A 131283-nucleotide genomic window follows, 5' to 3' on the forward strand; every position below is an offset into this window, starting at 1 on the left:
TAAAATTATCGCTAATCGTTCGCTGTAATTCCACATTCGTTCGCGCAAGTTCCGTATTTTTTCACTAATCGTTCAGTGTAATTGCACGTTGCTCATTGTTTTGCTGGGATCAGAAGGAATATATCATAGTAACGATCACAATAACGATCATATCTAACGATTATCGTTTTGTGTAATATGGTGAACCATTTCAGGTTAACGATAAACAATCTCATTTGCGATCGTTTATCGTTAGTTGTTAATTGTTAAAAATCGCTCTGTGTAATAGGACCCTAAGGCTGAATTGGTGAAATCTGCAAAAAAAAAAAGTGCAGAATGCGGCTACAAAGAGTGTCCCTCTCTCTGGAGGACCCAGCATGTCCATGGATTACACAGTCAGCTCAATATTCAGTGGGCACAATGTAATACTTTAGCTCACCTACAGTGGCGCTGTGAATAAACTTAACCCAGTTTACCCCATAGATCATAGCTGCTCCTGAGCTTCTATGCTGCAGAATTTCATAGGATTAGCTTATTTTCCCTAGTCTGACAATAGGGACCGGCCCTTTAAGACTGTCAGGTGCAGAATCTACTTTGCAGTGAGCTTTTCTCTTCATCTCTGGAGGATACAGGGGATATTCCATAGAGAAGCAGATATATACACAGACTGATACAAATGTTAAACAGCTCTCTGGAAATAAAACAAAGGCAGAATATTTAGTTCCAATTCAGTTCGGGCCAATGTCAGCAATGTAACAATTGTCAGCTATAAATATCTGTGTATTCATGCCCCAAAAATGTCAGATCACAAAGACGAGAAAACGTTCCAAGGATCAGAAGAGGAACGAACAAGTTTTAGCAACTCTGGACTTACACAGAACATGTTAAGGGGATCCTATGAGGATAGCACAGCAGGAGCGTTCGGGACAGTCATAGGGATTCTTCATCAGGGGAATTTGTTAGGGTCCTACTACACGGAGCGATTTTTAACAATTAACTAACGATAAACGATCGCAAAACGAGATTTTTTATCGTTAACCTGAAATTGTTCACCATATTACACAGAACGATAGTCGTTAGTTACAATCTTTACTATGATCGTTTATTCCTTCTGATCCCAGCAAAAAAATGAACAATGTGCAATTACACTTAACAATTAGTGAAAAAATGCGGAACTTGAGCGATCGAACGTGGAATTACAGCGAACGATTAGCAAATGATTAACGATAATTATAGGTTCAGATCTTAATCAACGACACATAAACGATTTTCCAATCGTTGCCTGCAATTACACAGAACGATTATCGTTTAAATTCGAGCGATATAACGATTTTGTGCACCATAGTCGTCCCGTGTAATAGGGCCCTTAGGACCCTATTCCACGGGACGATTATCTTTCGGATAATCGTTGAATCGCTCGGAACGAAGCGATAATCGTTCAGTTGAAGAGCAGTTAACGATTAAATGATGAAACGAGACGAGAAATCGTTGATCGCTTAATAAGACTTACACCTATTTTTATCGTTGCTCATTCACAAATCGTTCGCATGGAATAAGACGTTGTTTGGAGGTTCGCAGTAGGGACAAACGCAATAGCGACGACAAGACTGCAAGAACGTTCATATGTAACAATCATCGTTCCGTGTAAATGGGTGAACGATTTCAGGTGGTTCGCAAAAGCGGTCGTTTGAGATTGTTTATCGTTAACGATTATGAGAACGATAATTGTCCCGTAGAATAGGGCCCTTAGAGAGGGGTTCCCCTGGTCTGAATCATGAAATAGAAACTTAGATTATAGGTAGGGATTGAACAGTGTTAACTGTAGCCTAACCAAAGTAAGATTTGTAATTTACTTCTATTAAAAAAACTCAAGTCTCCCAGTACTTATCAGCTGCTGTATGTCCTGCAGGAAGGGGTGTATTCTTTCCAGTCTGGAGAGCGGGAGAGGTTTTGTATGGAGATTTGCTGCTACTCTGGCCAGTTCCTGACATGGACAGAGGTGGCAGCAGAGAGCACTGTGTCAGACTGGAAAGAATACACCACTTCCTGCAGGACATACAGCAGCTGATAAGTACTGGAAGACTGGAGATTTTTTAATAGAAGTAAATTATAAATCTCTGGCACCAGTTGATTTAAAAATAAATAAATAAATAAATAAAATAAAAGTGTGGTAAAACACTGAGCTCCGAAATGTTCAGATGCCCCATAGAGAATGAATGGAGCACTGGCTGCACATTTATGTTGCTGCTCCATTCATTCAGAGTGCAACTACCCTCTATTTTGGATAGTGGATACCGCTTTTAAAGACATGACCCCTGTATAGTTAGTGGTCTTAGGAGGCCTTTACACAGAGCTTTGGCTTCAAAAATCTGTCAGTTAAATCTCTCTGTGTAAAGGCACACCCGTCCACGGCCACAAATGAGCGCCAATCAACGAGATCGGAGCTCACCTGCAGTGCCTTTAGAAGGCACGACAAATCGAGCAGTAGGGCCACAGGAATAATCAGTGTATCATCCATGCAGCCATTTAGATATACAGCACAGCAAGATGAGCAGCCCATAGCAATATATTTTTCCGCAGTACAAAAGAAGCGATCATCCGATGATTGGGCGCTGTTACTTTTACACTGGTATTAACAATGGAAACCAGGTATTGCGATTCCTCTTGTAAATAGGATCTTACATACCCTGACCTTGTTGTAAGTGCGCTATCAGGCATGTCATCTGCAATGATGTGAATGGCTACACAAGCCTGATATCATTGTTCATGTGCATTGCTCTACGTGTCTTTTTTTTCACTACAGATGATTAAATAACCACATTTGTTCCAATCAATGACTTTCCATTAGTAAGAGACGATCTCTTCTTTTACTCTATCAAGATCCATCCAGGAGCCCTTACTGACCTGATTTGAGAATCACTGCAAAAAGCAGCTAAAGTTATAGAACACTCGGCACAACCACATGTAAAGTAGTCACCTATAGAAATTCTGGTGGTTAGTTCTGGTTACCCTATTATACATGGTGGAATAATATATATGTACATATTATCATGGTGGAAGAACTCTACTATATAAATCTGTCTATCTATGTACATATAGTAGAGTTCTTCCACCATGATATATAGATATAGTAGAGTTCTTCCACCATGATATCAATATATCATGGTGGAAGAACTCTACTACATATATACATATCATGGTGGAAGAACTCTACTATATCTATATACATATTGGTTGAAGGGGTTGAAGAACTCTTTGTTGGAACATTATATCTGTGTATGTATCCATCATGGTGATGAAAATAATCTGTACACATGAGCTAGTTAATAGGGTATATAGTTATGGTTAGGGCCCATAACTAGAAACCAATGACTGATATTGAGTGACATAATCACAGTTTAATGCCTATGTTGCTGTAACAATATATGCGGGGCTATGGGGTGTACGGGGTGACAGACAGGAATGGACAGCTGCTTAACATGGCACGTCTACAAGCATGTCAGAAATGAGAAGGTGGCCCTGCTCCATCTCAGTGGGCTACAAATACACACATGCCACCAAAGCCTCATTCCAGATGGCTAGGCAATTGCTTAGGCTGGGATCACATCACTGAGATCAATCATGGATCCTAACCAGGTGATATCTGCATCTGGGAAAGCTGGGTGACACCAAGTGCAGCCCAAATCAACAGCCAATGTCATAGAACTTAATTCTGAGAGAGATTCGCCATTCAGGACCAGGACAACCCCCTGTAGATGCTAAAACACTGACCCCTATCCGTTGTCACCCAGAAGGGTTAAAAAAAAACATTAATACACTATAGGGGGGATTTATCAAACATGGTGTAAAGTGAAACTGGCTCAGTTGCCCCTAGCAACCAATCAGATTCCACCTTTCATTCCTCACAGACTCTTTGGAAAATGAAAGGTGGAATCTGATTGGTCGCTAGGGGCAACTGAGCCAGTCTCACTTTACACCATGTTTGATAAATCTCATCCTATAGTTCACAAACCATGAGTACAACTTCTGCCTATATACCCTAAATATATGGGTATCAAAGAGGAGGGTTAGTCTTCTAGCGCCCCCGCCAGTAGCGATGCAATGACTTTTCAGGCTCCACATGTGATGTTCAGGCTCCAACCATGTGTTTTAGCGGACTTTTCTTGACCAATGATAGGCTGAAAGGTCACTTGAACAGCACATCCAGTGGGGGGCGCTCAAGTACAAGCAAAATTTTGGAGGTGAATAAACTTTTTCTTCTCTTTTTTTACTCCAGTTGAACTTATTTTGTACATTACATAACAAGAAAGACTGCTAACCAAAAAAAGGAAGCAATAAGGTCAGAAAACATACTTACAGATCCCACACACCCTGCCTGCCAAAAAGTCCCAGTATTTTCTAGCCAGGCCTCAGACTTTACACAGAAAGATTATCTGACAGATTATCTGCAAAAGATTTGAAGCCAAAGCCAGAAATTGATTTGAAAAGAGGAGAAACCTCAGGCTTTCCTTAATGACCTGTTTCCTGTTTATAGTCTGTTCCTGGCTTTGGCTTCAAATCTTTGGCAGATAATCTTTCTGTGTAAATGCACCCTTACACGGGGCAATTCAGAGGAGCAAACGAGCGCCAACCTGTCAGGTCAGCGCTCGTCTGCTCCTTGTTCCCCGCCGGCACTATTACATGCACCAGCAGCAAGCAGGTAAGTGCGGGGGGGGGGGGGCGCCTGGGTGATCGCTAGATCATCCGGGCAGTCCATAGAAAATAGTGGCGGTCTGCTGCCACCACTCCTATTACACGGACCGACTGCAGCATATCGCTGCTATCCTGATCGTTGACGTTTCATGTTGAAAGAAAATGATCAGCCGACATTGTGCTTGTCGGCTGATCGTTGTCTTCTATTATGCTGCGTTTACACGGAACGATTATTGTTCGAATTTTCACAATAACGATCGCATTTGAGCGATAAACGTTGCGTGTAAACACAGCAAATGATCAAGCGACGAGCGAGAAATCATTCATTGTGATCTTTCAACATGTTCTCAAATCGTCGTTCGCTAAAAATTCGCAGATCGCTTCATGTAAACAGTCCTTCAAAGATTCAACGATCGCAATAGCGATTTTTCTTACAAATTTTCTAACGTTTTTTTCTAACGATTTTTTTGTCTAAACGCTGATCGTTATAAAAACAAAACGGTTGCTTCAAAATCGTTAAACGATCGAATTATTGCTTCGTGTAAATGCAGCATTACAATAAGCGATTATAATTATAAGCCACTATTCGCTTTGTGTAATAGGGCCTTTACAAGATATATGGGACTTGTAGTCCCTCCCAAGTAAGCGAACCTTCCCCAGCCTGCTTCAGTGTCTTAATTTAAGATAATGTCACAGAGCGAATGCAATAATGATGTTTGCTCGAAGCCAAACAACATCTGCTCTACTGAATGATCAGTCAGTGCACTTTGTAGTGGAGTGTTTCCTCAATAACATTACGAGTCTTAATAAGTCACAGCACGGGCAGAAAAAACCCGCAGAGATATTTAAAGTTTCATGGCTTCAGCCATCGGCGAGGAGCGATCATATTTCTTTCTATCCACTAATCAGATTAAAATTACACGGGTGACACTCCAGGAATTGCAGTGGTTTTGGAGCTGGCAGAAAAGGCAGCAGCAGACAAGACTTAATCTGATCTGGAATCACGTAAAGTCAGATCTACTGACCCCAATAGGAACAATTGATCATAGGTTGTAGAATCACATTATATAAATTTTATTGTTTATCCACAAATGTATTTAAATAGTGATTGTTGTTGCATTCCGGCAATAGTGAATGTGAATGTATTCCAAATGTGAATGTATTACAAACAGTGATTGTTGTTGCATTCCGGCAATAGAGGTTCCTGCTTGGTGACCATATTATGCCCAATGGGGGACATTACATCCCATTCTCCCACAATCAGGAACACCACCTAAGGCTCAGTATGCCTACGCCAAAATCAGGAGTGGATCCAAAACAGTTTTCTCTCAGTAGGGACAAGGTCTAACAGTGGGGTTCCCAATAGTGAGGCCTTGGCTTTTAGGAGAATGGGATGCCACGTTTTCAAACCTAGTCTTAGGGTCTTATTCCACGGGACAATTATCGTTCGAAAAATCGTTCAAAATTGAAGCATAATCGTTTCGTGTAATAGCAGACAACAATTAGAATTTGCAAATCCTTCGGTGTAAGAATTTGCAAATCCGGTGTAATAAGATGGCCGTTGGCCGTTTGCAGTAGTGATGACAGGACGACTGCAAGAACGATCATATGTAACGATCACTGTTCCATGTAATTGGGTAAAGAATGAGGTCCTTTGCCACAGCAGTTGTTTGAGATAGTTTATCGCTCATCGTCAAAAAAAAAAAAAAATCGCTTGGTGGAATAGGGCCCTTAGGGTGCCTTCACACGTACAGGATCTGCAGCAGATTTGATGGTGCAGATTTGAATCTGCAGCAGATTTTATGGCCCAGAGTTACTCTGCATTGAATCTGCAACTTCAAATCTGCGCCATCAAATTTGCTGCAGATCCTGTACGTGTGAACGCACCCTAAGGGTGCCTTCACACACACCAGATTCGCAGCAGATTTGATACTGAGTTTAGTTATTTCGATCAAATCTGCTGCGGATCCTCAGCAGAAAATCCACTGCGATACGGTGTGTGTGAAGCTACCCTTACAGTCAGAGATTACATATCCTATAGGCCAGTGTTCCCTGAACTGTGGCAAGACTATAACTCCCACTGTCAGGGTTTGGTGACAGTTGTAGTCCTACACCAAAAAGAGATAAGTACAACTGGAGCATGCTCGAGTCCTCGTTCTGCATTTGAATACTGGTGGCTGAAGACATTGGATGCAGCCCTTGGGAGTCCTTGAAAACATGGATATAGCCTATGGCCGTATCCGTATTTTCCAAGACTCCCTAGGGCTGCATCCAACGTCTTCAGCCACCAGTATTCAAATGCAGAACGATTTGACTCCAATTGCACTCATCTCTATTTATTATGCATCTTTTATCCTGACAGGTAGCGGCAGATGGTAATTTACTTTTGGGGCATGTTGGACAAGCAAAAAAAATATATATATATATATTTATATATTTACAATGAATGGGTCAGTTCCTAGCCAATAAGACATCTAGTGGCTCATCAATAAAGACCTTTATACACATCAATAGAACACAATCCAAAAAGCACTGGTGGGAAATGAGATTTGTCCAGGTCACCTTCGAGAAGCTGCACCTGGATTAAGCGAGTCCAGTCCATGTCCTTACGTGACTTTTGGCATTTCAATAGTGAACCCTTAACAGAAAAGTACAACAATTGGGGGCAAATTTTGGACCCAATGGCGATTCGGGATGTGTCCACCCCCAATGGCAAAATGATCGACACGTTCTTCCTAAAAACTGCACTTTCTGGGGAAATTGTTTTTGCACCCAATGGAAAGAAGCATGGTATAGACCCCCCTACTGGAAATCAAGTCCTAAAAAGGGTGAATGGTATCTAACTGTGTAGCCACCCTCTATATATTTATATACATTGAATCTTTAATAACGCAAGGATAATCCTAGTAACCAGTGCTCCCCAAGCGTTGCAAAACCAGAACTCCCGTCACAAGTTTGGAAACACTAGCCTAGACAGTAAGCCACCAGGTCACTGATATTCAGATACAACAAAAGTGGTCGCCGCCAAGAACGTTCTGCAGTGACCTCTGCAGGGGACAACGCCGGACAATGCCTAACAACCTGTAACACAGTCAGGGTGCCCTGCGCTGTATAGGTACAACAAGGGTTAAAAACACCACAACCACCGCCACCTATCTCCCTATGCAAACTTCTAACAATACAAGAATGGCAGCGTTGTTCATTCATCACCCTTGACTGTGCACTTTCACCCGTCCCATGCCACCTATTGTACCATAGGACGGACGCGGCCACACACTGCAGCACATTGTACCGGGATACCCTGGCACCGGCCGGGACCATTCAGAAACCAGCCAGCCCATTGTGTCTTACCGAGTGATTGACTCCCCACATCAAGACGCTGAGCAGAGGGTCGCTGGCCCGGAACAGCTTGACTTTTTGAGCCACAAAGTGTTTCTTCTTCGTCTTGGTCTTACTGGCCAACGTTGCGGCTACGCTACTGGCTGCAGCCATGGTCTCGTCTCTATCTCTCTTGTCCTCTCTGCGAGCACGTTACCTAGAGGGCTCTCCGCAGTGCCCCCAGCCTCATCCAGCACCACAATGATCCCGGATCCTGCAAAGTTTTGCACCGATTCATAGACGACACAATCCAGGGACTCAATGGGCAATGAGAGATAGATAGATGTCTGGCGTGTGATCTCCTAGATGTGTAGGCGTTTCCCTCTCTCTCTCTTTCTCCAACATCCACTATAGATCTAGCCCCCTTTCTTGTCTTCGGCTCATGCCAGGCGATGGGTAGGATTTAGTGCAGCTGCTTCCTGGAGTGGCTCCTATCCATCCATCTCCTCTCTGCTGGATGACAGCAAAGGATGCTGCACCAGCTGCTGATCCTTCTGCAAAAGACAGACAGATATAGGTTGCTGCTGCTGCTGGTTGTGGCTCATACACCCACATAGACACACACACTCCCTGCTGTGCCCTCCTACTGCAGCCTGAGCCCTCCCTGCAGTGCACACACACCAGGCAGCAGCATGCATGCCCCCCCAGTGCCCTCCTGCCTGCTGCTCACCAGGGCTCTCCTCCTCCTCCTGCTGCTGCATGCAGTCTATCCTCCGGCCCCTGCTGCTTGCTGTGCACTTGGCTGCATCTTCCCAGCGCTTCCGGCCGTTTGCAGCTTCACTGACTGACAGCATCGGAGGCGGAGGAGGGGCGGAGGGGCGGCCGGGCCCGGCCTCTGTGTCTGCGCGGCAGCAGCAGGGGCGATTCTTGGTTTCATCAGCCTGTGCCCCGGGCGGGAGACGTGCGGGAGGGCGTGAAAATAAAAATATTCCGAATATCATAAGATAAATGGGACATTCACGGGTTAATCACCTCCTAGTAGACTTCTACTGGACGGATGATGCCATTTTATTGGCAGAATCTCTTTCTGCATTCTGTTCCCTGCAGAGCTGTAATCTGTCAGCATGCTCTGCTTGATCAGTGTCTGCACGGAGAGAGAGAGTGTTGTGGTAAATTGTATTTGTCACCGGCAAAATAATTTCTAAAGTACAAAAGACACTGGATCTGTAAATTGTATCTTGCTCAGCAATGGAAAGGACTACAAGGCTCAGCAATATAAGAGGACTGCTAGGTGCAGCAATATAATGGAAAGGACTACAAGGCTCAGCAATATAAGAGGACTGCTAGGTGCAGCAATATAATGGAAAGGACTACAAGGCTCAGCAATATAAGAGGAGTGCTAGGTGCAGCAATATAATGGAAAGGACTACAAGGCTCAGCAATATAAGAGGAGTGCTGGGTGCAGCAATATAATGGAAAGGACTACAAGGCTCAGCAATATAAGAGGAGTGCTAGGCGCAGCAATATTATGGAAAGGACTACAAGGCTCAGCAATATAAGAGGACTGCTAGGTGCAGCAATATAATGGAAAGGACTACAAGGCTCAGCGATATAAAAGGAGTGCTAGGTGCAGCAAAATTATGGAAAGGACTACAAGGCACAGCAATATAAGAGGAGTGCGAGGCACAGCAATATTATGGAAAGGACTACAAGGCTCAGCAATATAAGAGGACTGCTAGGTGCAGCAATATAATGGAAAGGACTACAAGGGTCAGCGATATAAGAGGAGTGCTAGGTGCAGCAATATAATGGAAAGGACTACAAGGGTCAGCGATATAAGAGGAGTGCTAGGTGCAGCAATATAATGGAAAGGACTACAAGGCTCAGCAATATAAGAGGACTGCTAGGCGCAGCAATATTATGGAAAGGAATACAAGGCACAGCAATATAACAGAGAAGACAAAAAAACTCAAATAGATAATGGTGAGGACTACAAGGCTCAACAATATAACAGAGAAAACTAAAAGCTCAAGTATAGAATGGAGAGGACTAATTAGACCAGCAATATAACTGAGAGGACAACAAAGCTCAGCCATATAAGGGATATGACTACTGGTGCAGTGATATAATGGAGAGGACTACAAGGCTCAGCAATAGAACAGAGAAGACAAAAAAACTCAAATAGATAATGGTGAGGACTAGAGATGAGCAAATCGGGTTCGGGTTCGAGTCCATCCGAACCCGAACGTTCTGTATTTGATTAGCTGGGGCTGCTAAACTTGGATAAAGCTCTAAGGTTGTCTGGAAAACATGGATACAGCCAATGACTATATCCATGTTTTCCACATAGCCTTAGGGCTTTATGCAACTTCAGCAGCCACCGCTAATCAAATGCCGAAAGTTCGGGTTCGGATGGACTCCAGCATGCTCCAGGTTCGCTCATCTCTAAATATAACTGAGAGGACAACAAAGCTCAGCCATATAAGGGATATGACTAATGGTGCAGTGATATAATGGAGAGGACTACAAGGCTCAGCAATATGATGGAAAGGGCTACAAGGCTCAGCAATATAACAGACTAAAGTCTAAAATATATAGTGGGGAGGACTACTAGGCTCAGCAATATAACGGATAGGACGACCAAGCTCAGTGATATATTGTGAAGGACTACTAAGGTCAGCAATATAATGGATGTGATTGTTAAGATCAACAATATAATGGTGAGGACTACAAATCTCAGCTATATAACGGAGAGGACTGCTAAGGTCAGCAATATAATAAAAGGGACTACTAGGCTCAGGGATATAATGGAAAGGACTACTGAATATATGGGATATATTGGGTTTTGGAGGTGGTGAATCTTGGGAATATGTTTTTTTGTTTTTAAACATGGCTAGCCTGGTGTATTAAAAATAAAAAAAAAAACTCCCCTTCCATGGTCCTGCCCCATCACCACTCTATCGATCCCAGTGCATGGCACTTTCTGATCTGGGTGGATCTTAGGCACTCATTTGTTAATACCATGTCCCCGTAGTCCCCCCCGAGGCCCTGAGCTCCTGGGGGGCCAATGGCCACCCAAACAGTCTTATACTGTCAGTGGTGTATTGTACCTAGCTACAATTCTGCCATTATTTCCAAATAATAGTTTTTTTTACCTCGATTTGGCACAAATAAGGGTTTCATGACATCATCTATCCTTTACTATGAACACCATGTTAGTGCTGCCATAATTACAGTGGGGTGGGGGGTGGCCCCAGGCTTGGTGAACAACCCGGGGGCTATGGTTAAGTTAATCCGCCCCTGACCTATCCATCTGCACAGACCAATCACGAGAACAGGGGTCCCTTGTCCCTCAAGAAAATCGAGTGGCATTGTGCATTATCACCTATGGGACTGCCGCGGAATAGGGAGTTGAGCTCAGGCCACCACAATCAGACACTTAGCACCTATCCTGTGGCCATAATCAGGGCCTGAAACGCGTAGTCATCTGTTTTCTGGGAATATTGTAATGGAAACCATTTCTTCATTAGTATAAGTAGTATTCTTCCTCCACCTCCGTGCATCCCTGCTATACAAATGGCAAGGATTGTTGGTCTTAAAGAACATAGGGGTCAGATTTGTATATAACATGTAGGTGAAGAACCTCAATGTAGTATACCGGCAATAGGGAACCTTGGCTCATCAGCTGTTGCAAAATTACAACTCCCATCATGCCTGGACAGCCAAAGCTTTAGATTTAGGGTTTCCTGCTGACTATCGCGCTGCAAGATGGAGTTCATAGACTTTCTAGTAACTTTGCTCCACCCGGATCAGTTCCTAGCTCTTTGTCTCTAGTAGTGGATACTGTCCTGCACGGTTGTAACTCCTTGTCCACGGCGTGGGTTGAGATGATCTGTAGGTTGGTCCTCTCCTAAGAGGCTTTAGCACTGCATAGTGCTGTTTATACTTGGTAAGTGAGAAGTTTGGAGCAGAGCACTGTCCTGCGTCCTACCCATGCGGGGCATTGACTAAGACTAGACTACTCTTTTCTCTTCCCGCGTGACTGACTTCCTGCCCAGCGTGTAAGGTGCGCTGTGGTTGGGTGGAAACAGTGTAACAGGAGAGCAGAAACAGAAGAGGTGGTAGGACAGAAGAAAACAGGGATCCTACTGGCTAGCAGATTCTTGTGCAAAAACACAATAACCCTTTGAGACACTTCAGCTGTGCAGCTTTCACACTTAAACACATAATATAGCGACATCTAGTGGTCATCTTTAAGTACTACTTTGACCTCAATAAGACCACAAAAAGTACAGACTTTTAAGAAGGGTGGGACACCACATCAGGATGACGCCCCAACCACACTTTAGACATTGTTCCGGAATGAGGAACATGACAAAGAGATTGAGGTGATGATTTGGCCTCCAGATTCCCCAGATCTCAATCTGATTGATCATCTGTGGGATGTGGCATCCATGGAGGCCCCCACCTCACACCTTACATGATCTGCTGCTATCATATTGGGGCCAGATGCAGATACTTATGATTTTGGTGGCACATGGGTGACCTACACAATAGTGACCAGATTTTATTGTTATGGCCGAAACGTGTATATACTATACGAGCTTATTCTATAACGGGGTAGGGAACCTTGGCTCTCCAGCTGTTGCAAAATTACAACTCCCATAATGCCTGGACAGCCAAAGCTTTAGCTTTGGGTGTCCATGCATGATGGGAGTTGTAGTTTTGCAACAGCTGGAGAGCCAAGGTTCCCTACCCCCTGTTGTATACTATCAGCACAGGTGACTTACAGTAGGATACAGGTAGCTTTAATAGTGTATATGTAGAGAGATGTAGATAGGTAGATGCATTATATGGGATTCAGTTGTTAGATGTGCATGAAGCTGCATGAAATTCAACCTAAGATATTTGCTCTACTAAACAAGATGTCATTTTGCGCAGTAGCTCTTACGCCGAGCCCACATCTAACAAGGAATGCTACAGTCCGCACTGTGCACCATGGAGAATCAGCAGAAACAATGGAACGCCTGGCTCCACTATAGGAACGTCTCAGTCATCTTGGATACAGTTAAAGGCTATGTTCTCACAACGTAAAACAATGGAACAATGCCTGTTTCTTTATGGGATCCCGGCCGGAGCGTATACACACCGTATACGCTCCGGACAGGATCCCATACGGGGCCGCAAATAACTGACATGTCAGTTTTCTGCGGCCGGAATTCAGTTAATTCCAGCTGCCGAAAGCCCTGTCAGTGCTATGGGAAGCTCCGATGCGGAACAGAGCTCTGCGGCCGGAAAGATCATCCGGCCGGTACTTAAGTACCTGTCGAGATGATCCGGCCAGAGACCGGCCGTTCCGTGACCCGGCCAGGGTCACGGAACAGAAGGTCTCTTAAATAGTGTGAACATAGCCAAAGGGTTATTCCCATCTCAACTAACATAGTGATACTTGTAAGACTTGTTTAGTTAATACCCCTTTAAGACGTCCAAAATGTTTTCTGGCCAACAAAGAAGATTCAGATATAAGGACTGTGGGGGAGATTTATCAAACATGGTGTAAAGTGAAACTGGCTCAGTTGCCCCTAGCAACCAATCAGATTCCACCTTTCATTTTCTAAAGAGTCTGCGAGGAATGAAAGGTGGGATCTGATTGGTTGCTAGGGGCAACTGAGCCAGTTTCACTTTACACCATGTTTGATAAATCTCCCCCTGCATGTGTAATACACGTGGATGGAGTATAACCATGCTGGATGGGCCCGCCGGCCTATAATCATGGATGTGATGACTGGTTACTATACTCTTCTCAGGGAGACGAGTGACTCAGACGGCTGAACTTGCTGATGTGTCATGATGAGCTACAAAGCCTGAGGTGATAGCGTCATCAGGAAAATACCTCACGCCGCAAAGAAAATAAAGGGGGAAAAGCAGAATAGTCACAATCACCAGAGAGTGGAGAAAAGTATTAGAGAAGAGTGTGTAGTATATGGGATAATATTGCTGCCAGTGATTTTCTGTGCATATATGTTTATAGGAGCTAGAACTTAGATGGATTATTAAGGGTTAAAACCGAGATGAAACCGACAGTACCCATAGTAGAGAATGTACAGGACACAGTGATGTCACAGCACAGGGGTAATACACACAGTGATGTCACAGTACAGGGATAATACACACAGTGATGTCACAGTACAGGTATAATACACACAGTGATGTCACAGGACAGGGATAATACACAAAGTGATGTCACAGTACAGGGATAATACACAGTGATGTTACAGTACAGGGCTAATACACACAGTGATGTCACAGTACAGGGATAATACACACAGTGATGTCACAGTACAGGGATAATACACACTGATGTCACAGTACAGGGATAATACACACAGTGATGTCACAGTACAGGGATAATACACACAGTGATGTCACAGTACAGGGATAATACACAGAGTGATGTCACAGTACAGGGATAATACACAGAGTGATGTCACAGTACAGGGGTAATACACAGTGATGTCACAGTACAGGGATAATACACAGAGTGATGTCACAGTACAGGGATAATACACACAGTGATGTCACAGTACAGGGGTAATACACACAGTGATGTCACAGTACAGGGATAATACACAGTGATGTCACAGTACAGGGATAATACACACAGTGATGTCACAGTACAGGGATAATACACACAGTGATGTCACAGTACAGGGATAATACAGTGATGTCACAGTACAGGGATAATACACACAGTGATGTCACAGTACAGGGATAATACACACTGTGATGTCACACTACAGGGATAATACACACAGTGATGTCACAGTACAGGGATAATATACACAGTGATGTCACAGTACAGGGATAATATATACAGTGATGTCATAGTACAGGGGTAATACACAGTGATGTCACAGTACAGGGATAATACACACTGTGATGTCACACTACAGGGATAATACACTCAGTGATGTCACAGTACAGGGAAAATACACACAGTGATGTCATTATAGGCTAATTCAAAACTGAAACAGAGTTGTTACTATAACATCACAGCATAAAAAAGCATAATGATGTAACATGCAGGTGCATGTCCAAGTACAGGAATAATGATGTCATAACACGTAATACTGCATTTCTGTCCAGCTGCCCACAGCTTCTTTTGACACTTACAGCTTATAACTAGAGAGCTTTTGGCAGCTTGGCTTTATTTATTTATTTTTATTATATTTTCTTTTTACATTTATTTATTGTTGTTATTTGTAATTTATTATATATACTGTACTTTCCTTGTATTCGCTGCCTCCATGCTCCGTCCAGTCTGAGGATAGATCTGCTGTAACACTTTATGGTGGTAATGATGAGCTAACCTCTCAAAATTAATTTCAGGAGAAATCACTTAAAGGACATGTCCGGTGGGGTTGAGGCGGTGCAAAAAATCATCATGGGCAGAGGGTGGGGGGAAATAAAAAAAAGAATATGCTCAACTTACCCCGTGCCCTCGCTGTGCCCCATAACCAGGCTCCCGTACCCGCAAAGCTTCTAGGTACATCACAACCCGGGTTGAACATCACAACCGGGTGGTATTTAGCCCGCTCAGCCAATCGGTGACTGCAGCGGAGTCCCAGCGGAATTTTGACCCACGTTGGCCTTGCCCTTTAAATCAGTTGTTGAATTCAGTTTGGATTCAGATTCATACAGGATCAGGGACTTCTGTTAGAAGACTCTTCCCTCCAGATGGCCCAACACATCTGCTTTGCTGTATACACTGTTTGCCTTTCCGCACAGTGTGTGTGGCCACCTGAGGTAAGGCCTCATACCTGGTACCCAGTTCAGTGATGCTTTTTAGAGTTAAAGGAGAAGTCCGGTGAAAAATTTTATTAAAGTATTGTATTTCCCCAAGAAAAGTTATACAAATCCCCAATATACACTTATTACAGGAAATGTACTTAAAGTGCTTTTCTCCCTGCACTTACTACTGCATCAAGGCTTCACTTCCTGGAAAACATGGTGATGTCACTTCCCGGATAACATGGCGATGTCACTTCCTGGATAACATGGTGATGTCACTTCCTGGATAACATGGTGATGTCACTTCCTGGATAACATGGCGATGTCACTTCCTGGATAACATGGTGATGTCACTTCCTGGATAACATGGTGATGTCACTTCCTGTATAATCTGGTGATGTCACGCCCTGACTCCCGGGGCTGTGCGGGCTTTGGCTGCTGGAGAGGATGATGGCAGGGGGATGTTCAGTGTCCCTCCTGTGTCCCTCAGTGTCCCCCTGCCATCATCCTCTCCAGCAGCCACAGCCCGCACAGATCTGGGAGTCAGGTCGTGACATCACCATGTTATCCAGGAAGTGACATCACCATGTTATCCAGAAAGTGACATCACCATGTTATCCAGGAAGTGACATCACCATGTTATCCAGGAAGTGACATCACCATGTTATCCAGGAAGTGAAGCCTTGATACAGTAGTAAGTGCAGGGAAAAAAACACTTTATAAGCATTTCCCGTAATAAGTGTATGTTGGCGATTTTATAACTTTTGGGGGGCAATACAATACTTCAATAAAAACTTTCAGCCGACTTTTCCTTTAATTTATCACTTGTTTTCCCCCACAACGTCTTTTATTCTAAAGCAGTTGGAGGGGAAACCACTTCTCATAGACCATGAGAAAGAGCACATGGAGCACGCACACATGGACCATGAGAAAGAGCACAAAGATCAGGATCCACATGGGACCCACAGAGAGCCACAAACAGAGAGCCACAAACAGAGAGCATATCAAGCCAAATAATCCTGTGATGCATAATTAACATTAGTCACATAACATACATATAACTTTATAATATTATAAACACCTTCTAGCAGTTTATAGTTCCCCTTTCCCTGCTTGCTGTCTGTACCTGTGCTGTAAAGGGATTATCCAAGCTTGGAAAAACATGTAACACTTTCTTCGGGTGCCTTTACAATGAATGACTCACTGAGTTTTGCAGCGAGATCCGCTACGGGCCGAGATCCTGGCAGGTCCCAGTAACTACATACTCGCAGTGGTCTGAAAGACCGCTGTGAGTATGTAATGCAGCCACCCCCTTAACCCTTTCATCCGCTCCCGCGCGGCTCCCGCTCCGCTGCGTGTATACATTACCTCTCTCTTGCTGCAAGGGGTCCCGGCGTCCTGCTCTGCCACCCAGCCAATCAGGGGCTGCAGCTGGGAAACACCCTAAATGGCTGGGCAGCAGAGCTGGATGCCGGGACCCCGTGTAGCAAGAGAGAGGTAATGTATACACGCAACGGAGCAGAAGTCGGGCGGGAGCGGATGAAGGGGTTAAGGGGGCGGCTGCAAAACATACTCGCAGTGGTCTTTAAGACCGCTGCAAGTATGTAGTTACTGGGGCATGTCAGGACCGCGGCTCGTAGTGGATCTCGCTGCAAAAATCGCAGTAAGATTTCCGCTGCGAGTCGTTACGTGTGAAGGCACCCTTCCAGAACATTCCTGTTTGCAGCTTGGGTGTGGTATTGCAGCTTAGTTCCATTCAAGTAAATTGAGCTTAATTGCAATACCACACACAACCTGAGGACAGGGGTGGCGCTGTTTTTGTGAGAATATGCTTGTGCTTTTTCTAATCCTGGATAATCCCTTAAATGCTCAGAAAAATCCTCCCAATCCCATCTGTAAAACACAAAATACTAGTCAAGCAGGGTAGTAGGGGGATGGAGCTGCAGTACAGGCTCCACATGTATGGAGATGCATCCTGTACTAGGGGACATACAGGAATGTATTATTTAAAAAAAAATTTAATTGATTGAAAAACTTAAATATTCCTCCATCCTTGTATCTGTACGTCCACAGATAAGGGATATAGGTAGATTTATTGATCTCTGCTATTCATTCATTCAGTTCAGCACAGGACACAAATCTCTTCTCTTCCAATCACTATAAGTCATTTGTATGAAGTCTGGAACTTGAAGCAGAGGGTCAAAAAACTTCCAGTGCCCCCCCCCCCTCCCCGCCCCGACCCCCAGGGGCCACTAAATCACGTTTTCGGATAGTAAGGATGGCTTTGTAATTTTTCTTATTCTACCGAGACTTTATCTATCTGCATTATTAATGATGTGGCTTATGGCCGACCCCATCATAACTAGCAGGGTCTTTAGCTGGGTTTTATGCCTCCTTTGGATGTGTAGAGGATTTTTTTCTTCCTCTTCAGATGAAGGTTCCTCCAGATTGCCACTGGGAGTCTTAGCAGCGGGAGAGGAGACAGCTGCCATTCGTTGTGCTGTCAGGTTACAGCCAAATGCTGTTTTCCTTTAAGCAGCTGCTGTTTGGGAGACTATTTGCACACGCATGTGTGTCTTTCATAAGGAAACATGAGATGGGCTTATTGAGTGGTGTAAGTGCAGTCAGGGGGCATGTAGAGGCAAAAGAGCCTACAGGTGTCTGCACTTAGCTGGGTCTGGGAACAATTGCATTGTCTGAAAAATTCTGAAAAATATTTCTAACAAATCGGGATTCCCAAATACTAGTTTTGTCTAGACGGTTGTTTTTTTTTTTCTTTAAAGTTTTGCGCTGGCGCAATATCTGCATATCGACACAGTTGAACAGAGAAAGACTATGTTCACACAACATACGGATAACAGCCGCTGTTTGGCACGCAACGGCCGTGGCAATTGAAAATTGCATTGGAATTAGTGCACAACAGTTTGAAATAATTGACATGTCAAATATATCAAGGGCCGCAGCCTTAAAGGAGAAGTCCGGCCTCAACCGAGTTCCCACAGGCGGCAGGTGCAGAGGAAAGAGGAACAATAAAGCATTGCTTACCTCTCCCTGTGCTGTATAATGACTGAGAGATAGCTGAAACGTTGTATCTGTTTGTTTCATGCACTTTTGATGGAATAAAATACTACTTTGCATTGGAAGCTGGTGTGCTGCGACATACTGAGGGGATCATTGACCAAGGGACTCTTCTTGAAACTAAGTACCATCTATCTATGATCTATCTATCTATCTATCTATCTATCTATCTATCTATCTATCTCCTATCTATCTATCTCCTATCTATCTATCTATCTATCTATCTATCTATCTATCTATCTATCTATCTATCTATCTCCTATCTATCTATCTATCTATTATCTATCTATCTCCTATCTATCTATCTATCTATCTATCTATCTATCTATCTATTTATTTATCTCCTATCTATTTATCTCCTATCTATCTCCTATCTATCTATCTCCTATCTATCTATCTATCTATCTATCTATCTATTTATCTCCTATCTATCTATCTATCTTTCTCCTATCTATCTATCTATCTATCTATCTCCTATCTATCTATCTATCTATCTATCTATCTATCTATCTATCTATCTCATATCTATCTATCTATCTATCTATCTATCTATCTATCTCCTATCTATCTTCTATCTATCTATCTATCTCCTATCTATCTATCTATCTATCTATCTATCTATCTATCTATCTATCTATCTTTAAGTAAATTCAGCAGCACTCAGGAGAATAAGGGTGCCAGGCAAGGAACTCCAACCTCGAGCCCACTTGTAGATATGTAAAGTAGATTGTCGGCACTCTGGATAACGTGAAAACAGTGCAAATTTATTCAAAGTTGTCACAGCATTACAGGAAGGCAACGTTTCTGTGGCCTCTCGCCACCATTTTCAAGCCTTGAAAATGGTGGCGAGAGGCCACAGAAACGTTGCCTTCCTGTAATGCTGTGACAACTTTGAATAAATTTGCACTGTTTTCACGTTATTGGAGTGCCGACAATCTACTTTACATATCTATCTATCTATCTATCTCCTATCTATCTACCTATCTATCTATGTTATTTATCTACAATTTCTCTCATTTGACAGCCATCACATGACTGCGCTGGATCCTGGATCCCGTCCGTTATTAGTTACACAAATCTTTCGATTCCTGACTTGGTGATGAATGAGAGTGGGATATTTTTCATAATCGGGATGTGAATTAACTTGCAAATGTTCCCTCATTCCCTCCCAGATCACAACTTTGATGAGATGAGGCCAGCAGAATCTGAATATAAGAGAAGCAATTTGTGCTGGCGTTTAATATTTACTGTGACAGCGAGAGATTCTCCTTTCTTCCCCTCAAGCAGAACTTTGGTTTTACTGTTATTCTTCAGTTCTCCTGGGAAAAGATGTTCTGGTTAAAGTCCAGAAACCGAGATAATGATCTTGTTGGAAACTCTGAAATTAAACACAATGTTAGAAGAATGCTATATACTCATCACTGCCAAAAGTCTCCTATTATTATTATTATTATTATTATTATTATTTTTTTTATTTTTTTTTTCAATCTTTTTGTATTAAAGGAATTGTCCCATTTCAACCAATATCATTATACTTGTTGGACTCATCAAAATATATATTTTTGCAAATACATTGATTTAGCAAACTTGTCTCCTTCTCCTGATATTCTGCTTTTTTTTCTCCCATTGTTGACAGCTCATTGTCTAGGTTACCAACCACCACTCTGCTCTAAAAGCAGTGGTCTGGCTGGGGTATATATAGATATAATATACATATTTATATCTATTCTACAATATATATCCACTGTATGTCTATGAATCTACTATCTATTTATCTATCTCCTATCTATCTATCTATCTATCTATCTACCTATCTCCTATCTATCTATCTATCTATCTATCTATCTATCTATCTCCTATCTATTTATCTATCTATCTATCTATCTATCTATCTATCTATCTATCTATCTATCTCCTATCTATCTCCTATCTATTATCTATCTATCTATCTATCTATCTATCTATCTATCTATCTATCTATCTCCTATCTATTATCTATCTATCTATCTATCTATCTATCTATCTATCTATCTATCTATTATTTATCTATCTATCTATCTATCTATCTATCTATCTATCTATTATCTATCTATCTATCTCCTATCTATCTATCTATCTATCTATCATCTATCTATCTATCTCCTATCTATCTATCTATCTATCTATCTATCTATCTCTCTCCTATCTATCTATCTATCTATCTATCTATCTATTATCTATCTATCTATTATCTATCTATCTATCTATCTATCTATCTATCTATCTATCTATCTATCTATCAGACTGATGTTTTTAGAGTAGAGTGGTGGTTGGTAACCTAAACATTGATATGTCAAGGGAAGAGGAGGGAAAAACAGCATATTTGGAGATTTCCAAATTTGCAAAAAGTATTCTACAAATCCTACAAGTGTAACTATATTAGATAAGATGGGACACCACTTTTAAAACATAAAACATATTAATATTAAATCTGCACCTCAAGACTTAACTAAGCAGCCATAGAAGCCTTTAGAAGGCAGGGCCGGCCTTAGGGTCGATGGCACCCTGTGCTGAATTTGCATTTAGCTCTGTGTCCCTATATAGTAGTAAGGTCCCTATATAATATAGGCCCCCCTGTGCAGTCCCCATATAGTATAGGCCCCTTTGTGCAGTCCCTACATAGTATCATGCCCTGCTGTTCAGTCCCCATATAGTATCAGTGCACCCTCATATAGTATGAGACACCTCTCTCCAGCCCCAAAATAGTATACTCCCCACCTGTGCAGCTCCTATATAGTATCAGGCTCCCCTATCTGCAGCCCTCATATAGTATCAGGCTCTCCCCATGCACCCACTTATATGGTATCTTCTCCCCCTGTGCAACCACCATAGGGTATCAGCCTTTCCACTCTGTGTAGCCCCCACATATTGTATTAATCCCTTTATGCAACCCCCATATAACATCAGCCCCCCCCCCTTCAGCCGCCATGTAGTATCAGTCCCCCCACCTGGTTCTGCCTTCCCCCTTCTGATTGATGAAGTTATGTGCCCTGTGCAGTCACACAGGTTGCACACCCCTGAGGACCGCTCTGTTAGAAGGCCCCTGGCAACAGACCATTCATCAATACATAATCTAATAGATTTTATTGATGATATGATATAGTGTATGTACAGATGATGTATATATATTCTGTATAGATGGAGAGTGACCCACAGAATCATCACAGCACTTGACCCATTAATATAAATAGTAAGAATTGATCATCCCGAGTATTAGTCGTGCTCCAGCTATCAAAACATCTAATTCATCATTCCCTCAGCCTCCTCTCATCTGTCATTACCGCCGTGTAGTCAGATCATATCAGTCCCGACCCCTGACTGCTGACACGCCATCTGGCTAAAGATGCCTTCAGTTTAATAAGACGCGTTTAGAACATACAGTTCAATAAGTTCTTAAGACGAGAAAGAATATTGATTCAGGTTTCATCCTAAGTAATTACAAAGTTTTGATTATGTTGGTCGAGTCTATTGCTGAGATTCTCCCATGAACAGGATATTGGATAGAGAAGAGCCTCTATACTACACCACACAGGACACCTCCTCTATACTACACCACACAGGACACCACCTCTATACTACACCACACAGGACACCACCTCTATACTACACCACACAGGACACCTCCTCTATACTACACCACACAGGACATCTCCTCTATACTACACCACACAGGACACCTCCTCTATACTACACCACACAGGACACCACCTCTATACTACACCACACAGGACACCACCTCTATACTACACCACACAGGACACCTCCTCTATACTACACCACACAGGACACCACCTCTATACTACACCACACAGGACACCTCCTCTATACTACACCACATAGGACACCTCCTCTATACTACACCACACAGGACACCTCCTCTATACTACACCACACAGGACACCACCTCTATACTACACCACACAGGACACCTCCTCTATACTACACCACACAGGACACCTCCTCTATACTACACCACATAGGACACCTCCTCTATACTACACCACACAGGACACCTCCTCTATACTACACCACACAGGACACCACCTCTATACTACACCACACAGGACACCTCCTCTATACTACACCACATAGGACACCTCCTCTATACTACACCACACAGGACACCTCCTCTATACTACACCACACAGGACACCACCTCTATACTACACCACACAGGACACCTCCTCTATACTACACCACACAGGACATCTCCTCTATACTACACCACACAGGACACCTCCTCTATACTACACCACACAGGACACCTCCTCTATACTACACCACACAGGACACCACCTCTATACTACACCACATAGGACACCTCCTCTATACTACACCACACAGGACACCTCCTCTATACTACACCACACAGGACACCTCCTCTATACTACACCACACAGGACACATCTTCAATACTACACCACATAGGACACCTCCTCTATACTACACCACACAGGACACCTCCTCTATACTACACCACACAGGACACCACCTCTATACTACACCACACAGGACACCTCCTCTATACTACACCACACAGGACACCTCCTCTATACTACACCACACAGGACATCTCCTCTATACTACACCACACAGGACACTTCCTCTCTACTACACCACACAGGACACATCCTCTATACTATACCACACAGGACACATCCTCTATACTACACCACACAGGACACATCCTCTATACTACACCACACAGGACACATCCTCTATACTACACCACACAGGACACATCCTCTATACTACACCACACAGGACACATCCTCTATATACTACACCACACAGGACACATCCTCTATACTACACCACACAGGACACATACTTTATATACTACACCACACAGGACACTATATACTACACCACACAGGACACCTTCTCTATATACTACACCACACAGGACACCTCCTCTATACTACACCACACAGGACACCTTCTCTATATACTACACCACACAGGACACCTCCTCTATACTACACCACACAGGACACATTCTCTATATACTACACCACACAGGACACATCCTCTATACTACACCACACAGGACACATCCTCTATACTACACCACACCACACAGGACACATCCTCTATATACTACACCACACAGGACACATCCTTTATATACTACACCAAACACGACACATCCTCTATATACTACACCACACAGGACACATCCTCTATACTACACCACACAGGACACCTCCTCTATACTACACCACACAGGACACATCTTCAATACTACACCACACAGGACACCACCTCTATACTACACCACACAGGACACCTCCTCTATACTAAACCACACAGGACACCTCCTCTATACTACACCACACAGGACACCTCCTCTATACTACACCACACAGGACATCTCCTCTATACTACACCACACAGGACACTATATACTACACCACACAGGACACTATATACTACACCATACAGGACACATCCTCTCTATACAACAGCACACAGCAGAGTTGACAGAGATTCTATACTACACCACACAGGACACATCCTCTATACTACACCACACAGGATACTATCTCTATACTACACCACACAGGACACTTTCTCTTTACTACACCACACAGGACACTTTCTCTTTACTACACCACACAGGACACATCCTCTATACTACACCACACAGGACACATCCTCTATATACTACACAACACAGGACACATCCTCTTTATACTACACCACACAGGACACATCATCTATGCTACACCACACAGGACACCTCCTCTATACTTCACCACACAGGACACCACCTCTATACTACACCACATAGGACACCTCCTCTATACTACACCACACAGGACACCTCCTCTATACTTCACCACACAGGACACATCCTCTATACTACACCACACAGGACACCTCCTCTATACTTCACCACACAGGACACCACCTCTATACTACACCACACAGGACACATCCTCTATACTACACCACACAGGACACCTCCTCTATACTTCACCACACAGGACACATCCTCTATACTACACCACACAGGACACCTCCTCTATACTACACCACACAGGACACTATATACTACACCACACAGGACAGCTCCTTTATACTACACCACACAGGACACATCCTCCTCTATACTACACCACACAGGACACCTCCTCTATACTAAACCACACAGGACACCTCCTCTATACTACACCACACAGGACACTATCTCTATACTACACCACACCACACAGGACACCTCCTCCAAACTACACCACATAGGACACCTCCTCTATACTACACCACACAGGACACCTCCTCCAAACTACACCACATAGGACACCTCCTCTATACTACACCACACAGGACACCTCCTGTATACTACACCACATAGGACACCTCCTCTATACTATACCACACAGGACACACCCTCTATGCTACACCACACAGGACACACCCTCTATGCTACACCACACAGGACACCACCTCTATACTACACCACACAGGACACCACCTCTATACTACACCACACAGGACACCTCCTCTATACTACACCACACAGGACACCTCCTCTATACTACACCACACAGGACACCTCCTCTATACTACACCACACAGGACACCTCCTCTATACTACACCACACAGGACACCTCCTCTATACTACACCACACAGGACATCTCCTCTATACTACACCACACAGGACACCTCCTCTATGCTACACCACACAGGACACTTCCTCTCTACTACACCACACAGGACACATCCTCTATATACTACACCACACAGGACACCTCCTCTATACTACACCACACAGGACACTTCCTCTCTACTACACCACACAGGACACCTCCTCTATACTACACCACATAGGACACCTCCTTTATACTTCACCACACAGGACACCACCTCTATACTACACCACACAGGACACCTCCTCTATACTACACCACACAGGACACCACCTCTATACTACACCACAGATCTCATTATATATTCCATTGTACTGTATAAAGATTGCCACCATTGAGATAAATCTAATCATATACTATGTTATTTAGTTGAACGCTGCTTTTTTTTTAGCATACACAGTAAAGAACTCCAGCTGTTTCTACATCTGAATGAGCAATAAATTGCTGCTTTTTATTTAAGTTGTTTTTGCCTTGAAATTCACACGTCTCAGTGGTTCTCTATAGGGACACGTCTAACATATATCCTACTCTGTGCCATTGAGTCTGCTGGAATGTTGCTGCGGGGCGAATATTACAAGGATTTCACTTGACATTGCATAACTATACCAGGATAACATGAAACACTGGTGATTTATAGCCGGTCTCTTCCAGAAGGACGGAGTTAAGATCCTTGCATGACTTGGCACATAATGCAGAATTACACCGCAGTCCTCAATAGCCGCACCTGTTCTAGCCACCAGTTGTCACGCGTGTTTTGTTCTGGAACAGTGGGATTCTTACATGTTCGGGGGCTGTAAAGGATTCCGACTTGCAGCTGACATCTCATATATGTCAATGGTCAACGCTTAGGGACTGAAGAGAAGCATGTCAGATGTTACTGACTGGGCACAATAGGATTCACATGATGTACAGATGATGGAAGACAATGTATACGAACCATGAAAGAGGGGGTATTGTTTCAGGAGAAAGCACATATAAGGCTCAAAGTATCTGAAGCATAAAGTTTAATCAGTGTATGAGAGCTAATTCTGGGGACTACTACTGCAGGGGATGATGGGGTTGTATTATCATATGGTAGATGTAAGAAGGAATATATATATACCTGAACGCTCGGCATCGGATTCCCGCTGTCTGCCCACTCCGTGCAGCGGGCGGATCTAGCGGGAAGATCGCCTGGAAAAATGAGATAGAGCCTATGGCTATGGCTGTATCCCAGTTTTCCAGGCGTTCCTCCCGCTGGATCCGCCCGCTGCACGGAGCTGGCAGACAGCGGGAATCATTACCGAAGGTTCGGGTTCGTACCTTAAAGGACTTAAAGCGGTCAAAAGTCAAAAATTAATTTTTTTTGAAGCAATTAGTGTCACAAAGTTATACCGATTTGTAAATTACTTCTATTGAAAAATCTCAAGGCTTCCAGTACTTATCAGCTGCTGTATGTCCTACAGGAAGTGGTGTAGTCTCTCCAGTCTGACACAGTGCTCTCTGCTGCCACCTCTGTCCATGTCAGGAACTGTCCAGAGCAGTGGCAAATCCCCATAGAAAACCTTTCCTGCTCTGGACAGTGTCCTCCTTGCAGGACATACAGCAGCTGATAATACTGGAAGATTTGAGATTTTTAAATAGAAGTAAATTACAAATTTGTATAATGTTCTAATACCAACTGATTTGTTAGGAGAAAAACCCTGTTTAGTGCTCTGGTGCAAACCGCAGTATTCTGTGACTTGTAGTCTAGGGGAATCTGAAAATCCATACTGGACATCACTGTCTTTGCTTTTATTCCAATAATCTTCAAGATAATCTGGATAAACACTTAGATTATTGGTAAAACTGGTCTCTTAACTCAGATAATAACTAAAATCTGGGATTATCACAGACCCGTTTTATGATATGAAGACGTCACATTGACCGGAAATAATCAGAAGTGGAAGGATTCCGTTTTCCCTATAGTCTGGACACTATCTATGCTGTGTTCTGTGCTCTGAGGGTCCTCACATTTATATAGGAGCAATACATATTATGAATCACGAGGAGTGACAACCACTGCGGTAATGTAAGGCTCTGTACTGCGCTACTTACATTTACTGATTCTATAATGGAGACTTGATTGATTCCAGCTTAGTAATTGCATCGTGATATTACTTAGATGGCCCTGTTGCGGCTTACTAGATGCAATAAGTATTCTGTGACACTAACTACTTTATGGGGCAGAATAGAATTTTGTTACAAGTCATATTAAGGCAGATTTGTGTAATACAGATTGTAGTGTTTAAAGATTACACCCATTATATTGTATGCTCCTTACTTAAAGTGCCTCCAAAATTCATAAAGACGTTTTCTAGTCTTATAAAAAAAATAATAGACGAGTAGGTATGTGTTCACTAGGTGATCTTGCTGGATTCTGTGCTGTACTTTTGTTTTGATGCTGCCAGGGCTTACTGTGGATGGGGTTAGCAGGTAAAGAGTTGCAATGTTCATGATTCTTCTTTGCTCTCAGATACATTGGGGGAGATTTATCAACATGATGTAAAGTAAAACTGGCTCAGTTTCCCCTAGCAACCAATCAGATTCCACCTCTCATTTTCCAAAGAGTCTGTGAGAAAAGTAAGGAGGAATCTGATTGGTTGCTAGGGACAACTGAGCCAGTTTCACTTTACACCATGTTTGATAAATCTCCCCCATTGCCTCTATTTATAGCTGTCTCTATTACAAAGTATAAAGTAGTGCTGTAATAACTCACTGTTTTCACATACAACACAGATCTACTACTGGCACTGCTCAATTTGCTGCCCAGCATGGAACACACAATCCCCCCAGAGACTGGGAGGGCAGAGATTGAGAGCAGTGGAGATAAGCTGCAAGCCACCCCTTTGTGACACCACACTTTCTTCTTCACTATATATTACACTAGCTAGAGAGGTAGGGAGATGCAGGGTTAGAGAGAGTTAAAGGAAGGTTCATTTCATTATCTTGCTGTGTTCTATGCTGCACCTTTGTTTTGATGCTGCCAGGGTTTGCTGTGGGTGAGGTTAGCAGGTAAAGAACTGCAGTATCCATAATTCCTCTCCTTTCTCATATACATTGCCTCTATTTTTAGCTTCCTCTATAAAATAGTGCTGTAATGACTCCCTCTTTTCATATACAACACAGATCTACTACTGACCCTGCACAATTTGCTGCCCAGCATGTGAAACACAATCCCTCCACAGAAAGGGAGGGTAGAGATTGAGAGTAGTGGAGATAAAATGGATTTGATGTGTATATTCTGTACTATAAGGAGGTGTTATAGGGGACACTGTTTTCAGAGTCACATGACATCAGGTGAGACTGATTTAAGGCCCTATTCCATGGGCCGACTGTGAGGAGCAAATGAGCGATGTCATTGCTTGTTTGGTCTTTGCTCCCCACTCGCTGCCGCCACCATTACATGCGGCGGCAGCAAGCGGGTGAGTGCGGGAGGGGCCGCGGCGAGGTGCGGGGGGGCTGCCTGGGTGATTGCTAGATCGTCAGGGCAGCCTATAGGGGATAGTGGCGCTCTGCTGACGCTGCTCCTATTCCACGGGGTGACGGCAGCGGATCGCTGCTATAACAGTCGTTTTTCAACATGTGTGAAACACAACCGACTGCAACGATCAGCCGACATGAACGAAGTCGGCTGATCGTTGCCTTCTATTTCACTGGACGATTATCGGCCGTAACAGACGATAATCGTTCCGTGGAATAGGTGAGACTGACTTAGAGAGAGTAAATCAGTAAGTGACTAATCCTATTATATGTAAACCATTTTCTTAACGTTTTAAAGATCAAAATTTTCTGTACTATAATAGCAGGTTAGCTAAAATGCTTTTCATAAAGGTACCATCATAGTTTTTGGCAGTCAGCTATGTAAAGTCTGGTCGAGTCTGCCTCATAGATGTCTAGCAGAATGACACAGTCCCCGTCCCTGGCACTGAACAGATTTATGAGCACTGTCAATTTTACTTTGAGTCACTGTTTCACCACTATAGAACTAGAATCCCGTGAGCATTTGAAAAACACTGATTAAAAGCATAGCAGCCATTCCTCCTCCCTCCCCAACAGCACAATTCTACAATTCTAGTCAAACCACTTCATGGCATATTTATAAATCCCTACAGGGAATGTATAATCCCTACAGTCTGAGGTTTGCCATTGGAGATGACATTACTTGTTTAAAGGGAATATATCACCTTCTTCTTCTTCTTCTTCTTCTTTTTATTATTATTATTATTATTTTTTTATTTATTTTTTTCCAAATATTTTTACTAGATTTTTCAAATTTTATCTATAACAATACAGTTACATATCAAAGGAAGACATAAATAGGATACAATATAGTAAGTTTGAAAACAATTTTGCTATAAAAAAAACAATAGAATCTAAAGAACAAAAATTAATGCTCTACAGGATCGAAAGAAATGTAGATAAAGAATCTCTATCTTTAATATAATTAAGGAACTCTGAGTACTCCTAGGGTGCCCTTTGCCTCCGCCGTCTGATACCAAACAGTATTACAAAAGTGTTTCATAACAGCTTCCCTCTCCTCCTGCGACATAACCTTTATGAGAAAAAATTTCCATTTTTTTAATGAAATTTTTTGTGGAAACATCTTTGTTGCGGATTGCATCCAGCATTTTCCAATGAAGAGTTTCTTTAAGCGAGGTTGTTAGCTCAGAAATAGTGGGAAGTGTGTCAGAGATCCAGTGGTTTAGTAAGCCTTTTAAGGCCAATAACAGAGTAAGATGAATACATTTTGAGGCTATAGGTTTTTCAGAGGGATCTCCATCCCCGGCCACCACAACATGAAAAACATAACTGAGTAGAGTTAGAGGTATGGATTCATTCCATGTATTCTGAATAAAGTTTTGTACTAATTGCCAGTATGTCTGAATTTGAGAACAAGACCAAACACAGTGTAATAAATCTGCGCTAGGTTCTTTACATTTTGGACAATATGTCAAGAAATCATCTGGCATGGTGGAGTAAGAAAATTTAAAGGCGTAAATTGCCTTATGGAGTAGCCGGAAGTGGATTTCCCTCAATTTCACACTGGGAGTGGCTGCAGTAACATATCGGATGCTATTTAGCAATTTTTGTTCCAAATGATCTGTTTGTATTTCTGCAGCCCATTTCCGGAGAAAAGGGGGAGGAGATTTGTGTAAGGAATCAACACATATCCTACGGTATATTTGTGAAAGAGATAAGGTAGGAGAAGAATTGGAGCATAGAAAATTTAAAATCATTAGTTTTTTCTGCCGTCGCACAAGATTTAACTCTATTAATAGCAAAAGAACACAGTTGTTCAAATAAAAGCTGGTGATGGGGAGGGATATCATACATGTCTCTAAATTTTTCCCAAGATAACAACTCTCCCTTATCTGAGTCCAGTAAGTTACTTAAGTGAGTGATTTGTTTTTGTTTCCATACCATATAGTCAGGATTGATGTTACCATGTAGAAAAAGGGGATTGTCCCATAATGGGAAAAACTTAGAAAGACTAAATGGGAGTTTATACAATTTTCTTAAAGCTTTCCATGTGGCCACGGTATCAGCGATAATAACATTGTGTTTTAAATGTGAGGGTAGTTCTGAAATAGAGAAGTGAAGAAGCGAAGCCAAAGGCCAAGGAGAAGAAAGAGCAGACTCCAAGGAATAATTAGAAAAGAAAGAAGTACCGTTAATCCAGTCTCTGATGTGTCTGAAAATGGAGGCCAAATTATAGAATCTGATATTAGGTAATTGAGCACCACCTTTATGTTTGGGGAGGCTGAGAGTATCATATGCTATTCTTGGTCGTTTTGACCTCCAAATGAATTTGGTAAAGGCTGATCTGAGTCGAGAAATATCCTTATGTTTTAGCAGTAAGTGGATCATTTGTAAGGGATACAATAATTTACAAATGACATCATCTTAATAAGATGAATACGGCCTAAGATTGAAAGGGGTAAATTTTTCCACCTATCAAGTTCTTGTTCTATTTTTTGGAAGATTGGGATATAATTTAATGAGTAGAGAGAAGAAGGGGTATGTCCAATTTTAATTCCTAAATATAAAAGGTGTTGTTTTTCTATACCTATACCTTCCGGGTAAATATGGGGAGCCAAGTGTGGTATTAAGGGTAACAATTGGTTTTTAGTAATATTAATTTTAAAACCAGAAAATGAGCCAAAGTTTTTCAATATTTTTAAAACACCAGGGATATGTGATGTGGTATTTTCTAGGAATAATAAGGTGTCATCAGCGAAGCAAGCTATACGTACTTCTTCATTGCCTACTTGAATGCCTTTAAATTCAGGTGTGAGGAGAAGAAATCTAATTAAGGGCTCTAATGCTAAATCAAAAAGAAGGGGGGACATTGGGCAACCTTGTCTGGTTCCTTTAAGGATTGGGAAAGTGTCAGACAAGAATCCAGGTGTATGAATGCGAGCTATTGGGTTATTGTATATGGTAGAGATAAGATCTTTAAAAGGTCCTGTAATGCCATAACGAGAGAGGGTCATATCCATCCATTCCCAGTTTAGATTATCAAATGCCTTTTCAGCGTCTAAGGCAAGCAGTCCTGGTGAATGGTTTGGATTTTCCCTCCGTCGTACTACTTCCTGTACGGTTAGAACTGTCCTAATATGAGTTATCGCTGAGCGGCCCTTTATAAAGCCAACTTGGTGGCTACTAATCAACTTAGGGAGAAATAAAGCAAGCCGGTCAGCCATAATTTTCGTAAGAATTTTTGAATCTTGATTTATAAGAGAAATAGGCCGATATGAGGATGGAAGTTGTGGGTCTTTCCCTTGTTTATGGAGTAATCTAATATAGGCCATTTCCCCTGAAGGTAACATGCATTTATTATCTATTATATGTTGATATACTTTTTGGAGAGTTGGAACCAGATCAGTATTTAGAACTTTATAAAATTCTCCACTAAATCCATCTGGCCCTGGTGTTTTATTATTATGAAGGGAAGATATTGTTTTAGAGATATCCTCAGGAGAGGTGGGGGCATTTAATGATGCCAGAGAAGATTCATCCAATTTGGGAAAATTCAAAAAACTGGAGAAACTGTTGACCCGCGAAAGGATCTATAAGATCAGAAGAGTAAAGGGATCGGTAAAATTTTTGAAGAATATTAGAAATAGTTTTTGGATCAGAATGTAATAAACCATTATGATGATGGGAAATAGGGCGTTTACTCTTTGCTAAGTAAGCTAATAATTTTCCTGTTTTATTACCATATTTATAAAGACGAGAAAAATAGTGATCTTTATATAAATTATTAAGTTTTTCTTGAGCTAATTAAAATTCCTTTTTTTGCTATACACCAAAGGGATTTGTTTTGTTCAGAAGGTAAAGATAAGAAGGTAGTGTATGCATTACGAAGTTTAGTAGTAAGACTATTGTAAGAGGTGGTCGCTTCTTTTTTACGTGCAGAGAGATAAGAGATTATATTGCCTCTTAGTACAGTTTTGGCAGTTTCCCAGAACAGTATAGGAGTTGTGGTATGTTGCGAATTAGTGTCGCAAAACTGTGACCACCATTTTTTAAGAAGATTTTTGAAGACTTCATCTGAAGCTAAAACTGCTGGGAATCTCCAAATAATGTCTGTTCCTTTAGGGTAAGAATCACGTAGGATTAAAGTAATCGGAGAATGGTCAGATATAACCATATCATTTATGACAGAGTCATCTAGTAGGCTCAAGGCTCCCTGTGAGACTAACATATAGTCAAGTCTGGACCAAGCCATCTGAGAATGTGAGAAAAAAGAAAATTCTCTTTCTTCAGGATGAAGATGGCGCCAGGTATCCACTAGATAAGTACTAGATAACAAATTTGTTAAAAATAATTCAGGAGGAGGAGAATTCCTTGTGAGAGGAGTGGAACGTTTCCTATCTTCATGCAGGTGTGAAACTGTATTGAGGTCACCTCCTACTATTATTTTGGATTCACCATCTTGAAGAAGGGACGATTCTGTGTTGGAAAAATGGAGCTCGTCTGTTATTAGGGCCATAAACATTATATAAGCTTATATGTCCAGATGGAGTATCCAAAACCATGTGGTGAAATCTCCCTTCTGAGTCTGAGGTTTGAGAAACAATAGAGTGGACAAAATTTCTATGAATAAGAGTTACCACACCACGCTTCCTATTTTGAGCAGGAGATCCAAAGACTTCACCTACCCAAAACCTTTTCATTCTAACATAATCTGATTCAGACAAATGAGATTCCTGTAATAACGCTACATCCGCTCCCAGTCTTCTAAGGTGTTTAAGGATGAGCGCTCTTTTGGAAGGAGAGCGCAAACCTTTTACATTCCAAGAAACGATTTTCATAAAAGCCAGGAGCGGATGAAGTGATAAGAGGCAGGCACCCCAAGAGCACACAGCAGTAGTAGGGATAAGAAAAATATAGATGAGAGATTTATGTTACAATTAGACCCGAGAGCATAAAAACTGAAAAAAACCTTACATAATATATACAGAGAGCAGTATAGCAATAATATTGCAATATATATAAATCTTACAACTAAATAAGCGAAAGAAAGTTGGTATAAGACTTCACTTTTCCCACACAGAAACATACGGAGTATTCGCTGACTCCGAGCGGGCATATAGCCTGGTGAGAAAATAGAAAGATACAAGAAAAAGAAGAAATAGAAAACAAATAGAAACATGGCGAGAAAACGTAACTCGCTAATATCAATAATACTACATAGCAATATCTCTTCCTATACATTTTCCTATTCAAGCAGGATTTGTACAAGTAAACAAATGCCATGACTAATTTGGTAAAGGAAAACTCTTTCTTTAAGGTGAAACCTTAGGAAGTCATAGTAAAATAGGAGGAGCATAAGTAAAGGGAGAAAATGATGGAATATAAAGGAATAGGAGAGATAAATAAATATCTGAAGTAAGATGATGACTCTTGTTAGACATGTTAGTCAGTATAGTTCATCACTCCATATCTGCTGAAGGAGATGTAGGACTATCAAGACGTCGTCTCTTGTTCTTATCCCCAGGAGGAGTAGCAGAAGTCGGGTCTCTCAAATTCTCTAGGAGAGACGAAGCTTCTTCAGGGGTCTGGTATACACTGGTAGATCCATCTGATTTGAAGACTTTTAGAATAGCAGGGAAGAGGAGTGCAAATCTTATTTGCTGATGTACTAGAGCCGTACATATTGGTGCAAATGCTTTTCGTTTTTGGACTACTGTAGCAGAATAGTCATTAAATATCAGAATTTTGTGACCTCTTATAAGAACTTCAGTTTTCATTTTCCTAAACGCCTGTAAAATAGCAGCTTTATCTGCATAATTAAGATATTTGACTATCACTTGTCTCGGTTTGTTAGTAGTCGCCTTTTTGGAAGGGGTTAAAGTGTTTGCTGGAGGGCCTATACGATGTGCCCTTTTTACTTGACAAGAGCCTTGTAAACCTAGGGTCTGTGGTAATTCTGAGGTACAGATGATGGATAATTGTGACAATGCTTTGCTTTCAGGCAGACCTATTATGCGAAGGTTACTCCGTCTTGATCTATTTTCTAGATCATCTGTTTTATAGTTGTTTGTAGCTTAGATTTAGCCGTGGCTAGTTCATCCTCCACTAACCCTAAGCGCTCTTCTAATTCATGTATTTGGGAGGTATGATGAGAAATGTCTCCCTGTATAGCAGATAGTGAGGTCATTATAGTGGCTTCCAAGGAAGCAGTAATGTCTGGTATTATTATTTTGGCCACTTCTATGGCTAGTGATTTACAGGAAATAGACAGTCCAGGAATAAAAGATTCAGTGTTGGGGTCATTTGTGACCATTTCAGAAGAAGCAGGAGGTGAATGATTTATATTTGTGTCTCCTGAGGTGATGTGCTGCGCTGCTGTGTGAGGAGACACAGCCATCTTGGATTTTGTTTTCTCCCTCTGTGGGAGAGGTATAGAGGAAGAGGGGGCTCTGTGTTGCTTCCCAGCGCGCTGCTGTTGTTTCTCCATGTCCCTAACGGGTAGAGGAGTATGTCAGGTGCTCTGGTATTTACCGTGGTAACAGGTAACAGCTGGGAGCCGAGTCTATAGCGAGTTACTGTGGGAGCTCCTTCACATTGCTGCCATCCTGTGCGCACTGGAACTGGAAGTCTCTCTTTATTTTTTTTCATTTTTTTTATTTTTTTGCTTTAGCTGCTGCAGTATTAGATCCAGAAATGTATATAGACCTGACATGATAAAACTAAATCAAGGTTTGATCTTATTGAGTTCTGTGGGACGGTTGTGGGCATGCTCTGTGACATGGGCAGGAGCACTGTGCAGATGTAATGCTGCCTGCTGCTTATTATTATGTGCCCCCCTGCTCAGTGTACTTAGCACAAGGTGAAAAGTCATCTTCACAAAACAAGAACATCTACAGACTGAAAGGACCTGTCTACCTTTTAGGAGTGCCTAGTCCCTATCTAAAGGGGGAAATTACCTACCCACCTTTCTAAAGGCGGAATTTGTCAATCGACAGGGGGGGGCTAGCAACCTAATGAAGGAAACTGTCTACCCACTGGGGGGACCTACCAACCTTTTGGGGGAACCTACCTTTATATCGAAAGGAACTACCTACTTTGGGAAACTACCTGTCTAAGGTTGGAAATCATCTATCTACTGGGGGACATGTCAACTTAACTGAGGGTACCTGCCAACCTACTGGGGGACCTAAATTTATACTAGAAGGACCTACCTACTGTGGGAACCCAAGTGTGGAACTCACCTACCTACTGGGGGGGACCTGTCTACTGGGGGACTTTCCAACCCACTGCAGCGAAACCTACCTTTATGCTTGAATGATCTACCTACTGTTAGAACCTACCTATGTAATAGAGAGGGACCTATTTACCCCAGACCCATTCCGACTTCCAACCCACTTTTGTTGTGCAAGTTATTATTACTATTTAGGGCACTGCAGGTAGATGGAGCTTTTTTGGGGGAACCTACCTTTCTAAGGGTACCTACAGGGGGGCCTACCAACCTAATGGAGGAAACTGTCTACCCACTGGGGGGCCTACCAACCTTCTGGGGGAACCTATCTTTATACCAGAAGAATCTACCAACTGTGGGAACCTACATGAGTGTGTAACTCACCTACCAACTGAGGGAACCTGTCAACCTTCTGGGGGACCTAACCTTATACTAGAAGGACCTACCTACTGTAGGAACCTACCTATCTAAGGGTGAAACTCACCTTCTGGGGGGACCTGTTAACCTACTGGGGGGACCTTAAAACCTACTGGATGATACTAACCTTTATATTAGAAGGACCTACCTACTGTGGGAACCTATCTACTAAATAGAGAAGGACCTATTTAACCCAGACCCACTCCTACCTTTCTAAGGGTGGAACTTGACAATCTACCAGGGGGCCTACCAATCTAATGAAGGAAACTTTCTACCCACTGGGGGACCTACCAACCTTCTGGGGCAACCCATCTTTATACTACAACAACCTACCTACTGTGGGAAACTACCTACGTGTGCAACTCGCCCACCTACTGTTGGAACCTACCAACCTACTGGAGGGCCTATCCTACTAGAAAGACCTACCTACTGTGGGAACCTACCTACTAAATAGAGAGGAACCTATTTAACTCAGACCCACTCCTACCTTTCTAAGGGTGGAACTTGACAATCTACCAGGGGGCCTACCAATCTAATGAAGGAAACTGTCTACCCACTGGGGGACCTACCAACCTTCTGGGGCAACTACCTTTATACTAGAACAACCTACCTACTGTGGGAAACTACCTAAGTGTGCAACTCACCCACCTACTGTTGGAACCTACCAACCTACTGGAGGGCCTATCCTACAACCTATTGGGGGGACCATCAAGCCTACTGGAAGATGCTAACCTTTATATTAGAAGGACCTACCTACTGTAGGAACCTACCTACCAAATAGGGAGGGACCTAGTTATCCCAGATCAACCCCAACTCCCAATCCACTTTCATAGTGCACGGGATTATTACCAATTGGTAGGTAATAAATGGTGAGGAGGGGTCTGGAAAACCACCTAATTTCATGAATATCCTTGTCAAATGCCCCTTTAGGCCATATCTACTTCCCTGTTGAGACGTAATAGTTAATATCCTGTGGGATTGTGGGAAGATATGTAAAATAACGCTGGTTACCCTTTTAAAGTAATCTCCACATTACTATTTGCACAATAATTCCAGGAAATAGGTTGAATGTTTGTGGCTTTTATACAAGCATCTTGTCGGGCCGTGGACATCTCCTATTATAATAATGAAGTCACTGGCGGCTTCATTGGAGCGGATGGTAATTTATCTGTTGTGGTGAGCAGCGTGATGACTTTTATTGAGATCATATTCAGTGCTATTAATCACTATGGATTTGATCACTTTTTATGAAGTCCGACAACAAGTGGTCATCAGTAATTCCATCCCGAAACCACTAAGTGTTCTGCAGAGTTGAGCTGTGGAGAAGCTATCGTACTTAAAGGGAATAGTACTTTTTTTTTTCTTTATTACTTTTACATATTAAAGGGGTATTCCCCCAAAAAAATTTTTTGCATTAATACGTTGCCCACCCGTAGCTTTCCATCTTTCCAATATAAAGTTATTACGGATTCTGCACAGTTTTGCTGTTATCTAGAAGCACTCACCCCCACGGATTGCATAGAATCATCAGATCTCAGTCCAACCCGACACGCTCCCTGCTCCCGGCCCTCACCCTCCGAGACGGCATCACGTGTCCTCCCTCTCTTCAATGGGCTGGCTTCTAACCCTGCCTATTAAAGTGAGGGAGGACACTGACAGCTGCTGCTGCTGTCTCCCGACTGCCTCCCCCCAGGTCACCTGTGTGCCCCCTCGCCCCTGAACACACCTGTGGCCCTCACACTGTGCCCCCTGACGTTGCGGCCCCCCCAGCTCACTTCGGCACCCCCGCCCCCCTCCGGGACTCACCGGCACCACAACCCCCGTTCTCACCCGCGGCACCTCGGCTCAAGGAACCCCCCCCGTTCTCACCCGCGGCACCATCCCCCCCATTCCCATCCGCAGCATCTCGGCCCCCCCCGGTCTCACCCGCGGCACAGCTGGCAGGGAGCGGCGGTACTGACACCCCCGGACCCCACACAGCTCAGTACAGCACCCCCCGCCGCCGGCTACTCTGCTTGGTTGCCGGGATGCGGGGAGTGCTATGCGGCGCTCAGTAATCGTCCGATATCCCCCCCCCCTCCTATACCAAATACATCACCCCCTCATCAGATCTGCAGCGCCGGGCCGTCTCAGCTTCCATCACAGCAGCTGCAGCAGCTCACCGTGCTCTGTCCCGCACACAACGCTGTGAGCTCCTGCTGCTGATGGAAGCTGAGACGGGCCGGTGCTGCAGATCTGATGAGGGGGTGATGGGTGATGTATTTGGTATAGAAGGGGGGGGGGGGATCGGACGATTAGTGAGCGCCGCATAGCACCCATCGCATCCCGGCAACCAAGCAGAGTAGCCGGCGGCACGGGGTGCTGTACTGAGCTGTGTGGGGTCCAGGGGTGTCGGTACCGCCGCTCCCTGCCAGCTGTGCCACGGGTGAGACGGGGGGGGGGGGGGGGGGCCGGAACGTCCGAGGTGCTGCGGGTGGCATCGGGGGTGGTGGTGTCTCACCCCCCAAGCCTTCACCTCCTCTCTCCCCCCTTCACATCTCCCCCCCCTTCACATCTCTCTCTCCCCCTTCACATCTCTCACTCCCCCCCTTCACATCTCTCCCCCCCATCACATCTCTCTCCCCCCCTTTACATCTCTCCCCCCCATCACATCTCTCTCCCCCCCATCACATCTCTCTCCCCCCCTTCACATCTCTCTCCCCCCCTTTACATCTCTCCCCCCCTTCACATCTCTCCCCCCCTTCACATCTCTCCCCCCATCTTCACCTCCTCTCTCCCTCCCTCCTCCATATAGATATATAGGGTCATTGTACCTCGCAACTCAACCCACGGCACCCAACCCCACGCACGGCTCACCGGCTGACCTGCGGCCCCCCTCACTCAAATAACTCAACTCTGCTAAGCAACACTCTCAACTCTGCTATGCAACGCACACAACTCTGCTATGCAACACTCTCAACTCTGTTATGCTACGCTCTCAACTCTGTTATATCTTGTGGATATCAGCTCTGCTACATCATGGACCAATCAGACGTAAGCATTGCATGATGGGAGATGTAGTTTTCTGGCTGGAGCCATGTTGGATATAGTTTGGCTTTCTAAAAAACTTATAACTCAAGAACGGAAGAAGCTAGAAAGACGGGAGACGGCTCAAAATTCTCAAGGGGACTTGGTGAGTAAAACTAGCTAGGTTTGGGAGCATTTTATTTTTTTAGCAGTCACTGGCATCTTCTTCTTTTTTTTATTGTCAAAGCTGCACAAAGCTTTTTCCCTGCAGTAATAAAGGCCAGAAGTATCTCTTCCTTCAAGACGTACATGCACAGAATAGTGACGTCATCCTACACGTGTGTTCCCTAAGGGTAGACGCCATACATGCATTTGAAAGCCGATAACGGGGGCAGTTTGTGTACACCCCTGACCATGTGCCATACAGGTGGGAATAACTCATCCTGAAGATGTGCCAGGAGTCCTGGAGATTTCAGTCATTATGTGCTTCTGCAGTATAGAAAAGAGTGACAATTTTTTATGTAATAAAAAAATATATATTTAGGAAGTGATACTCCTGCTATTACTGTATAACAAGGATAGGAAACCTTTGGCCTTCCAGCTGTTGCAAAACTACAATTCCCATCATGACTGGTCCATGCATGATGGGAGTTGTAGTTTTGCAACAGCTGGAGGGGCGAAGGTTCCCCATCACTGCTGTATGTGTGGGGTTGGCTGCCTCCATTGTGCACTCCACCTATCCCCATGGGCGATTTAAACAGGAAAAGCTGGATCCTACATGCCCAGGAGTGGTTTATCTACAGTGTATGGTGTGTCCCTTTGAGGTCACCTTACCATGGTGAGATGACTCAATCAAATGGTATGCTAAGAACCCTTTTTTTTTTTTTTTAATTTTCAATTTAAAAATACCTACATATATAGCTATATATGCTAGATATACATATATCTTCCGTAGTCCCAGTACATCAATGTTCTGCTACATAGGAACCACTGCACTGAAGTTGCCAATATTGGATCCTGCCACCAACTCTTTCTCAGTCAAGGTCCGGTCTTATGGCCAAATGTGTAAGCAGTGTCGGACTGGCCCACAGGAGGACCGGAGAATCCTTCGGTGGGCCCCCAGCTTTAGAACCTGCACAAACCCTGACTGACGTGTCGTTTCTCACTGGTTCTTCATTGATGGGCCCCCCAGGATAATTTCCTCTGGTGGGCCCCAGATACCCCAGTGCAACACTGAGGCTAATGCATATTCCTCATAATGGTAGCACAGACTTATGTTAGTGTAGTTAATAATAATCTACAGTCTGAGCGTATATATCAGAGTATACAGCGTTCTTTAATTATTCCACCATAAAAGAACTTTCCACATTACGGGGCACAGTATGATGCGGGTAATGGCCGTGTTTTTACAGAAGGACACAGGCGGTGACAATGTATGGCCTTATATAACTCGCTGCTGCACAGCTTTTCTTCCCCAGCAATCCTCGGAGGGCCCGCGGTGCTACGTAATGTTCTGCTGGCTCTGTCCATTCTGCAGAGACAGAGAAAAACAAGCTATTAGTGAGGTCTATGGGGATTGTATAATTATAAGTCATGACTTGCCAGGTGATTGTGCTCAGGAAAGTTCCTCCTCTGACTGTACTAGAATATTTAAAGCCTCAATTCAACAAGTCCCATAAGGACAGAATACTTATCTCCAGTTCTCGGGAATAGACTTGTATTGGGATTTTGGAGGGTTTATGTGACCACTTAAAGTAGCCAAATATAGATGGAGAGATTCCGGGGAAAATTTTCTGCAAGAATAGTGATCCATATAATTGCCATTGGTATTGTTTGCATTGTAATGTTATATTATCATGATTATTTGCTAAAAACTAACAGTATAAAGTTTTTCTACCATCCATAAAGGATATCTATATGAATGCTATGTGTTAGAGGAGGCTAGTACCGAACTGCACATACTACCAGCTTTTACCTGCAGCCACCACTAGGGGGAGCTCATTGTATACAGACTTTTACAAATATTATTAGTTTCAATACTAGCAATAGAAATCCATATTTAATGAGCTCCCCCTAGTGGTGGCTGCAGATCCTACTACTTTTTTATGTATATCACTGTGTTAGACTGGAAAGAATACACCACTTCCTGCAGGACATACGGAAGCTGATAAGTACTGGAAGACTTGAGATTTTTAAATAGAAGTAAATTACAAATCTGTATAACTTTTTGACACCAGTTGGTTCAGAAACTATTTAAGTAGCCCTTTAAGGGACATACAAGATGTCTCTTCACATATGGCAATTTTTACCAACATCTGGGGAACAATGCTTTCTATAAGGGGGTTTCTTACTGTCTATTAGGTTGCATACAAGAGATGGGGCTAATAAGCATCCTATGGCAGGGATTGTTAGAGACATAGGGCCCTATTCCGCAGGCCCGATCAACAGTGTAAACGAGCGCCGATCTGCTAGATCGCCACTCGTTTACTGGACCTATTCCACGGCCCGATGATCGTTTAGCGAGGGCTGCAGGGACATTGTTAGCGATGTCCTTGCAGCCCTTGCAGCATACATTACCTAGCAGGGCTTCTCCTCTGCTCCGTCTTCCTCCCCGAGTCCCGCAGCGCAGCATCAACTCCGGAGCAGCCTGACTGAGCTGTCAGACCGCTCAGCCAATCACTGGCCGCGGCGGTCCCAGCCAGTGATTGACTGAGCGGTTTGACAGCTCAGTCAGGCAGCACCGAAGCTGATGCTGTGCTGCGGGACCCGGTGAGGAAGACGGAGCGGAGGAGAAGCCCTGCTACGTAATGTATGCTGCTCCTCAAATCGTCGGTCGCCCGCCGCGCATTGCTATTCCATGAAGCGATGCGCAGTGGGTGACCGATGATTTTAGGTTTGGGCCTAAATAAATGATCAGCCGATGACACGATCATCGGCTGATCATTTTCTCCATTCTACCGAGCGATAATCGGCCGATTTTGCAGATTATCGCTCCATGAAATAGGCCCCATAGGGGGAGATTTATCAAACATGGTAAAAAGTAAAACTGGCTCAGTTGCCCCTAGCAACCAATCAGATTCCACCTTTCATTTTCCAAAGCGTTTGTGAGGAATGAAAGGTGGAATCTGATTGGTTGCTAGGGGCAACTGAGCCAGTTTCACTTTACACCATGTTTGATAAATATTCCTCATAAATCTCTATGAGGAGAGCATGAAGTCCATGTACCAGGGGTAGGGAACCCTTAGCCCTCCAGCTGTTGCAAAACTACAACTCCCATCATGCCCGGAAAGCCAAAGCTTTAGCTTTGGCTGTCCAGGCATGATGGGAGTTGTAGTTTTACAACAACTGACGAGCCAAGGTTCCCTACCCCTACCATATACTGTACTTGCATGGTGTCTCCCTGTATCAGATGTTACATATATCTATAACGTTCTAATAAAGAATATCTCAGTTTGGTGACTGGCACTTTGCTGAAAGAGTTTTCCCAATATGTGAGCGGTGATGAATACAAAGAGGCCACTTTCCAGAACATGATTGTGTGCAATGAGAAATATGAAGGCCCAGATGAAAGCCATTCCTCCCAGGTGTCAGGGCCGATGAATGATCTCCTCTCTCCCCCTCCCGGCTCCTCATTAATATATGCTAATTGAGTTCCGCAGCATCTTCACATTCTGGAACGTATCTCTCCTGCAAAGACGCTACCAAGTTAATTACTATTTTGTTGTTTGCAGTAATTACAGATAAATGTACAAATAACTATTTTTTTTTTCTGGAAAAGATGATCATTAGCGTCTCGCTATCGACATGAGAAGCCTTTCAGGCTAAGATGCAGGGGTGAAGAAAACATTGGCGCATGAGAGTACTAGCGCACAGTCCCATCCATTTATGTCATCAATAGGAGACAGGTGGATGGGTTCCAGATTTATATGCATTGTCTGAGCCCCATTGGGTCACACTAATATTCCACGGCTCTATTCATAATACAGAAGCCAGGCCAGATACGGAGGGGTACCAAGATCAGACCCCCGGAGATCTCCTACTTTCCTTCTCACCTGTGCATAGGGGAAAAGTGATTTTTTTCCCCTGGAATACCCCTTTAAGGAGGCATGTGCGTCCACCTGTCTTGGCATCTTCTACTTAAAGGGATTAGAAAAAGCACAGCTACTTTCTTGCAAAAAAAACAGCGCCACCGTTGTCCTCAGGTTGTGTGTGGGTTTACAATTCAGCTTTATTCACTTTAATGGAACTCAGCTGTAAAACCCCACCAATGGATGGTTTTGTTTCTGGAGGAAAGCAGGCATGTTTTATAAGCCTTGATAACCCCTTTAAAACTGTCCAGACGTTCACTGGTGCCTGAGCAGTATTGTGGTTTTGCCATAGCTAAGGTGTATGTTCCTGTCCTGATATACTACATCTGACTGGTACCTGTTTATTCTACTATGCCAGGGGTAGGGAACCTTGGCTCTCCCGCTGTTGAAAAACTACAACTCCCATCAAGCCTGGACAGCCAAAGCTTTAGCTTTGGCTGTCCAGGCATGGTGGGAGTTGTAGTTTTACAACAACTGACGATCCAAGGTTTCCTACCCTCTATACTATGCTTTACTTGGCTGCATTGACTTTTCAGCTGCAACCTGATCATCCCCAGCTCTTTTTGCAACTAGTTGCTACCTGAACCTCTCCAGCTCTGCTACATCTTTGCTTGAATCTGCCACCTGAATGTTACCAGCTCTGCTACATCATTTCCTGAGGTTATTGCCCTCCCTGGGTGGCACCTTCTGCTGCAGACCAGCACCACCTACTGGACCTGCTTCCTACTTTTACCAACACTGGACTGTGTTTGCTAATACTACCAGGTGTACTGCACCTGCCCCACCTCTGCCCGTATCCCTGGTGCTAAATATTTGTGGACGTGTTGCATCTTTGCACACTTGCAGCACGCTCTATGTGTAGTTATATATCGGTACCAAATTATGGCTCCAGCCTTCTGTTATCTAATGGGTAACATCTGCAGGAAAATTGGCCTGAATCACTTCTAGACCTGGTTGCTGATATACAGACCAAACCACAGCTAAATTATCTGCCATGTGTGAACCAAGCCCTAAGGTTTACATCAGGTCCAGGCATCCATTCTGAATGTGTTTGCTAAAGTGTACAAGTATAAATGAATTAAGCATATCCATGATTCACAACAGGTCCCTGAAGTTTATGAAACCTTCCTAAATAAATAATATATGATGAATCAGTGGCGTAGCTACCATAGAGGCAGGGAAGGCGGTTGCTATGGGGCCCGTGGAGGGAGGGGGCCCAGGGAAGATAAGAGCCTCTTGTGTCCTTTTGCTTAACCCCTTATTTACTGCAGTGTGTAAGTGACCCAGTGTTCTCTAACAAGCTGCAAAACAAAAAAAGGGTTAATACAGAAGACAATTAGCTCTCTGCCTGACTACTCTGATAACCTCTGACCTCTGTTCTCTGAGTTCCTGCAGAGGTCAAGGGTTATCAGAGCTAATTGTCTTCTGTATTAACATTCTTTTGTGTTGCAGCATGTAAGAGAACACTGGGTCACTTACACACTGCAGTAAAAAAAGTTAAGCAAAAGGTAGTCTGCTCCTGCACCTATGTAAATAACCAAAGGATTCTCCCTTTGGCAACCGAGTATATATATATATATATATATATATATATATATATATATATATATATATATATATATTAGAGATGAGCGAACCGGGTTCGGGTTCGAGTCCATCCGAACCCAAACGATCAGCACTTTATTAGCGGTGGCTGCTGAACTTGGATAAAGCTCTAAGGTTGTCTGGAAAACATGGATACAGCCAATGACTATATCCATGATTTCCACATAGCCTTAGGGCTTTATCCAAGTTCAGCAGCCACCGCTTATCAAATGGGTTCGGATCGACTCGAGCATACTCGAGGTTCACTCATCTTTAATATATATATATATATATATATATATATATATACATATTAGTGTGCAGTTTTTTTTGCTATGGGGCCCCATGAATCCTAGCTACGCCCCTGTGAATTATTACTTGAAGCTCAATCACAGAACTCGCTCCTCTCGCTACGGCTGGAAGTAAATGTATACTAGAGCTGACGCTTACTACCCTGTTTCCCTGGAAATAGACATCCTCCAAATATAAGGCATAGTGGAGGACTTACAGGACAGCTTAAAGTGTCACTGTCGTGTGTTTTTTTTTTTTGGTTGCAGAAATCAATAGTCCAGGCGATTTTCAGAAACTTTGTTATTGGGTTTATTAGGCAAATATGCCATTATCTGCATTCAAAAAGACTTTCCCCAGGTCGCCCCCCACCCTCCTCTCTCATTCACTGCTCATTATCAGGAAATCTCGACTCTTTCACATCAGTAGGGCCCTGTGTAATCAATGGAGAGGAGAGGAGGGGAGGAGGGAGATTAGTTGGCAGCAGAGAACAAATGATTATATAGCGGGACCTGTGTGAAAGCTGGTATTCAGAGGTCAGAGAGGTCAGTGCTGACTGTCAGAGGAGATAGCCCGGTGATGTAGCTGTAAATTAACTCTTTGTTGTCCTGTTTTGGTGCCTTATCTCCCTCAACCCTTCCCCTCCCCATAGAGAACCATGAAGACAGGGGGGAGAGCTTCAAACTGCTTTTTCATGATAAAAATGCATTCTTCGGCTAATAAACCCAACTACTTCTTAAAATCGCCTGTACTATTGATTTCTATCAAAAAGAATTTAAACGACAGTGACACTTTAACAATAAGTGTTAATTGTTTGTGTTGAAAAAATAAGACATCCCCTGAAAATAAGACATAGCGCATCTTTGGGAGCTAAAAATTAATATAAGACACTGTCTTATTTTCGGGGAAACAGTGTAGGTAGCAAATCTCTCCATTTTACAATGTTTTTTCTCACTAAAACATCAGCATTGATCAATCAGTGTGTTGTGAGTAGTCACTGTACCCCCCCAATGGACCTATTTATGCCCTTAGGATGCAGAGCTCTATTAGCATTGACAAAGAGCAGATAGTCATTTTTATTGCACAAGGTTGGAAAGGACTTCTTAAAGGAGTACAAAATTTTTTTTTTCAAATCAACTGGTGTCATAAAGTTATACAGATTTGTAGATTCCTTCCATTTAAAAATCTCAAGTATTTCAGTACTTATAAGCTGCTGTATGCCCTGCAGGAAGTGGTGTATTCTTTCCGATCTAACACAGTGCTCTCTGCTGCCACCTCTGTCCATGTTAGCAATGGTCCAGAGCAGTAATCCTACATAAGGCTCAAATAGTGCGGTCTATGCGCACCCAACACTGTCCAACACAAAACCAAAAAAACAAAAACGAATGCAAGACCAATATATATAAATTTACTTTATTGTTTAGATATCAAAGAATGAAAAAAATTTAAAAAAGATACATCACAAGGGGGCTAGAGCTGATACAAATCCCCATACAAACGGTGGATTAACTAGGTTCTTACACATAGAATGTCACATCACAGAACAAATGACAGTAGAAAATGATGAACCTATATATACTGGGCACTGGGCTGGTAGTACATGCAATAAATAAATAAATAAATATAGCTCACAGTGAGTATACAAAAATGAATGCCATCCTCCTATAATAAAACATTACCCATACGTGTCCTTAGTACATGAATCCACCTCACCGTACACCCGATGCACGTTTCGCGTGTTGCTTTACCCTCGATAAAGCAACACGCGAAACGCGCGTCGGGTGTACGGTGAGGTGGATTCATGTACTAAGGACACGTATGGGTAATGTTTTATTATAGGAGGATGGCATTCATTTTTGTATACTCACTGTGAGCTATATTTATTTATTTATTTATTGCATGTACTACCAGCCCAGTGCCCAGTATATATAGGTTCATCATTTTCTACTGTCATTTGTTCTGTGATGTGACATTCTATGTGTAAGAACCTAGTTAATCCACCGTTTGTATGGGGATTTGTATCAGCTCTAGCCCCCTTGTGATGTATCTTTTTTAAATATTTTTCATTCTTTGATATCTAAACAATAAAGTAAATTTATATATATTGGTCTTGCATTCGTTTTTGTTTTTTTGGTTTTGTAATGGTCCAGAGCAGTAGTGAATCTCCTTAGAATAACTCCTGCTCTGGACAGTTCCTGACATGGACAGTGGTGGCAGCAGAGAGCACTGTGTCAGACTGGAACGAATACACCACTTCCTGCAGGGCATACAGCAGCTGATATGTACTGGAAGACTTGAGATTTTTTTAATAAAAGCAATTTACAAATCTGTATAACTTTCTGACACCAGTTCATTTGAAAACAATTTTTTCCGCCAGTCATCCCCTTTAAGTAGCAATTGATGTAGAATTGGAACAGTAATCACATTACTTCCTCTTCTCCTAGAGAATGCATCACTAAGGGCCCTATTCCACAGGAACAATAATCGTCCGAATCGGCCCCATTCGGCCGATTATCGCTCGGTGGAATAGAGAGAACGATCAGCCGATGATCATGTCATCGGCTGATCGTTCATTTAGGGCCAGACCTAAAATCATTGTTCCGCCACCGCGCATCGCTACGGTGGAATAGCGGTGCGCGGCGGGCGACCGATGATTTGAGAAGCACAATACATTACCTGCAGGGCTTCTCCTCCGCTCTGTCTTCCTCCCCGTCCCACGCACTCTAGCTTCAGAGTGGTCTGTCAGCTGATGGAGCGCTCAGCCAATCACAGGCCGGGACCGCCGTTTACACGGAACGACTATCGTGCAAATTTGCACAATAACGATCGAATTCAAACGATAATCGTACGTGTAAACGCGGCGAACGATTGAACGACGAGCGAGAAATCGTTCATTTTGATGTTTTAACATGTTCTTAAATCGTCGTTCGTCGTTCGCAAAAAATTCGTCGATCGTTCTGTGTAAACAGTCGTTCACTGATTTTACCCATGTGCGAGATAGGCTTAAGCGATCGCAAAACGATTGGAAAACGAATTTTCTGTACGATATATCGTTCCATCTAAACGCTGATTGTTAAAAAAGAAAAATCGTTACTTAGAAATCGTTAATCGTACGATCGGGCGAATTATCGCTCCGTGTAAACCCAGCATAAGGGTCCATTTACACAGAAAGATTATGTGACAGATTATCTGCCAAAAATATGAAGCCAAAGCCAGGAACAGGCTATAAACAGAGATCAGGTCATAAAGGAAAGCCTGAGATTTCTCCTCTTTTCAAGTCCATTCCTGGCGTTGGCTTCAAATCTTTGGCAGATAATCTGTCAAATAATCTTTCTGTCTAAATGGACCCCTAGGGTTCTGATATAGTACAATATTTTCTGGATGCCCTATACAGAATACGTGTATCTCCGATTTTTCGGGCAGCATGAGCTCTAAGTGCAAGCTAAATCTGTTTAAAGTAGATTGTGACATTGTTTTACATGGACTTTAATCTCCGAAACATAAAGAGATAGAGTTTTGGAGCGCTCCATCTGGCACACAGGTTACTGTACAGCTCTGGGTCACCCCAGCATTCACCTCCAGGCATAAGCCATTTGTCTACAACTAGTAGGGTTACAGCTGCTGTGCCAGCATGTTCTGTCCGTCAGGAAACACTTTGCTGTGTATACATAAGTGAGGATCTGGATTTATGCACAGTGTACAGAATATGCAGGTGTGAAACACTCCATCCATCTGCTTACAAAACTGCCCACCTTAAATAGATCTCACATTAAAGGGGTACTCCGGTATCATAATATAGTGTTATCACTAATAGTACCAACTTCAGTGTGGTTTTGCATGCTTCACCCTAACAGGAAGATAAAAATAGAAGAATTACACAATGTGTATTGTCTCCAGCTCCCCAGCTCCTCCCTCTCTCCATGGACAACACATCATCCTTATGCCCCTATTCCACGAGTCGTTTGGAGGAGCAAACGAGCGCTATTAGCGCTCGTTTGCTCCTCGTTTCCGCTCGCTGCCGGCGCTATTCAACGCGGCGTCAGCGAGCGGGTGAGTGCGGGAGGGGCGGCGGGGAGCTGCTGGGGAAGCTGCCCGGGGGATCGCTGATCGTCCGGGCAGCCCATAGGATATAGCAGCATCTGCTGCCGACGGTCCTATTCAACGGAGCGACGGCAGCAGATCGCTGCTATATCAGTCGCTTGTTTTTCAACATGTTGTAAAACAAGCGACTGCAACGATCAGCCGACATGAACGATGTCGGCTGATCGTTGCACTCTATTCCACGGGACGAATATCGTTCGTAGCGGCCGTTATCGGCCGAATACGAACGATATTGCTCCTCTAAACGACCCGTGGAATAGGGCCTTTAGATGCTTAGCTTAGCTGGATCTTGTCTTTAAGCTCTAGCTCCACCCCCCTAACTGATGTCACCATTTCTGACCAACCCTTCCAGCCTACGTGACCATCTGTCATATACACTTACCAGACGGGTTCTACAGTGTCTAAACATGAGTACGAGTATCACTTCAATAAAGATATCTACCAAAGGTTCCGGCAGAGTACAAGGCTACATTCGTTTGGGGCTCCTCTGGCAAACTTCTCTCCCTCTACTCTCTACTGTACAAGCACTACTACAACTACTTCTTCTACTCTTCTCAAGCACCTTCCTCAAGCACTAAGTTCAGCACTAAAGTCTCAAGATTTCTACTGTCTGTGAAACTGCAAAACTTTCCAGTAAAGTTGTTATATTTTTATACTTACGCCCAGGACTCTGTCTTCTTTGCTCGCACTTGCACCTGTACACACACTGCGGCACACCTTGGGTTACCTTCCCCCCTTCTGTGGGTGGCGGTACCGACTATCCGAGTGGGTCAGTCGCCACTCAGGGTTGCCGGGACAAGAGCCTAAAGGACCCACAACATCCCGCCAGGTTACCAACCATTTGGGGAACACAAACCAGCCACCTACAACAAAGCAGGTATCAACATCACACCTGTGTGCTGGTCTAGCACTGGCGTCACAACAACTAACATCACTGGCTGAGCTGACAAACAACACCAACACGGCTAACCACCATCAGTAGCTGTTCACCACATATGTAGTGCAGTTGTAACTCCTTGATATCTTTCCCTAATTAGTCAAGCATTGACTTGAAGGGATGTTACCACCAACAGGTGGCACCAGAGAGCAAATGCTTTTCTTTTTAAGCTACAATGCGTACCTTATTTCTCCAAATTCCCAGTGGAGTACATATGGCTTAAAAGTCTCCATATGTCTTTTGGCACTCTCCTTAAAGGGGTAGTCTGAGATTAGTAGCAACTTTTTTTTGCAAACAGCGCCATCCCTGTCCACAGGTTGTGTATGGTATTACAAGTCAGCTCCATTCACTTTAAAAAGAACTCAGCTGCAATACCGCACACAAACAAGACAAGAGTGACGCTGTTTCTGGAAGAGAGTTCTTATGTTTTCCTAACCCTTTTAGAAGTGTTATCGGGCAGCAATTGTTTTTATAATTATAAATAATTAGGTTATAAATAAGAAAAAAATAAAATCAAAACATACACTTATCTTCCCACTTCCCCACCTCTACTGCCGGTATCATATCATGGAGCTCAGTCCCTTCTACATAGAGCTTCCAGGTTCCGGAATATGACATCATAGGCCTGCTCAGCCAATCAGTGGCAGTGTTATCCCATTGGCTGTCTGAGCCACGTATATTTTTGGTTATATAGCGCCACACCCGTGCTTGGGTTGTTTCTAGTATTGCAGCTCAGTTCTATTAAAATGAATATGGCTGAGCTACAATACCACACATAACCTGCGGACAAGTGTAGCGCTGTCTTTCAAAGAAAATAGATCTCTTACAGTATCTCTGTATAAAGCTTACTCATTTCTTACGGCACATATAACAATGACAACGACGTGACCCAGGCTCTTCATCCCTAATGATAAATGAGTATATTTTTTGACATCTAAAGCAGCTCCAGCGACGGATCACGTTGAAAAGAAAATCCTTCTCCGGTGAAATCCTTAGCTGTCGGCAGGCGCAGAATTTCACAAGCCATTTTTAATAGAGCAGGCAGAGAAGTGTGATCATCTCATTAGCATGAGGCTTAATCTGCGGGAAAACAGTCACAGTCTGAACAGAGAACTCACTGAAGTCATTCTGCTTCGTTTTGTTAAAAATCAGATCATGTTGTTATAACAGGGATCTTGCGGCTGCATATAAATAACATTCTACTGCTTTCTTAAAGGGGCAGATCGGAAAAAATTACTTGTGGCCTATAGCAACCAATCAGCGCTCAGCTTTTAATTTTTTAAAAGCGGAATCCAAACTAAAGCTGCGCTGTGATTGGTTGCTAGGGGCAACAAGACAGGTGTTGTTGTCTCTCATTGATAGTAATAGGACTCCAAGGGCCTAGTATATAAATATTAAAGTAAGCGCTGTACAGGAATTGTCATCACTCACATTGGTCTCTGCCCTCATCGGGACTCAACCTAATTTCAGTATGTTTTAGAGGGTTGAAGGAAACCCACAAATTCTATGCAGATTTCTAATTCCATCATACTTACTGTCAGCTCTGCCATTCAGGTTAAAAGACCAGTGTGTCGCCTACATCTGCCTTCTTCCAATCCCATTCCACTTGTGGCTATTTAAACCCGCTCCGCCAGTTCCTCCCTTGCCTAAGCATTGTTGGATTCTTGTGTGCTCCGGTGTCTCCGTTAATATCCCATGTATCCTGACCTGTGTCTGTTCTTTAGTTTGTGCTTGCTGACTGATTGCCTGACCTGCCCGTGAACGCACCCGCCCTGATCCTTTGAGTTTGTGTGATGATGCTTCCCGTTTTAACCCTGGTACTGTGCTGTCTCTCTTTTTGAAGGCCTGGCCTCTTGACTATGACTATGAAGAATTCACATGTCAGAGCGTACGATATGGCGGCTTGTGGCCACCAGGGGGAGCTCACCACAGCATACTTGTACAGCTCAGCAGGGACAGCATACTGTATGGGGGCTTCCGGCCACCAGGGGGAGCTAATTACAGCATGCCTTGCCTGCATATTTACAAGTAACAACCACTGTCTTAGATCTTATTTTCAGGGAAACAAGGTAAAAAAAAAATGTTCCAGAAATTTCTGTGACTATCCCATTCATCTGAATGCAGCTTGTACAAATCCAAGTGCTTACTGCCGAAATGACTTCATTCATATGTATGGAAGTGATTTTGAGATCTCTGTTGCATATGAACAGTCCTTTACACTTCAGGTGTTAATGAGACCACCTAGCATGACCCTTATTCCAGACATTTCATTTTTCCAGTCCTTGACACAAATCTACCATGAGTTCACAAGCAGTGTAGTCCGAATCTGTCAACCTCATCGCTGAAATCCCCCAATTACTAAATCTACCGCTGAAGCTTAAATATCACATAGAGATACATCTGGCTCTCTCCGGTAACCTCTGCCATCAGCCGGGGCGCATCTCCTGCACTAAAACTTACAAGAAGCACGTGGCGCTTTTATTTCTGAAAGTCGGAGAATATTGAGAACACTGAGAGTAAACTATCTCCTGCTCACATCTGATCCGTGTGTAGAATTTTGGAGGTGAAGGAGATAAAACTGTGAAAGCTTATGTGCAAAGTTAAGAATTGTACAGTATATGTGTCCTCAGTGTATATACTCAGTGGGGGAGATTTATCAAACATGGCGTACAGTGAAACTGGCTACGTTGCCCCTAGCAACCAATCAGATTCCACCTTTCATTCCTCACAGACTCTTTGGAAAATGAAAGGTGGAATCTGATTGGTTGCTAGGGGCAACTGACCCAGTTTCACTGTACGCCATGTTTGATAAATCTCACCCAGTGTGTCCATCCTTACGGTAGAGAAGGGAGAACCAGTGACGAACACAACCCGAGCATGTTCGAGTCTGATTATTCAGTATTTGAATACCGGTGGCTGAAGAAATTGGATGCTAGTCTGGAAAAAAAAAGGACCAGCCGATGGCCTATGGCTTATCCATGTTTTCCAGGACTCCGTAGGGCTTCAACCAACTTCTTCAGCCACCGGTATTCCAATGCTGAATGATCGGACTCCAGCATGCTCGAGTTGTGCTCATCTCTAGTCTTTCACCTCAAGCTCATGCGCCAAGTTCACATCATGCTACAGTCAGTACCGGATTATAATAGGCCCTTTTCTGGCAGTAGCCCGGGGCCCTGAGCTCCTGGGGGCCCATGGCCACCCAAAAAGACTTATACTTTCAGTGGTGTATTGTCTGCTGGCTACAGTTCTGCCATGATTTCCAAAAAATAGCTGCTTTTTTACCGCAATTTTGCACAATTCAGGGCATCATGATATTATCACAGATAAGAAATTTGCATTATAGCTGTGTCGATTTGTAAGTCCTGGTGTGAACCTCATCTTACACTCCTCAATTCCTGGTGTTTGCGCCCTATATCATCCAGGGCACCTCAACCTCCATTGGCCAGGGTGGTATACCAGGGGAATACATTTACCAACGCCTGCAGTAGGATGTAAGACGAAACGGGATGGCGAGGAGGGATGACTGTGCTGAACCAAATGGCGGTATATACTGAACCCCTGCCTTGGGCGCTAACACAGCTTATTCTATCCCTGTACTGAAACAATCTATATAAAAAAAGCAGCCCAGAGCGGTGTATAATGGAGACGGACAGTCCTGACATTATTATATAACTATTTCCAATAAAACCTTTTAATTCTATTGTCTCCTAAATTACAATTCAATTATACAGAACCGCGTTACGAGACGGACGTCGAAATAATAAAAGAAAAAAAAAAGTATATTATTTTAACCGGGAGTAAATTATGCCGTCTCGGTCTCCAATTTAGAATTCAATTTCGGTAATAGTGATAAAGCCCTTTCCTTTAAGCCTCAGAAGCAATTTGTCTAATGTGATGGTTCCTGTTTAATGTGGCCGATCGCTATCGGAGAGATTACAAAACTTCCTGGCCGTATTGAAAAAGGGAGGATTGGAAGCGCCGGGCCGGGTTTGACGCTGCGGATTGCGTGTAGACTGCCAATGTCCACTTCCATTATTATTATAAAAAAAAAAAAGCACTTGCCGAAGATCTCTCTCCGGGCTCTATGATATGAACAAAGATTTAGCAAATCAACTATACAGGACTGACCTAAATAGATGTTAACAGATGTTCCAATATTTATAGACGCTGACTTTTACAATAAATCGTATTACACTTACCTTTGGCAGCTGTCTACAAGATTAAGGCCCAAAAAACAGACAAAGGCCTGAATTTGGAGAGAGTGTCTTATTTCAAGCATCTGGTGCTGGGCTGACTGCTCCCACTGTTCCCGGCTGTGCGAGGACTTGATGAGTATTACAGGATAAACATACAGCTATAAATCTCCCCTCGAAAGTTTCTTGGACAAATATCACCCATCGCTTTGCACTTGTGAAGGAATAAGAGGCTCGGTTTTCCTCAAAACATATGTCCGCAAATTAGATATACAGGGGCGTAACTAAAGGTTCACGAGCCCTTGATGCAAATGGCCGTCTGGGGTCCTTCCCCATCTATGGTCTTATAGATACAGTATGCTTCCTTCAATTAATGATCACATATATATATACATATATATATATATATACAGTGGTGCCTTGGATTATGAGTATAATTCGTTCCGGGACCGCGCTTGTAATCCAAATCCACTCTTAAACCAAAGCAAATTTTCCCATGGGAAATCACTGAAATGCAGACAATTGGTTCCCCCCCCCCCCCCAAAAAAAAAATAATAATGATTTTTTATTCTGAATAACATGTAAAACAAATGAAACAAACAATTTAGAAGCAGCTTAATATGTGATATTATAAGTTACTGTAGAGTATAACAATCAGCATGTGGAGTATAATGTATAGTAACTGCATAAACCTGATAACACAGCAGCAGTTTGTAGATACAGGATGGAGCTGCAGATCCCCATAATGCAGTAGCGTAGTACAACAGGCTAAAATAGAGAAGCAGGGCTGCTGTCAGAGGTATGTGTATGCAATGGGGAAGGGGCGTGTGCTTAGCATGAACCAATCAGGAAGTGAGAATTGAGAATGTGCAGGAGGACAGTGACAGAAACTTTCCTATACAGCAGTGTGAGTGGCTGAGTGTAAGTGCAAGCACATTATAGCAGCAGTGTGTATAGCTGAATGTAAGTACAAGCACATTATAGCAGCAGTGTGTATAGCTGAATGTAAGTACAAGCACATTATAGCAGGAATGGTGAGGATGGGAAACACAGGGGCAGACAGAGACTTCAGGAAGCATAAAGCAATGAGCAGGGCAGATGTGGGCACAGTATAGCAGCACTCTGTCCGGGAAGAGAGCGGTTATAGCTATGAAGAGATTCCACAGTCCTGTCCCCTGATGTAAGCCCCAGCCTGAAGTGGATCTGCTATGATTTGGAAGGTGAGGGAGACTTCTGGGGTCAGAGTACAGGGCTGTAGACCCCGCTATGCAGATCCTGACCCTCCCTAGCTCCCCCTCCCACCCAGTACAGGGAGCTCTTAAACCAAAGCAATGCTGTTAAACTAAGTTACAATTTTGAAAAACTATAAGCTCTTCTTGCAAAGCGCTCCCAATCCAAGTTACTCTTAAACCAAGGTACTACTGTCTAAGGTTTATTATTATTTTTACACAGTCATCAGCTGTCAGCTGCGAATCACTATTACACCCAGCAATGTGCGGCCAGTAGGCGATAATTCAGCCGATTATCGTTTCTTTGGCTGATTGATTGTTGTCTTTTTTACATGAGCGTTACTCTGCCAAATTGGCCTGACTGGTCAGATTATCGCTCGAAAATTTACGCCTGCTCGAAGGTGCAATCAGGCCGATTTCAGTAAGGGGTTCACCTTTTAGTTAATCCGGTCTGTCTGTTGGGGGCGGGGCCTAATTTGAGAACGGCCTTCATACATGTCCCCCACAGTTCTAATCTCTTCTGCTTCTTTCACTGCAGCCTCTTGTTTTATGACCCAACTTCTTTAAGGGCCATATTAGATTCTAGATCTGCATTCGCTTACAGAGCCTATTATCGTGCGGCAAGGACTGCATGGATATCGCTAACAATAGTAAATATTCGGGTATAATTTTCTCCGCTTACTACAGTCACCTCTGAAGCTTCTAAATCCGTCTCTGAAGTGACAGATCTATCAGCCAATCACTGTATGAGATGGGACAGCACCCCGGCCAGTGATTGGCTGAGCAGTCATTTCAGAGACGGCTTTAGAAGCTTCAGTGGTGCCTTTGGTGAGTGGGGGAGAGAGAGTAGGACACCAGGGAGCCTGGACAGGTAAGTATATATCTTTATTATTTTTAGAGATGAGCGAGTCTACAGTAGGAACAAAGAGAATCGCCCTTAGGCTAGGTATTTAAAAAAAAACAAAAACAACACTGATTTCTTTTTTTCTTTTTTTTTTGTTTGTTTTTTTTCTTCTGTATGTTAACATTAAATGTACTGAAAAGTAAACAGTAAAAAGGATAGAGCTTTAAAGAACTTAGGGGGGGCCTTGATTTATGGGCCGGTCACAATTGCGACTCCTATGACCTATATCAGTATCTATGTACCGGTCCAGTGTTGCAGCCTGTGTATGCTTTAGAGCTGAAATCGCCCAACATTTCTTGTGTGTTCACCAGGCACATCTGATGTAGGGAAAACATATTGGGGGAGATTTATCAAACATGGTGTAAAGTGAAACTGGCTCAGTTGCCCCTAGCAACCAATCAGATTCCACCTTTCATTTTCCAATGAGTCTGTGAGGAATGAAAGGTGGAATCTGATTGGTTGCTAGGGGCAACTGAGCCAGTTTCACTTTACACCATGTGATAAATCTGTGATAAATCTCCTCCCATTGTCTGGAATTTAAAGAGTCCCACGGAAAATCCAGGGATGGGCCCTTTAAGAGATATAATGATATAGGGGATATAATGTAAAGGGGAGTGGGGCTGGGGGGGGTAGACTTCCATTTAGGATGCTCATCCATCAAAACAGCAGACAGCATACATCATACATCTCCTTAGAGGGCCCAGCATCGCTCCTGTGTAATACCTTATATCCCCTGTGGAGGCGCTGCAGGGAATGTAAAAGAATCTATATTCGTGTCCGATAGCAGATAGACTGCGCAAAGTAGATTCCAAATAGTCCCTATTCACAGTTTAGGGTCCTCAGCGGTCCGGAATATATATCAGCAGAATATACCGCTAAATAAATTCACATTATTTCACATACAACCTGACAAGGTGCGTTCTCATGAATGGCTTACTCTATCGCTGGGCTAGCATTATGGTGGACCATTAATATCACACTAGCATCAGTATTAGTAAAGCTCAACACGTCCATCAATCAGATGACTGAAGGAGCTCCCCATTGTATAGCAGGCACAGCGCCACACATGTGGAAGTGGTTGTGCCTGGTATTGCAGCTTAGTATCAACCACCTGAATGAGATGAAACAGCATAGCTCTGCAATACCAGACGTAGCCACTACTAAATGTGTGGCGCTGTCTGGGCTAAACAATGGAGGGGAATATAGGAAAAAGAGAAGAGCAAGATATATAATAGGAAATAGATATAGATAGAGAGATAATTTTGCTTCTATACATAGTTAGTTATGTATCTATTAATGTTTGCCTATCTATATGTATTTTCTTTCTATTTTCTTATATCTATCAAATATTCTACATATATATGTATTGGTGTATACTGTATGCATAGCACAAGTGATATTGTTTTTTGTATACATTTTTATGCACCTGGGTATCGATTACATCACGTGATGCTGATCAATCTAGTTGTAGATTGTACACGCTACACTACACTGCCTAATCCCTGCAGTACCACCTAGGGGGCGACATAGAGCGCACTGCGGAAAGTTCTCCGCTCAGCCGCCGTCCTCGCTGCGCGTTCCCGTGAAGTGAGGGGGCGCGTCCTCGGCGTTTCCTAGCGACAATACACATACACCGGGAGAGGGGCGACCGTGCGGCGCACACAGACAGGTAACCACCGAGAACACGGACGTGATACGGGACGTGCTGCCCCTGCAGCTTGGACTGATACACTGTGTGGTGTTATGGCAATGGGAAGTTGTTTTGCAAAGTGTGAACACAGCTGTATGTATGGGCCTGGGATGGAGGATATACAGTATGTGGTCATATGTGCTATATACACACGTGTAATATTTATACATAATTTTACGATTAGTTTAGTCCGGTGTTCCCCAACCTGATCTTTTGGCTGTTGCAAAACTACAACTCCCAGCATGCCCTGACAGGTGGAGGTGTAGTTTTGCAGCAGCTGTAAAGAGGTTTTCCTCTCTTATAAAGTAATGGTATATTATAAGGACGTCACTATGGTCACCAGGGCCCTGGGTCCTGCAATAGATGGGGCTGCACTACTAGTTTAGCCCTCTGGCCCCATTACTTGGCTGCAGTTCTCCGCACATCCTGTGGTGGCGCTGTGGAGGGAATAATATTAAAGGGCTGTAGGGTCTCGGAGCTGTACTGATTATCTGCTGCAAGTTCTTCATTATTCCACAGTTGTATCCATGGAGACTAAAGGCCCTATTCCACGGAACGATTATCGTCCGTATTCGGCCGATATCGGCCGCTACGGACGATAATCGTCCCGTGGAATAGAGTGCAACGATCAGCCGATATCGTTCATGTCGGCTGATCGTTGCAGTCGCTTGTTTTTCAACATGTTGAAAAACAAGCGACTGATATAGCAGCGATCTGCTGCCGTCGCTCCGTTGAATAGCAGCTGCTGTATCCTATGGGCTGCCCGGACGATCAGCGATCCCCCGGGCAGCCCCCCCGCAGCTCCCCGACGCCCCCTCCCGCACTCACCTGCTCGCAGCAGCCGCGTTGAATAGCGGTGGCAGCGAGCGGGGAACGAGGAGCAAACGAGCGCTAATAGCGCTCGTTTGCTCCTCTAAACGACCCGTGTAATAGGCCCTTAAGGGCCCTATTCCACCGAACGATTATCGTTCAGATTATCGTTAAATCGTTCGAATCTAAACGATAATCATTCGGTTGAAATGCAGTTAACGATTAACGACCGAACGAGAAATCGTTGATCGCTTTATAAGACCTGGACCTATTTTTATCGTTGCTCATTCGCAAAACATTCGCAAATCGTTCGCATTGAATAAGACGCCGTTCGGTCGTTCGCAATAGATACGAACGCAATAGCAAATAAATAGCGAAGAAAAAATGATCGCAATTACGATCATAAGTAACGATTATCGCTCCATGGAAATGAGTGAACATTTTCAGGTCTTTCGCAATAGCGGTCGTTTGAGATCGTTAATCGTTAACGATTATGCAAACGATAATCATTTGGTGGAATAGGGCCCTAAATCCCACCCCCTTCTGGCTTCAGCAGTGATGTCATGGCGGTGCACTGCTGATGTCATATCGGTGATTTTCTGTGTAATCCCCAGGCTCCTCCTACTTGTATGTTATAACCTGCTGTAGGTGGACAACAGTCCTACATTTATTCAATACACACAGCTAGTAAGTCACATAACAACAGCCAATACAACCAGGGCCTGTCCTGTATGCAGGTGATATAGTACCAGAGCCTGTCCTGTATGCAGGTGATATAGTACCAGAGCTTGTCCTGTATGTAGGTGAAATAGTACCAGGACTTGTCCTGTATGCAGGTGATATAGTACCAGAGCCTGTCCTGTATGCAGGTGATATAGTACCAGGGCCTGTCCTGTATGCAGCTGATATAGTACCAGAGCCTGTCCTGTATGCAGATAATATAGTACCAGAGTCTGTCCTGTATGCAGGTGATATAGTACCAGAGCCTGTCCTGTATGCAGGTGATATAGTACCAGAGCCTGTCTTGTATGCAGGTGATATAGTACCAGGGCCTGTCCTGTATGCAGGTGATATAGTACCAGAGCCTGTCCTGTATGCAGGTGATATAGTACCAGAGCCTGTCCTGTATGCAGGTGATATAGTACCATAGCCTGTCCTGTATGCAGGTGATATAGTACCAGAGCCTGTCCTGTATGCAGGTGATATAGTACCAGAGCCTGTCCTGTATGCAGGTGATATAGTACCAGAGCCTGTCCTGTATGCAGGTGATATAGTACCAGAGCCTGTCCTGTATGCAGGTGATATAGTACCATAGCCTGTCCTGTATGCAGGTGATATAGTACCAGAGCCTGTCCTGTATGCAGGTAATATAGTACCAGGACCTGTCCTGTATGCAGGTGATATAGAACCAGAGCCTGTCCTGTATGGAGGTGATATAGTACCAGGACCTGTCCTGTATGCAGATGATATAGTACCAGGACCTATCCTGTATGCAGGTGATATAGTACCAGAGCCTGTCCTGTATGCAGGTGATATAGTACCAGAGCCTGTCCTGTATGCAGGTGATATAGTACCAGAGCCTGTCCTGTATGCAGGTGATATAGTACCATAGCCTGTCCTGTATGCAGGTGATATAGTACCAGAGCCTGTCCTGTATGCAGGTTATATAGTACCAGGACCTGTCCTGTATGCAGGTGATATAGTACCAGAGCCTGTCCTGTATGCAGGTGATATAGTACCAGGACCTGTCCTGTATGCAGGTGATATAGAACCAGAGCCTGTCCTGTATGGAGGTGATATAGTACCAGGACCTGTCCTGTATGCAGATGATATAGTACCAGAACCTATCCTGTATGCAGGTGATATAGTACCAGAGCCTGTCCTGTATGCAGGTGATATAGAACCAGAGCCTGTCCTGTATGCAGGTGATATAGTACCAGGACCTGTCCGAATGCAGGGGATATAGAAGCAGGGCCTGTCCTGTATGCAGGTGATATAGAACCAGAGCCTGTCCTGTATGCAGGTGATATAGTACCAGAGCTTGTCCTGTATGCAGGTGAAATAGTACCAGAGCTTGTCCTGTATGCAGGTGATATAGTACCAGAGCTTGTCCTGTATGCAGGTGATATAGTACCAGGACCTGACCTGTATGCAGGTGATATAGTACCAGGGCCTGTCCTGTATGCAGGTGATATAGTACCAGGGCCTGTCCTGTATGCAGATGATATAGTACCAGGGCCTGTCCTGTATGCAGGTGATATAGTACCAGAGCCTGTCCTGTATGCAGGTGATATAGTACCAGGGCATGTCCTGTATGTAGGTGATATAGTACCAGCGCCTGTCCTGTATGCAAGTGATATAGTACCAGCGCCAGTCCTGTATGCAAGTGATATAGTACCAGGGCCTGTCCTGTATGCAGGTGATATAGTACCAGCGCCTGTCCTGTATGCAAGTGATATAGTACCAGCGCCAGTCCTGTATGCAAGTGATATAGTACCAGGGCCTGTCCTGTATGCAGGTGATATAGTACCAGAGCCTGTCCTGTATGCAGGTGATATAGTACCAGGGCCTGTCCTGTATGTAGGTGATATAGTACCAGAGCCTGTCCTGTATGCAGGTGATATAGTACCAGGGCCTGTCCTGTATGTAGGTGATATAGTACCAGAGCCTGTCCTGTATGCAGGTGATATAGTACCAGGGCCTGTCCTGTATGTAGGTGATATAGTACCAGCGCCAGTCCTGTATGCAAGTGATATAGTACCAGAGCCTGTCCTGTATGCAGGTGATATAGAACCAGGATTTGTCTCCATTGCAGGTCATATAGAAACAGGTCTCCTCTTCACAGGTCATTTAGAGTAAGCACAGATGTTGGCTCTGTCAGGTTTCCACAATATATGACGGTGCAGACTAGTTTTTCCACTCCTTCTCAACAAGTATAAAAATGCAACAACATGCCAAGAAAATATCAGTAAAGTGAGTCTGATGGCTCCACCGCACCATCAGTCCATTAAAGTTTTATTATCCTCCCTAAATCTTATAATCTCATTTATAGCCATTGATCATGTGTTGTCTATAAGACCAAAGAAGAGATAGGCGTGTATTCTTTACATATTTTGCAGCGTCTCACTTTACAGCAAAGCGACACGTAACGCAAAAACAACTTGTGGTCCTCCAGCCCTTGCAAAATTACAACTCCCAGCATGCCCGACAGCCGAAGGCCTCAAGACAGCTGGGCCTCAGTGTGCCGCCATATAGACTCATATGCATATGATTTTTACAAATTTAATCTCCGCAAGGACGATGTATACACGTCACGTTCATTCTCTGCAGCGTGATATACTGGAACAGGAGGTGCTGGTTATTAGTAAAGTGGGTGAAAAGAGACCTCTGCATTGATCCCTATGTGTAAGTCACACCTGTGACACCTAAATCTGGTGAAATCCATCTGTCACTTAGACTTAAGTAACAGAATGAGGTTATGTGGTATTCAGCTTGTTAAAGGAACAGGTGGTAATGGTTTGATTTACCCTCGGCACAGTAACGCCGAGCAGATGTAAGGCTCTTATACCATCTGCAACTACCCTGACGTTCAGAAGTTTGAGATTTATTTTATTTTGGCTTCATATATGTGACAGTGACACTGCGGCTAGAAGGTTATCAGCCAAAAAAATCTGCCTCCCAAAAGGTGGCGCCAGAGCTACTTTGCATATCCTGCAACAATTTGATGAAAGGGGTACTTTTTCTTTTAAATTATCTGGTTTCAATAAATTATATAGATTTGTCATTTGTCTATTTAAAAAATACCAAGTCTTCCAGTACTTATCAGCTGATGTATGTTCTGCAGGAAGTGGTGTATTCTTCCCAGTCTGACACAGTGCTCTCTGCTGCCACCTCTGTCCATGTGAGGATCTGTCCAATACAATAGCAAATCCCCATAGAAAACCTCTCCTGCTCTGGACGGTTCCTGACATAGACAGAGGTGGCAGCAGAGAGTACTGTGTCAGACTGGAAAGAATACACCACTTCCTGCAGGACATACAGCAGCTGATAAGTACTGGAAAACTTGAGATTTTTAAATAGAAGTAAATTACAAACCTGTATAACTTTATGAAAACAGTTGATTTGAAAGAATAAGATTTTCACTGGAGTACCCCTGTAATCTTGCACAGTTCACAAATACTAAAAATTGCATATGTGCAAGGTTAAAGGGGAGATGCCACCAAATAAAAGAAAAGGCAGGCAGGCACCCATCCCTGTGCCTCCGTAGCGCCGCTCCCGGGTCCTGCTGATGGCCACCAGATGTCAACTTCAGCTGGAAACTGGGTACGAGATCCAATGAGAATACATACTTGCAGCGGGATTGACATCCCATTGTGAGTATGTAAGTTAACCCCCCTGGCGGCCGTAGCTTACATCACCTCCTCCCCGCTCCGGCTTGCTTCAGAGGTTCCCGGCGTCTGCTCGTCCCGCTCAGCCAATCAGTGCACATCCCCGCCGCAGCCACTGATTGGCTGAGTGGGACGTGCTGCCGAGAACCCCTGAAGCAAACCGCAGCGGGGAGGAGGTGATGTATGCTACGGCCGCTAGGGGGTTAGCCCAGCCTTACTGACACAGAGCTGGGAAGGGATCTCAAAAAATAACTTACAAGTATAACTGTATTAGTTGATATTGGAATACCCCTTTAATAACACCCCCACCCAGTACCGTCATAGTACAGAATGAAAGGGCTTCTGGGCCTCGGAATGATTTTGTTTTGCACAGAGCTGAGTTTGTGGGACACAACTTTTCATTAGGTAAAGCGACCAAATCCTAAGCTACTGATGAATAAGTGATGGCCGTCCCAGGAGGATAGACGGCTTTGGAATATGGCTGCCAGGCCTGGCTTGTCTCCTCCAGAACATCCTTGCAGAGCCGGGACACACAACGTTACCTCTTCTGAATGAGGATGCGATGCCGGCGATCAATCCTATGCCGCAAGCTGTTGTTCTCATTACTGCAAATAGGAACATAAATATTAATTTGCCAAAGCAAACGTCATATTAATGGAGGGAAAATGAAAGAAACAATTTCAGTAAATTAATGACGGACAATTAAATCCGGCTTCTCCGCGAGTGCGGCTGTGTATTATATATGACACCGGTGCGCATTATACCTGGGGGATGGGTGGAGAAGTGTTCATTTACACAGTCAGAAACATTTCCTTAAGACTACATTGCAAGTCATTTTCAGGTGCTAAAAAAAACATAAAAGATTTATAATGTAATACAGTGATGGTGAGAGAAGAGAGGACTGGTCTGGGGATGCTCCTAAAGAAGAACTCCAGAGAAAAAGAAAGTTATACAGATTTGTAAATTACTTTGATTTAAAAATATCTCTAGTCTTCCAGTACTTATCAGCTGCTGTATGCTCTGCAGGAAGTGGTGTATTCTTTCCAGTCTGACACAGCGCTCTCTCCTGCCACCTCTGTCTGTGATAGGAACTGTCCATGTTCATTCCCAGAAAGATTGTTCGCCCTTCATATATGACCAGTTTGTACAATTTTAAGGGGCAATCTGCTCCGAGATATGTGCAGGGTTGTGTCTGCAAAACGATTTTTCAATGTTTGTTCCACTGTTATTTAACCATCAGACTACTTTTATCTAATGTGTCTGGCCACCCTAACTTTTTCCACGGCATAGATGTTTCAAAACTAGCCTGGCCTGGAGTTCTCCTTTAAATAATCACTGTTGTTTTCCCCATTTCTTAACCTAATACTGAACATTTTTGGAAATCAATGAAGTTACCAAACATGACTGCTTACCCCAGAAAACAACGGGAAAGTCATGATTACTTGCAATCTGCTGTCCACTATCTATCTATCTATCTATCTATCTATCTATCTATCTATCTATCTATCTCCTATCTATCTATCTATCTATTATCTATCTATCTCCTATCTATCTATCTCCTATCTATCTATCTCCTATCTATCTCCTATCTATCTATCTCCTATCTATCTATCTATCTATCTATCTATCTATCTATCTATCTATCTATCTCCTATCTATCTATCTATTATCTATCTATCTCCTATCTATCTATCTCCTATCTATCTATCTCCTATCTATCTCCTATCTATCTATCTCCTATCTATCTATCTATCTATCTACGAAGCGATGGTCCGCAGCACACCAGCATAGGTGAAAAAAGTGTTTATTACCAAGAGTGCAAGATACAAGGAAGCAACGTTTCGATTTCCTCTCAAAATCGAAACGTTGCTTCCTTGTATTTTGCACTCTTGATAATAAACACTTTTTTCACCTATGCTGGTGTGCTGCGGACCATCGCTTCGTATCTTTTGGGATCCCAGGCCAAGGGACTTGCTCTGTACAGCACCCGCTGCACCTGAATTGGAAGTGCGGCTTTCTCCTACTTCTATCTATCTATCTATCTATCTATCTATCTATCTATCTATCTATCTATCTATCTATCTATCTATATTGTATATATTACTGTCTCCCTCATCCCGGTGTGGGGTATATATTACTGCCTCCCTCACCCTGGTGTGGGGCATATATCGTATATTACTGTCTCCCTCATCCCGGTGTGGGGTATATATCGTATATTACTGTCTCCCTCACCCCAGTGTGGGGTATATATGGTATATATTACTGTCTCCCTCACCCCGGTGTGGGGTATATATCGTATATTACTGTCTCCCTCATCCCGGTGTGGGGTATATATATCACTGTTGGCTATGTTTGCAGGATCTCCTACATTGCAGTCAGGTTCACAAGTGTCACAGATATAATTGCTTGTTCTCATGTCCCACCATGTAAATGTTCCCGCCTGACTCTATCTCCAGGCCATCATTTATCATCAGGAAAGGTGAAACATGTTATTTTTTCCACCCAGACAATGAGCACCAGGCTTCATAAAGTGACTGCCACATTTAGCTTATGCCAGAGCTGCATCAAAGTCCTCAGCAGCCCCTGGGCAGAATGTGTGGGAGGCCCCTTTCCTCTTTTACAGAGAAACATACAAGAGAAAGATGATGAAAGATGATGTCAGCCAGTGTTCAGCACCCCAGCTGGTGCAAAACTACCACTCCCATCATACCAAGACTAGTGATGTCACGATACCAGAATTTTGAGTTCGATACCAATACCAACTTTTTTTTCAATGCTCAATACCAATTCGATACTTAATACATTATATTTAAAAAAAAAAACACAATAGAGATCCCCCCCCCGACTGTCAGGTCTGTACGAACCATATTACTTTATAAATAAAGTTTCCATTATTTAAAATAAATGTTCTTAAAAAAAATAGCCCTATTCTGATTCTTAACATGGCTATGGGGCAATCTGTAGTTTTATTTAGTACCACGTTTTTATGTGGTACTGAATTTGGTGGTTTCTCCGCTTGCACCATTTACCGTGTGTCATCAGGAAGGTGATAATCTTATAATATGCACAATAACACTTCAGTTATAGGGGGATGATGGGAACTGTAGTCATGTAATACACTTCAGCTATCAGGGGGATGATGGGAACTGTAGTCATGTAATACACTTCAGCTATCAGGGGGATGATGGGAACTGTAGTCATGTAATACACACTTTAGCTATCAGGGGGGATGATGGGAACTGTAGTCATGTGATACACTTCAGCTATCAGGGGGATGATGGGAACTGTAGTCATGTAATACACTTCAGCTATCAGGGGGATGATGGGATCTGTAGTCATGTAATACACTTCAGCTATCAGGGGGATGATGGGAACTGTAGTCATGTAATACACTTCAGCTTTTAGGGGGATGATGGGAACTGTAGTCATGTAATACACTTCAGCTTTTAGGGGGATGATGGTGGTTGTAATTGCACTATTCCAGCTGGATTCGGGCAGCAGAGTAATCTTCAGGCTACAGCCCCCCTCCCCCTTCCCTTCACAGTCGCAGCCAGGCCGACCTTTTGTTCACCCCCCACATTGCTGATGCCGGCCCCGGGAGTGTCCTGACGGTCCTGCCTGCCGCCCTCGCCTCACAGCTCCAGCTCCTGTCAGATCTCCTCCTCGCCTCCCCCACCTCCAGCCTTCTCCTGCGTTCTTCCCTCCCGGACCGTGCAGCTCTCAGCCGCTCTCCTCCCTCTCCTGCCGCCGACCCTGTGCTGCCCTATGGATGAGCTATGCAATGCTATACTAACCCGGGACCCCGCGCACCCCTCTGCCCTTGTCAGACACTCACCGGCCCAGCTGTGTCTCATGCTCGGTGCCTGTGGAGGTGGGGGAAGGTCCTCATCTTAGCCCATAGGACCCGCAGTGACACACACGTGTCCCGGGGCTGGCGATGTCAGCGGCAGGAGCGGCAACGTAAAATTTGCCGGCGGCAGCTGCATGATAGGTGGAAGATCTGGGCCCGAGTGAGCGCGCAGGGTCCCGGGTCTGTGTTCGCAGGGGTGGCACAGAGAGAACATGACAGGCTCTCAGGTAGCCGCCTGTCATGTTCTCGGCCCTATATGTTAAACTACGCTATTTTGTAGTTTAACATAAAGTATCGATACCAGGAAATCCTGGTATTGAACCGTTTTTTTGCCTTGAAAATCGATAGTAGTATCGATTTTTCGGTGCATCGTGCATCCCTAACCAAGACATGATGGGAGTTCAGTGCCCCTTTGAGTGGCAGCAGTAAGGGGTGACATGTCCTCTCTGCTGCCACCAGTGGCTGTGTTGGGAACTGCACCTATACCCAGCGCTAATGTTCATTATAGGCTTTAGAAAAAACGTTACACTTGGAAAAGCTGTCTGTGGTTGCAGTGTAGCAGATAAATAGTCAGTCATCCTGCTATACTGTGCCGTGACTGCAGCGCTAGTGACACAGGCGGCTTCTCCAAGTGTAATGTCTATTCTAAAACTAACGTGCATTATATAGGCATCCAGGAAGGCTCCATATCTGCATGCAGCAGTGATAGTGATATGTAACTGTGCTGGGACCAAGGCTTGAGCAGCCCTGCAGTTCCCGACCATTGGTGGTAATACACAGGCAGGGTTGCCACTTACTGCTGCCACTTAAAAGGGGTTGTTCACCAATTTTATTTTCTTTCAAATCAACTGGTGCAAGAAAGTGCCAGAGATTTGTAATTTACTTCTATTAAAATTCTATCAAATCTTCTTCCAGTACTTATCAGCTGCTGTATGTCCGGCAATACATGGTGTATTCTCTCCAGTCCGACACAGCGCTCTCTGCTGCCACATCTGTCCACGTTAGGAACTGTCCAGAGTAGTAGCAAATCCCCATAGAAAACCTCTTCTGCTCTGCAGACTGGAAAGAATACACCACTTCTTGCAGGACAAACAGCAGCTGATAAGTACTGGAAGAGTTGAGATTTTTTTAATAGAAATAAATTTATAAATTTCTGGCACCAGTTGATTTGAAAGAAAATAAATAAGTAAATTGGTGAACAACCAATTTAATGTAAAAATGTAAAAAAAAAATTAAAGGTATATTAAAGGAACATTAAAAAAAATTGTCTTTGACTGAGATACCCATTTCAATTTATGGCAAAGTTGACATTTTAGAGGTAAATGTGGTATACTTGAAAAATCTTCTGATGTTATTGACATCACTGTCAAAATTGGATTCTCCTGAAAGGTTCTGCATCCGCATACGTTTATCCTGTGTTTTATTATTTGTAGAATGGGGAAAAAAGTAAAGAAGGAGGTTGAGCCACCACCAAAGGATGTGGTAAGTTTTCCATTATTAATATTATTATTATTAGTATAGTAGTAGAAATGCTGCTCATATTGTTAGACCAGTTCTACACAATCAGGCTATGTTCACACAACATAAGTTCCGTGGGAATCCCGGCTGTTGTTACAACGGCCATGATTCCCACGGAACTTACGTAGTGCTCACTTCTGAGGGAATTTATACACATAGGGGGACATGTATGAAAAGGCGAAAATGCCTTTTTTAGGCACAGATGGGGCAGATCGGCGTAAAAATATTCGCAAATTTTGCAAATATTTTTTTCCCATCTGTGCCACCTTCACCAGTGGGGCGGAGAGGGGATGCGGCAGCACACAGAGGGGGCGCGACCTCTTCATAAATGTCCCCCATAGTATACACTCCAGCCGGGACCCGGCCACATCCCTAGCGGCGCCATAAAAAAGTGTCATGTCAGTTTTCTGCGGCCGCTATTTAGTGACTAGCAGCCGCAGAAAACCCTGTCAGTGCACACTATGGAGTGAGCGGCACCGGCCGAACGCTCCATAGTGTGCAGTGGGGAGTTCTGATGCAGGCGCGCATGGATGCGCCTGCATCAGAACTAAGTGGTGCTAAAGATCATCTGGCCAGTACTGGTAACGGAACGGCCAGTCTCTTACAGTGTGTGAACATAGCCTCATATTGTATATGCGCTTGACCACAGGCGTGTCAAACTCAGGCTCTCCAGCTGTTGCAAGACTACAACTCCCATCATGCCTGGACAGCCAAAGCTAAAGCTTTGGCTTTCCAGACATGATGGGAATTGTAATTTTTTAAAAGGCTGAGAGCCTGAGTTTGACACCCCTGCACCAGACCCTCTTCCTTTGCACTGATCTCAGTGATGGGCACTAGAGATGATCCCACCTGGAGCATGTTTGAGGCAGAGTTCATTGTTTGAATATTGGAGGCTTGAAGAAGTTGGATGCAGTCCTAAGGAGTCCTGGAAAACATGGTTACAGCCATAGGCCATAGACTATATCCATGTTTTCCTAGACTCCCGAGGGCCGCATCCAACTTCCTTAGCCACCGGTAATCAAATGTGGAGCATGCTGGAGTCGCGCTCATGTCTAATCGCCATAGCCGTCATCTGGTGGCGACTGTTTAGTAAGTCAGAACAGCTACCCTCTGACCTGCAAAAACACATAAAAACCTCCCTAGGTGAACACAACCTAAAGAGGTCACTTGGCCTTTGAAAATGGATGGCCTAGCCTCACTATAGACTATAGGTGTAATGGCTGTGTTCACACAAGCTACAGTTTAATTTCAGTTCTGTGCAGTGCAGTATTTTCACTGAAATGATGCAGTGCCGCCACAATGTGTGAACGTTACCTAGATGAGTTGGAGTCTGACTCCCAGCATCCTTACAATGACCTGTTATTAGAGGCTGTGGAGCTCATGCAAGCACTTTTCTTATTGACCCATATTTTTAATGGCCCTATTATTTGTAGCTGCGGCACAAGGTACAAGGTGAAGCTGTGACCCCCTGACTGCCTACTGAGCTGATGGCACAGCTGGATTGATATAAATGAAAGCATTTAACATAGCTTTGTTGCCTGTGTCTTTGTTTTTATTTTAATTAAAAAAACACAACTTTATTTGGGCTGTGAATGGTGTCAAAGAGGCGAAGCCTGTTATTCCCTGGGCCCTAGAACTGCTACACTTCACTGTGCTGTATGCAGAGTGTATGTGGCTGATTATACAGAGGGCAAGAATACAGCACAGTAGCTGAGGTGGTGCTAGGACCCAGGGAACAATAGGCTCCACCTCTTTGACACCATTCACAGCCCAAATAAATGTTTTTTTTTACAAAAATAAATAAATAATAATAAATGTAAAAAATTTTTTTAATAAAATAACAGGCATAGGCAGCAAAGGTTTGTTCTGAATGCTTCAGTTGTTATCTATCCAGCTGTGCTATCCACCTTTGTTTCCTGTGTCTTTTTTTTTTCTTAATAAAATAACTCCTTTATTTGGGCTGTGAATGGTGTCTAGGAGGCAGAGCCTATTTTTCTGTGGGTCCTAGCACTGTCTCGCCTCACTGCTGTATACCTCTGCATTATTAAGCCACATACACTCTGAATACAGCAAAGTGAGGTATAGTAGTTTTAGGGCCCAGGGAATAATAGACTCCGCCTCTTTGACACTGTTCACAGCCCAAATAAAGGTGTTTTTTAATGAAAATAAAAACACAGACACAGACATAAAAGGTATGTTCTGAATGCTTTCATTTATATCTATACAGCCCAGCAGCTTGGTAAGCAGTCAGCAAATCTCAGATTTACTTTAAGGGTAGCTTCATATGCAGCGAAATTCACTGCGGATCCTGGTAGTGTGACGTTGAATGGGCCACATACCTGCAGCGGAATTTTCATTCCACTGCGGATATGTAACTCGGCAGCACTGATTGGCTGATGGGGACCAACGGGAGCCGGTAGCCTCACACACTGCTGCGGCACAGCGCAGGTAATGTATTCTTTGGGCCAGGGACTGCGGGCTACGGGCGGCCTTACTTGCATCTCTGCCTGTAGTGTAATCTCTATATACAGTTCACTAATAATATTCCCCTTTGTGCTCGCAGTTTGATCCTTTAGCGATTGAAAGTAAAAAGGCAGAAACCGCAGTTCTAATGCTTCAGTCCCCGGAAGAGGAAATCCTGGCCAAATCCTGTGACGCCTTATACAAATTTGCACTGAAAGGTTTGTGTTATATAATGTAATTCAGAAGTAACTATAACAGTGTTCACCCTGCTAAAATCCCTGCCGATTCTGCCCTAGAGTCAACGCGTTTCTGCATGAAAATTCATCCCCATTGACTTCAGTTTTTAAAAACCATATCGACATAGAACAAAAGTAGCCCTCTTTCTGCATGGAAAAACACACATGTTAATCCAACTTTATAAAATGCACAAAGTTACATAGTAAAATGTATAATAAAAGTAAAATAAAACAAGAATGGGAAGTGTTAGAGATGAAGGTTGTATAAGGACATGGACAATTTTACTGCTTCCTGTGTATACATACCTATATAGCTCCAGCCCTTTGCTACTAACATTGTAACACAAGTCATATATATATATATATATATATATATATATATATATATATATATACACACAAAACCAACTAAAATATGGTAAAATGTGCGTCTGTTCCTATCATTATCATCAATTAAAAAGTGTTTATTAAATAAAGGTGACATAAAAGGGTCGCGCCGTAATACTGAGGTATTGCCTATTATCTATGGGTATGTTCACAATGAGTAAAATAGGCGGATATGTCACTTCTTTGAGCGGAGAGCGGCAGCAGCGGAGGAGTGCGCGCTCTCTCATGGAGATGCTATGACACACTGAGGCAGGTGGAATTCCACGGCGGAACTCCGAGTTCCTCAGCGAAATTCCGCCTATTTTACTCGGTGTGTACATACCCTAAGGCCGGGTTTACTTTTAGTAGAAAAGCACCATAGGGAAACGCATCTTTGAGCTGATCCCATTAATTTCTATGGCACAGTTTAAAGCATCCGGTGTGCTAGTAGTGCTGCCGGATCGCCAGACATGCTGTCTGTCAGAATATGTGTTCTGTTGTACAGTGTGCCCGTTGATGAAAAATAGGATAGAAAGCTGGATGACAACTGATGCCTTTTCAGTATCAGTTGTGACATCGGATGTGTTCAGTTTCTGAAAAAATAAAACTGAAACGGATGCAACTGATAAATGAAAACCCAGCCTAAGGCCCCGTTCACACTAAGTAAAACAGGCGGAATTCTGTGGCGGAGCCACGGAATCGCAGCTGCCTCAGTGTCACACAGTGTCTTTATGGCATGGCTTGTGCGCCTCCGCTTCCATCACTCTTTGCTCGAAGAATTGACATGTCAATTCTTTGAGCGGAGAGCAGGGTTCACTCAGTTTTGCTCAGTGTGAATAAACCCTTATAGTCTTGCATCTTAATGTGAGGTTGGAAGGAAGGGAATGCATGGCCACTTACCTTACTATACAGTACATGTGCTGGGTGCAATAGAAAATGTGAAATGGGCACTGATGCCTTCTGTACTATGAGCATCACCCAACACTGGATTTTCCACGGGTACAGGAGGTGAGCAGTAATGCACATAGTATTGTATGTACAGTGTGTGAAATGTGTGGAGCACACCGACATCCTATCCCATAGCTGTAGGTAATCCCCCTTCCCCCCTAGTATGAAGTATTCCTCATGTAGGCATCTCCCTGATAGCACTCAAATCACCCCTGTTTGTCACCCCCCTATAGGTAACCCCCCTCCCAGTATATAGTATCCCCCAATGTTATAGGCATACCACTGTATGTAATGTCAGTTATCTCTCCCTCCCAATCAATATAATATGTTAGCCACCCCCCCTAGTATCCCCCCAACAGATAATGTCCCCCATGGTAGGCATCTCCCCTAATGTCCCCCCCCCCCAAAGTAGATAGTGTCCTCCATGGTTGGCATCTCCACTACTATCCTCCCCAGCAGATTGTGTCCCCCATGGTAGGCATGTCCCCTAGTATTCCCCCCTCATTAGATAGTGTTCCCCTTGGTAGACATCTCCCCCCATGTAGTCATTCCTTCAGTGCAAAGAAAGTCATACTCACCTAGCTTAAGCTCTGCAGCAGTTCTTCCTGCCCTTTTGTCTCTGCTCTGTGAGCACCATGACGTCACTCGTTCACCAGAGCACTGAGGGAAGTTGGGATCTGCCTTTTGGAGCCAGAAGAGCAGTGCTACCTGCGGCCACAAGAGTAATTAACAGGGTGGGGAACCAATGACTACTCATTCTGTCATTACAGCCCTGCATTTACATTTTAAGTGCCTCTCAGGAGCACTTGCAGTAATAGGACATTAGCAGCATCCGGGAGGCCCACTGGGCCACTGGGTGCTGCAAATGATGATGGCTCGGGGGGGCCCAGAGTATTGCAGGTGCGGGCCACCAATCTTTGTCCGTCCCATATAGTTTTAATAGAGAAGCTACCTGACTGACACTCTGTTCAGACAGGGAGATATGGCACCTCCATTCTCATGATTGGGAAGGGTGCCATCGATCAGAACCTTGTCACTTATCCTGCACATAGGTGATATGGCATCATAGCGCAAACTCTTTAAACTAGCAATAAGCACCCAACCTATACCTAAAAATAATAATAGCAATAGCAACAAGAAGAAATACACAGTTTCTAAAACATGTAAATACATAGAAAGCCATACACTATCTTCACGTCATTCATATTTATGTGACATCAGTGTGAACTTGGACTGACCGTACTGTTACGCGGGACAAGGAGGGCTGCATCTCACGTCTAATCCAATCCACTCAGTTAACCTGCTTATTACTTTTAGCTGTTATCGATCCCTTAACAAGCCACAGCTATCGTTGGATGACACTAAATTATTCATTCATGTTCCTCTAGGAGATGAAAATAAAATAACCCTTCTTGGATTTGGAGCGGTGGAATCACTATCTAAGCTCATCTCTCACGAAGATAAAATAGTCCGCAGAAACGCCACCATGGTGTGCGGTATCATGGCAGCGCACGGTCAGTCATTTTATTACCTAAAGTAAAAAGCTACTACCGAGACTGTAAGCATGCAGGTCTGGCTTCTCTACCCTGTCATAGAGAAAGCCTGTGGGTCCGGCTATACTCCCATACAGAAAGTGATTGACAGGTCTCCTTATGTACAGAATTACAATGGAGAATATGGTAATCACTTCAGCAGGGACAGAAGAACTCACTGCTTTAAGGGTCTTTTACACAGATTATTGCCCAATTGCCCTGTGTAAAAGTAACAGCGATCAGCTGAGGAGAAGGAAAACGCCAGTTCCTCGCCTGACCGTATCTTTTGAGCCAGCTGTAAAATTTATTTCTATTGGCTGCACATCTTCCTGTTTAAACAGGAGATGTACATCCAATAGCAAAGGAAAACTGGCAGCACGGATATGCATATATCTGGGCTGTCAGTTTCCAGATTACACAGCCAATGCATACTTACCTAGTGTGCTGCTGTGTGATCCGGCATCCCGCTCTCCGACTGCCACTGGATCTTCATGCCACCACCTCCTCCAGAATGATGGAGGGGACAGCCGTAGAGTGGGATGCCAGATCACACAGCAGTGCAGAAGGCATGTATATGCTCAGACAGATATGTATATGACAGATTTTTGAAGCCAAAGCCAGAAATAGATTTGAAAAGAGCAGTAATCTCAGTCTTTCCTTTATGACCTGTTCCCTGTTTATAGTCCATTCTTGGCTTTGGCTTCAAAGATCTGTCAGATAAATCTCTCTGTGTAAACGCACCTTAAGGGGCGGCAAATACATTAATAAACCTTGTACTCTGTGAGGGTTTATCCACAGAATAGGAGATATCTAGCATGAGTGTCTGAATGTCCTTATCTGCTCTTCCCTTATGTGTATGTCATACTTCAGTAAACTCAATACTGTCATTGATGTGAGATGGGTTCACCAGGTGACTGTCGGTATATTCATCATTCCATAAGTGAAGGCTTGTCATTATAATAATGTAATATGGTCTTGCCATATAACGTTGGTCTTTGCTCTTACTCCCAGGTGAGGTCAGGAGACTGATGCAGACGCTGGATCTGATACCTCCGCTAATCACTCGCCTCGCACCAGAAGGTACAGACTGCAAAATGTTTTGTTGACAAACCCCACCATCTGCTCTTAAGTTTTCACCGTAACTAATAGCTGCTTATGGGGATTACAGAAAACAGGTTTTACAGTATATGCCTCCGTCTAATGTCTTAGATGCTTTGTACAATCAACCACTTAAAGAGCAATTTCAGCCTAGAAGCCCATTTACCTGTACGCCTCCTGCATTGTTAATAGTACTGATAACATGATATTAATGGCCTTTTTCTAAGATATTCACAGCAGAAGGATCATTATTCATCTGTTATCCGTCCTTCCCATTCCACAATTTGTGAAAAAGAAAATTTACAGGAAACATTTTATATGAAAGGTTCACATATCTGATTCTTGATTTCTCTTGTAATAGGAGTACAGAGATATGGGGATCCAGAACAGTGGACCCTTCCTTTATTAATGGAGTTAATTGGAAGGATTGGAAAAACAGATCTGCTTTGTCACAAAACTAGCGCCACCCCTGTTTATAGGTTGTGTGTGGTATTACAACTCCTTTCACTTCAAGAGGCACTGTCACGAAAACTGTTTTGTTTGTTTTTTTTAAAAAAAGAATGCAACGGGTATGTGATAACAAGCAGTTTTGCAATATACTGTCTTTATTTTCTTATTAAAATGGTATTTTTAAGAAATCAACTTTTCCCCTGCCCACAGGATAAGGGGAAAGTAGGAGATCGTAGCGGGCCCGACTACTGTACTCCCTGCCGATCTCTGTATCAGGCCCCCAGCTTCTGTATTATGAATAGAGCCTCGGATACGGCGCGTGACCCTTGGCTCTATTCATTCCTATGGAGTGATGGAAAGAGCCGAGTACGCCGGAAGAGCGATGTACTTGGCTCTTTATGTCGGCTCCATTGGAATGAATAGAGCCATGGGTCATGTGTCGTGCCCATGGCTCTATTCATTACAAAGAAGCTGGGGCCCGATATGGAAATCAGCGGGGGGGTAGAGAGGTCAGACCCCCGCAATCTTCTACTTTTGCCCTGTCCTCTTGATAGGTAAAGAGTTGATTTTCTTGGAATACTGCTTTAAGACCTCCATGTTTGAAGTGTCACCGGTGATAATGAGCTGCAAAGGGCGGTCCCTTTGATGATTCTTTCACTGACACAGACTGGGATAGCGGACCATGTTGCAACATGCATGCTACTCATTGTCCCGAGCGGTATGGGTCTGAACACTCAGACCTGAACTAATCAAAACTTTTGACATGTCTCTATTAACGGTCAAAAGTTTTTCCAAACGACAGTAAAACTTTAAATCAGCGTTATACAAATGGCCACTTAGTGTCTTCCTTCACTGCGCATCTACATTCAGTAGCAGAGAATCATGCGGGTGCTTGCATTGTATGGTCAGTATGAGCGTGCAAAGGACTGAGACTTCTTGGGGGGACTTATGAAGACTGGCGGTGTCTTATATTAGGTTCCGCACCCTTTCCCTGGCAGGATTCACTAAGGGGCCCATGCCTCTTAGTGAATTCAGCCGGCCGCGGGGGCCAGACCTGCGCCCGGCATAGTAAATCTATGCCGGCTTCCAGCAGGTGTACATTTGGATCAATTTTTTTCTGCCTGCGAGCAGGCGTAAATCATGATAAATGAGGTGCGGGAGGAGGCCTCGCCTCCTCCCCACTTTGTCACGCCCCCCGAGCGGGGAATACGGCTGGCATACGCCAGGGAGAGGGGGCGAATCTGCACCTTCTCCCTGGCGTACGCCTTGGGTGGATAGTTCATAAATGTCTCCCTAGTGTTTGGGCTCTTGGGCTCCTGTTTGAGAAAGCACCAAATAAGAGCAAGAAGCACAGTTTGGCCATATGTATAATGTTGATTTAAACAAGAAAAAAAAAAACAGTATATTGGAAAACTGCTTGCAAAAATGTAAAAAATTCACGACAGGTACGATTTAATGGAACTGAGCTGCAAACCAAACTGAGGACAAGAGTGGCTCTGTTTCTAGAGAAAAGCAGCCAAGCATCCTAAATAACCCCTTTAATGGAGGAGGGTGTGATCTGTTCTGGATCCCCATCTTTTTTGTAGAGTAGAGAACGGTTATAAGCTATCACACAGAGAAAACATTGATTTGAATGAGAATCGTGTAATATTTATTGTCCCCTTTGGTGGCGCTGTAAAGTAACTGAACACTTACAGGCAGGTGTTATCCACAGAGCACATCTGATTGCTGGGGCTACCCCTTTAAGTACATAAATCTCACCTTGCAGTATATTTACTGCATCATATATTTTAGTTCCCAGAAAGCACAAAGGGGCGTATTTAAGCATCAGATTTCTTACATACTGACACTTTTGTGCCTCATCTGACAGAGGGGCACTGTTTATCAGAAATGGGGCAAGAGGTATAGAATTCATTTTAATGTAAAGTAATGGTGTGTTTACACAAACAGATTTATCTGACAGATATTGAAGCCAAAGTCAGGAATGGATTTGAAAAGAGGAGAAATCTCAGTCTTTCCTTTATGACATGTTCTCTGTTTATAGTCTGTTCCTGGCTTTGGCTTCAATAATCTTTAAGGGTCCTATTCCTCGGAGTGATAATCGGCCGAATCGGCCTAATTCAGCCGATTATCGCTCTGTGGAATAGAGACAACAATCAGCCGATGATCGTGTCATCGGCTGATCGTTTATTTAGGTGCAAACCTAAAATCATCGGGCACCGACTGGCATTGCTACGTGGAATAGCGGTATGCGGCGGGCGACCGACGATTTAAAACATCATACTTTACCTATCCAGGCTGCAGGTCTTCTCCTGCACTCCTTCTCCCGGTCCCGTGCACAGCAGCAGCTTCGGAGCGGCCTGTCTGAGCTGACAGACCGCTCAGCCAATCACTGTCAGCACTGAAGCTGCTGCTGCGCGCGGGAGCGGGAGAAGGAGCGCAGGAGATGACCTGCAGCCTGGATAGGTAAAGTATGATGTTTAAACAAGGGCTGCAAGGACATCGGTTACGATGTCCCTGCAGCCCTCGCTAAATGATTATCGGGCCGTGGAATAGGCCCTGTAAACGATTGGCGCCCATTTACATTGTTGATCGGGCCCCCATGGGCCCGTGGAATAGGACCCTTAGATATCTGTCAGATAAATCTGTCTGTGTAAACACACCATTAGCTAAGGGCTCTATTACATCAAATGATATCGGTGGAGACTCTGAAAGCCCCATACACCTCATACTGATGGCAGAGAGTAGGTGGTTTGTCTGACTTCAGTATAAAGTGTATGGAGACCTTTAGACTAGAAGGTTTATTAGTAATAAATAATACCGCCATATACTATGCAGTGTGTAACATGTACTTTAGGCATGTTTGAAAGTAGCGTTAATAGGTGTTCAAGTATGTAGAAGCTTCCTCAGATTTTATCTGTCCTGGACATGTAAGTCCATATGGATCCTCTCTATAACATGTCAGCAGCTGTAAACTAAAGCCACAGATAATTCTGTATAGTATACGGCTCATGGTAGGATAATATAGTTTAATGAGGCTCTCCAGTCCTAAAGTTATTGACTAGAGAACAATACTAAAATTTTATGCCTATAGTAATGTTCTGACTTTGTAAAGTAGCTGCCCCCTTGGGACCATTTGTGCTCCTGCCATCCCTTGTAAACTGGTAGTTCTGTTACCGCAGGCAGTCACACAGCTGGTTGCACAGCACACAACAGACTCCATCTTCCCCCATCTAGCGTTCTCCTCTCCTCCAGGCGTTTGGCACAGTCTTATAGACTGTGCTAACTATGACTGTAGAGGGGGTGTCAGTGCATAAACCGACTGCCAGGGCCAATGTTAGTTATGTAACAGAATCTGGTCTCCAAATGTCTTTGGTTTTTAGGTGAAATCTGCAGATTTCTGTATAATAATTCAATGTAATGTCCTATAAAATGCAGCAATATTTTTGGTTTTGTTCTCTTGCAGAAGAAGTAGTGATCCATGAATTTGCTTCCCTTTGCCTCGCACACATGGCCAATGACTACACCGGTAAGGCAAGAATATTTGAAGCAAACGGCTTGGAACATCTCATCCGTTTGTTAAGCAGCCCGGATCCTGATGTGAAGAAGAACTCCGTAGAATGCATTTATCTGCTAGCACAGGTAATGCTATGTTCAGTGCTTATCATGGAGAGACGGGTCCAATAGAAGGATTAGAGATTTCTTACTAGGTGACATCATTCTTATATAGAGGTTCATCCACTTAAGATCTCTGGCTTGCTTAAAGGGGTTGTCCAGCGAAAATCTTTTTCTTTCAAATTAACTGGTGTCAGAAAGTTATATAGATTTGTAATTTACTTCTATTTATTTATAAGACCTGGACCTATTTTTATCGTTGCTCGTTCGCAAAACGTTCGCAAATCGTTCGCATTGAATAAGACATCGTTCGGTCGTTCACAATAGATACGAACGCAATAAATAGTGAAGAAAAAACGATTGCAATTACGATCATAAGTAACGATTATCGTTCCATGGAAATGAGTGAACGTTTTCAGGTCTTTCGCAATAGCGGTCGTTTGAGATCGTTAATCGTTAACGATTATGCAAGCGATAATCGTCCGGTGGAATAGGGCCCTTAGCGTAGCTTAGCCTGGGGCTACCCAACACTTTTAGCTACAATAGGGTCACTTAACCAATGATCTTCTTGTCTACTATGTGGATTGTGCTGCATTATATCTAGGGTAAGTAAATGGGGTCATACTGTGGCTCAAAAGGAGCATTTACACAGCAGTCACAAGAAACTCATCTCATGGACACTTGTGGGTCATGGTGTGACCCCAGTCACTTAACCTTTTCACAGCTAAATCGCCATCTTGCTCAAGCCTAATGGTACTGTTACAAAAATTCATTACATCATTCGGATATACTGAGAGCTTGGATTATTAAGTGCAACCTTTCACTGTTTCTCTTTCATGCTGGACCTTCTATATGCCATGGTAAACACTGTCACTTTCCATGCAGGACTTCCAGAGTCGCAGTGCAGTATGTGACCAGAACGCTATCCCACCATTGCTGGAATTACTTAAATCCGACTATCCGGTTATTCAGCAGCTTTCTTTAAAAGCTCTGGGTAGTATCAGCTGCGAAGTAGAATGCAGACTACCTCTAAAGGAAAACCAAGCTTTAGACTACCTTCTAAAAATCCTGGAAGCAAAGGTAAGCATTTTCAATGTTATATCACACTTAGGGGGGATTTATGAAGACCGGCGTACAAGTACGCCGGTCTTCTTTTAGGCCCCGCCACCTTTTCCCCGGCAGGATTCACTAATGGTGCGTTTACACAGACAGATTTATGTGACAGATCTTTGAAGCCAAAACCAGTAACAGACTATAAACAGGGATCAGGTGATAAAGGAAAGACTGGGATCTATCCTCTTTTCAAATCCATTCCTGGCTTTGGCTTCCAAAATCTGTCTGATAAATCTTTCCGTGTAAAAGCACCGTAAGAGGCGCACGCACACTGAATCTGCGCTTCCAGCAGGTGTAGATTTTGATCATGATTTACGCATTCGAGCAGGTGTAAATCATGATAAATGAGGCCATGCCTCCTCCCCGCCTTGTCACACCTCCCCAAGCTCCCCATCCAGCCCATTGGGCGAGTGGGGCATACGGCAGGCGTGCGCCAGGGAGAAGGGGCGAATCTGCACCTTCTCCCTGGCGTACGCCTCAGGCGGACGTTTCATAAATGTCCCCCTTAGTGTTAAGCAGATCTGTCAAAGTATTCGGGTTCAGCAACATTACGCAAACCTGAACCCTCTGCATTTGATTCCCTGTGGATGCAGCATGGTTACAGCCATAGGCCATAAGTTGTATCCATGTTTTCCAACTTCACCCTCAGCAGCCACGGGTGATCAAACACAGAGTGTTCTGGCTTGGATAATGTTGCTGAACGTGAACATTTTGACAGATCTGCTCAACACTAATAAGTAAATTAGCATAAGGATCCCATGTGAAGAATTTACAGCATAGTGTCTGCCACCTACATCAGCTTGGAGACTGCTTGCTTGTATGTCCCGAAGATGTAAGTGTCCAAAAATATAATTTTTCCTCTAAGGCCTCCTTCACAGGTCCACATAGTATTAGGCCTGGACTACACTGCAAGTTTTTGTAGCTCTACTGATACCTGAAGAAGTTGGATGCAGCCCCAAGGCTGCCTGGAAAACATGAGTATAGCCATAGACCATAGGCTGTATCCATGTTTTGCAGTACTCCCTAGGGGTGCATCCAACTTCTGCAGCCACTGGTAAATAATTACTGCACGCTTGGGTTCAGACGGGTTTGAATCACTCCTCTAATAGCACAGCCATTGATGAACGTATAGGGGTTGGGTTTTGTTCGCACTCTGTCACTGACATATGGAAAAACGGTCTTACATGTGCTCTGGACTAGATAGATAGAAAAGCCAGTACACACCTGCCCCTGCTCTTCCATTGTTGCCTGGTCCCTACTGGTCTTGCGCAATGGGGTGAATTTTTATACTTAGCTGTAAGTTTTGATTCTAGAGCTTCAATACGTATTTATAGAAGATCCTGTATAGAATATACTCTTCAGTTACGGACCTGCTTTTATGACTACATATGAGCTCAATCCCTGTTACCAGGAGCTTAATGATTTACACGTGGAGGCGCTTTTGATCATTGCGAACTGCCTGGAGGACGCAGACACTGTTCAGCTTCTTCAGCAGTCAGGAGGACTTAAGAAGATATTGACCTTTGCAGAGACATCTACCCTGCCTGACTTGCAGAAAAATGCCGCCAAGGCCATCGCCAAGTCGGCTCACAATGGTATGTGACATTCACCGTTACAGTACTCTCAGAGTCATTCAGAATAATGGATGTGGATGGCCTCACTTGAGAGCGGCTTCTTTTAATATGCTGCCTTTTAATGTCAATGTTTTGACAGTATGCCATCCTTTTATTTTACACAATAGTAGAGAAGACGAGCTTGCTTATCTGGAGAATAGAGATACTATAAATGTATGTATAGATTTATGGAGAGAGAAAGAGAGCACATGGTCCATTAAATCCTCGAATTATTGTCCTAGGTCCTAGGGTATCCATTATTTTATATATATATATATATATATATATATATTTAAGCTGGGCAAACGTACAGTAAGTTGGGGTTGGTGTGTACTTCAATGCTTAACATTTGACTCCCGTTGGCTGGAAAAGGTTAAATGCAGCGCACGCAGAGGGCAGCTCCCCCCGTTACACCCTCTCCCTGCCCCTCTGGTGCAAGTGGGGCAGATGGGCCAATGCAAATAAAATATTCGCAAACGCTTGTTTGCGAGTAAAATATTCGCAAACGCGTATATTTACGTGCATTGGGCCCATCTGCGTGGTGGTGAGCAGAACACTGGCAAAATGCTGTAGGACACCAAGGGAGTATAGGTAAATATAAACATTATTTTACAATATTATCAGCTGTGCACCACTACGTGTATGCACGGCCAGCAGACAATGATTTCTAAGCAAATTTAAACGACGATCATGATTGGCATTTCGGCTAATCTTTGTCTTTATTACACAGAGTGAGTCTTTATTACACTGCTAAATCTGCCCAAATCGCTCCTTGTAATAGGGTCCACACTACGTTTTTTAATCCGTTTTTTTTCCGCATTTGTGTGCATCCGTTTTGATCCGTTTTCCCATTGATTTCCATTATAAAAAACAGGATCAAAACGCATCCTTTTTTTTTTTAACATACACAAAAACGTAGCTGACCTTACTTTTGTGTACATTAAAATAACCGATGCGTTTTGATCTGTTTTTTTGGGGGTTTTTTTTGTAATAGAAGTCGATGGAAAAAGAGATGCACACAAATGCATTAGTTTTTTTTCATCTGTTTTTCATCCGTTTTTTTTTTTTTTTTGGAAAAACAGATGTAAAAAACGGATTGCAAAAACATAGTGTGGACCCAGCCTTACACTGTGGACAAAGACCCAATATGGCGCCATATACACAATGGGAAGTAAATAACATTACAATGAGCAGAGAAGGGGAAGCACCAGGTATACAGCACTATAGTCACTGCAGCGTGTTAGTCCTGCATCCTTATAAAACACTGATCCCCCACAAACTCTTAATGTCTATCAGCAGAACGCATACATCGTCCATATTTTTTTTTCCAGGTATTTTCAGGGCTAATATCTTCTTACTTCTCTATGACTCTTGCCTTCTTAATTATCCTCATTGCTTGTTAATGAGCCATCCCCCCACTGGGCTGTTCAGGGGGCTTTGTGGGGTCCTGGTGGGCACGGCGTGATACCAGAACGTCCCCAGCACAATTATCACACTAATTGGATGACACTATTGATCTACCGGCAAATGTCATTTCCCTAAATGGAATTGTAGTCACTACTTTTAATCCCTTATGGAGCCATAAAATGTGACTTTGTGTTTCATTACATGTAAAAAAAAAAAAAATCTAAATCCAAAGCAAAGCAATTGTTTTTCATTAGCGCTTATTTTAAATACATTACATTGATTCGATTTCTTAACATTTTTTATCTTAGTGTTACCTCAACTAAAGTCTTCGTTAACCTGTGTGTATTATGCCCCATTTTACATTGTGTGAACGAAGCACAAAGAAAGAATATACATCACCAAAACATGATCTTTATTACATGAACTAGTAAAAAGGACGATTGATAATAATAATAATAATGATTATAATGAATCAGCATCAATTATAAATACTATTCCACAGCTCCAATGTAGAGAAAAAGAAAATGGACGCCACTTGATCCATCCTTTTTTTGTCAAACTTAGGAAGTAAATAGGTTATCCCAGGCACGTTAAAGAACAAGTCCTCATTTATGAGCACTCACCATCATTAGTCCTATAGTGCCATCTATTTCATTCTAGCACAGCTGCCGCCCTTTTTGTAGCTTATCTTTGGACCCGTTATATTTTATCAGTATCTTTTTGTAGGTGAGGTCTCCAGAGCTGGATACAGTATTCCAGATGTGATGTCACTAGAGCTCTATACAGCGGGATCATAATCTCCCTCTTCTTACTGGTTATACCTCTAGCTACACAGCCCAGCATACCATTCTATATATACAGCCCAGCATACCATGATATATATACAGCCCAGCATACCATTATATATACAGCCCAGCCAGGGCTGTATTAACAACTGCTGCTGCCCTAGGCACTAAACCTGAAGACGCCCCATCTTCACTCTCCGATTGGCCATACCAGACCTGACCAATACCACCATACTCCCCGCCCCCTCTGGAAAAGACACCAGATTTATTGGCAAGTCTGAACAGGAGGAGGGATACTAAAAAAATAAAAATAAAAAAAGGTTTTTTTTCCTTCCCCCTGCTCCCTGGTGCTGCCCCCCCTGCAAGGTGCTGCCCTCCCTGCAAGGTGCTGCCGTAGGCACCGGACCACAGGTGCCTAGTGGTAAATACTGCCCTGAGCCATCATTATACCAATATATATATTTATATAATATATATATATAGCCCAGCATAGCATTATTTATACAGCCCAGCATACCATTACATATACACACAGCCTAGCATACTATTATATATACACAGTCCGGCATACTAGTATACAAACAGTATGTGTATATACCATTACATATAGCTCAGCATACCATTATATATACAGTCCAGCATACCATTATACATATATACAGCCCAGCATACCCTTATATACAGCCCAGCATACCATTATATATATTCAGCCCAGCATACCCATATATATATATATATAGCCCAGTATACCCTTATATATACAGTCCAGCATACCATTATACATATTTACAGTCCAGCATACCATTATATCCAGCCCAGCATACCATTAGCTTTCCCTACCACCTGGTTGCACTGGTGACTCACTGTAAGGTGTCAGAAATCACTCCCCCCTAATTCCTTCTCTTCTAAAGTCTTTGCCAACACAGAACTGCAGATATGATACTCGGATAGAGGATTCCTTCTCCCCAAGTGCATTATTTTGCATTTGAAAACATTGAACTGCAGTTTCCATTGTTTTGACCAAATATCTAGTAAAGCTAACCCATTTCCCATAGTGTCTACCTTTAGCTTCCACTAGGTTAACCCATTTTTTTAGAATCCCCATATAATGTGTAAATATAATTTATGTATCCAGAGCTATACCCCTTTAAAGTCTGGGGTAGTCTTTACAGGACAGAGGTATCCAGCAGCAGCTTATTCCTCTTTCTCTATTGCAGGGGTAGGGAACCTTGGCTCTCTGTCAGTTGCAAGACTACAACTCCCATCATGCCTGGACAGCCAAAGCTAAAGCTTTGGCTGTCCAGGCATGATGGGAGTTGTAGTTTTGCATTAGCTGGAGAGCCAAGGTTCCCTACCACTGCTCTATTGGGATCCCTAGCATGTCTGGCTTAGCGTGCACACTTATGGAAGCTCAGGAGGGTTAGCTTTCGGCTAACTAGTCATTTGGACCCTATGGAGGATGGAACAAGATCAGTATAAGTAATTCTTATAGGGAATGGTTGGCACCATAAGTGTAGAGGACATGTAGAGGTCCCATACTGTTCTGTATGTAAAGCTTTACACTTCACACCTTCCATGCGACATATTGAACAAGATGGATGATGCACTGTGCGGTAGTTACTGTACATAAATTAACAGATGTACCAGTCTGGAATGGCAGCCTCCAACAATACAACGTTACACTCTGTTTTGTAATTAAAACTCAGCTCCATTAGATAACATATGTTCTGGTGACATGTTATATTACTTACAAGCTCGGTGATAGATACAAGAGCTGTCTACCCACTGCATTTAAAAAAAAACAACAATTTTTTTTAGTCTTTTTGTGCAAATCTTGCATTAACGTTGACCAGACTTTACCAGCTGTCGCTTTGCATGGACATTTTGTTATGCTGCGTTTACACAGAGGGATTTATCTGACAGATTTTTGAAGCCAAAGCCAGGAACAGACTATGAACAGGGTGCAGGTCATAAAGGAAAGACTGAGATTCCCTGTCTTTTCAAGTCCATTCCTGACTTTGGCTTCCAAAATTGGTCAGATAAATCTGTCTGTGTAAACGCACCATAAGGGGTTTCAATGATTATAAAGATTGTTACTTATGTTCTTAGTGTTGCAGCTTTTATGTTTGAAAACGTCCCTGGTAGCTGCCATATTGGAGGCATCCATCCTGTGTTTTCTATATATGTCTTTGCTTTATGGCAGCTGCAGTAATAGTCACTAAGCTAGAGTAGCAGAGGCAGATACATGGATAGAGAGGAGGATGGATGGGCTGCCCAGCCTCCCTTAGCACCAGCCTTCACCCGAAAACTTAGGGGGCATTCACACATTCAGTGCACGGTCCGTAAATATGGACCATGGGCGACGGAATGGAATGTGGAGCTCTTGGCATCATCATTCATTATTATGCCGGGAGCCCTGAATCGGTTTAAATCTTTGTGCTACTCTACTTTAGGGATTAGGGATTAGAGTTAGAATTAGGGTTACTACCCAAACACCTTAACAGTCTAAGGGCTCTATTACACAGGACAATTATTGTTACATCGTTTGTATTTAAGCGATAATCGTCTTGCAGTACTTGGTATACAGTGGTGTCTAGGCACCATGTTATATCTTTTCACTTTCGTGTTTGGAGTCCAGTGGGCGGTTCTAATCAGTGACTGACACTTGCTGTATGACTGATCAGGACTGCCCACTGGACTCCAATATATCAATCTTCTCAGCTCCTCTTGCTCTGTACCCCGCTGCCTGCTATGTGTATTTCCAGCATGAGTGGTCGCCTTTGATGGGTACATTGATCTTACGTTCAACCTGTTTTTATGTTTGTCAGCCGAAAACAGAAAATTCTTCCATGAACAAGAAGTGGAGAAGACTCTGGTGGAGCTTCTGGGATCTGACAATAATGGAGTCAAGGTGGCGGCTTTGCAGGCGATTTCTGTGTTGTGCGCGCATGTGGCCAGCAAGGAGGCGTTCAGTAAGAATGGTAAGTGCATGACTATAGTTATAGAGCCTTAGAGAGCGATCCGACAATCCCAGCTAATAACATGGTGTTATCCCATAGGAATTCTTCAGATAATTAATTTATTGAACAAAGACAATGGAGAAGTCCAAGAAGCTGCGGTGTTTGCTCTGGCAAATCTTACCACGGGCTGCCCTAATAATGCCAGGTAGGTATCACCCTGGAGCGTAATAACAAGTGCTGGGGGTTTCATTGCATTTGAACCCAAAGCACATGGCCCAGCAATATACAGAATTCCCCTAATGCGCTGCACTTGACGTCTGTGACATTTGCTTGACCTTTCATCTGTGTGATGTGAGGATTGACCTTCTATATTGGGACCGGTATATTGCATATTCTGCCTATACCACATGTCACAGGGAGGAGCAGGACGTGATATGGTTAAGAAAGCCGAAACTCAGGCAAACCAGGAGGAACAGAAACCCTGCAAAACATGATAGCTAATAACATAACATACATTTATATAGAAATTAGAGCATGGATGGGGAACCTTCGGCTCTCCAGCTGTTGCAAAACTACAATTCCCATCATGCCTGGACAGCCAAAGCTGAAGCTTTGGCTGTTCAGGTATGATGGGAATTGTGGTTTTGCAGCAGCTGGAGGGCCCAAGGTTCCCCATCCCTGAATTAGAGGATTTAAGTCTGGCTTCACACCTTAAAATCTCTTAAAATGTTTCTTTTTTTTTTTTTTTTTGCAAAAATGCCGCAGGTCAGATGTTAGCTGGAAGTCAATGGAAGTTTGTGGCGTTTTTCTCTCCTCTCTGGCGTTTTTGAGGCTCGTTTTTCCAAAACGCAGCATGCTAAGGGGGTGGCTTTTTTTCGGCAAACTGTGTTGACTTTTATATACTTCAATGGGGTTGTTCTGGTTGTCTCCAAAACGCCATTGCTGTGCGTATGTTTTGGGGTTTTTTTTGTCACCTTTTGTGGTCCAGCAGTTAGGTCATGTGATGGCGGAGGGAAAAAAGTTCAGCACACAAAAGTGCCTAAACTATAAAAATGATCCTTCACACATAAAGTCAAAAACACCAGAAATAATACTGGAAAAAAAAACGCCAAAAAAAGGGAAAAAAAAGACAATTGGTGTTTTTGTTTTCTGGCATTTTTTTGGCCTAAAAAAATTCCAGACAAAAAGTGTGTGTGAGGGCAGTCGTAGGAACCGTTTGTAAACTATTCAGGATCTTCTGATTATAGCCATGTTCACACACAGTAAAATTGGCTGTTTTTTTATCCATAAAACACTTGAAAAATGGTTAAAAATCAGCAGATTCTTTTATAATAATATTATATAAAATTATATAAAAAATACTGTACAACCTACATGATGGATGCAGGTGTATTTTGTTGTGTGAGTGCATAAAGGACTGGGACTTCCATTGACTAATAATCGTATATGCAGACAATCTCTCCACAGTCTGTAAAAGCTGCTGTATTCGCTCCTGTGCTTGCCACATTGTTCAGCACAAGGCAGCATGCTGTAAACATAGCTCAATCTCCCTTAAAGTGATACTGTCACCTCCCTTAGGGCCCTATTCCACCGGACGATTATCGTTCGTATAATCGTTAACGATTAACGATCTCAAACGACCGCTATTGCGAAAGACCTGAAAACGTTCACTCATTTCCATGGAATGATAATCGTTACTTATGATCGTATTTGCGATCGTTTTTTCTTCGCTATTTCTTCGCTATTGCGTTCGCATCTACTGCGAATGACCGAATAACGTCTTAGGGCCCTATTCCACCGGACGATTATCGTTCAGATTATCGTTAAATCGTTCGAATCTAAACGATAATCGTTCGGTTGAAATGCAGTTAACGATTAACAACCGAACGAGAAATCGTTGATCGCTTCATAAGACCTGGACCTATTTTTATCGTTGCTCGTTCGCAAAACGTTCGCAAATCGTTCGCATTGAATAAGACATCGTTCGTTCGCAATAGATATGAACGCAATAGCGAATACATAGCGAAGGAAAAACGATCGCAATTACGATCATAAGTAACGATTATTGTTCCATGAAAATGAGTGAACGTTTTCAGGTCTTTCGCAATAGCGGTCGTTTGAGATCGTTAATCGTTGACGATTATGCAAACGATAATCGTCTGATGGAATAGGGCCCTTATTCAATGCGAACAATTTGCTGCTACTGCGAACGACCGAACGATGTCTTATTCAATGCGAACGTTTTGCGAACGAGCAACGATAAAAATAGGTCCAGGTCTTATAAAGCGATCAATGATTTCTCGATCAACGATTTTCTCGGCCATCGAAATAATAAGTACAGTTATGTGCTAAATAGCAAAACACTGGGTAAAACTACTTCCGAAAAGGACCTGGGGGTATTGGTGGACAGTAAACTCAACTTTAGTGATCAGTGCCAGGCAGCAGCTGCCAAGGCTAATAAAATAATGGGATGCATCAAAAGAGGTATAGATGCTAAAGATGAGAACATAGTTTTGCCTCTTTATAAATCACTGGTCAGATCACATATGGTATATACTGTGTACAGTTTTGGGCACCGGTATATAAGAAGGACATAGGTGAACCGGAGTGGGTGCAGAGGAGGGCAACAAAGGTCATTAAGGGAATGGGTGGGTTACAGGACCAGGACAGGTTATCAAGCTTGGGGTTATTTACGCTAGAAAAAAGACGTCTTAGGGGCGATCTGATCACAATGTACAAATATATGAATGGACAGTACAGAGATCTTTATAGTGGTCTTTTTACTCCTAGGTCTGTAACCATGATAAGGGGGCATCCTCTACGTCTAGAGGAAAGAAGGTTTCACCATCAGCATCGACTCGGGTTCTTTACTGTACGAGCAGTGAGACTGTGGAACTCTCTGCCACATGATGTTGTCATGGCCGATTCATTAAATAAGTTCAGGGGAGGCCTGGATGCTTTTCTTGAACAATATAATATCACAAGTTATGGGCATTAGATTTCCGGTGATACGTTGATCCAGGGATTGTTCGGGTTGCCAAATATCCTCCCTGTGGGGGGGTGATTGTCGTCTGCCTCATAGGGGTTTTTTGCCTTCCCTGGATCAACACAGTAGGATTTCCCTGGGTTGAACCTGATGGACTCTTGTCTTCTTTCAACCTTATTACTATGTTAATCGTTAACTGAATTTCAACCGAACGATTATTGTTTAGATTCGAACGATTTAACGATAATCTGAACGATAATCGTCCGGTGGAATAGGGCCCTAAGAGGGTGAGCGAACCTTGAGTAACTCTGGGTTTGCCCGAACCCGTGTGTACAGTATTTGCTTAGCGGTGGCTTAAGAAGATGGATGTAGCCCTAGGGAGTCCTGGAAAACATGGAGTTTTTGTACATGGAGTACAGTATTTTCCAGGACTCCCTAGGGCTGTATCCAACTTCTTCAGCCACCGCCAAGCAAATGCCACATGCTCAGGTTCCGGCAAACCTCAATATACTTTATGTTTGCTCATCTCTAATGGTGACATAACTTAGGGGCCAATTTTGAAATTCTACAGAGAAGATGATAGAAAAAAAAGGCAAAAAAACCCCCATTCCCAGCATATACTGCAGTCAGATATAAAAACACAAAATCCACCAACACACACACACTCACACATATATATATTCATCATAAAGGGGTTATCCAGGATTAGGAAAACATAGGTGATTTCTTACTGAAATAGCACTACACCTTTCCTCAGGTTGAGTGTGATATTAAAACTATTCACTTGAACAGAATTGAGCTGCAATATCACACACAAACTGAAGACAAGAGTGGTGCTGTTTCTGAAAGAAAGCAGACATGTTTTTTTTTTATCTTGGATAATCCCTTTAAATTTGTTGTGCATTGTTGGGTTATTTGCATGCAGATACTGGCCCAGAGTTTCAATCATAATCAATATTGGGCATGTATAAACTCCAGTCATAAATTCCTATGTATGTAGCTGTATCTCCTATAAACCCATAATATTGTGAGACCTGAATCGGTGACACAGGGGTTAACAGAAAGCGTTCAACACTAGAGAATTTCACTTAATTTTCCAGTGAATTGATGTGATCTTTAAATATAAATTGGAACGTTACTGCCATCTATTGGTGGATAGTCATTACAACACCTAGCACGGCCAACACTTGGCACATGTTACTAAGAACTATACACAGACAACACCTCGTATTGTCTTCTCTTATATGCATAGTAGTTTGGATGACATAAATGCTTCCCCCATGGTTGTCAGCAGAGATGTAGTTTACACCTGCAGGGATGTGTAACAGAACCCCTGACTATGATGTATCATTTATAATACTTGTCTTTTCATATGGGGGATAGGGTTTTGTTGGGTCCCTGTAAGCTACAAGGCCCAGGCGTCAATCTCTGTGCTCTCTATAGAATTGTTTTTGACAATCTACAGGATTAAATGAGTGACTGATCTCTGATCCCAGACTGCAGTGTATGTGTATGTTCAGGCTCAGCTTCATGCTCCTTGAGCTTATTTCCACCATACATGTACAGTGGATGATGCTAAGGAATTAGAAGGATGCATAGATGGCATAGAGAAAAGCTCTTTAAGTCCTTGTCGACATTTACTGCCTATGGTGCAGAGAGTATATGACGCAGTATAAGATAATGGCTGGGATCAGAGATAACTCAGATCCCAGCTGTTTAGCCACATTGATGTTGCAGAAATGGCTACACATAGGGAGAGGGCTTCCCCTGTAATCCGATCACGGCTCCTAAAACGCAATTGTGTGCTGCTGATGACTTGTCATGGCGTTCAGGACACTAATAAAGCCGCCCAGGTCTCCCATCTTAACACTGAAGGTGACGTATTGCAGTGTATTATGTAAGCAGTCACATGGTTAAATTCCCTAGTGGCGCTAAGATAAAAGTTATGTAAAAAAAAAAAACCCTCCAAACATTAAAAGGTTAAAAAATCTAAATAAAAAATTACATTATTGATATCAATGAACCTGTAACAGTATGTTCTTTCAAAGTATCACTTTATTTCACCTGCCAGTTAAAAAAAAAACCCAGATTTGCTCTTCATTGGTCACTTTGCCCCCCAAAAAATAGAATAAAAAGTGATCAAAACTCATAAACACCTCAAAAAGGTACCAACAATACTACCCCCATGCTGCAACATAATAAGGCCTAACACAGATCTAGTTACATAAAGGGGGAAAGTGTTTTTTTTATTTTTTATTTTAAAGTTGTAAATATCATCATACGGCTATTTTCACATAATGATGTTCAATGATTTTGATACTCAAAATAACGGCCGTCGTTTTAAGTACCAAATAATGGCCATTGTCTAACATACTTTGGCGGCTGTCATCGGAATGACAGCTGTTGGTACATTATTAAAGTTTGGGCTGAATGATGGCCACTTTTAACATCCTTTTGGGGCTATTATTAAAAAATTCTTTCAAATCAACTGGTGCCAGAAAGTGCCAGAGATTTGTAATTTACTGCTTTTTAAAAAAAATCTTAGGTCTTTCAGTACTTATCATCTTCTGTATGTTCTACAGGAAGTGGTGTATTCTTTCCAGTCTGACACAGTGCTCTCTGCTGACACCCATGTCAGGAACTGTCCAGAGCAGTAGCAAATCCCCATAGAAAACCTCTCCTGCTCTCCAGATTTGAAACAATACACCACTTCCTGTAGGACGTATAGCAGCTGATAAGTACTGGAAGAGTTTTTAATAGAAGTAAATTACAAATCTATATAACTTTCTGGCACCAGTTGATTTGAAAGAATTCTTTTTTTGTGAACTACCCCTTTAAGGGTACGTTCACAATTACCAGATCCGCAGCAGATTTCATTTAAATAACCGAACACAGCATCAAATCTGCACCATCAAATCTGTTGCAGATCTGCTGCGGATCCTGTAGGTGTGAACGCACCCTAAAGGTCCATTGAATTTGTGTGATCCCCCAGGCTGTCAGAGTAGGATGGGAGTTGTAGTTTCAGAATAGTTGGGGGGCCTATATACCTCCTATACGTGATTGTGAATGACATTTCCCTCGGTCAGCCTCTGGCAGATGCTGCTCCTCATCTCGCACTTTACCTGTGTTAATGAAGAGCACTCCATCATCACGGGAGATTATTAGAGGACTGCAGTTCATTTGGATTCTTGGAAAGTATTAGCCGGAGCTCATTCTGCGGATGGGATTCTGTGTATAATGGACGTTATGATTAATCACCGTATTACAGGGCAGCACATTAATTAACATTGATAATTTGTCTTCTTCTGCATTTAGACCGGTGATTAAATGGCTCATTTTAATACCTGTGAGCTAAAGTTAGTCACTTTCTTGTTGGATTTAAAGGGAAAAAAATTGTTTGTGCTATGTTGTGAATAGGTATAGCTTAGGCCTGGGTAACATACTGTTGGTGGTATGGAAGAAATTAAAATTTGTTTTTAAAAAACCTGGTTATACAGATCTGTAAATTTCCAGTCTTCCAGTACTTATCAGCTGCTGTATGTCCTGCAGGAAGTGGTGTTTTCTTTCCAGTCTGACACAGTGCTCTCTGCTGCCACCTCTGTCCATGTCAGGAACTGTCCAGAGCCGGAGAGGTTTTCTATAGAGATTTGCTATTCTGGACAGTTCCTGACATGGACAGAGGTGGCAGCAGAGAGCACTGTGTCAGACTGGAGAGAATACACCACTTCCTGTAGGACATACAGCAGCTGATAAGTACTGGAACACTTGATATTTTTAAAGAAAAGTAAATTACAAATCTCTATAACTTTCTGACACGAGTTAGTTAGAAAACAATTTTTTGTATTATCTTTAAGAGCTCAAAGTACATGCTCGATCACCCAAGTGTATAAAAAAAATGCTCAAAGATGAAGTTTGCGTTGGGCCCCCACAAACCATTGCCTTCTCCTCCATGAAGGCTTCGGGATTAATGTGCCCCCTTCACAAAAGCTTAGGGAAAACTAGAATTGCTCCTCTCTTCCATCAAGGAAGCACAAATACTAGTTCACATCTCTGGGATTCAGGGAGGATCCACTGTTCTCCCCCAGAAGGAGAAGACCTTGAACTCTGCTGCCACCTACTGGAGGTGGCAACCCAGTGGGTCAATGTTTGCTGACAGGAAACTACCGTAATCTACATTTGGTTGCACAAACAATGAAGATTAAATAGTCTTGAAGAGAAGGGACAGAGCCCTGTCTGCTCCTGTTCCTTTTGCTACTGGTGCAGAATAGGGTTATTGACCTAATGGTCATGGAAAGAAAAGGGGAAATTAAAGGTGTAGTTTTTTAAATTAACTTGTCCCAGCAAGTGCCAGAGATTTGTAAGTTACTTCCATTAAAAAAGCTGCTGTATGTCCTGCAGGAAGTGGTGTATTCTTTCCAGTCTGACACAGTGCTCTCTGCTGCCACCTCTGTCCATGTTAGGAACTGTCCAAAGTAGTAGAAAATCTAGAAAACCTCTCCTGCTCTGGACAGTTCCTGACATGGACAGAGGTGGCAGCAGAGAGCACTACGTCAGACTGGAAAGAATACACCACTTCCTGCAGGACATACAGCAGCTGATAAGTACTGAAAGACTTTATTTTTTTTATTTTTTTATAGAAGTAAATTACAAATCTCTGGCACTTTCTGGCACCAGTTGATTTGAAAGAGATTTTTTTAGTTAAACTACCTCTTTAATAGGAAGCAGTGTAACTTCAGTTATTGAGGATGATAGGTTTAGTGGTGTTCCTACCATTACTACTATTCCCAATGTGAGCTACAGAAGGCAGCTCTATTTGCGGTATAATGAAACGTTTATAGGCCAAGCTGTTACTACTCCCGGCCATGGAAGATTAATATACAAGGTCCTGTTTACCTTGATAAATCTTCTTATGAAGTCTGAGGTCAGACGTTTAGCGCAGGGTAATAGCCAGAGCGCTTCCTTCCACACTCACAATCAGTCATCGGTTTTTACTTTCCCTCTGGTTATTTGCATTATTAACCACCATAAACATCGGGAATATTTTTTTCCAAAAATATACAAATATACGATAAGAAATGAGGTCAGTAGAAAGTAATACTATGGTAGATATATTATTCAGGCTGGGGTTACATGGTGACATGTCACATCGCAGCAGGTCACACAGCCGAGGCTGATTATAGTTGTAGATAGAGTTGAGCGCACTTCAAGCATGCTCAGATTCATCCGATAATCAGCGTGCAGCATTTGATTCCGATGGGCGTAGACGCCGGATGCAGCCCTGGAGAACATGGATACAGCCTAGGCCTGTGGTTGTATCTGTGTTTTCCAGATACAGAGACGTCTGAGTCAAGCATGCTGGAGTCTCCCTCAGCTCTGGCTAGCATTGTTGCTGTGCAGTGTAGTGGGTTCTGAATTCTAATCCCACCAAGGAAGCTTCTGTAGCTTGTAACTGATGTTCTGATTTGAAGGGGTTCTCCAGTGCCACAAAAACATGGCCACTTTCTTTCAGAGACAACACGACTCTTGTCTCCGGTTCAGGTGCGGTTTGCAATTAAAGGGGTTATCCAGCGCTACAAAAACATGGCCACTTTCCCCCTACTGTTGTCTCCAGTTTGGGTGGGGTTTTGAAACTTAGTTCCATTGAAGTAAATGGAGCTTAATTGGAAACCCCACCTGAACTGGAGACAACAGTAGAGGGGAAAGTGGCCATGTTTTTGTAGCGCTGGATAACCCCTTTAAGCTCCATTCACTTCAATGGAACTGAGCAGCAAAAACCTACCCAAGCTGGAGACAAGGGTGGTGCTGTCTCTGGAAGAAAATGGCCATATTTTTGTAGCGCTAGGTAACCCCTTTAAGAGCTGAAATTTCTGCCTGCAAAACCTAACAGAAATACTCTTGAAGGTGAAGTCCAGCGAAGTTCAAAAAAGGGAGAAAGGCAGGGGGAAGCTGAAAAATAATTAAGAAGTAAACTCATCCGTCTCTGTAGCTCCGCTCCCAATTTCCGCTAACGGCCACTGATGTCATTTTCAGATGAAATCCGGGTGTGTCACGTACCCGGCTCTTCCAGCTGCAGCGTTACAGCCTGGCTGAGCAATTACCTGCTCAGCCAGTCAGTAATTGGGGAGGTGTCCTGTCCCAGTCACTGATTGGCCAATGGGGCAGTCACTCAGCCAGGTGTGCGACATTGCAGCTGGAAGAGCTGCAGGACACCGGCGGCTGTGAGTGGGATTCGGGAGAAGAACTACAGGGCATGATGACGGGTAAGTTTACTTTGTTTATTATTTTCCTGCAACCCCCTGCCTTCCAAAATTAGAAAGAACATGGCTACTTTCTTTTTTCAATAACAGTGCCACAACTATCCACAGCTATTGTAGCTCAGCCCCAGTGAATGGCACTGAGCTGCACTACCACATACAACCTGTGGACAGGTGTGGCACTGTTTTAGGAAGAAAACAGACATATTTTTCTAACCCTTGAGGACATCTTTATGTTGGTTTCACAGGGGCATAATATAGCTGTGTTCTTGTGTCTGTATTCTGACCCGACCACATCTCTGATGATCTGAACTGCAGTGATGTAGCTGAATTCAGCGCGGTAACAATGCAGTACTGAGCATGTGTGAGGTTTTAGTGCTGGATTCAGTTACATCACTGCAGAGTAGGGATATACATACGGAGGGGTTATTACCAGAGATGGCGGACAGAATTTGTGATTTAGTGATGCACTTGGGACTTTGGGACTTAGGGGCTAAGTAACACCCATAGTGCACCAAACACTCTCATATACATATCGGTACTAATGAATTATTTAGAAATACAGTGAAACGAGGCAACATATTATAGGTACCATGGTCATCAGCACTACATGTACAATCAGTCTATACCAGCAGGCTAGTAACATAGAAACATAGAAGATTGTCAGCAGAAAAATACCCCCGTCCATCTAATCTGCCCTATTTGTATTTCCCTCTTATTATATTAGGAAAGATATATGTTTATCCCAGGCAGGTTTACATTCTGTTTTTGTAGATTTACCTCTGCTTGATGTCTGTTACAAGCATCTACTACTCTTTCAGTAAAGTAATGTTTTCTCACATTGCTTCTGATCTTTCCCCCAACTAACCTCTCACTGTGTTCTCTTCTTGTTGTGTTAATTTTCTTCCCTCCTGAACCTTATTTAGTCCTTTAACATATATAAAGGTTTCAATCATGTCCCTCTTTCTCTTCTTTCCTCCAGAATATACTGATATAGATCCTTAAGTCTTTCCTGATTTTATTCTTCAGACCCTCCACCATTTTTGTACCCCTCTTTGGACCCATTCTGTCTCCAGGACTGGATACAGTATTCCAGAAGTGGTCTCACTAGATCTCTATACGGCGGGATCACAATCTCCCTCCTCCTATTGGGTATACCTCTAGCTATACTGCAGTATCGGCCGGGTGAACATCACTTTATTTTAATTGGAATGTGGGCACTTTTGGGTGTGCCCGTACTCCAATTAGCCATAGAGCACAATGTAAAGTATGGCTAGGAGCCGTACTTTACATTGTGTGCTCAGGCTATCTTGTACAGCCGCTGTTCATTGAAAAGCGTCCGCACAAAAAAGACCTGTCAGTTATTTTGTGCGTCCGCAGAGAACAATGGCCATAGTGTATACAGAGTGTGTACACTACGGCCGTTGTTCCATATAATCTAATGTAATGTTGCACTGTTAATAAACAATGGCCGTTGTTTATCGTAAAAATATGTAGTGTGAACCTGGCCTAAAGCCCCTATTACTCGGGGTGACGGAGAGGAGCAAAGGAGCGCTGTCACCGCTCGCTTGCTCCTCATTCCCTGCTCACTGCTGGCGCTATCACACGCATCGGCAATGAGTGGGTGAGTGCAGAGGGGGCCACGGGGAGCTGCCGGGGGCCACCCGGGTGATCGCTAGATCGTCCAGGCAGCCTATAGCAGTCTGCTGCCGCCTCTCTTATTCCGCGAAGCGAGGGCAGCATATCGCTGTTATATAACTCATTGACAAACGACTGCAACAAACGACTACGAATGTTCATGTCGGCTGATCGTTGTCTTCTATTACACAAGAGGATTATCGTCCATAACAGACGATATCGGACGAATACGGACGATAATCGTTTCGTGTAATAGGGCCTTTAGGCTGTCAGAAATCACTCCCCTTAAATCCTTCTCTTCTGAAGTCTTTGCCAACACAGAACTGCCAATATGATACTCAAATAGAGGATTCCTCCTCCCCACCTGCAGTTTCCATTGTTTTATCCACTTATATAGTAAATTTAAATCCTCACTTCCAGGAATATAATACTATGGTCTGGTTCTCTTTAAGTGAATGGGGCTGAGCTGAATTAGGATATACAATCAGGATATCTACCAACATACTTTATTTCATCAGATTTTTCTCCAGGATCCTTTTCTTAACAAACAGCAGTAAAAAGGCACAGCACGCTGCAAAATTCAGTTCAGCCGAGAACCAGACTGCTTAATAGATCCCTATTATTATTATCATTAGGCAGATTATTGGGGCGTCCACGTGCACATTTATTCTGTAAGTAATGTTTATTCAGAGGGCTTTATTGTGTTCTTCAATCTAATAATATATGTTTGGATGAGGCAAATAAATTTTGTATATGCGGCATAGAGAGCGCGCAAACACCTCGCAGGACGTCTCCGGCTTAAAAGCTTTTGCCCTAATAATTACCTTGTCCTTTCACATCAGAGCCGCATCCAGTCTGATGGCAGCCAGGGCAGACAATGGGAGCTGTCACTTACATTTATACCCCCATGTAGGAGCTGCAGTCTCTCTTCTTTCTGACTCCGCTTTGTTTAAATGTAAGAATGATGTATTTATTAAATTACCCTTTATGTATAGCTCGGCATTTCCCAGTTCTAGCTACTTAATTCATCCATCATTAAGCGTCTTGGTAAAACAGAAGGGGATTTAGGTTATTGTCGGCTCTTTCCAACTGTTCGAATTAGACTCAAAAATTAGTTTATCAATCAGATTTTTTAAAATCCTTTGCAGTAAGAAACTGTGCGTTAATTCATTGCCACTAAACAGACCCCCTTTAAAGGAAACCTATCGGGTGATTTATGAGAGTGGCCTATAATAGAGGGAGAGACGCTGAGCTCTTTGATATATGGTTTGTAGGATTTAGAGCAGGATTTAGGAATCAAAAGTAGAGTAAATCCTGGCAGGACTCCTAAGGGAGACAGCGAGAGTCCTGATGACCCCTCCCACACACAGTGATTGGCAGTCTTATCTGTATATACACTGATATGGGGACAGCTGTCAATCACTGTGTGTGGGCGGGTCATCAGGGCTCTCAGTGTCTTTTAGGGTCCTATTCCACTGGCCGATGGGGGCCCGATCAATAATGTAAACGAGCGCAGATCTGCTAGATCGGCACTCGTTTACTGGGCCTATTACATGGCCCGATAACCGTTTAACGAGGGCTGCAGGGACATTGTTACCGATTTTCTTGAAGTCCTTGTTTAAACAGCATACTTTACCTACACATGTTGCAGGTCTTCTCCTGCGCTCCTTCTTCCTCTCGGTCCCGCACGCAGCAGCAGCTTCGGTGCGGCCTGTCTGAGCTGACAGACCGCTCAGCCAATCACTGGCCGCGTCGGTCCTGACCAGTGATTGGCTGAGTGGTCTGTCAGCTCAGACAGGCCGCACCGAAGATGCTGCTGCGCGGGACCAAGAGGAAAAAGGAGCGCAGGAGAAGACCTGCATCGTGCTTAGGTAATGTATGGTGCTCGTGAAATCGTCGGTCGCCCGCCGCGCATCGCTTTTCCACGCAGCGATGTGTGGTCGGTGCCCAATGATTTTAGGTTTGAACCTAAATAAACGATCAGCTGATGACACGATCATCGGCTATATGTTGTCTCTATTCAACGGAGCGATAATCGGCCAAATCGGGCCAATGCGCCCGATTATCACTCCGTGGAATAGGACCCTTAGTCCTGTTAAGATTTATGGTGCAGTGGGCTGAAAAATCTGCTCCAGAGTCTGTTCACACTCCACGATTTTCGGCCGTCCACAGCCGCAAACAAACAAGATTACCGCTCGTGAGCGGGGGCCTTTACAAGGCACAATAAACTGCACAGCTGGGTGTCATGAAGATCGCTGCTTTGCTAGTGCGGCCATTGAAGAGGTTATCCAGCGCTACAAAACATGGCCACTTTCTTCCAGAGACAGCACCACTCTTGACTCCAGTTTGTAACCCCATTCCATTGAAGTGAATGGAGCTTAAAGCAAATGTACTATCAGTACATTCACTTTAAGCTTTGCCCATGGATAGAACAGCATTGGCGCAGGGAAGCCGGTGCTGCGGTAATTTTTTTGAACTGTGGCCCGGTTCCCTCATACAGCGGCATTCTATTCCCAGGGCACCGGCCGGGGGTGAGGCTCGGAGACGCTCGGCTCCCGGGAGAGCTTCGGGAAAAATTAGACAGGCGCCGGAAGTTCCCGAAGAGGAGGGGGAGCTTGGGAACACCCCTTTGACAGTTTGTGCCAGAAAATAAGAGCATTTATCAATGTCTTCGAAGCACAAACAGAAATATAAAAGGTACCATGTGTCTCCTTGTCCTGTCAGCATCTAACAGGGTCAGCAGTGTGGAGCCAGAATTGCAGCATCACAATCAGTAGTTTACATTGTATCTCATCCTACAAGATATAGACTTTAGTAACTAATGTTACCTTAACTTCTTCTTCTCTTGATATCAGCGCCTTGGTTGAAGCCGATGGAATTGACGCCCTGGTCAATCTTTTGACGGGCAAGAGAGAAGAAGTGATTGCCAACACGTGCACAGTGCTCATCAACATGGCGGCCCAGGAGTCCCTCCGGCTGGCCATGCACAGTCACGGGGTCATGCAGGCCCTTGTGGCTACATTGCAGTCAGCCAGTAATTTGGTTCTCAGGAAAGCCTTACTTACTGCGGCCTCCTTGGGATGTGATGCCGATGCAAGGACTGAGGTAAGGGGCTTACTTTACTATAATGTGGACAGAATGGAAGATGACTGCTGCCAAAGCTTTGGCTGTCCAGGCATGATGTGAATTGTAGTTTTGCAACAGCCATAAAGTGCCAGACAATATTTTAGAAAATTTAAAAGGGATGCCCAGCAAGCTCTACGGCCATTCAACTGGTGTCAGAAAGTTGTATAGATTTGTAATTTACTTCTATATAAAAATATCAAGTCTTTTCATACTTATCAGCTGCTGTATGTCCTGCAGGAAATGTTTTCTTTTCAGTCTGACACAGTCCTCTCTGCTGCCACCTCTGTCCATGCCAGGAACTGTCCAGAGCAGGAGAGGTTTTCTATGTAAATTTGCTACTGCTCTGGACAGTTCCTTTCTTGGACAGAGATGTCAGCAGAGAGCACTGTATCAGACTGCACTTCCTGTAGGACATACAGCAGCTGATAAGTACTGGAAGACTTGAGACTTTTATAAAGAAGTAAATTACACACCTATATAACTTTCTGGCACGGGTTGATTTGAAAGAAAAAGATTTTCGCTGGAGTACCCCTTTAAGATAATTAGGTGACTGCTTCAGCATGGGGGGCAGACTGGAATCGGTAAGATGAGTATTATAATATTACATCGCCAGTTTCCCAAATCTGACCATAGTTTGTCTTACAAATGTGGCGGAAGCAAAACCTATTACAGGAGTTTTCTGGGCCTTTTTTTATATTGATGGCCTTTCCTTTAAATATAATGAACTTCCTTCATATAGAGTCAGCCTCCATCTTGAAGAAGGTAAAGAATCTTTGAAATGAGAAAATGATGAAGATGATTTACAGGAGCTTACAGTATAGGAAATCATTGCAGCGCATTAAAGCCTGTCACCCTGCAGATTACCGCTATAAATCAATCAGCGTTAATGTGTCAGGCCCCTAGTCATTTTATACCTTTCACACTGGAAGATGACACTTTTAGTCACTGGTTGTTAACTATGTTTTTCATCTAGCAGACTATATCTTACTCACATAAAGGGGAATGGCAGCGAAGTGTTAAAATGTATGTAATAGAATCTATCGGATAGGAAAAATTAAAGGGGTTATCCAGAATAAGAAAAACATGGCTGCTTTATTCCAAAAACAGCGCCAATCTTGTCCATAGGTTGATTGTGGTATTGCAGCTCAGTTCCATAGAATGGAGACAAGTTGTAATACAGCACACAGCCTGAGGACGGGGGTGGCGCTGTTTTTCTAATCCTCGATAACGCCTTTAGGCTGGGTTCACACTAAGGAATTAGGCAAGGAATTGAAGCAGAAAGTTTTCTGCTTGAAATTTCTCGCCTATTCTGCTCTGGCAGAGTAGGAGCTGAATTTGAGCAGAATTCAAGCAGAATTTCAAGCAGAATTCAAGCCCCCATAGACTACTATAGGATTCCTCTAGCGGAATCCGCCCAAAGAATTAACATGTCAATTCTTCAGGCGGAAAGCGGATCCGCGGCGGAATTTTCAGCGCAGAAATTCTGCTGTGTGAACAAATACGCGGAAAGCCCATTAAAGCCAATGTACATTCTCAATGTTCATTCTTTTTGGGGGCCGGATTCTGCCCGCATTTTGGCGCAGAATCCGCCTGAAAATCCGCGAGAAATTCTCAGTGTGAACCCAGCCTTAAAGAGGATGTACCATCAGGTACATCCCCTTTAATCTGACGCACGGATCGAACGGCGCCGTCACGGGGAAGCGTCCCAGTTTCAGTGTACGCCGCCGTTCTATCCACGGGTCCCGGTATTACAATTTAGTTCCTAGTACCTGGTGGTACATCCTTTTTAAACGGTACATTATTACTTTGTTGATAAGTGTTATGCTTGTTTGCTTTATTTTAGTTTAGAAACGCAGAAGGACTGGTCCATCTGGTGAAACACCTCAGTTCCAACCACGATGAAGTCAGGAGAAATGCATGCTGGGCTATTGCTGTGTTTGCCAATGATGAAGTGACCGCTAGTGAACTGTACAGACTGGGGTAAGGGTGACTACACAATATTAATACAGGAAGCCAGCGCATCAGTCCGCAGGTCCACTGCCATTGGGATTCATTGGGCAAAATGGTGTCATATATTTAGTGTTTGAGTTTCAGAGATATTGCTCATTGTATCCCATCTCTTCTCTCTTTAGGGCGTTTGATATTCTTCAGCGGATGAACCTCTCGACAAGCCGTGCAAACACTTTCAGTGAATTAGCTGAAAACAAGATGCTGGATAACAACCTGTCCCTAAAGTACAATCAGAAAGGACACCTGTCCTACAGTAACCTGATAAAGGACGGCTTTTATGACCATGGTCGGGTATGTGAACATTTGATCTCCATCTATTAAAGGGGTTATTATAAAAAGCATAGCTACTTGTTTGCAAAAACAGCGCCACCCCTGTCCTCAGATTGTGTGTGGTATTACAATTCAACTCCACTCACTTCAGAGCTGTAAAATTTTTAACCTGTAGTTACCTGGAGGACTCCATGAAGCTATGTATGGCAGATTGCATTTATTTTTGAAGACTATTTAACTATAAGATTTTTTTTAATCTTTTTTAGCTGAAAGCAGGTGCCAAGTTACCATCTTTAGAAGATCTCAGTAAGCAGATGGTGAACCAGAGCCGAGCAGTTCTCTTAGTCAACACAAAACTTCCCGAAATGTGAGTGCTCAGCTGATTTACTCTTAAAGGGGTTATCCAGGATTAGAAAGAAACAGCTACTTTACTGTAACAACAGCACCACCCCTGTTCTTTCTGGTTGTGTGTGGTATTACAATTTAGTTCCATTCACTTTTATAGAACTGAGGTGTAAAACCCCACACCAAGACTGAGGACAAGAGTGGCGCTGTTTTTGGAAGAAAGCTGACATTTTTTTTTTATTTTCTAATTTAACAGGCTGTAAGGGTTCCTAAACAGCCATGGTTATCATTACATAGCACGCTTCAAAGCAGAAATGACTTTTTTATCTCAGTCATTGTAGTTCATTGCTCATTCGTAGTATGTAAGGCTAGTTTCATATGACTTTTATATGTAGGGTAACACATAAATGGGTTATCCACGATTACAAAAAGGACAGCTACTTTCTTGCAAAAACAGCGCCACCCCTGTACTCAGGTTGTGTGTGGAATTACAATTCAGCTCAGTCACTTTCCTGTAACTGAGCTACAAAAAAGCCCAACGTATATGCTGCTAACTATATCTTCAGGCCCACACCATCACCACCACCACCAGTAGAGGAGAAGCCAGAGCCAAATCATGGACGATCTCCTTCCTCACACAGTAGAAGCGCTTCCAGAGAAAAAGGAGGGTAGGTGACATGCCATACTTTACATTTTTATACAGTTTCTGTTCCTGTGCTCTCGTGCCTTATTTCTCCCAGAACAAAGGGGTTGACCATGATTTTTTTCTCACGGCTGGCCCCTATCACCACCAACATCATCTATCAGTGGTTGTTCTAGACAGCCGCATACACCTTATATTGATGGCTGAACTGCCACAAGCGGCGGGTACGGCCATCAAAAGTCTAAAACGTATGGGGACCTTTAAAGGGAATCAGTAGTACAACGCATAATAGAGCTGCTAAAGCGTTCTCTTACCATACTTGGTGTGCCGTCCCCTGTTAAGGTTTATACATTGTTTTATTCCGGTGCACGTTGCAGGGAGAAAGGCGGGAACTAGTCATTTGGGCGTAGCCCGTCCTTAACTAGTCACGGTTCTCTGACTGCAGAGTGACTAGTTCTGGCCTCTCTCCCTGCAATGCGCGCGGGAATAAAACAACATTTTCTCCTATATACCCTGTAAGACGATGGCACACCACGTGTGGTATGACAAGGCTTTAGCATTAGGAGCTGCTAATAGTGTTATATGCCTTATAGTATTTATTGGTTTCCTTTTAAACTGTGAAAGTGTATGTCATGGGAGACTGTGCCATGACTCTAGAGCATTGCTCCCCAATCTGTGGCCCCCATGCTGTCATGGCATTATGGACATTGTCATTTTACAACAGCTATAATTTTGTTGTTGTTTTGCACCAGCTGGACAAGCACAGGTTGGGGAACACAACTCTACAGGGTACTTATATTGTCTTCATAGGATTCTTATATGGAAAATTTGCTTAGACTGTGGCAGAAAATCTTATTGACTTAATCATTTTGTTTCCCCAGAAATATTCCATCTCCTGTTGAAGACAAACAAGACGTTCCTGTCGGGCGATCTCCTTCCCTAAGCAGAAGTGGTCCCAAGGAAAAATCTTCCAGGTACATTCAGCTATAATATCATAAGACATTAAACGTTATGAAAACATTTTTAGGCTATGTTCACGCAATGTATTTTTTATGATAAGAACGGCCATCATAGAAAAATGTCATGCATTTAAGTCAATGCAAACAACGGCCGTTGATCAGACAGTGTATTGAACAACGGCTGTGGAAGTAATTGACATGTCAATTATTCCCAGACGTTGTGCATTGATTTCAATGCTGTTTTTATTGCAACAATGGCCATTGTTTGACACTCACTTCAACGACCGTTGTTTTTAAATGCCAAACAACGGCCATTCTATGGACCTTGTTTGAACATAGCCTTAAGGGCATACCAGGGGGAAATTTCCATTGTTGTCTGATTGCGAACCTAGAGCATGCTCAAGTCCGTGTAAACCCTTCTGAAGTCTTTGCATTCGATTACCAGTGGCTGCAGAAGTTAGATGCGGCCCTAGCAAAGTCCTGGGAAACATGGATATGGCCATAGGCTATATTTATGTTTTCCAGGCATCCAACTTCTTTAGCCATCGGTAATCAAATACAGAGACTTCCAGGTTCAAACGAACCCAAGCGTGCTTTAGGTTCACTCATCCCTAATCATAATCACACAACAATGGAAATTTCCCACTGGTATGTCCCTCATCTCTAATTATTATATATAAATAACCACATTGGGGTGTAATTCACTAAAAGTGTCTCATTCGTTTACAATGTAAACTAAGGCTATGTTCACACACAATTCTCTGAGCCTCAACAACCACTCATTTTTACTTGACAAAAAACAAACAAAAAAAAAACATTGGAAATGACAGTTTGTCTTTGACCCTTCTTTTTGCATTTGGGCCATTTTTCGCCTTTCTTGCACCTTTTTGGCCATATTTCTAGACTGTTTATGAACTACAGTAAAAGCTTAAGCGCAGTACAATGGCTGTTTTCAATTGGGATTAGTTTCATAATACATCCCAAATAACGTCTGTTTTGGGACCATTTTCCAGCCTCAAAAATGTGCGAAAACACAAAGTCACTCTAAGTATGCTCCAGATTTATCTAGTCTAGTCTGAGTTTACACCACCTATTGGCTGCCTGTGGTATTGTGGACATTTATTTTTTTTAAAATCAACTGGTATTAGAAAATTATAGATTTGTAAATTACTTCTATTTAAAAATCCCCAGTTTTCCAGTAGCAGGAGAGGTTTTCTATGGGGATTTGTGCCTGCTCTGGACACTTCCCGTCACAGACAGAGGTGGCAGCTGAGAGCGCTGTGTTAGACTGGAAAGAATACACCACTTCCTGGAGGACACACAGCAGCTCATAAGTACTGGGAGACTGGAGGTTTTTCAACAGAAGTAATTAGCAAATCTCAATAACTTTCTGACACCGGTTCATTTAACTTTTTTTCTTCGGAATACCCCTTTAATTTGCGCCAGAATCTGATGCTGGGCTTTTAGTGCACATTATTGCATTAAAAGCCACATGTCCTGTTACAGACGCCACCTCACTATGTCTAAAACACATAATAAATGTGGCTAGAATCGGGGGGCATATTCAGTAGTGAACCCGCTCCATTGTTTTTTGTCTTTTTTTTGGTACTTTACAGCAAAAAAGTTACAAAACCACAATGTCTGGGTTATGCCAATGAAGGGATATTTATATAGTGTTAGATGTGCATAAACATGGGCTGTACATTTTTGCAGTATGTATGTTATGTACTGGGCTTAGCTGTATATACTCTGCTATAACTATAGGTAGCTCAGGTAGTCTTTCCTATAGCTATGAAACCACATGAGTGCATACATGACAGGTCAGCTCTATGTTATCGCTCCTGCAGTAGATATATCTGCATTATAAGCTGCATGTGACGCAGGGGATGCACTCATGTGTGCCAAAGAACACCGCTCGGCTATTCCCTCCACCAATACGAGCCACCCAGGACTCTGAGGCATATGTAACATTGTTCTCCCGACAGATGTTCCTACTTTACACTAATGAATAGAAACCATGTGCGGCCTAAAATCATGTACAGTGTTGTGGAGGATTCAGAAATCCTGCGCTGAAAGACATACGTGCCATGGGATGTGTCAGACCATTCTTTTTCCTGAATTAACAGATGACTAAATTGAAGCAGATGTGTTGTATAGCATGGAGGCTTCATGTGATGGATATCAGGGCGACACGTCCGCTCACTGCGCTCATCTCCATCCACATTGGCAGTAAAATATCAGGAGGGGAAAAGCGGCTTTTATTGTGTATTTTATGTATAAATGAATGGGGGCAAATCAGGTCCAATGGTAAGTACCTATCAAAGGTGCTCCAAGGAAGGACACATGGTGACCTGGCCATAGGGTCATGGGTGCCCCAAGCTTATTGATGTGCATGGAGGGCAAAATACACAGCCCATCTATTCTGGTTCCACAAAACACTGAAAAGCTCACTGTGACAGAATAATGTCCTTACAGTCTGCTGCATATAGGACCACAGACCGGTCACAGTACACGTGCTGACCCGTCTACTGCAATGGGAACTGAGCATCAGAACCTAAGAAGGTAGGCTGGTCTAATACATGATGTTCTTTATTACATCATGTGGAGTCTGGGTGCATGTGCATCACTTACTTGTAGTAGAGATGGCACCAAGATGCATTATAGGAAGAAGACAAGCCAGGAGGGGCAGTGTGATGGGCAATGTTCTGCTGGAAGCCTTGGGACCTGGCATCATGTGGATGTTTCTGTGACATGGACCATATACCTGTTTTGGCAGCATGAATTGACCCACACAATTCTAGGCTTTAATGTTTTGACTGATTGTTGATAGATAGATAGATAGATAGATAGATAGATAGATAGATAGATAGATAGATAGATAAATCACGAGAGAATAGTAGTAGCAGCACTTCAAAAGAGGTAAATGCCGGGTGCCAGCGGATCGAGACCAGGGACCATATTTAAATAGTATGGGAAAATCCACAGCACTCCTTATTGAATTTCAAAGTGCAGCATACAGACGCAACGTTTCAGCAGCTATTCGCCGCCATTTTCAAGCGTGCTCAGTGAAACACATGTGTGCAATATATAGCAAAATAATATTCTGTGATTGGTGCATACAAAGTAATTCATTCCTTACATCTGTGTTTAGAGGTCACGAGGGATGCTCAAGTGCCTCCCCAGTGATTTACATATATCAGGTGTTCAGAGACCATCACGTGACCACATAATCAAAAAGTGTCCGTGATTAAAAGTCCGCTTGACAGTTCATGTAGGCAAATAGCCTTTCAGAGATAGGCAAAACAATAAGTTCTTTTGAATCATGTCTTCAAGGATAATGAAAATACCAAACACACTTCGGGAGTAAAGGCAAAGCAATAAGAGATACGATGTCAATTCCGCTTGCAGATCATGTGACCTGCACCTTGAATTTCAATAAGGAGTGCTGTGGATTTTCCCATACTAGATAGATAGATAGATAGATAGATAGATAGATAGATAGATAGATAGGAGATAGATAGACAGACAGACAGATAGAGATAGATAGAGGATTTAGTCATATTCTATAATACATGGTTAGTGCATTTATCCATGTAAACAGAGCCTTAAAGGAGAAGGCGAAAATTGTTATTAAAGTATTGTATTGCTGCCCAAAAGTTATACAAATCCCCAATATACACTTATTATGGGAAATGCTTGTAAAGTGCTTTTTTCCCTGCACTTACTACTGCATCAAGGCTCCACTTCCTGGATAACATGGTGATGTCACTTCCTGGATAAAATGGTGATGTCACTTCCTGGATAACATGGTGATGTCACAACCCGACTCCCAGAGCTGTGCGGGCTGTGGCTGCTGGAGAGGATGATGGCAGAGGGACACTGGGGGACACATGGCACTGGAAGGACATTGAGCATCCCCCTGCCATCATCCTCTCCAGCAGCCACAGCCCGCACAGCTCTGGGAGTCGGGTCGTGACATCACCATGTTATCCAGGAAGTGACATCACCATGTTATCCAGGAAGTGACATCACCATGTTATCCAGGAAGTGAAGCCTTGATGCAGTAGTAAGTGCAAGGAAAAAAGCACTTTATAAGCATTTCCCGTAATACGTGTATATTGGTAATTTGTATAACTTTTGGGGGGCAATACAGTACTTTTCACCGGACTTCTGTTTTTAATTAACAAGCCTAAGACCTTAATCACACATCCCGTGAAGTTGCCCTCACAAATCTGTGATCACGGACAATTTTAGGGCCCATTGAGTTGTGTTGGGCTGTTCATACGATCTGTGCCGCAAAAAATATTACATGTCCTAGTGCGGAGCATGATTGCGGCACGGATTCCCCATTAGAAGACTATGGGATCTGTGTTTTTCATGGATACCTCTTAAAGTGTTGTATTGCCCCCCAAAAGTTGTACAAATCCCCAATATACACTTATTACGGGCAATGCTTATAAAGTGCTTTTTTCCCTGCACTTACTACTGCATCAAGGCTTCACTTCCTGGATAACATGGTGATGTCACTTTCTGGATAACATGGTGATGTCACAACCCAACTCCCAGATCTGTGCGGGCTGTGGCTGCTGGAGAGGATGATGGCAGGGGGACACTGAGGGACACAGGGCACTGGTGAGACACTGAGCATCCCCCTGCCATCATCCTCTCCAGCAGCCACAGCCTGCACAGCTCTGGGAGTCGGGACATCACCATTTTATCCAGGAAGTGACATTACTATGTTATCCAGGAAGTGACATTACTATGTTATCCAGGAAGTGACATCACCATGTTATCCAGGAAGTGACATCACCATGTTATCCAGGAAGTGACATCATAATTTTATCCATGAAGTGAAGCCTTGATGCAGTAGTAAGTGCAGGGAAAAAAACACTTTATGTGCATTTCCCGTAATAAGTGTATATTGGTGATTTGTATAACTTTTGGGGGGGCAATACTATACTTCAATAAAAAATTTTGTCTGACTCCTCCTTTAAAGGGATATTCTGGAGCTTTAATTTTACACTTTAAAAAGATCAGGGTGAGATAATAGAGCAGAAAAACCTGTATTTTCCTGCCTCACCTGTACTGTTTTGAGGCTGCCACTTCCTGATGTCACACAAGTGAAGCCTATTGAGCCAATCACTGGCTGCGGCGGGTCACAGCTAATGCTAGTGATTGGGTGAGCAGGCATTTCCTGTGTGTCCTGATGAGACCATGAACCACTTGCTAGTGGGGAGCCGCTGCATCAGAGCAGTACTGGTGAGGGATCCATGGCAGGTGAGTACAGGTTTTTCCTTAGTATCCCACCCTGAGTTTAGGTCCTGCAGAAGCAGCTTGTGTTTTCCATTTTATAGGAGAGATGGGTTATTGTAGGGGGTTCCTAAACATCTTTCAGGGATTCCCTTGTGGATAGAAAGTTGGAAATTTTTATATCCTAGACACAAATCCGTCATTTTCTCTCTCATAGCGAGGCGCCATATTTCAGCTTCCGCGGCTTTATCCTCGGCAGAGACATTCTCTCTTGTTCATCTAAATTCAGTGACTTAGTTTAAAACAATATTGCGACCAATATATCTTACCAACAACTCGTCTCCTCCCTGCTTTGTAAAGGTCGGGAGGAATCTTTTTCCTCCAGTTCTGTCAATGTGCTATTAATTAATCTTTCCAGGAAGCCGTGATTTATGGACACTAATTCTTATTGTAACCCAAATTTGTCACCGAAAGAAAAACATTTCCCGCGTATATTTATGCTTTCCCATATACTCCGCATGTTTGTGTGTCCTTTATTACATAGCCGCGTCGATAGATCTCCTCTAATAAATGACGGGGGAAAGAACAATATGTTTTAGGTGTCACAGCTTCCCAACACACTTATGTCCCGTTTACCGGCTGGGATTTTTTTGCGTCACTTCTGTGTTGATTTATGTGTGTGGTATAGTGAAACGGTGGATTCATATATAGCGCCATATTATGCCATGGGTGAAATCCACAGCAAGTCAGCAACTAGTCCTCATCCAAATCCTATCCATAGGACCATGTTTTAAGTCTGTGCCAGATCCACATCCTATCCATCCTAGGCCTGTATGTGAAGACTTTTAAGAGATACTGTTTGCCTTAAGGAGATCAGGCAATGCTTTCTGGGAAAATATGCAAATTATCTCTTCTACAGGAGGAAGATAATGGTCTCTCTGGTGCCACCTATTGATAGCTACCTTGTAAGTTGATTAACAAGCCTAAGGTCTTATTCACACAATCCCGTGAAGGTGCCCTCATGGACAATTTTAGGGCCCATTGATTTGTATTAGGCTATTCATACGATCTGTGCCGCGAAAATATTGCATGTCCTAGTGCGGAGCATGATTCCCCAATAGAAGTCTATGGGATACATGTTTTTCATGGGCATCCATGTTTTTCATCCGTGAATCTGTGAAAAACATGGATGTGATTTTCTATCTAAGCTGGTTCTATTTTTTTTTTTTTTTAACTGGTTTGTTCACCAACTAGTGCCAGAAAGTGCCAGAAATTTGTAATTTATTTCATTTATAAATTATTAAAAAATCTTGAGTCTTCCAGTACTTATCAGCTGCTGTATGTCCTGCAGGAAGTGGTGTATTCTCTCCTGTGTGACACAGTGCTCTCTGCTGCCACCTCTGTCCATGTCAGAAACTGTCCAGAGCAGTAGCAAATCCCCATAGAAAACCTCTCCTGCTCTCCAGACTGGAAAATAATACCACTTCCAGCAGGACATACAGCAGCTGATAAGTACTGAAAGACTTTTTTTTAATAGGAGTGAATTACAAATCTCTAGCACCAGTTGATTTGAAAGAAAAAATGTTTGGGGTGAACAACCCCTTTAATTTTATTAAAACTATCACTTACAATTTTATAATGGATCTGCAAAAAAACAGATACAGATTGCAAAATGGAAGCAATCACAGATAGTATTTCACAGATCAGGGAGCTAGATAGAAGACTTAAATTAACATTGCTTAAAAATCACTGTCAGTAAGGCCTAAGGGTCTTTTTACATAACCCAATCTTTCATCTGTCTGGGCCACACGAATGATCCTGTTATTGTTTGTGAGACTATTTAAATTTATTGCCATCAGCTTTCACACGTCTCCTGTTTACACAAGGAGATGTGAGGCCTATAGTGATAAATTTTGCCGCAGTCCAAAAGATGCGATCAGCCATTGACCGGGCTGATTGCCGATTTATCTGCTGAAGGAGCATTTCTAGCAATGTTCCTTGCCAATAATCGACTCGAGTAAAAGGGCCTTAAAGGGATTTTATTGATGGTCTACTGTATCTTTAGGATACGTCAGCAATAAGCATCTGGTATTGCATCTCAGACTCATTGACATGAACAGCCCCAGTACCAGGCACAGCCACTACAGAGTGTATGTAACTGTAGCACAATGACCAGGCCTCAGTGCTCACTGGAGTACTATCCTCCCCTCACTCAACTGAGCATGGGGGTGTTGGGAATTATAACCCCCAACAAACTCATAATGGAGCCTATCCTAAGTACTGTCCACCTGTTAACCCTTTTTTTCTCTTTAATTTACTTACCGGCAGCCTCCTATAGGGGGCACTGGAGAAACATTTGTCTTCCTTCTGGAGGAGCAATAATGTGTATGCGTTTCCTGTGAAGCTTTGCCTGTAAGACTCCATTGCCTGGATGACTACAGCAGTAGCAATGGCTGCACAGACACAGACTGAGGGTCTATTACACAGGCTGATTCTGACATTGATCTTTCATGGTCATCTTTTTCCTAATAAACCAGCTCAGTCAGGTAAGGTAGATGGCCGTAAACACTTTCCATTGTGGATTTTCACATAGCGGAGGTCAGTGTAGTTATCAGGCCCCATTGGGTCTAACCTTTACCTTGACTATTGAACAGCAAGATGTGATACTGTTACTTATCCTCAGAATATCTATTGGTATTTGCATGCATGTTGCTCCTCCTAAATCCATAATGTAGAGTCTTTTATGTTAGTATAAAATCTGTGGCAATTCATTTCAGCAAATTGAAGAGTAAAGTAAAGAAAGAAGAAGAAAAGATGAAAGAAGAAGATGAAATACCCCCAGCCAAGACACAAGAGGAAGCGGCTCCTCAGATAACTCAGTGGTTTTCACCATTCGACCAAGATCTAGCTGACTATATCTCTGAAGTAACCAGGACCATCCTTCCTCTCCCTCATCCCAGGGAGCAAGTGGTGGCTTTGGCGCAGTAAGTAAAGGCTGCATGTAATAAGCCTCACCACCGAGAATCTTGAATCCACATTATAGGTCCTTAAAGGGAAACAAGCAGCAGATTAGAAGCATCTAACCTGCTGATATGTCCCTTTAGGGCACAGGGTGCTGAGGATGAATGGAAGTTTATCCCATTTTTGGAATATAAGCAGTTTATTTAATACACCTATGAGGCCTTTCAGTGCACTGGGGGCATCCACCTCGGCCAGCTCACCCTTCCTAATGATTATTGCAGCAGTGCTCTGTGAGCTCTGCTAATAGTTAGAAGGGACAGGCTGGCTGGGGCGGATATGTGCGCTGAGGGTGGTAGCCTCGCCCCCATTGCACCAAAACACCGTATTAGCATATCAAATAGACTGATAATATCTCGAATACTGCGGCAAGGATAAAGGTAAGAGACATACCTTCATCCTCAGTGCCCCATACGCTATAGGGACATGTCAACAAATGGGATGCCCCCAAACTGCTGATTGTTTCCCTCTAAGTAAACGTGGAATGGTTGCAGACCCTAACTGATATGTGCTGGAAGGAGTGCACGCCTAGTACGTTCTCTCCTGGCTCTGTCACTTGACTGAGACTAATTCATATTATAAGTCTATGGGACCACAATGCTCTCATAGACACAGAGGGAGGAGGGAGGAAAACTATTGACAATTGTAATGTGCTGATATCCCCCTATTGCACATGTATGTCTCTTACTTTCATCCTCTGCGCCGTTCCTGCTCCAAACTGCCTTACTTGACTAAGGATTAAACTACTAACTGCACAGGAACGGCGCAGAGGACGAATGTAAAACACATACCTTCATCCTCAGCGCCCTGTGTGCAATAGGGGGCTGTCGGCAGGTTAGATTTGTCTAACCTACTGATAGTTCCCCTTTAAAGGTGTTATTTAAAATTATAGAAAAAAGCACAGCTACATTCTTGAATAAACTGTTCCACCCCCTGTCCTCAGCTTCTGTGTGGTATTATAATTCATCTCCATTCACTTCAATGGAACTGAGCTGCAAAATCACATGCAAACTGAGGACAAGAGTGGTGCTGTTTCTGGAAGAAAGCTGACATGTTTTCTAAGCCTGAATACTGACATCTAAAGCCAGCACCAAATCAACCCTGAATCCAGGATACATGACCCATAACACATTCTCCACTTCATTAGCTGCCGACTATATTATAGAAGGATTTACTTGTAAGGGGATGGATGGGGTTACAGCAGGTTCCATAACACTTGTCATATACCCTAAGGGCCTTATTACACCAAACGATTATAGGCTGTACTTGGCCAATTATCGTCCGTACTTGGCTGATTACGGACGATAATTGTTTGGTGTAATAGGTTATGTTAAAAGGCAACGATCAGCTGACATGCACAATGTCAACTGATTATTGTTTTTCAACATGTTGAATCACAACTATCACAACAGACACTATAACACGACCGTGCTACAGGAGAGGCAGCAGCAGACCGCCACTCTCTTCAATGGTTCAATAGGTAGCCCAGATGACCTAAAGATCGTCCAGGCCGCAGCTCCCCGCAGCCCCCACGCTCCTCCTTGCTCACTGTCTGTGCATGTAATAGCACAGGCAGCCAGCGGGGAACGAGGAGGAAGCGAGTGCTGGCATGACAGGTCGGCGCTCGCTTCCTCCTCTTAATTGTGCCGTGTAATACAGCCCCAAGAGGGCAGAAGAAGGAGAACCAAGCTCCAGCGTGTGCATTGCCGCCATAGACATCTCTTCATTTTGCAGGATAAGCAGTTACACTCTGCATTGAGTAACATGTGGAAGTTTTGCTCCTAACCCCGTGCTGATAAATATCTCTTTCCTGCTTAACTACATAATCATTATATTTGCTTAATTTCTTCAGACTTCAGACTAAAATTGATTTCATTTGAAGCTTTTATGTTGAGCTTTTAATCTTGCACCAAATGCAGTTTAGCAGGCACGATGCTCCGGTGGCTGCATACATTACCATTTTAATTGATTTAATGATCTGAACATAATTGCAGCAATCACTCAAAGGCCATTTGTAAAAAGCTACTTTTGTTTTTTGATGATACTTGAAAAAATCTCAAAAAGAGTCACAGCTACTCTCTCCATTCGTTCCAAGGTTCGTCGCGGGAAAGATGGGCGGACCTATTGCAAAAGATCGGTTGCACGAATTCAGCTGGGAGCTGCACGTTGGCGAGATTAAGTATGAACTAAAAAGCAACGTCGTGCCCATCGGGAAAATTAAGAAAGGAATATTCTATCATCGGGCATTGCTGTTTAAGGTATGAGCATCAACGTGCAGACTGTATCTTAGGGTCGTATTAGATGGCCCGATGCGCCGGGTAAGCGAGCGCTGGTGTGCTAGATTGGCACTAACTTCCATAGTCTATTACACTGCTCGATTATCGTGCATCTGTCTGTGCAGTGCTTCCATTATGTAGTAAATAATGGAGGTATACTTACCTCTCCAGGCTCTCCAGTGTCCTGCTCCCTGCTCACCGCAGCCGCCTTTGCAGCTCAGTGCAGTGACAGGAGGCTCAGCCAATCACTGGCCAAGACAGGACAGCACCGTGGCCAGTGATTGGCTGAGGGGCCTGCCCCTTAGGAAATGGCATCAGAAGCTTCAGTGGCAGCTGCAGGGAATACAGGGAAAAGGCAGCAGGGCAGTAGGGGAGCTTGGACAGGTAAGTGTACGTCCTTATTATTTTCACAGTCATCAGCCACCTGCTGTGCATCACTATTACACGTAGCGTGCACGGCTGACAGGCGATGATTTTTAAATTTGCTAAAAGGTAACGTCACTTTGGCTGATCACTGATTTGGCCTGATTACCGCTGATCGGCAGATAAATTCTCTGTGTGATAGGGCCCTTACAGGAAATGGATGGCTAGACTTCTATGCTATGTAAACTCATAAGATTAGGCACCCTAAGCACAGACCCTTTTACACAGGCTGACATGCCCCCATGAGCGCCAGTGTATTATATCCCATATAACACAGGTAAGCTGCTGCCAGAAACCTCAAAGGGATCAGGTACATTAAAATCCAACTACCTGATGTATCCTGCTGGTCCTGCCCAAATCAGCAGGTTTAGCAGCCATTAATATACTGTGTTTGGCCAGCTTTAGCATCAATAAACTAGTGCACTGGACATGGAATACTTACAGTATTTACTGCAGTATAGAGTAAAAGAACAGGGACAGCCTCTAAATATTAGCTGGATGGTGCAGCATGACAGCCATGGCTTTGGGATTACCATCTCTGATCTGGGTGCCTAAAGGTTGAACTCATAAGCCACATGTTGATACCTCTGCTATAAGTACTACTTCTTAAAGGGCTTTCTAAAACTTTTTGATTGATATCCTATCCTCAGTATCTTATATGGATGGATGGCACCCACACTGATCAGCTGTTTGCCAAACCACAGTGCTTGCATATACAGAAAAGAGAGTCAGAAGTGGACAGTGCCATACATTGTGTGGTGGCCATGTTGGATTACTGCAGTTCAGTTTTCATTGAAGTACCAGCATGACCACTACACTATGTACAGAGCTGTCTTCTTCCAGCTCTCATTTCTGTATGTGTGATCATTATATGAGACCATCAATAAAAAAAAATCACAGAATAATTCTTTAAACACAAATATAAAATCTTATTTCATATGGGTGAGGTCTGTTTGGTCTATGGTCGGCTGTATATGAAAAAAAAATGGTGGACCATTGTTATAAAATGAAATTGAGTGGATTGAGCATCTCGAGGAGATAGACAGAAATCATACTGAGTAAGGCCATGTTCACACAATGTATATTTTTCTAAAAGAACGGCCGTTGTTGAAAATATAGAAACATAGAAGATTGTCGGCAGAAAAAGACCACAGGGTCCATCTAGTCTGCCCTTTTAGTATTTTCTTTCTTATTATCTTAGGATAGATGTATGTCTATCCCAGGCGTGTTTAAATTCTGTTATTGTAGATTTACCAACCACCTCTGCTGGAAGTTTGTTCCAGGTATCTACTACTCTTTCAGTAAAATAATATTTTCTTACATTGCTTCTGATCTTTCCCCCAACTAACCTCTCACTGTGTCCTCTTGTTCTTGAGCTCAGTTTTTTACTAAAAACACTCCCCTCTTGAACCTTATTTTGTCCCTTAACATACTTAAAGGTTTTAATCATGTCCCGTCTTTCCTCCAGACTATACAGATTCAAATCTTTAAGTCTTTCCTGATATGGTTTATGCCTCACACCCTCCACCATTTTTGTAGCCGTCTTTGGACCCGTTCTATTTTATCAATGTCCTTTTTTAGGTGAGGTCTCCAGAACTGGACACAGTATTCCAGATGTGGCCTCACCAGATCTCTATACAGCGGGATCACAATCTCCCTCTTCCTACTGGTTATACCTCTAGCTATACACCCCAGCATACGATTTGCTTTCCCCACCGCCTGGTTGCACTGGTGACTAATTTTAAGGCCGTCAGAAACCATTACCCCTAAATCCTTCTCTTCTGAAGTCTTTTCCAACACAGTACTGCCGATGTTATACTCGGATAGAGGATTCCTCCTCCCCAAGTGCATTATTTTACATATGGAAACGTTGAACTTCAATTTCCACTGTTTGGACCACTTATCTAGCAAAGCTAAATCATTTTCCATATTACTGACACCTCCAGGAATATCAACCCTATTGCACACTTTTGTGTCGTCAGCAAACAGACAAACTTTACCTATCAACCCTTCTCCTATGTCACTTACAAACATATTAAAAAGAATAGGACCCAGAACAGACCCTTGTGGCACACCACTTGTAACCAGTCTCTGCTCAGAATATACACCATTAACAACAACCCTCTGATATCTATCCTTCAGCCAACCACAAATCCACTGAACTATCCAGGGATTTAGTCCAATTTTCTTCAACTTCTCTATCAGCTCTTTATGGGGAACTGTATCAAAAGCTTTGCTGAAGTCCAGATAGGCGATATCCACAGCACCACCTTCATCCAGCACTTTTGTGGCATAATCAAAGAAATCAATGAGATTAGTCTGACATGATCGGCCCTCAGTAAAGCCATGCTGGTTTGGATCCATCAAATTGTTGATTCTTAGGTGATCCATTATCTTCTTTTTTAGAAGAGTTTCCATCATTTTCACTACTACAGATGTCAGGCTCACTGGCCTGTAGTTACTGGGTTCTTCTCTATTCCCCTTCTTGTGGATTGTTATAACATTGGCTGTTCTCCAATCATCCGGGACATCTCCTGTTAGCAGGGATTGGTTATACAGATCTGTAAGGGGGGCAGCAATCACAGATCTGAGTTCTTTTAGAACCCTGGGATGGATCCTATATGGTCCCATCGCCTTATTCAGCTTTAAACGGGCAAGTTCCTCTGCAACTTCAGCCTCTGAAAATACTGGAGCCGAACCCGTATAGCTGGAGGCAATGCTGTGTCCAACCATCCTGTGATTGTGAAGGTCGCCTTCTGAAAACACTGAGCAGAAGTAACTATTCAAATAGTCAGCGACCGCCTTATCTCCATCAATAAACGTATTCTCCCCATTCCTTATTTTAGTAATGCTGCAGCCATTCTTCTTCTTCTTCCTGTCACTTATATATCTGAAGAAGGTTTTATTTCCTGCAGTAACAGATTTTGCCATTTCTTCTTCTTTTGAGGCTTTAGCAGCATTTATAATCTGCTTTGCCTCCTTCTGTATACTTTTATACGTCTCTCTGTCAGCTTCATTTCCAGTCTCCTTATACTTCCTATACGCTGCCTTTTTTACTTTTACAATGGCCTTAACCTCTCTAGTAAACTATAATGGATTCTTCTTCCTTTTACTTTTGCTAACTTCTCGTACATATAGTCTAGTTGCCTTTAATATGGCATTTTTTAATTCTGCCCACTGAGTGCTCGCTCCCGATGTTTTATCCCACCCTCTTTATTCTTTATCTAAATACTCCCCCATTTTATTAAAATCTGTCTTCCTAAAATCCAATACTCTTGTTGTAGTATGGGATTGGACGCAGTCAGTTTGTACGTCAAACCATAGACACTGGTGGTCACTGGAACCTAAATTTTCTTCCACTCTAACTTCAGCCACCCGATCCCCATTAGTAAATACTAAATCTAGAATGTTCTCTCCTCTGGTTGGTGACTTCACTAGCTGTTTCAGAGATGCCCCTGTAAGGGTCTCTATTATATTCTTGCTTTTACATGTAAGTGCAAAAGGGATATTCCAATCCACATCCGGCATGTTGAAGTCACCCATAACTACAATGTCCCCCTTTAATGACATTTTAGTAATTTCATCCATCAGCATGTTATCATAGTCCTCGCTTTGCCCCGGAGGCCTATAGATAACACCTATCCTAATAACAGATCCCTCTTTGGACTGCATACAAACCCAGAGAGTCTCCAGCTCTTTATATGTATTTTGGATGACTGTTGATTTAAGACTATCCCTGACATAAATGGCTACCCCGCCTCCCCTTCTCTCTGCTCTGTCTTTTCTGTACAAAATATATCCCGGTATAACTATGTCCCAATCATTAGACTCTTTGAACCAGGTCTCTGTTACAGGAACATACGTTATGTTGCCGTCTATTGAATCACGGCCGGAGCGTATACACATAGTATAAACTCTGGCCGGTATCTCTAGCGACGCTGCAAAAAACTGACGTATCAGTTTTCTGCGGCTGCTATTCATGGAATAGCGGCTGCAGAGAACCTTTCAGTGCACACAATGAAGCGCGCAGCACCGTCCGCACGCTCCATTGTGTGCAGTGGGGAGTTCTAATGCGGGCGCACACTGATGCGCCCGCATCAGAACTCAGCGGCGCTAAAGATCATCTGTCCGGTACTGAAGTACCAGCCGGGATGATCTTATCTGACACTGGCCCTTCCGTGACCCGGCCGGGTCACGGAACGGCCGGTGTTATACAATGTGTGAACATGGCCTAATCCTCCATTACGTGTAATGCTCAGGACACAGTCTCTTTTGTTAGCGTGTAATGTTATGCTGTAAATGTTTCCAATCCCAGGCTATATCTGACAGAATTGGCCTGGTCTGTAGCCTGACACGAGGAGATTATGGCCGGGCATGGAATGAAGTGAAGTTACTCGATGACTCGATTCGTGCAGGAACCAAGGCGGCACCAGAGACTTATATCGTGGACCTTATGTATCAGCCGGGTCGTCTGATGAAACATGGCAGCCTGGAGGCCGATTACTACCAACACATCTAGTACCATGTATTCTGCTGTATTTATTAAGGACGCATTTGCTTGCAATACATTTCATGGAATAAAGGATTATGTATTATAGCGTTATGGTTATACGTCTCTAAACTTTTAGTCTATTTTCATATTTGTAGCCTTTCACCTTTTCATGATCATCGATCTGTTGATGTTGATTTGATGCTGATGACAGGCATTTGCTCTGTCAGCTGTTGCAAAACTACAATTCCCATCATGCCTGGACAGCCAAAGGCTGCTGTGATGTCTTAAGATGTTTTCAGACGGGTAACATACAAATGTGTATCACTCAGGTTAAAGAGGTTTTCCAGGAAATTAAGTTTTCCCCTATCCACAGTATCGGGAAAAAAATAAGATATCAGAGGGGTTCTGACCTCTGTACCTCCCACTAGTCTCTGTATCGGAACCCCCAGCTGACCCGCAGCTCCATTCATTCCTATGGAGGTGACTGAGACTGTACTCTTCCAGCTTACTTGGCTCTCTCCGGCGGTTCCATAGGAAAGAATAGAGCTGTGGGTTACATGCCATAACAAAGAAGTCAGGAGCCTGATACGGAGATTGGCAGAGGGTACTAAAGTCAGACCCCCAGCAATCTCTTATTTTTCCCAGACAACCTCTTAAACATATGATAGCTTAATTCCTTTTAACCAAGTAAACCGCAATTCTGTCTTATATCACATCATACTGTGACTTTATAACCCTTTGGTGTGACATCACAAGTGGGTTTCAGTCCGTTTCGTTTATATGACATAACAAGCAGTTGTGACATCACAACTAGGTCAATCAAAGCTTGTTTTTGTCATTTAAGCTTGGAGGAGGACATACAGTACCATGTGTAGCCTTAGTACCATAGGGAAACTACTCCATATGGCCTATGGCTGTATCCATGTTTTCCAGGACTCTCTAGGGCTGCATCCAACTTCTTCAGCCACTTGTATTCAAATGTTCTCCAGCATCCTTGAGTTGCCCTTATCTCTAAACTTTTACTCTATAAAGAAGGGATTCAGCCATTGGGATGTTGGTAAAAAGTTTCTTCTTATGCTCAGCTGTTCTTCTGTTACACAAGAATGACCTAAGGGCCACTCACTCCAGCTTCTAAAAGTTCAGGATCTGGTGTTCTTTAAGTTGTGCCAACAGTGTCTGCCCAGATAGAAACAAGAGGGAGCCCATTGTTTCTGGAAAAGATTTATGCACTGGGATACAATTGCTTCTGGTCGGTCTTAGGCTGCCACCTAGAGGTTATTTGGGAATTTTCGGTATTCACAAGCTGTCAAGTGTTTTTCACCAGTGCGTCTCCTGGTTGGAATTATATATATATATACAGTAGGGAAAATAAGTATTTGATACACTGCTGATTTTGCAAGTTTTCTACCCTACAAAGAATGGAGGTTTGTATTTTTTACTGTAGATAACTTCACCTGTGAGAGACAGAATCTATTAACAAAAATCAAGAAAATCCCATTGTATGATTATTTTTAAATAATTATTTAGCATTTTATTACATGAAATAAGTATTTAATACAATGGAAAAACAGAACTTGCAATTACGAGGTTGGACGATGTTTTCTGTAGTTCTTGACCAGGTTTGCAGACACTGCACGAGGGATTGTGTCCCGCTCCTCCATAGCATCTTCTCCAGATCTATTAAGTTTTGAAGCTGTCGCTGGGCAACATTGGCTTTTAGCTCCCTCCAAAGATTTTCTATAAGAATCAGGTGTGGAAACTGGCTAGGCCCCTCCAAGAGCTTGGGATGCTTATTACAGAGCCGCTCCCTAGTTGTCCTGGCTGTGTGTTTGGGTCATTGTCATGCTGGACCCAGCCACCACCCATCTTTAATGCTTACGGAGGGAAGGAAGATGTTGGCCAAAATCTCGCAATACATGGCCCCATCCATCCTCCCTTCAATACAATACAGTTGTCCTGTCCCCTTTGCAGAAAAGTATCACCAAAGTATGACGTTTCCACCTCCATGCCCCACAGGTTGGGACTTTGTTCTTGGGATTGTATTCATCCTTCTTCCTCCAAACACAATGACTGGATACCAAAAAATTCTATTTTAGTATAATCTAACCACATGACCCTCTCGCATGCCTCCTCTGGATCATCCAGATGGTCATTGGTGAACTTCAAATGGGCCTGGACATGTGGCAGCATGAGCCGGGGAGCCTTGTATGCCCTGTAAGATTTTAATCCATGTCGGCGTAGTGTGTTACTAATCGTAATCTTTGAGACTGTGGTGCCAGCTCTCTTCAAGTCATTCACCAGGTTCTCCTTTCACCTGTAGTTCTGGGCTGATTCTTGACTTTTTTTAGAATCATCCTTACCCCACGAGGCAAGATCTTGCATGGATGCCCAGACTGAAGAAGGTTGACAGTCATCGTGTGTTTCTTCCATTTTCTAATAATTGCACAGTTGTTGCCTTCTCACCCAGCTGCTTGCCTATGGTCCTGTAGCCCATCCTAGTCTTGTGCAGGTCTATAATTTTGTCCCTGGTTTCCTTAGCAAGCTCTTTGGTCTTGGTCATGATGCAGACATTATTAAGTGTAATTAAGTGTGTGGATAGGTGTTTTATTCAGGCAACAAGTTCAAACAGGTGCAATTAATACATGTAATGACCGTCCAGATACATAACTTATTACATTATCCTATTACATAGTCCTATTACATGGAGCGATTTTTAACGATAAACGATCGCAAACAAGATTGTTTATCGTTCACCTGAAGTCGTTCACCATATTACATAGAACGATGGTCGTTAGTTACGATTGTTACTGGGATCGTTACTATGATCGTTTATTTCTTCTGATCGCAGCAAAACAATGAACAATGTGCAATTACACTGAACGATTAGTGAAAAAATGCGGAACTTGAGCGAACGAATGTGGAATTACAGCGAACGATTAGCGAACGATTAACGATAATTTTAGGTTCAGATCTAAATCAATGATCAACGACATACAAATGATCGTTGCCTGCAATTACACAGAACGATTATCATTTAAATTTGAACGATATAACAATTTTTCGCATGATAATCGTCCTGTGTAATAGGGCCCTTAGAAGTTACTGCTATTTAGCCCAGCCTGGCAATCATTAGACATGTCATGCGCTCAAAGTTGCTGTTTAGCCTAAATCCTTTCCCTGCAGCAAAGACCCCTGCGGTAATGTGCGGTCAGGGGTCATATAAAAAATGCCATTAGCCGCAGCCCCCAGCTGACCATTGGGCCTCAGTACTGCACCTTGTACTCCTGTGCATGCATGTAACTGAATAACCGCCTATACCAGAAGGGTCAATGATTACTTCCCACTCATATCCCATCTATTTACTAGATTATAGATTCCAATGTTTTGTCCTCAAATCCTTGCAAGCCATGTTGGAACAGCTTGTATGCCGTGTTTCTCCAAAATAAGACCTAGGCTGAAAATAAGACCTAGCTTAATTTTGCAGGCTTTTTGGAGTAAGCGTGAAATATAAGCCCTTCCCAAAAAATAAGGCCTCATTCACACGATCCGTGCTGCGATCCGCACCACAATGACCGGAGGAGGATCGTGGCATGGACGAATTCGCCCGGCATCAGAGATGACAGGAGCACAGAAGACAAGTACTCACCTACTCCCCCGTGCCGTGAGATAGACGTGTAGTTGTCTCCTGCACTCCTGCCATCTCTGCTGCCAGGCAGCGCAGGGGGGGGTAGATCCGTGCCGCGATCCGCACTAGGACATGTCCTATTTTGTTTGCAGTGCGGATCGCGGTGTGGGTTGCGGCACAGATCGTGTAAATGGGGTGCTTTCCACCAGCCAATCAGGGCCATACTTGTTATGCTCCGCCCCCACCTGCTCAACACAAGCTGCAGAGGCAGGAGGGGTAAGAAGGTGCACAGTAGGGGACAGTGAATATGAATATGCGGAGATGGTAGGTGGTGGGGTACATGGGCCAACTTCAGAAGAGGGAGAGAGGTATACGGTATGGGGACTACCCGCAGAGGGGGTATGTATACAGCAGAGGCCCCGGGCTGTTCAGAAATTGTGGGCCCCCTGCTAACCATGCTCCTTCTAGCCCAACTAAGGAGAAATGGCAAAACAATGTCCTCTGAAGTAAATTATCGATATTATCCTCTCTATTATGCATTTATCACTTATCTATCTTTATATCTATCTATCTTTATGTCTATCTATCTATCACCCCCTGTGGGCATCCCACTGTAGCAAGCCCCCCTCCCTGTAGGTAATACCCCGGCCCAGACCATCATGATTATTAGTAGGTAGTTTAGTGTCCCTGGTAGGTAGGCATCTCTGTACCTAACACTGAGGTAGCAAGCCCACCAGTAAGTACTATAACCCATGTAGGCACCCCCCCTGGTAGTTACCCGACCCCCAGAGCTGTGCAGGCTGTGGCTGCTGGAGGTTATGATGGCAGGGGGACACTGAGGGACACAGGGCACTGGAGGGACACTGAGCATTCCTCTGCCATCATCCTCTCCAGCAGCCACAACCTGCACAGCTCTGGGAGTCGGGTCGTGACATCACCATGTTATCCAGGAAGTGATATCACCATTTTATCCAGGATGTGACATCACCATATTATCCAGGGCGTGACATCACCATGTTATCCAGGAAGTGACATCATCATGTTATCCAGGAAGTGAAGCCTTGATGCAGTAGTAAGTGCAGGGAAAAAGCACTTTTTAAGCATCTCCCGTAAGTGTATATTGGTGATTTGTATAACTTTTAGGGGACAATACAATACTTTAATAAAATTTTTACCCAACTTCTCCTTTAAGAAGATGTCTACTGGAAGACTGGAGGTGTTGTAATAGAAGAAAATTACAAATCTCTGGCACTTTCGGACACCAGTTGATTTGAAAGAAAAAAAAATTGGTGAACAACCCCCTTAATGGCTTCCACTGAATCTTTGTCTACAATCCTTGTTATAGAGAACACACAAATAGTTACCATCCCCGCGACCCCCTTATCTATAAGTTTCTGGAGCAGCTTGGATGTATTGGCTGGTTCTGGCAGTTACTTGTTCCACAATGAACCAGATTTGCGAGTTACTCAGAGACGTGTCCTGTCTCCATGGAGAAACCAACACCTCATGTCTTGTTTTGGACACTGCTCTCTTCTTTTTCATTCACTGATAAATATCTTGCCTCCTGCGACTTCGACAAAGGAACAATCACCTGTCGTCATAGCTTAAAGGACAACTCCCACAAAAATTTTTTTTTGCTCATTTAACACACATTACAAAGTTATATAACTTTGTAATGTGGTTAAATACCCGGCCTGGCCCCCTTCCCCCACTTTCGGACCCCCGACCCCCCACTCCGGAAGTTAAGGAATGTATACATTACCTATTACGATCGTCACGGTCCTCTTCTCCGGGGCGGCATCTGGTGACGACGACGTCAGAGCCGAGGGGCGGTCCGGGTCTTCTTCCTCCTCGGCGTCTTCATGCAAAGTGAATGGGGATGAAAAGGCTGCTGGTGCACATGCGCACCAGCAGCCTTTTCATTGGCTGGAGCGCATCACATGGCTTCCAGCTTGCTCAGCCCTGATTGGCTGAGCTTGCTGGAAGCCATGTGATGCGCTCCAGCCAATGAAAAGGCTGCCGGTGCGCAAGCGCACTGGCAGCCTTTTCCATCCCCTGGACCCGGAAGTTGGAGACATCGCTGGATGGCGGAAGGCGGCGACGGAGAGGCGGACGGCGGGCGAATCGAGTGGCGATCGTCACCGGAGAGATGGTGAGTATGGTGTCTGTGTGTGTCTGTGTTTTTTTTTTTTTTGGGGTCCCGCGGGAGTTGTCCTTTAACTCTTATCAGAAGAACCTGCAGTTCCTGGGATGGGGTAACATAAAGTAGTCGGGTTCTACTAACCTGTTTCCCCAAAAATAAGTCATAGTGGAGGATATACAGAATAGCTTAAAATAAGGCATTCCCCGAACATAAGACCCCCGCTGCCACCAGGGTTACGTCAGCTTATGCTGGTTTGAGATGACAACTACTGTACAATATATAATAAGTCTTCATTTTTTTGTTCATTTTTTTTTGTGAATTCTTCCTGGAAAAAGAAGACATCCCCTAAAAATAAGACATAGTGCATCTTTGGGAGTAAAAATTAATATAAGACGTTGTCACGATAGAAAACACGGTAGGCAAAAAGAGACAGACATGGGTACATTACTAAGGGTGATCCTCAATGTCACTCTTCTACATTGCTATAGTTACAGTGCCCCTGGAAGCTGAGATAGGTGGAGCTGTTTGCTGGGGTTTTTATACTGAAGAACTGCTTTTAGGCTGGGTTCACACTGCGTTTTTGCAATCCATTTTTATCATCTGTTTTATGCAAAAGGCGGATTTTGTGTGCACAAAAAATGCATCCGTTTTTTCCTCCATTTTTTTTATCCGTTTTTTTGCATAAAACAGATGAAAAAAAGGGATTGCAAAAATGCAGTGTGAACCCAGCCTTAGGCCTCATTCACACAATACCATGCCTTGATCCGCGCCACGATGACTGGAGGAGGATAGCGGAGGAGGATCCCCCAAAGTTAAGCCCCCCCGCCACTCGTCAGCAGCGATGACAAGATCGCAAAAGACAACTACTCACCACCACAGGGGGGAGTGGGCCTGTCATCTCTGCTACCTGGGGGGGAGGGAGGGGGAGAAGCGTTCCGTTCCGAAATCCACACTAGTTTATCACGGCACGGATCGTGTGAATGGCTGCGTTCACTTGAATGGCTCCTAAAATTTTATGGGACATGTGCATGCAGCCTTAGGGCCCTATTTCACGGAACGATTATCGTCCGCATTCGGCCAATATTGGCCGTCACGGCCGATAATCTTCTAGTGGAATAGAAGGCAACGATCAGCCGACATCGCTCATGTCTACAGATCGTTGCAGTCATTTGTCTTTCAAACATGTTGAAAAACAAACGACAATGATAGCAGCGATCTGCTGCTGTCGCTCCGTGGAATAGGAGTGGCGGCAGCAGACCGCCGCTATCCTCTATGGGCTGCCCGGATGATCAGCGATCACCCCCTGTACTCACTCGCTCGCTGACGCCGTGTGTAATAGCGGTGGCAGCGAGCAGGGAACGAGGAGCAAACAAGCGCTGACAACGCTTGTTTGCTCCTCACAGTTGGCCCGTGGAAAAGGCGCTTTACTGTCTGTCTGTCTTAGCAATAGAGAAAACCCTTGGTTAATCCCAACAAACAACACCCCATATCTCAGTTTCCTGGATCCCTAGTAGTGTTCAGTCGGGTAGACAGGGTTAACTGCATTCCCTTCTGAATTGATAGGCTTTGGTCTGGTCTCTGCAGATAATACTCTGGGGTATAGACAGATAAGAACGCCTCCCCTCTCTGAACATTTGAAGTTGTATGGAGTTTATCTTGAAAACCTTCCTTTATTTTACTTGAGCCACAATAAAAAATTTTATCTCTAAGAACAAATATAGTCGTCACCCTTTACAAGCAGAAGGAATAATAACCATTATCTTATACCTGGGGATTGATGGTTAAGTAACTGGCTTGAGGATGGAAGGGAGGAGGGATGGAGGGGTAGTGCAAGCCTAATGCATTCATAATCTAGGCCATGGCCGTTGGGCACAGGGCTTCAAGTTTAAAAGTTGTTTTTTAGGACAATAACTGCATCACCTGCCGAATGGACCCCAGGACGGATCTTGGATTAAAAGCAGCTATCTGAAGATACAAGTGTTTTGGGGAGATCAGATTGTGGGTACAGAGTCGCTTTAAACTGGCAGCCCTGTGTCAGGCCGTGGCCTAGAGTATCTGTGCCCTAACTTTGCACCACTCCCCCGTCCCTCCTCCCCACCCTCTTCATCATTAGGAATGCCAGTAGAACATTTTCTCCATGCTGAACATTGCACAGGTGCCTTAACGATCCAGCCCATGTGCCGTGCTCACACAGCTGAGGAATAGTAGACAATCTGCCTGGAGCATTCCTAATGATGAGGAGGGCGGGGAGGAGGGACAGAGAGGTTGTGCAAGCCTAATGCATACACAATCTAGGCCACGGCCGTTGGCCACGGGGCTGCCAGTTTAAAAGTTGTTTTTTAGGACAATAACTGCATCACCTGCCAAATAGACCCCAGGACAGATCTTGGATTAAAAGCAGCTATCCGAAGGTACAAGCGGTTTGGGGGGTCAGATTGTGGGTACAGAGTCACTTTAAGTATCATTTACACCTGATATCTGTTACTTTGTGTAAATATTTATTAGATACCTATTATTGTTACTTTGTATAACTAGCATAAATATTTGTCATCTCACTTTCTCCATTCATTTCCAAGGGGGCCTCAGCTGCATTTGTGTTAGACAAAGGTGGGGTATATACAATAAGGGTCCTATTACACTGAGTGATTTTTAACGATTAATGACTAACGATAAACAATCGCAAATTAGATTGTTTATTGTTATGGTGCATTTACACAGAAAAATTTATCTGACAGATTTTGGAAGCCAAAGCCAGGAATGGATTCGGAAAGAGGAGATATCTCTATCTTTCCTTCATGACCTGTTCCCTTTTCATAGTCCATTTCTGGCTTTGGCTTAAAAAATCTGTCAGATATCTCTCTCTGTGTAAACGCACCATAAACCTAAAATCGTTCACCATATTACACAGAACGATGGTCGTTAGTTGCGATTATTACTGTGATCATTATGACGATCGTTACTACGATCGTTTATTCCTTTTGATTCCAGCAAAACAATGAACAATGTGCAATTACACTGAAGGATTAGTGAACAAATGCAAACGAATGTGAAATTCCAGCGAACGATTAAGGCCCTCTTCCACGGAATGATTATCGGCAGTTACGGCCGATAATCGTCCCGTGGAATAGAAGGCAACGATCAGCCGACATCGTTCATGTCGGCTGATCGTTGCAGACGTTTGTTTTTCAACATGTTGAAAAACAAACGACTCATACAGCAACGATCTGCTGCCGTCGCTCCGTGGAATAGGAAGAGCGTCAGCAGACCGCTGCTGTATGCTATGTGCTGCACGGAAGATCTAGCAAACACCCGGGCAGCCCCCCCGCACCTCCCTGCGGCCCCTTCTGGACTCACCTGCTCGCTATAGTGGTGTCAGCGTGCTGGCAGCGGCAGCAAGTGGTGAACGAGGAGCAAACAAGCGCTATCATAGTCGCCCAGTGGAATAGGGGTTTTAGCGAACGATTAACGATAGTTTTAGGTTCAGATCTAAATCAACAATTAGCGACTTATGAACGATTTTTCGATCGTTGCCTGCAATTACACAGAATCAGTGGCGTAGCCACTGTGGTCGCGGGGGTCACGACCACAAAGGGGGGCCCGCGGGGCCCTCAGGGCCCCACAAGGCCATCCCTTTCAATCACTCTTGTGACCGCAAGCATTGTTTTGCTTGCGGTCACAAGAGTCCGACTCTGTCTTCCCCCGGCTGCTGCGCAGCTGCCGGGGATGTCGCGTCTTATCCCCGGCAGCGCACGCATCCCAGAGCTCCCTGCGCGCCTTGGGCCCTGACTTCCGGTTCCGGCGCGCAGGGAGCTCTGGGATGCGCGCGCTGCCGGGGATAAGACGCGACACCCCCGGCAGCCGCGCAGCAGCCGGGGACAGACCGAAGGAGTGAGGATCAACGTGGGAGCGCGATGTCAGGTGAGTTAAGTTTTGTTTTTTATCAGCCTGTACGGGT

The 131283-nt window shown here is 43.5% G+C and overlaps 2 protein-coding genes and 1 long non-coding RNA gene across 7 annotated transcripts in view; 1 reads left to right on the forward strand and 2 right to left on the reverse strand.

The window, feature by feature from the left end:
• Positions 1-8852, reverse strand: part of PIP4K2A (phosphatidylinositol-5-phosphate 4-kinase type 2 alpha) — a 110979-nt gene extending 102127 nt beyond the window's left edge. The window contains exons 1-2 of the mRNA XM_069959056.1: positions 8720-8852; positions 8023-8543 (exon numbers count right to left, since the gene is read on the reverse strand). Of these exons, the coding sequence (XP_069815157.1) occupies positions 8023-8163 (141 nt within the window). The 5' untranslated portion in view covers positions 8164-8543; positions 8720-8852. The remainder of the gene's footprint in view (positions 1-8022; positions 8544-8719) is intronic.
• Positions 8853-41021: 32169 nt separating this feature from the next.
• On the reverse strand, positions 41022-55099 carry LOC138784839 (uncharacterized). 3 transcript variants are annotated; one of them, XR_011361961.1, is made up of 2 exons: positions 54902-55099; positions 41022-41235 (listed from the first exon to the last, which is right to left on the reverse strand). It is a non-coding gene; the product is annotated as an uncharacterized lncRNA (long non-coding RNA). The 3 variants fall into 3 exon arrangements; XR_011361960.1 differs by lacking the exon at positions 54902-55099 and adding an exon at positions 53163-53338; XR_011361962.1 differs by lacking the exon at positions 54902-55099 and adding an exon at positions 51821-51898.
• Positions 55100-58602: 3503 nt separating this feature from the next.
• Positions 58603-121665, forward strand: ARMC3 (armadillo repeat containing 3). 3 transcript variants are annotated; one of them, XM_069960530.1, is made up of 19 exons: positions 58603-58697; positions 69200-69248; positions 71848-71965; positions 74686-74811; positions 75841-75909; positions 79844-80019; positions 80878-81072; positions 82517-82700; positions 87739-87891; positions 87970-88075; positions 101604-101853; positions 103718-103854; positions 104007-104175; positions 104421-104521; positions 105066-105167; positions 106024-106116; positions 114129-114335; positions 116465-116627; positions 121384-121665. In XM_069960530.1, the coding sequence occupies exons 2-19, from the start codon at positions 69201-69203 to the stop codon at positions 121585-121587; spliced, it is 2601 nt and encodes an 866-aa protein (XP_069816631.1). In that variant the 5' UTR covers positions 58603-58697; position 69200; the 3' UTR covers positions 121588-121665. The 3 variants fall into 3 exon arrangements, with proteins under 3 accessions (XP_069816631.1, XP_069816633.1, XP_069816632.1); XM_069960531.1 differs by lacking the exon at positions 58603-58697 and adding an exon at positions 58705-58811; XM_069960532.1 differs by lacking the exon at positions 105066-105167.
• The last annotated feature ends 9618 nt before the right edge of the window (positions 121666-131283 follow it).

This window comes from Dendropsophus ebraccatus, chromosome 2 (assembly GCF_027789765.1).
Source record: "Dendropsophus ebraccatus isolate aDenEbr1 chromosome 2, aDenEbr1.pat, whole genome shotgun sequence".
Taxonomy (NCBI): domain Eukaryota; kingdom Metazoa; phylum Chordata; class Amphibia; order Anura; family Hylidae; genus Dendropsophus; species Dendropsophus ebraccatus.

Coding starts and splice junctions, on each gene's coding strand:
- ARMC3 (XM_069960530.1), top strand. CDS start 69,201: ATGGGGAAAAAAGTAAAGAAGGAGGTTGAGCCACCACCAAAGGATGTG. Junction 87,892..87,969: donor GGAGGCGTTCAGTAAGAATG/GTAAGTGCATGA, acceptor GTTATCCCATAG/GAATTCTTCAGATAATTAAT. Junction 101,854..103,717: donor ATGCCGATGCAAGGACTGAG/GTAAGGGGCTTA, acceptor GCTTTATTTTAG/TTTAGAAACGCAGAAGGACT.